The following is a 127,792-nucleotide window of genomic DNA, read 5'->3' on the forward strand; positions in this document are numbered from 1 at the left end:
TGGATAAACTGAGTCGTAAATTTTGTATTGATACTAAGAGGTTTGGACCTCCTCTTCTGGGGAAAAAATGTTGTTCTTATGTCAATCATTCCAGGGTAATTAGAGATTCAGTGGCCTTGTTAATGATGGAGAACAGAACACTCACAGGAAAGCTGGATGTAAACTTGTTCATCTGATCTCCTTGGTTAACAACCTTGCTTTCAGCTCTAACAGGCCCCTTATCAAGAGACTGATGGCTTTTGTTCAAGAACAGGTCAATACTGTTCAAATGATGGTATGGAGGTCACTGTATCACCCCCTTGAACCCCTGGACAGACAGGACTCATGAATGAGTACTGTCATTAGTATTTGTTTTTTGTTGTTGTTGTTTGTTTTGGGGGGACAATTAATTTTTCTTTTCTTTTTTTTTAATTAGAAAGTTCCACCTCCTCCCCTCCTCCCATGTCCCTCCCCCTCCCTCCACTTTTCCTCCCCTTCCCTTTCCAAAGAGCAGTCAGGGTTCCCTGCCCTGTGGAAAGTCCAAGGTCTTCCCCCATCCATCCAGGTCTAGGAAGGGGAGCATCCAAACAGACTAGGATCCCACAAAGCCAGTACATGCAGTAGGATCAAAACCCAATGCCATTGCCCTTGGCTTCTCAGTCAGCCTTCATTGTCAGCCACATTCAGAGAGTCTAGTTTGACCACGTGGCTTCACCAGTCCCAGTCTAGCTGACCTTGGTGAGTTCCCATTAGATAAGCTCCACCATCTCAGTGGGTGGGCGAGCAACCCTCATGGTCTTGACTTCCTGGCTCATGTTCTCCCTCCTTCTGCTCTTCATTTGGACCTTAGGAGCTCAGTCCAGTGCTCCAATGTGGGTCTCTGTCTCTATCTCCATCCATCACCAGATGAAGGTTCTATGGTGATATACAAGATATTCCTCAGTGTGGCTGTGGGATAAGGCCAGTTCAGGTGCCCTCTCCTAAGCTGCCCAAGGAATAAGCTGGGGACATCTCCTTGGACACCTGGGAACCCCTCTAGAGTCAAGATTCTTGCCAACCCTAAAATGCCTCCCTTGATTAAGATATATACTTCCCTGCTCCCATATCCACCCTTCCTCCATCCCAAACATCCCATTCCCCCAAGCTCTCCCCATCCTCCTCTTCTCACTTCTCTCTCCCCATCTCTCCTTACCCCCACACCACCCCCACCCTCAAGCTCCCAACTTTTGCCTGACAATCTTGTCTACTTGCAATATCCAGGAGGATGACTTTATGTTTTTCCTTGGGTTCACCTTCTTATTTAGCTTCTCTAGGATCATGAATAGTAGGCTCAATGTCTTTTATTTATGTCTAGAATCCACTTATGTGTGAGTACATACCATATTCATCTTTTTGGGTCTGGGTTACCTCACTCAGGATAGTGTTTTCTATTTCCATCCATTTGCATGCAAAATTCAAGATGTCATTGTTTTTTTTTTTTTTTTATCACTGAGTAGTACTCTAATGCATATATATTCCACACTTTCTTTATCCATTCTTCCATTGAGGGGCATCTAGGCTGTTTCCAGGTTCTGGCTATTACAAATAATGCTGCTATGAACATAGTTGAACAAATGCTTTTGTAGTATGATAGGGCATCTCTTGGGTATATTCCCAAGAGTGGTATTGCTGGATCCTGGGCTAGGTTGATCCCAAATTTCCTGAGAAACTGCCACACTGATTTCCAAAGTGGTTGCACAAGTTTGCATTCCCATCAGCCCAGGACAGCTTTTCTAGGGCAACTTGGTACACAACTGCCAAGATGGGTTCTATAGATCAGCAGGAAGGTAGACCTGAGTCTCAGATTTCCCTAGGGCAATGCTAGCTCTTAGACTCCCTGTTGTTCCCATTTCACCCTGGGACCTGTTCCTTGCCTTTGCAGGAGACAGCATTAACAGATAGATATAAACTTGTTTGGTGTTTAACCGTGGAATGGCTGATTCAGTTTTTTTATTAGTTTTAATTCAAAATAATTACAGAGTATAGAGTTCTAGTCTTGTAAAAGCTGCTAACTTATTGTAGACTGTTAAAAAATATGTTAGTCAGTCATCTTTAAAGTACGACAAAGTCAAACTTAAAACAAGTAATGAGGACATCTCCCTGGACCCCTGGAAACCCCTCTAGAGTCAAGTCTCTTGCCAACCCTAAAATGCCTCCCTTAATTAAGATATATACTTCCTTGCTCCCATATCCACCCTTCCTTTATTCCAACCCTCCCAATCCCCCAAGCTCTCCCCATCCTCCCCTTCTCACTTCTCTCTCCCCTTACCCACATCCCACCCTACCCCCAAGTTCCCATTTTTTTGCCTGGCAATCTTATCTACTTCCAATTTCCAGGAGGATAACTATGTTTTTCTTTGGGTTCACCTTCTTATTTAGCTTCTCTAGGATCACGAATTATAGGCTCAATGTCCTTTATTTATGGCCAGAAACCAATTATGAGTGAGTACATCCCATGTTCATCTTTTTGGATCTGGGTTACCTCACTCACGATAGTGTTTTCTATTTCCATCCATTTGCATGCAAAATTCAAGATGTCATTGTTTTTTTACCACTGAGTAGTACTCTAATATTCCACACTTTCTTCATCCATTTCATTGAAGGGCATCTAGGCTGTTTCCAGGTTCTGGCTATTACAAATAATGCTGCTATGAACATAGTTGAACAATTACTTTTGTAGTATGATAGGGCATCTCTTGGGTATATTCCCAAGTGTGGTATTGCTGGGTCCTGGGGTAGGTTGATCCCGAATTTCCTGAGAAACTGCCACACTGCTTTCCAAAGTGGTTGCACAAGTTTGCATTCCCACCAGCAATGGATGAGTGTACCTCTTACTCCACATCCTCTCCAGCAAAGGCTATCATTGTGTTTTTGATTTTAGCCATTCTGACAGGTAGTTCCTTGGGCAGCTGAGGAAAGGGAGCCGAAATGACCAATCCTATAGCCATACTGATGAATATCTTGCATATCACCATAGAGCCTTCATCTGGCAATGGATGGAGATAGAGACAGAGACCCACATTGGACCACCAGGCTAAGCTCCCAAGGTCCAAATGAGGAGCAGAAGGAGGGAGAACATGAGCAAGGAAGTTAGGACTGCAAGGGTTGTACCCACCCACTGAGATGGTGGGGCTGATCTAATGGAAGCTCACCAAGGCCAGGTGAACTGGGACTGAATAAGCATGGGATAAAACTGGACTCACTGAACGTGGCGGACAATGAGGGCTGCTGAGAAGCCAAGGACAATGGCACTGGGTTTTGATCCTACTGCATGAACTGACTTTGTGGGAGCCTAGGCTGTTTGGATGTTCACCTTCCCAGACCTGGATGGAGGGGGGAGGACCTTGGACTTCCCACAGGGCAGGGAACCCTGACTGCTCTTCCAGAGGGAGGGGGAGGAAAATGGGAGGCAGGGAGGAGGCAGAAAATTTTAATTAATTAAATAAATAAAATAAAATAAAGCCAAAAATTTAGCTGTAAAAAAAAGTAATGAGAAACAAAGTTTGTCAAATCAGACATACTTATGCTGCCCTCATACTTCAGAGATCTGCAGGATATGCATTTAAAATAATGATTGAAAATCTTATTATTAGACAGAGACTCTGAGACCCTAGCAGTAACCCAAGGTCTCCAAAGAAAATTATGGGATACCATGATGTTTCTGTTATGGTTTTCTGTCTCTTTAAGAGACAAGCCATGCCCACTCCTCCCCATTCGCTGAGGCAGGCTGATCTCCATCTTCTGGCCTGAGCTTGCTCTCTTTTCCATCTTCCTCTCGGAGAGGCAGCTTCGCTTCTGCCTCTCTCCCCACTTCTTCGCTTCATCCCTTCTCTGTCTCTCTCTGCCCCCCTTCACCCTTCCCCTTCCGTAAGCCCCTGAATAAATATTCAACCTCACTCTGCAAGTCATGTCTATCCATGTCTCTGTCTCCTGCCTACCTGCCATGTATCTCCCTGCCTGGGACCAGCCACTGTTCAAGGACTGGCAGCCATCTCTGGCTGCCCCAGATCCCGCTGCCTGCCACCACAAGGCGCACTACCACCATTTGGGACCTACAGCATTTCTGCTGCCTACTGCCATGGGGATCTTGCAGCATTTTTAAAAAAAAGAACAACAGTTTCCACCTAGATGAGCGAGATGCCCCAGTGCAACACCTGCTGCCAGGACCTGGTCCAGACTCTGGGCAAACAGCAGGACCTTGGAGAATTGATTGGACCACTTTTGCCTAAACAAAATAAGGTCAGTCTTTTCCATTTCCCTCTTTCACAGAAAAAGAAAAATTCACCTGAGGGGCTTGGCTTAGACAGTAAAACTGCTGATCTGGGTATTTCTGCCTCCAATGCTATGGAGACCTGGTCTCGTCATTTTTAATAGATTTAAAAACAATTTAGTCTGTACTCAGATATACTTTATTTATCCTTCTGAGAGCTCTGGTAGTATTAATGGCTAGGGCAGTTATAATGTCAATTTGATAGCAAAAGGTATCCAGATTCTTTCACAAAGTTATAGCCAACTTGTTAGTTAGGACTCAAAGGTATTTATAGACACCTGTGATCTCCTCTTTTTTAAAATTTTAACTTCTGTTCCTAGTTTAAACTTATCTCAATAGGCTTCCACTTGGCTGACATCAGTTGCTGACTACAACCTGCTCTGAATGGTGGCGAGCCCTGGACTTCCTGAAAGCTGATGTGAACCATCACATATGAATGTTCTCTGTCCCTTCAATGAAGTCTGATGAGAGCCTCATTGCCTAAATGCCACCCCTACATTTGGCTAGCCTTTCAACTTGCTTGGGCCCAGATAACAACGCCCCAATGTCAGCTTGAAGTAGTTGTGAAAGGAATACGTCATCCTATGCCTCCGGCCCAGAATAGGTTGAAAGGCTGAGACAAAGGGAAAGTTTCTTGCATGGAGGACAAGAGAACTACCTATAGTACCTGTTGATAAACTAGAAAAATAGGTCCAAAGTTGTCAGTTAATGGGTTTATTAATTTAAATACTTCCATACCTCCTTAAAACCAGGGGCAAGCAGGACCCAAGATTGGGTCCTGTCATTGGTGCTTGTGAAAGGAGAAATGTAGGAGCTATGATAAGCCAAATATCAACAGATCACCCAAAGGAAGTTCTTTACTTCCAACCATTATCACTTGCCAGAGTAGGACTCAGCTATCAATAAATTTAAGAGACTTGGGTCACAGTAGTTTACCCTGAAGCAATAGGTGGCTGCAGGAAGAACCACAAGCTAAGATTACCTGAACACCACCCAAGAACAGACCATCTGAAGGAAATGCCTAACATTCCAACCACTGGATCACTTGCCAGTGCATACTCACCAGGACACCCCTAGACAAATGTCAGCCAATCAGGGGTCCTGAACCCCAGAAACCCCTCACCCCCACCTTCACTACTATAAAACCCTATTCTAACTGAGCTCGGGGCTTTCCATTTATTCCAATATGTTGGACATGCAGAGAGACTGAGTTTGCAAACGTACATAAAATAAAGGCTCTTTGTTTTTACCTATGGGACTTGGCCTCCTTGTTGGCTTTGGGGACTTTGCAGATTTGGGCATTGTGGCGGCTTAGATTAATGAAGACAAATTGTAATAAATATTTGCACAACTTTAATGGAAAAACCAGACTCACGAAACCAAGGCTCCCGCGGAGCACAGGAAACAGGAAGGGAAGCCCAGGCTTCTGTGAGCACAATTTATCAGTAAACATTCGCCAGAGGCGAGTACGCCCCCTTAGGGGCTGGCCTAACCCTACAGGGCATAACAAAAAGCACCACAGTTATTGATGTTCTTTTATAGTTTCCATCTTCTTCTTGCCCATTAAGTCCTAAAGTAGCTCTTACCTTTATAAATTTTGTTTTCAAATCAGATAAAAAGATGAAAATAGAAAAATAATTTCCTTCTTCAGAGAGATAATAATTTCCTTCTCCAAGAGAGAGAGAGAGAGAGAGAGAGAGAGAGAGAGAGAGAGAGAGAGAGAGAGAGGAAAGAAAGAAAGAANGTGCTTTTTGTATCTGTATGGGTTTTTTCCCCCCTTAGTTTGGGTAATTTTTCTACTATGATCTTGTTAATGATCTAGACTATGTCATTAACATGGAATTCTTCTCACTGAATAAGGGAAAGAAAGAAAGAAAGAAAGAAAGAAAGAAAGAAAGAAAGAAAGAAAGAAAGAAAGAAAGGAAGGAAGGAAGGAAGGAAGGAAGGAAGGAAGGAGGAAAGGAAGAAAGGAAGGGAGAGAGACAAAAGACTGTTATTTCCTGGACATGTGGTGCAAATCAAGTATGTTTTCATATTAAACATGAGGATTCAAAGCGCACAACTGGCAGGCTTTTAAGGATGAGGAACTAATTATATGAGGGATGCACTTGAAACTAATGAGCAGAGGCAGCAAGTGGCTTGTTTACATGCTGCGGCCCTTCCTTCTCGCTCTCAGAGAGAAGCAGTTAGCTGGCACCCACATCTCTTGCTCTGGAGATTATTATCCAGCGAGTAAGCCATCTTATTCTCCTCTGCTTTGCCAAATAAATATGATCAGAATTGTATGTGATCATAGAAAGAATTTGAGAATTAGGCATTTTTCAAGGATCCTCAAAATAAAAAAAAAATACTAAGAAGAAAAAAAATAAGCTTCCATCACTTCAAATTTGCTATCTCTTCAAATTAAGTAATAGACAAATGATTGATTTGTAGTAGGCCAGGTGATAGGTATCTTGGGCGCTAAATATTTTTCCAGTCTTACTTTTTAAAAAAAAAGTTAAAATTAAGGTATTAGGTGCATTTCAAGAAAATGTTAGCATAACATTAAAGGATGAATTAATTTCATGATGTCTCATAATTTTCAAATATATCAGAGACCTCCTATGGACTCATTCAGAAAAACCCAAGGTTATTATTAAGCATAATAACTCATCCTCATATGTCTCTCCAAATTCTATAACATTTCCAAATGTGCATATTTTTTCTAGGTGTTAAAAGCTTGATAGTTTTAGCAACTGAAAAAATACACCTATGGCATATTAGCTTTGAAGAAGAAATAGTTTCTCCTTTTACATTTTTTTCTTCCTAGTCAAATTAAATCAGCAGCTGAAATTAATTAAAACAGATCAAAATATTTAGCTATTAAACAAGTACTAAAAGAACAAAAATTAGTACAAATAATGATTGCACTATAATTGCCTAGGAAATCATTTTAAAGATTACTAATAAATATGGATTTTTTAATTGATGGAAAATTGCTCATTTGATATGAGTGGACATGCAGTGGCATTGCTCTGGTGACATGGTTTGTAGGCCAGATAGATCATTTAATAATAAGCGTCTGAGTTCCTTATACTGCACTCCTTGCCTGTGTCTGTAGCTATGTCCTCTGGCTGTGATGTCTAACAGTTTGGACCAACAGATTCTTTCCTCTGATATATAATATCTACTTATATATTACCTTTCTCATTCAGCATATATATGTATTTAGCTTAACTCATTTGATAAGCACATGTGCTGTAAGGAAATCATACAGCCAGTAGCCTTTAAGTTAATCACCCACTGGGGCGTGGCCTCTTATACTATAGATGCTGAGGTAAAACATGTGTCCGGCCTCTTTTTCCAGCGGTGGGATATGGTTTCTGTTCTCTGTTCCAGTAGAGGATTCTGATTTGTGAGTTTACCCCTAAATAAATAACCATCTATTATTCTCAATTCTGTGTGGGATTTCTGTTAAGCATCCGTATTCATAAGGCGCCCACGTGGATTCAGACTCCATGCCTACCAGGGGGACAGTTTAAAGGCCTAGCCGGTCTATAACCCAGACAGTCTCCCAACCCTGCCCACTTGGCTTGCTTTTACCTATGTGGTTTTTTATAGCACCGCTGCATACGGCAACTTGGAAATTTCCCAAGTGCATGCATGACTGCAGCATTTCCTGGCGTGGTTCCTTGCCACGTGGTGATTTGTGCAGCTTCCAGTTTCTGCTCCCTGCCCGTGAGTTCTGGGTTTCTTGCTCTGTGTATGGAATGGATTTAATTGCTTTTAATTTGTCAAGGAAAGCATATTTCTCAGTATTTAATCAGTACCAAGGCAGAAAATTAAAGCACTCAGGACTGTTCCTGTCACCACCGTGACTCTGCAACCACAATATCTGCTGGAAAATAAAGACTACATTTTACCAGATCATATAACAGGTAAATAAATCAATATGGCAGATTACATTAATATTGAAACTTTTAGTAACTTTTTTCTAATATGCTGGATTGTATTATGCTAAAATTATATGGTTATGGTGATACTTCAATTTATTGAGTATTGTGACTCAATTTTTTTATATTCTATCATTAAGAAAGAATATGGCACTTGTAGGAATGATACAATTTTTACAGATTAATAATGAACAGCTAGTTGACAGGATTAATACCATCAAAAATCAAAAAATAGATTACATAGTGCTTTATTAACCTTGAATTTGCTTAACGCTAATGAGAAAGGGACAGCAGCAGACGGACATGTGATAATAGAAAAGTCTTCTTCTGAATTAAGTCAGTCAGTTTATTTCAAGGATGTGCTGACCTCACAATGGAAGCCAGGAGATGTGCTGCGTTGGGGAAGGGGTTTTGCTCTTGATTCCACAGGAGAAGAAAAAGTATGTATACCTTAAAAATTAATAAAGATTCAGTTTGAAAAGGAGAAACCTCTTGAAAAAGAGAAATGACAGCTCATCCACAATTGTGACAGTCATACAAGTGGTAAGGAAACCTCTAAAGGGTTTGTGCAGGGTTCTGTTCTTGACAATGCAGGAAAATACTAATCTTCAAAAGTTCAAGAGACCCTGGATGTTTGAATGCTGACAGAAGGAAAATTAACTATTCAGTAAGGATCATTAAGAAAAAGGAATATCACTTGCAAGGACAGGTGATAAAAACATATACATTTATATATACATATATATACCTACATACATATATATGAATATATATATAGAGAGCTGCTTTGGAGTTGGACACTAGCTCTGTCCCTCTAAATCCAAGAATTATTAAAACAAAAATTCAGAGTTCCTTTCTCATGTCAGGATCCATGATATGGGACAGAAAGAAAAAAATTAGAAAAAAATTTATTTTTCTTCATACCTATTTTTATCTCTATCATACCTTTCATTGAACATATATGTCTATATAAATAATGTTTAAGTTTTCCACAATTAACAATGAATTTTACTGCAGTAATCTTTGATGTTTTAAGGGAGAAGATGGGGCCCCACAACAGCAACTCCTCCTTGTTGTTATGACATCATGATGCTGATTGCTCTACTATAAGACCTGTTTTGGGTACTAGCTGCTCAAGATGGTTCCAACTTGTTTTGCTGAAGTTGTGCACTATTTTAAAACAACATTATGGCCAGACATCCAAATAGGAACCTTGGAATAACTCTACCAAATACTCAGAGACTATTTGCAATTATACCAGACGGTAATCTTGGAACTTAACCATCATTTTACTTCCACGGGATCCCATAGAAATAACTTTGCCCCCATGACAGCTGGAAGTAATTCTAGAAGATGATGTCCCTTTCCCAACAAAATTTGTCCTCAGGGTTAGAGACATCATTTATGGGTTGATTATAATTGGTATAGGGTTGGGAGTTGGGAGGGAAATTTTGTAGGTTCAGGAATCTCTTTGATAAATAGGGAAAATTGGATGGGATAATAGATTAGTGTGAGCTTACTCACACTAATAATAATAGTGAGTAATGGAGTGAATACTTATGAGCTATTATTTATAGGCAATTTACATTGGTATAGTTTCTTGTAAATTGATACAAGGGGATAGGTGCTGTAGGAAAATATACAGCCAATAGTCATTAAGTTAACTGCCCACTGTGGCATGGCCTCTTAAACTATGTATGCCGATGTAAAGCATGCGTCTGGCCTCTTTTTCCTGCTGCAGGATTCAGTTTTTGTTCTTCATTACAGCAAAGTATTCTGATTCGTGTGTCTACCCCTAAATACATAACTGTCTATAATTCTGAGCTAGTATGGGATTTCTTTTAAGTGTCCATCTTCATACATGTAACATGCACTGTATTTGGGTATGTATGTGTATGTGCAACTATTCCCTCCAAATTAAAACAACTCCTCATGGATGGAGGAGGTATGAGTGTTAAGATTCAGAAAGTAACAGAATCTGGTTAGTTTCCCATATCCCAGCTTGACTGACAAGATAGCCACTCCTTAGGGCTACCCTAGTAGTAGTGCTTGTTGAGAATAAGGGTCTTTGAGCAGCAGAGTTACCTTCACACCTTTCAAGGAGCTGGAGGAATGCCGCTTTCATGAGTTGTACCAGTGCAGAGGTGGGCTTCATGCTGGTGATGTTGCTTTGAAGTCACCTACATTCCTGTAAGTCGCTCCTCACCCATACTCCAGTAAGTTACCCCAATAAACTCATTCACTAGGATGAGCTTGTTTTGAACTCTTTAGTCTGCTGTCAGAAGGATGAAAGTTTGCTTGTTCATACAACAGGCAAGAAGAACATGATAGGAAAGTCTGGAATCCTCAGGGACATTATGGAAATAAAAGAAAGGCATAAAGATATAAACTTCATGGTTCTGTTAAATGTTGACAGAGTGTAAGCACAATATTGTAACTAATGGTACTAGGGATGTGTCTGTTCAGACTGACATCTGCAGCTCTCTAAAGAGGAAGAAAGATTTCACCCTAGGTCAAAGAAATCTGAAACAATTGGCTTCATTGAAAGGAAATGCTGGAGAAAATAATGTTGAGAATAATTATTTGCTGTTCTCTGGGATTGTCCTTTACCTTCCTTATTTCCTCAAAGATCAAAAAATTCAACACCAAATAGATGTCACTAAGCAAAAATTATTTGTTCATTTTTCATGATACCATCAGAACTTATTGTCCCTATTTGTGCAGCCTTTCTTAAAACCTGGTTTCATTTTAAACCATGTCTTACACATACTTCTAGTGATATGGGTGCTGCTGTTGAGGAGAGGTTTGTGTTCTAGACTTTTCACCCACTGGATCCCTTGGGAAGGCCCTGCACCTTTGACTTACCCAATAAAATTTATGTATGCTAATAAGTTATTTCCTGCAACTTCAATGACTCAGCACAAACTTCTATGTTTGATTATTCAAGACAATATCAAGTCATTCCCTAGCACCTATAAATTTGCTGTACAGAAAATTTATTAGAACACAAGTCTTATGGAAGAAGAAGTGATGGGGAAATATTGGATAGAGTAGAAAATTTAGGGAAAAGAGAATTTTTTGTTGTTTAAAATTCATATTCACGAACCAATATCAACAACTTAATAAACTCAGCTTTAAAGAAGAGATGATTGACCTCTGTTTATGCTTAAGATATTTGGCAATTATATACTTGTTTGTCAAGAGAAAAGGGGAATTTTGACTAGATTTTCAACTTAGGCACTTGTTTCTAAGAAATCATGGACTAAAACAATTTAAATTCCTTTAAAGCTAATGGAATGTTATGTTTGATAAAGAAAATGTGCTCACTGAACATTTAGTGAGCCTTTTCCCCCAAATTCACATACAGAAACAAAATAACATAGGGGTGCGTATGAAAAAGATACACCATAATGCTCTGAAAGGTCACAGATTATGGAGACCTAAACACAAAATGTTTATCATCTCAGCCTCCTCCTTGTTCTTCTAGTAGCAACTAAGGTAAGGAGATATCGGAATAAAGACATTATTAACACTGTCAGTAAAAACCACTGTCTTTAGACAAAAATTAGCCATTCATTATGCATAAAGGATAATAGAAGATTCACTGACCCAAGAATTGATTATTCAGTGCTGTGTATTGAGCCCATAATCAAGAATAACCATTTGCTAGACAGAAGTAACTTTATGGAAGCCAAATTTTGCCTCTTCATTTTAGCCACTTAATTTTTAATACATTTACTTATTTACTTTTTAATTTATTTTGTGTGTGTATGTAGAAGTGGGAAGACAGTGGAAGACTTGGCTCTTTTCTTCTTTCATGTGGGCTCTTGGAATCAGACTTGGGTCCTCAGGTTTGCAGTAGGTGCCTATACCCTCTTTGCCCTTTTTGCTTCTTTGAGTACACACTCCCAATTAGATCACACTTCCAATTAGATCACCTTCTACTAAAGTTGCAAGGGTGCAAATCAATGTCAAAATGTGCAAAAAAAAAATATCTGCCTGTGAGACAAATCAACATTTTTAGGTACCCCAGCTTCTGCCTTTAGTTCTTGATCCCAGCGGTTTCAAGGGCCAACATGGAACCAAAAGACTCTTAAGCAAACGTTCTACGAGACGTGACCTCTTCTGCCTCTTTACTGTTGCTAAGTTGACCCTGGCTGTTTCTTTCTTTCATTTTTTTAAATTTAGTTTATTAAATATTCTAAAAATTGTGTATATGGGGTGGGACAGGGGTCATGCTTGTGAGTGCAGGTGCAGTGAGCCAGAAGAGAATGTTGGATCTCCCGGAAGTACAGCTACAGATGAATGTGAGCCACCTGATGTGATGCTGAGAACTGAACTCGGTCCTCTGAAGGAGCAGTATGCACTCTTAACCACTGAGCCATTTCTCCAGACTGGTGTAGGAGGGTCTTCTTTCTATGTGTTGCTTTCATTGGTCAAATAAAGAAACTGCCTTGGCTTTTTGATAAAAAATAAAAAAATAAATAAAAAAAGAAAAAAGAAAAACAGACAGTAATTAACGTGTCTGAAATGTATAGGAACTGATCCAGTTCAACTTTGGAATATTTCTTATTGCTTCTCCTTATTTTTCCATATCATTCAATCTTTTGCTCAGGTCCTTACTCCTCATTAATTTCCCATGGGAAGATTTAAAACTGTTTGCTCTTACTGAAATGTTATCCTAAGGGTCAGGACATTTCACTGGCTCCAAAGTGTGGGCTTAATCCATAGAAACACAGATATAAAACTGCCAACCCTGAGAAGACAAGTAACTAGGCAAATTCTCTTCCTAGATGAGTACTTTTCAGGATTGGGCTGGCTTTTAAACATACTTCTTTCTTCTCAATTCAAGTTCATAGTCATCTGTAGGTATCATTGACACTGACATTAACATGAACTATTCAAGGGCAAAAGTTTTGAGATTAGCATGTTGATTGATGGAAAAAAATTATGGTAGTGGGGTAAAGCTGGCGTCAATCAGAGTAACTCTCCTGCAGCTATCAACTATAATTCTTGTCCAAACAAAAGGCACTAATTTTGGCTTTTCTTCCAATGTTATTGAACCTTACAGAAATGAGAGAAAATTGTATGAGCTGTGAAGTATGGAAAATAAAGGGAGAAAACCAAATAGGAGAGAGGAACAGAGAGAAAAAAATGTCTCAAACCCAGACAACTGAACCATATTTGCATAGGGAAAATTACAGGAAGACATCTATGTCATCATTTAGAATTATCAAAGAAGTCAGCAGAGAGCTTAACTGTTGTCTTTAACAGGAAATAGAGAGGGATGCTGAAGTCAGCTAAGGCATCCATAGCTGTAACAAAGCCCAACACTCTTCAGAGAAGAATACAAACTGCAGAGTCTGTGCCCTATCATGCACAGGCTAATTCTAGACAGATGGATGGTCCCGAGGGTTGGTGCAGACTGCACAACTAGAACTCTGTGATCAGCTAAAGGGGTTGAATAGTGGAACAAACCCTTTGCAAAATAGTTTTCTAAAATATTAAACAGCCACCAAGACATCCCTCTTCAATGTGTTTATAAGTGTGTGTGTGTGCGCGCACAGAATTTCTACTCTAGTGTTCTTAGCAATTTGAGTTAATATAATTCCCAGACTGGAAGTGTCACAGATATGCAGATGGACAAATGTGGGAGTGATTTATATAATAAAAAGGAGAAAGATAAAGGTACCGAGCAGCTGAAAACCACCGTATTGGAGAAATGGAGACAAAAGAACCCCTGTAGTTTACTGTCAGCCATTCTAGCCTAAGGGTTGAGCTGAAGCTCAGTGAGAGATCCTGCCTCTAAAACAAGGTAGAGAGCCACAGAGGGAAACATCCAATGCTAAACTATTCATAACAAAAATTTTAAATTTCATTTTGTGAACATTTATTAATAAATCCATATGAAGGACAATTTTAAAAGAAAAAAGAATGAACATGAATATTTCTTTGGGGTACAGAAGATAGAAAACTCCAGGGCAGAAAATTTGATCCTTTATGTGATAAGTTTTCTGGAATACCATTTGCCAAAACCTCATAAAGGAAAAGTGACCATAATTCTCAAAAAAATATATATAGGAAATTGTCTGTCCATCAATGAGCATACACAGGTTTCTTAATTTGTATTTAGAAAGAAAAATTACAGAAGAAAGGAAACCTGGTATATTAGACTTAATGTAAGACTACTCATTACAAGACACTGTGGAAATGAACAGTCCCATCGGGGACTGGGGAAAAAGCCTGCACTTTATGTGTAAACAATGAACTTACATCCAGAAGACACAACAGTTATTTCAACTCAGCAATAGAAAGGAAACAATACAAACAAACAGTGGACTTCAGGAAATATCTCAGAAAGGAAAAGTATAGAAGATATCTAAACACATGGACAGCTTCTCAGTAACATTGACCATAGAGGGATGTGGGCTAAAAGGCTAGTGAAACATCCCTGTCAGGATGACGTACATACTGGAAATGACTTAAGTGGTGGCACAGACTATTAAGCAAATGTATTTTAGTGAGAGAAACATGTTTTCTATTTCAGGAAGCCATCGAACAGTTAAACTAAACTAGAAGGGAACACAATGGATAATGGATGCCTCTGTTGAAAGATGCAGATGTCTGTATGGAAATAAAGGAGCAGTTTTTTTGTATGAATTGCATAGCTGCATAGATGGTATGCATTTTGTTGTAGGCAAATTTTACCTAAAAATGCCCAAAATATTCTTGGAGTTATGAAGGCGTGAAGGTAAGAGGATGAGAGATGCTAACAGAGAATAAATGCCATCAAGCACACTATGCTGTGTATAAAAAAATCCAGTTACTTTGTACAATTAATATATGCTAATAAGAATCCTAAAACCAAAGAAAGAAATGAGCAAGTTCTAGATCAGGTCTTACTTTGTGAGATAGTAACTATGCATCTATAGGACGAATGAAGCCAGTCACTGTGGGTATTTGTACCTTTGATGAAATATGTGATAAGTATGTACTATCATCTTGAGAATACTGCCTCAATTTGGACATCAGTAAAAATGAAGTCATATAACCAACATTATTAACACAATTCTATGTAGTGCCATACAAAAGACAATAATTTTGTAGACATGAATAGTTTAAAAATCATTTCATGAAATATTAGTAGAAAAAAAATCTCACCAACATCTCTACACACATAATTGTCCCAGGCCTACTTTTTTATTTCTAAATAATTTTTCTTATTGTTCTAATTGAGCTATACATTTTTTACACTCCTCTCCCTTTCTCCACTCTCCCCTTCTGTTCTCTCCTGTGACCCCCACACTTCCAGTTTACTCAGGAGATCTTGTATTAACATGAAAACAATTCGGAACTTTCTAGAAGTAGCACAATGTGACTGTCACCCATTTAAGAGCAGAGCCACCTCTAAGTATCCAGTTTGCTAGCAATTTGTCTCTGGGGGCATTTCCCTGCTGAGGTACTGGGAGAGTGGCTAACTTTATCTGTGTTGATGTGACAAATTTTTCTTCCGAGGTAGACCTGCCATGAGCAAGGGATACAGACATGTTCCTTGTGGTCCAGAGATGCTTCGTGAGTTTCTTTCTTCCCTGATCTATTTTCTCTTCTGTTCTCTAGCAGTAGGCTTGGTGCTTTGCCTGTAACTGAGTGCTTATAGACCATGTACCGTCCAAAGAAAGCTTTGGATGAAGAGGAAAGCATCACATAGTGTCAACCTTATGCAAATAGAGCCCATCCTGCATCTCTCCTTGGCTACAGACATCCCCTTGAGATAGATGCTTTGTTTTCCCATATGTTCTCTCTTACCCCTCCACGGAAGACTTCCTAATAGATATTCATCTGCTATGTGCTGAAATGTACTAGTCTGCTTAAACACCCAAAGGCCACTGAGGCCAATGGGTATTTGATGCTATCTGTGATGTTTATACCACCCAAGTAGTGCTTCAGGCATGAAAGATTTTTCCTTCCCTGTATGAGATATAGGTCATTCCTTCCCCCAAGAATTGGCTGAGAAAATTAATTTATGTATATTCTCACTTATATGTCTTTATTTGTTCATCTATCAAGTCCTAGGTCAGCATATCTTCAGTGATACCCTTGGTACATTTATTTACAGAATACTACATTAAAGAGGAAGATATTCACCCATTCCTGTAAATGTACCGATGTCCACCGCCCCAGAGCATTGGCAAATACTATCACACTGCTATTACAGTAGAGCCCCCAACTCTTCCTTACAATGCCCCTTGTCAATTCCCAGCCTGCCCTTCTCCTTAGGAGAACTGACTAATGTGTCAGTCACGCTCCTGGGCCCTGCCAAATTCAGGTTTCAGGAATGCTTTGCAAATGAGAGAATTAACTACCCTGTAATACCTGTGCCCACTCAGCCCACAATCTTCACCCTGAACAAATGATGCATGATTGTGCTACCTCATTATTGGTGATGCACATCTCACTTATCTACAAAATGTGTGATACATGTGAGGAACTATGACTCAGCGCTGAGCAATACAAAACTCTCTAATTAGACTATCATTCCATAAGAAAATGGTTGTCTTTTTTCTTACAGTGTTAGAAAAAATATGGAAATCATTCTGAAGAAAAAAAGCTGATTTCCTCCTAATAAATGTAGCTTTGCAATTTGTATGGAAAACCGCAGAATCTATTTGTAATCCCCCACTATTCATGGTCTAGGAGAAACTTTACCTGCTAACTTTTGTCTTTTGACTCCTATTCTGTTGGCCAATAGAATTATAACTGATGTCTCTCAACCAAGTATGAAACGTTTGAACTTAGCATTCCCTGTTTCTAATTTCCCTGGAAAAAAGAATGTGTGTAGTGGCTGCTCCATAGTGTCACAGGCAATAAGACCTGTCCATCCAAGCAGCTGTGACCCAGGAGTTAGCAGTCCCTAGATAAGTATGCAAGCAAAGCATGTTGGTTAGTTAAAAAGCAATAGCTATAGTAAATGAACAAGAAACAACTTGATCTGACGTAATTAACTCCTGTTATGTTATTCCCAAGCAAAAATGATTTGAGCACTTGTACAACCAAACAATTGCTCCACATATCTAAGTGTAATTGTTAAGCCTTTTAACAAATCAAGTTGAATCTGAAATAGAGAAATGATAATACAAACAAATGAGAACCCTTAAAACTGGGTGGTGGTGGTGCATGTCTTCAATACTAACACTCAGGAGGCAGAGGCAGGCAGATCTCTGTGAGTTTGAAGATAGCCTGGTCTATAAAAGCTAGTTCCAGGACAGGCTCCAAAGTTATAGAGAAACCCTGCCTTTAAAACCAAAACCAAACAAACAAAAACAAAAGGAGAATACTTAAAAATGTGAATTTTTCCTGATTATTTTCTCACTCAAAAATAGTTATTGATTACCATATGTTTGCTAGGAATTATACTAAGCATTTAAAATATACTGAGAAAGAATGGAAACATCAAAAATGTTTTTATAGTTGGGGAGTGACTCAGTGCGTGAAAGCACCTACTCTGCAAACAGGAGGCTCTGAACCATCCAAACAAGTGCAAAGCTGGATGTGGTTGTGTGTGTTAATGATCTCCAAAGCTTCTGTGCAAATGTGACAGGGAGCGACAGATGAATCACAGAAGCTTGCATGTCAGTTAGCCTGGCGTATTGTTGGACTAGAAGTCCAAACATCAGGGAGGAGTTACTCCAGACACCACTCACAGCCACAATTGATGCAAAAGCAAGAGGATTTTTATTCTGTCATGACAGGGCCCTTCAGGTTCGGGATATGAAGGACATCGATAGCTGTAACAGCCTATCTTTTAAAGCGAAAAGCCACAGACACAACGGGGGGACCTGTAGGTTGTTTTCCAACTTATTGGATTGGCTTATTCAAAGGGTTACTAGCAATGATTGGTCTATTCCAGGACAGGAGAATAGCTGCATGGTCAGGTGATAAGGGGGAGCATCTGTGGTTCATCCTGACCTTGGTCCAGTGACTAAATCAATACATCAGGAACTGAGTCAACATCTGTGGGCAGTCTTTGCCTCAATTCCCAGAATGGAGTTACGTTTGAAGATTATTCACAAGGACACAGGGGGATGAGCAGTCCAGCATGTGTGTGTGTGGGTGGGGGGGGGTGGCGACTGTCCCATTTCCAAGATAGAGTAAGTATAAGGTTTTAGAAAAATGTATTAGGGTTGAGGGGGGCTTACAAATACATTTAGAGTCTTTCATTATGTTGTTGCCATGCTTCAAATATCATGGAAGCCTGGAATAGAAGCTTGGCTTTTCCTTTTACATGCTCATGCATGCCTTTCACACACGGACACCCGTGCGTGCATGTGCATGCACATGCATGGGCAGGACTGAATAGTTCTAAAATTGCTAGTTTGGGGTAATGAAAGCTGATTGCTTCCGGTGTTATCTCAAATACAGTCTGTCAGTAATCAAGAGTAAGTGACAGAGACTGACAACTCAGTAAATATGGCCCAGACACCATTTCCCGTTGCTCCTCTCCTAAGTACAAACAGAATCTTTTGGAATGACATTAGATACAACTAAAGAAGCATTTGAAAGGTGGTATGAGAAAGGTCGAGTTGATGTGGTTGCTCATTATAAGATGAGTAACACAGCATGAGGCCTCATATTCAGTCCACCCAGCCGAAAACTCCAAGTCAGAACATGCCCTGATCTCCAAAGTCATAATGAAAACAGCCCCACTAAGCCGTGGGAAACAGTGAAAATCCTTCTGCTGTCAGGCTCATTCAACACGACTTACAAGGAAGACAGGCCATCAGCATACCTCTAGGAAAGTTCTAGAAAAGTCCTAACAGTAGAAACAAACACATTGTTAAGTGGATTTGATAGACCACCAGAGGCCATATAGTACAGATCCATAACTGAGGTCCGATCGATAGAATTATTCAATCTGAAAAACACAGAACAAACAAAACTCAACAGAACAAACAGAACCTAGGACATAGATTTTATATCATTGGAGGCTCAGGAGGAAAGACAGAAAACACTATTTATCACGAAGAATGTGTGATGAAGGAATGGCTGGAAACTCCTTAGACTAGAGGAAAGGTACAGCATCCAGAACATGAGCAAGCCATAAACAGAACTGATTCAAAGAAATAAACACCAACATAATCCAAGAGAAGAAAAGAAAGAAGCTCATGTTCTTCCTCCTTATTCTCTTCATCTGGACCTTGGGAGCTCAGTTCAGTGCTCCAATGTGGGTTTCTGTCTCTATCTCCATCCATCTCCAGATGAAGGTTCTATGGTGATATTTAAAATATTTATCAGTGTGGCTATGGGAGAAGTTCAGGCACCCTCTCCTCTGCTGCCCAAGGACCTAGCTGGGGACATCCCCTTGAACACCTGGGATCTCCTCTAGACCCAAGTCTCTTGCCAACCCTAAAATCGCTCCTTTAATTAAGATATCTTCTTTCCCTGCTCCCATATCCAACCTTCCTCCATCTCAACCATCCCATTCCCCCAAGCTCTCTCCAACCCTCCTCCCCTTCTCCCTTCTCTTTACCCATCTCCCCTTCTCCCCATCCCACCCTCACCCCTGTGCTCCCAACATTTTCCCAGCAATTTTGTCTGCTTCCAATATCCAGGAGGATAAATATATGTTTTTTTTTTCCTTTGGGTTCACCTTCTTATTTAGCTTTTCTAGGATCACAAACTATAGGTTCAATGTCCTTTGTTTCTGGCTAGAATCCACTAATGAGTGAATACCATATTCATCTTTTTGGGTCTGGGTTATCTTACTCAGTAAAGTGTTTTCTATTTCCATCCATTTGCATGCAAAATTCAAGATGTCATTGTTTTTTACCTCTGAGTAGAACTCTAATGTGTATGTATGCCACACCTTCTTTATCCATTCTTCTATTAAGGGGTACCTAGGTTGTTTCCAGGTTCTGGCTATTACAAATTGTGCTGCTATGAACATAGTTGAACAAATGCTTTTGTAGTATGATTGGGCATCTCTTGGGTATATTCCCAAGAGTGGAATTGCTGGATCCTGAGGTAGGTTGATTCCCAGTTTCTGAGAAACCGCAACACTGATTTCCATAGTGGTTGCACAAGTTTGCATTCCCACCAGCAATGGATGAGTGTTCCCCTTACTCCACATCCTCTCCAGCATAGGTTATCATTGGTGTTTTTAATTTTAGCCATTCTGACGTTGACAAATGGTATCCCAAATTTGTTTTGATTTGCATTTCCCTGATTGCTAAGGAACTTGAACATGACCTTAAGTATCTTTTGGCCATTTGAACTTCTTCTGTTGAGAATTCTCTGTTCAGTTCAGTACCCCATTTCAAATTGGGTTATTCAGAATTTTAATATCTAGTTTCTTGAGTTCTTTATATATTTTGGAGATCAGGCCTTTGTCTGATGCAGGGTTGGTGGAGATCTTCTCCCATTCAACAGGTTGCCTTTTTGTCTTAATGACAGTGTCCTTTGCTTTACAAAAGCTTCTCAGTTTCAGGAGGTCCCATTTATTCACTGTTGCTCTTATTTTCTGTGCTACTGGGATTATATGTGAAAAGTGGTCCCCTGTGCCCATGAGTTGCAGACTACTTCCCACTTTCACTTCTATCACGTCCAGGGTGGTCAGTTTATATTGAGGTCTTTAATCCATTTGGACTTGGGTTTTGTGCATGGTGATAGATATGGATCTATTTTCATTCTTCTACAGGGTGACATCCAGTTATGCCAGCACCATTTTTTAAAGATACTTTCTTCCTTCCATTGTATAATTTTAGCTCCTTTATCGAAAATCAGGTGATTCATAGGTTTGTGGGTTAAAATCTGGGTCTTTCATTGGATTCCATTGGTCAACATCTCTGTTTTTATGCCAAGGAAGTCAGGACTGCGAGGGGTGCGTCCACCTACTGAGACAATGTGACTGATCTAATGGGAGCTCACCAAGGCCAGCTGGACTGGGACTGAACAAGCATGTGATCAGACCGAATTCTCTGAATGTGGCTGATAATGAGGGCTGACTGAGAAGCCAATGATAATGTCACTGGGTTTTGATTCTACTGCATGTACTGGCTTTTTGGGAGCCTAATATGTTTGATGCACACCTTCCTAGACCTGGATGGAAGTGGAAGGACCTTGAACTTCCCACAGGGCAGGGCACCCTGACTTCTCTTAGGACTGGAGGAGGGGGAGGAGGAGTAGGGCGAGTGGGAAGGAAATGGGAGGAGGGGAAGAGGTGGAAATTTTTAATAAATAAATGCATTTAAAAAAAGAAAAGAAAAGAAAAGAAAGAAGCCAGAGAAGCAAGATCCATCACCACAAAGAACCCACATGGAAACGGTTTCTTATCTAAAGCCACAGAGCCAGGTGAAGTGGGACGTATTTTAAGTGCTGGAGAAGATAGTTTTTAATTTTGTATTCTCTGTAAAGAGAAATTTTCTTTCAGCTAAGATGAAAACTAAAAGATGTTTGTTTGTTTTGCTAGCACTCCTAGTAGCTTCAGAGACTGGCTAGAGCAAGTGCTTCAGAGAGGGGACAGAGGAGAAGGAACTCAGGGTATAATGAGGAAGAGCAACGGAGAATGAGAGGTGTGCACAGCGGGCTGTATCTCACTGCTTTTGTAAATCATGCATGAAGAATGCGGCAAACATTATAATAACACGTTACTCAAATCATTTATATTTGAAAGTGGAGAAAGTAAAGGTGTCTAACAGGAAAAGAGTTCCCCACACTTCCCTTGAGGTTACAAAATGTTGAAATTAGTTAACTGTACCGGGTCACATATTCGCACCACAACACACAGAGCAACCACTTAGAAAACTGTGCAGAGAAGCACTCCCAAGCATCTACAACAAGTTCAGCGTGCAAGAAGACAGTGACAGGGTAATAGAAGACCAAAAACAAGAAAGGAATGTGGAACAAGAAAAATAGACAATATGGTTGTGTCAATAAACATATTATAGCCAAATGGTTCAAACAGACTAGCCAAAGGACAAATATTGGCTGAAGGGAAAAAAATCCCAACACTATATTATTTATAGAAAGCTCAATGTGAGTACAATGAGAAGACAACAGTTAAGTTAAAGAAGAAAGAATAGGTGCATTAATGTGTGATAAATAGACTTCAAAATAAAGAAATTAGAATGAAGCAAAAGAGACAGCATAGTACCAAGACAATGAGTCTATCAGAGATAGACAATCATGTTTAAAGTGTGCCCACCAGATTCCTGAAATTCATGAGGAACAAAAGCGTGGCATTACAAAAAGAGAAAAAAAATTCCAGCTCACATTTGGAAGGTGTTCACCATAACACAGTAACATGACCCATAAAACAAACACCAACTTATTAAAAAAAAATAATAGTTATACACAAATTATTTTAGGATTTATGGATAAAATTCTAGTCTAATTGCTTACCTATGTTATAGATTATTTCAAAGAGTAACAAAAGTATCCATAAGCACATTACAAAAAAAATTAAAGAAAACTATAATGGCACTGAAACTTAAAGTTACTAAAACCCACTTATCAGAGTCAAAAAGAGTTTAAAAAATTAAGACATTTATTTTGATGCAAAAGAGACTCAGTAGGGTCACATTTAATTGAATATTTGTTCATTTAAATGCCTAATAAAGTAGATAATGTTTTAATGATAAATATTTGTTATTTTTTAAAATTCTCTATAAAATTGAAGACTGACATCTAAGATACAGAAAACCTTCAGTAAAGTAAGTCATTAAAAAAGCAGGAGGTTTTGGTAGAGAACTTCCTCTTCTTTTTTTTGGGGGGGGGGTTTCGAGACAGGGTTTCTCTGTGGCTTTGGAGCCTGTCCTGGAACTCGCTCTGTAGACCAGGCTGGTCTCGAACTCACAGAGATCCACCTGCCTCTGCCTCCCGAGTGCTGGGATTAAAGGCGTGCGCCACCATCGCCCGCCTGAGAATTTCTTTAAAAGTGTTAAAATAATTAAAAAACAGAAAAATTTCAAATAAGTAATTATATAAAATCCCTGATCATTATAAAAGATGGAATATTTAAGCATATTTTTGCCTATTACCACAGTAATGACAAAATTAAATGAGCATTTGAATGAGAAAAAAATTTTTAAGAGTTAATAAACTCATATACTACTAACTACTGTCTTAGTTTGCTTCCCATTGTGTGATAAAAACTAAAAACAAAGCAGCGGGAGGAGTAAATGATTTATCTTACAGTTTACAGTCCACTGTGAAGGGCAGTCAGAGCAGTCAATCAAGCCAGGAACATGAACACAGATGCCGAAGCAAAGATCATAGAGGAGTGATTAGCAAGCTTCCATTCAGCTGCCTCTCTTATACTGCCCAGGACCAACTTCACTAGGGTTCTGTGGGCCAAAGTGAACTGGGCCCTACAGAATGAATCATCTTGACTTTGTAGGTCAAGCTGATATCATTGCATTGACCTGGACTGGCCAATCTGATGCAGTCATCTTCTAAATTGAGGTACTTTTGTCCCAAGATGACCCTAATGGCCTCCGTTGGCAGAAAACTAATCAGTAAATCTGTTATATTAAAAGTTCTAAAGTTCAGAAATGGGAGGCAGTGGTGGGGAAGAGACAGAAATCTTTAATAAATGAATAAATAATAAAAAAAGTTCTAAAGTTGTGTAAACTTTTCACTTTCAGAATTATATACATTCGTTTTTGATTACCTATTTGTTACTCTAAAGGGTAAAAATAGTGTATAATATGATCATTTTTGTGCACAAATCTCTTATTAAATCCATGATCTGTATTTGATTTGAGCTAAATTTTCTATTAAGTTAGAAATAATTTATACTGTATTTGTATGATGAACAATACTCATTTCAAACCTATATTCAATGGATTTACTTTACTATGAGAAACAGAAAAATTGTTCTTAAAAGTTAGACTAAAATAAAAATATTACTCTTCACTAAATATGTGGTATTTTGTCTCGAAATTCTGGCCAAGAAACAAGAAAAAAAAGAACTTAGAAATGTTATATTGATAACAAGAGGAAATATTACTACTTGCAAATTAAAAAAAAAAAGCTTCCAGGTTGTGGTGGTGCATACCTTTAATCCCAGCACTCACAAGGTAGAGACAGGCAGATCTCTGTGAGTACAGGTTCAGCCTGTTCTCCAAAGGGAGTTCAGCCAGAGCTGTTATTCAAAGAAACCCTGTTTCGAATAATCAAAAACAAAGAAACAGAAAACAACCACCTGAAATACTATTGTAAATAATAGAAAGGATTACTAATTTTTAATCAGAAAATAACTAGATCAGAAGTTTTACCTTCTTTCTTAGTTGTGTTTGAGAGCACGGGAGTAAAACTGGCCAATAACAGAAACAAGCAAATTAAAATACAAAACAAAACAAAACAATGCAAAACATTTGAGTACATAAAGATGTTCCCAGAAATATTTGCTGTGATTTTGCTGTCATAGCCTACAGAGAAGCCCATGTGTATGTGTGTCAACCATTTCTTTACCTTTAAACAGAGAAGTGACTTTCTTTTTTAGAGAAGCCAAAAGGGTTTGAGGGTGGCAAAATCTGGAGAGGATTGAGATGTATGGATTTGCAGTTTATCATCAGGAGATAGGCTCTAAGCCCGGCACAAGACAAGAGCTCATGCAGCCTTTTATTCCTACGGGTTTTCCATAAAACCTGGCTCCCAGGAAAGCACTAACACTGGCACAAGCATACTACAACACATGCTGGGATTAAAGTACACCCAATTCCTTAAAGGTAGCCCTCTGAGAACCCTCTCAGAAGAAACAGGTCATGGTTGAGTAAAAAGACAGCTGTGCTTGAATGGCAGACATGTCCTGCCTCCAGCACAATAAATCATGTGTTCTATGTGAACCTCTGTCCCTTTGAAAGATGGCTGAACTGTACTGGTGTGATGTGGGAGTGATTTCTTTCTAATCTGTTGCTTTCATTGGTTAATTAATAAAGAAACTGCCTAGGCCCATTTGATAGGCCAACCCTTAGGTGGGTGGAGTAAACAGAACAGAAAGAAGCTGAGTCAGGCAGTCACCATAATTCTCCCACTCCAGACAGAGGCAGGTTAAGATCTTCCCTGGTAAGCCACCTCATGGGCTACACAGATTATTAGAAATGGGTTAGATCAATATGTAAGAGCTAGCCAATAAGAGGCTGGAACTAATGGGCCAGGCAGTGTTCAAAAGAATACAGATTCCATGTAATTATTTCGGGGCATAAGCTAGCCATGCTGGCAGCCAGGTGCCCGGGACGCAGCCCACTGCTCCACTCGCAACAGAGTGGCACCCAACGTGTTAAACTGGATCCATATAAAACCTGAGAGAACTTAGCACAGCTTTTTACTGTTTGTGGGTGCTGTGCCTTAGAAAAAAATTCCTGACTCGGCAGCCTTAAAAAAAAAAAAAAGCCGCGGTCATTTTAAAACGCGGCTTCTTGGCAAATTAGTGGGATAGTATTTTTTAACTTGATAAATAAATCCTAAAACAAATCTGAAGAATGAACGTTGTCGATTAGTTAAGAATTGCCTTGACAGAGAAATAAGAGGCTGCCATCATCACAGAACCATTTTAAGTCCTTGGAAAAGAAAGTTAAAAATAACTCTTGTCACTAGTGTCCCCCCACCCCGAGACAGGGTCTCTGTGTAACAGCTCTGGCTATTTTGGGCTTACTCTGTAGACCAGCCTCCCCTCAAACTCACAGAGATCCACCTGCCTATGCCTCCTGAGTGCTGGGATTAAATGTGTGCGCCACCGCCCGACTTTAGTAGTCTCCTTTTCAAGAAAGACAAACGCCTGCACCCTGATGATTAAACGGTTGTTTTCATTCTTTTGGCCTCACAGAAGAGAATTTGGAAATGTCCTGCTTTTAAAATTATATATACGGTTAGGCAAGCCTTGATTATTAATTTTAACAAATAACATTTATATATAAAATCTGAGTTAGAAAATTATATTTCTCATAGATAGCAAATTATTACAAAAATATACATTGGTTTATAAATTGATCTAAAATGTAAACAATTTGAAATATGTTTAATTTCAGCACATAAAGTTTAAACTGGTGATATACCAGCATGTACTTACCTTTATTAAGCCCAAAAAATAAATCATTAGAAATATATTCTTGAAATTAAAAATTATGTGTGAGCCACCTCTCTGTGTAAAAAAATGTAAATAAAGTTATCCTAAAAGATTAACTTTAAAAACATTGTAGAATATAAATTTGCCAAACCAATTATAATGCTATGATTTAGATGAAAATTTCCCAAGAGATAATAAGAACAGACAGCAAACCTCTTCAGTACCAAACATGAAAAGAGCCTGCTAATCAAATGTTGTAAGATTAATACAAGATTAACATCCATTTCAGACTCAGAGGGGAGCAGCTGGACTCTGTTACAGCCTCCTCTTCCAGGGTCATATCAATTTGTGCCTTTGCTAAAGAATCTATTAGCATCAAATGCTAGCTAAGCTAAGGTTATAAACTTCATGCAAAGGCTAAGGAGCTTGGGCTTTGAAGGGGTGTGAATATACATTTTCTATTCTGTATGCATTCAGAGGTATGAATATAAAAGTCAGATTGAGCTTAAAAAGATAAAGAGAAAATTGATCTATGCACGGTCTTTAAAACTTTAAAGATTATTTTAATTTTAGCAAATTGTTTGAGACACCCATTTTCCCTAGGGTAGTAGTCAGTACATACATAAATAATAATTTCTTTGTGTCCTTAACAGGTTATCAAGATTCATAATGAGATCTAATGAAACCCACTTGTAACTTAAATTTAGATGAACATTGAGAAAGGAAAAACTATAAACCTCAATTTACATTTAATGGGAGAATAAAAGTAAAGATTGTGTGAAAAAGGAGTTGTTGAAGCATAAATGGCCATACTCTTTTCAAGGGATGATGCTTTTACTGTAGTCTTCAGTCTGACCGAACTTCAGGAGGAAAGGGTTTGAACTCTCCAAGTTCAGACGCAGCAGCCAGGAGGTGGTGTTGCAGAGAATAGTAAGGGAACAACCTCGAAGAAGTAAACATTCCTTGGAACCATAGTAGTGACGAGAAAGAAGGAAAAAAGTGGTGTAGAGTGAGGATTGCATACAGCGGATGACACAGCGATTCCTAAAAGGGTCGCCGTCCCTTAAAGACATTACTCTATGTACTGAGGGTGGGCTTGAACGAAGAAACCTAGGGAGTCAATCCCTACAAAGGACCACTCGCTGTTCCTCGGCAAGGGGCATGCAAGACACTTCAGAAAGAACAGAAAGTCGCATATCTTCTGATATAGAGCTGCTCTTAAAAAAAAGTGAGGCACATTTTCTTCATTAATGAAAATACTTCTTTAAAGCTTATGAAAAACTTAAGAAAAATGTTAAAAGGATATTAACTATGAAGTTAATATCCTTTCTTGAGAATAACACTTGAGAAGTGTTTTTTTTAATGAGGTACAAAGAAAATATCAATAAATGCTGCATAGAAATAATTTTTTAAAAAACTTTCATAATTTAATAAGAAAAGAGCAAACAATTAAAGGATGATTTTAGAAATTATTATTCACCCTGTATACACTTAATCATACTACTTGCAAATGCAAACTTCACAATATAAATAAAACATAAGCTCAACATTACAAGCAAGAACCATACTTCAATAGGTGTATTAGAAGGGCTATTATGTATTTCCTACAGTTTTAGTGGTTATAAACCATATAATTATCTTAATTGTTTACAGACTTTTACTGTTATAAAGAATTGTAGCTTATTTTTACGTGCTGAATTTGTATCTTTGTACTTTACTGACTTTTAAATTCTAAGAGGATTTTCTGGTAACCTGTGGAGTTGTGTAAATCTAAGCTCATGATATCTGAAAACATGGCTAAAGCACTTTGTCTTTTCATTTGGACATCTTTGGAGTGAGCATACTAAAACTTCAGTAAACCACATACAAATAGAGAAGCGAAAAATTCTGTCTTTGTAACAGGTCATAGGGGAAAATCTGTCTGATTCTTTTCTTGTAATATAATATTCTCTGTGAGTTTACATAAATTATTTTGTTACACTGAAAACATTTCCTTTGATAACTACTAGTTGAAAATTTGCATAATGTCAGGCTATTTGTGTTTGCAAATTACTCTTTGTGCATCTATTCAAATTACTATCAGTTTATCATTCATTTAATCAATAAAATCTATCACTTTGGTTGATATGCAGATGTAACAAAGGTTATAAACACAAATAATTATTGCTACAGCTGGTAGGTAAGTCAATAGTCATTCTTTTATGAAAGTCAAAGATAAAAGTGTGAAAACTATGGCTAATTCATATTAATGGCCATGTTACAAAAGTAGTTGTAAATTGTGAATTCAGTGAGTGTAGTGTGAATGGAAGAGAGGCTAAGAAGAAGGAAAACTGTAGTACGATTAATAAAAGCTCAGAGACAGATTCTGGGGTTCAATTGGAAGACCAGAAAAGCAAAGCAGCCAGCCATTGGCTCTTACCTCTACCCCAATGTGAAAATGGTGATCCTACCTCCAGAAATCCTCAGAAAATGACTGAGCCTGAGAGCTGTCTCATGCCATCTTACATTTTTCTCTAGTGCTGGGATTAAAGGCATGGAGCACCTTTGCCACCTATATATGGCTGACTAGTGTGGCTGCAGCTGGGATTAAAGGGATGTACCACCACTACCTGGTCTGTATGGCTGATCAGTGGGCTGTTTTACTCTCTGATCTTCAGACAAGTTTTATTTATTAAAATACAAGTGAAACATCACTACAAGGGAGTGCTCTAAATGTTGTTCAGTGTAAAATAGACCATTGCAACTGTGAGCTATCTTACATGAGGCTGTTGGTAACTACAAATGAAATGGTATAGAAGTCACACACGCACACACACACACCACGGGGATGGCAAACAGTGTAAGATAATAATATCTGATAATTACATAATCAAAAGCTTCATAAAAAGCAAACAACAAATAAAGTGAAAGGTTTATATACTTAAAACTATGAAATATTGACAAACCAGACTGAAGCAGGCACAACTCAATGGACAAAAACAAAAAGCCATCCTGTGAGTTGGGAAAAAATTAGTATGCATTCTATATCTGCTATGTGTTTGTATCTAAACAACATGGGAGAACATATAACTCAAATGCAAGACTGAAATAGGCAAAAACCTTGGGCAAATATTTCCCCAGAGAAGCTATGAAACAGTCAACAATAAAATGAAAAGATGTTCAAGGTGAACACAACAATCTAAACCATAATAAAACATGACCATATTCCCATCTCTTAGCTAGTATCTAAATGTCCAGAAATAGCAAGTTCAAGGAAGGGGCAAAGAAAAGCAAACCTTAACGCACCCTGGAAATGTTTGTTGGGGAAATCATTATGGAGAATAGGATGGAGGCTCATGCAGGAGCTCCTGTTCACTGAAGCACTGTGCACAGCAGCCAAGGCCTGGAAACAATACAAATGTCCATTAACTGATGAGCGATGAAACTGGGAATATATGTCTATCTGTCTGTTTGTCTGTCTATCTATCTATCTATCTATCTATCTATCTATCTATCTATCTATCAATCATCTATCTATCTATCTACCTACCTCTATCTATCTGTCTGTTTGTCTATCTATCTATCATCTATCTATCTATCTATCTATCTATCTATCTATCTATCTATCTATCTACCTATCTATCATCTACCTATCTATCTACCTATTATCTATCTATCTATCTACCTATCACCTATCTATCTATCTATCTATCTATCTATCTATCTATATATATATCTATCTATCATCTATCTATCTATCTATCTATCTATCTATCCTTTGGAAAATGGTGATGCTGCCATTTGTAACAGCATGGCTGGTCTTAGAGAACCTAGTGAGGGAAAGACAGAAAGAAAGACACTCCATGATCACACTTATATTGGCAACTAGCACATCAAAGAGTGATGAGCAGGGATAAAGGGGAGGGGTTGGAAAGATGTTAAGCAGAAAGCACTAACTTGTAGTTAGGTGGGATAAACGAACCTAGGAATCTCAGACATAGAAAAATTATAAAAGTTAGTAGCACTGTGCATTGATGATTGGCTAGGAAAACTAACTGATTTGGGGAGCTTGTACCATGAAAAGTGATGGCCATGGTAAGTAGATTACCAAATATAATTATTTAAGGATAACTATATAAAAACATTATGTTGTACATCTTAAATTTACCCAGAAGCAAGTTTGACATCCATAATTATTTTAAAATCATCAATTACAACACTGATTTAAAAGACATTTTATCATTAGGAAGTGATTCATTTTTCTGATATCCATTATATTTGACATTTTTGAACAATTGTAGTTGGGAACAAACCAATGTAATTTATTAGCACACACTGACAAAGTCATGTAGCTCTTCACCTAGTGATTTGTACCTCAAAAATGAAATATACTTATTAATCACTTCTTGAACATCTGTATTGCTTCTTTTTTATCTTTAGCTCCTATTTTCTACAAACTATTCAGGGAATATGATAATGTCTTTGAAAGCTAAAGCATGAAAAACATATTTATGTCTTTTAGATCTTGTGTGCCATTTTATTTTATTTTTTATTGATTTTTATTGAGCTCTACATTTTTCTCTGCTCCCCTTCCTGCCTCTCCCCTCCCCTTTCAATCCTCCCCCAAGGTCCCCATGCTCCCAATTTACTCAGGAGATCTTGTCTTTTTTCTACAGGTTTCTATTTTTAAGCACATGATACGGAACTTTTATGTATGTGATTTCTGTGATCAGGAGTATAACAGCAGCCCTTTACAAATAGATCTGATTTTACCAGAAGAAATGACAGAACCAGAGAAGTGTCTGGCATGGATTCACAGGGCTTTTTGTTTGTTCAACCCAGCCAAGAAATTTGTTCCAATCCCTCTCCTGAGTGCATCTGATTGTTCAATCTCTCTCCTGAGTGCATCTGATTGCTACAGTCCTCTCCTGAATGCACCTGATTGTTACAGTCCTCTCCTGAGTGCACCTGATGGTTACAGTCCTCTCCTGAGTACACCTGATTGTTCAATCCCTCTCCTGAGTGCATCTGATTGTTCAAACCCTCTCCTGAGTGCACCTGATTGTTACAGTCCTCTCCTGAGTGCATCTGATTGTTCAATCTCTCTCCTGAGTGCCCTGATTGTTCAATCCCTCTCCTGAGTGCACCTGATTGTTACAGTCCTCTCCTGAGTGCACCTGATGGTTACAGTCCTCTCCTGAGTGCACCTGATGGTTACAGTCCTCTCCTGAGTGCACCTGATTCTTACAGTCCTCTCCTGAGTGCATCTGATTCTTACAGTCCTCTCCTGAGTGCATCTGATTCTTACAGTCCTCTCCTGAGTGCATGATTGTTCAATCCCTCTCCTGAGTGCACCTGATTGTTCAATCCCTCTCCTGAGTGCACCTGATTGTTCAATCTCTCTCCTGAGTGCACCTGATTGTTCAATCTGTCTCCTGAGTGCACCTGATTGTTACAGTCCTCTCCTGAGTGCACCTGATTGTTACAGTCCTCTCCTGAGTGCACCTGATGGTTACAGTTCTCTCCTGAGTGCATCTGATTGTTACAGTCCTCTCCTGAGTGCATCTGATTGTTCAATCCCTCTCCTGAGTGCACCTGATTTTTCCAATTCCTCTCCTGAGTGCATCTGATTGTTACAGTCCTCTCCTGAGTGCACCTGATGGTTACAGTCCTCTCCTGAGTGCACCTGATGGTTACAGTCCTCTCCTGAGTGCATCTGATTGTTACAGTCCTCTCCTGAGTGCATCTGATTGTTCAATCCCTCTCCTGAGTGCATCTGATTGCTACAGTCCTCTCCTGAGTGCATCTGATTGTTACAGTTCTCTCCTGAGTGCACCTGATTGTTCAATCTCTCTCCTGAGTGCATCTGATTGTTCAATCCTTCTCCGGAGTGCACCTGATGGTTACAGTCCTCTCCTGAGTGCACCTGATGGTTACAGTCCTCTCCTGAGTGCACCTGATGGTTACAGTCCTCTCCTGTGTGCATCTGATTGTTCTGTGTTTTTCCCATTACCCTGATATTGACCAAGAGGACCTGGTGTTGGACGGTAACATGACATTCTCAAACTTTATGAAAAAAATATGGAACACTTTAAAAATTTGCATGTCATATTTCTTAATAGAACTGTTAGAAAAATAGTTCAATGCAGAACCAGTGTAACTAGGAATTTGCAAGGCTAACCAAGTTCTTAGGATCAATGATTCAACCTGCTTGAAGAGGCGTAGGACTATGTTAACAATTCAAAGAAGAATAAGTTTATGAGATGTTTACATGAAGAGAAGATAACTCTTCAAAGACAAAATGTAGAGTGAAACACAAAATAGTGTTTCTAAAAGTTTTTCCAAGTCTCCATTCAACTGTTTCAGAGCCATCATTTGCCATGTGCATCTTTATTGCCACCATAATGTAACAGACACAGCTGACTGTGAAGGACTGATGTGCATCTGTAAGTACATCTCAAACCTCCTATATCAAAACCCCTAGAGTCATAGCACATAAACATACATAACTTGGGAGAACCATGTTCTATAAATTAAGCTCTGTGGCATACTTTCAAATTTTCAGATAATATAATACTGCTGAATTGTGGTTGGAGGTGATGTTAGAATTGAGAAGAATTTGTGTCTAGGATACAGGAAAATCTAGTCATAAGCAACACAGTAATGACTTGGAGCTAGTGTAAAGATTCAGTAGGAAGATGGGGCTGGAGAGATGGCTTGTGGAAAATGTTCCTCTTGTGCTAGCATAAAGACTTGAGTTCAGATCCCCAGAACCCATGCTAAAGCTGGATGAAGTAGCATGTAGTATGTGTGCATGTGTGTGTGTGAGTGTGTGTGTGCAGAGACAGGTGGACCTCTAAAGCATATACAAATTGATGCACCTCAGTAAAAACTTCTTTCTCCAAAAGTAAGGTGGAGAGTGATCAAGAAAGAAGTGTGATGTCAACTTTTGTCCTGTATACACACTTGCATACATACATACATACAAATACCTACATAAACTTATATGTACAACACACACAATTTAATATATAGAAAAACATTACAGAGTTTTAAAAAATGAATAGCCTGATCAGAATTATTTTTCTCTGAAAGTACCTGGCCCTGGTGCAGATAATTGGATATGAGTGGGCCTCATCAGGAAGGTAATCAGGTTGTTTTGATTATCCTAGCACGAGAGAAGAATGGTCATAACAAACTTAAATACACATACTTGATAGATTATTGTTAGTGACTGAAGGGGAAAGAAATTACTCTGAATGATTCTGATTCTCATTTTTTTCTTACATCCTTGTAGGCCAGCTTATCATAATACATAGTTACTCTTAAAGTAGAACTTGGCACTTTTATATGGTTCCTCATTTTTATTTTTGAAAGACACATTTTAATAGAAGCACAAACTTGTAAAGATTGATTCTTGCCCTGTAACGAAGTTCGCCAGGAGAAAGAGGATCAACAGACTCCATTCATGTGATTTTCTCTTAGATCTGTTCTCCGTTGTCATCCTAGAGGTTTATTCCCAATTGCATCATCTTGGGGATTTCTACAGCCCAAGAGCAGACATGGAAAGGATAGTTCCTTACTGGATAAGATCTTTAGCTAATACTCTACAAGCTTGGAGGGAAGATGAATACTTGGAGATAGCACAGCACAGAGAATTTTAAGCCCTATGTCAGTTTCTAGGATTGTCACAGTGTTTGTGATAAAGGAGATACAAATAATTAAATAAAAACCTTATGCTTTTTGCTTATGTGTGCCTGGGTAGTGTGTGTGTGTTGCAGAAGGAGACAGTCATTTGATTAAGGCTGTCTGGTGAAAACACAATGGGGAGTTTTCTCAGACTGACACTGAGTGGTAAGAACAGAGCTCCTTCTTTTGTCTGGAGAATGCACCATAACTGCTTCAACTTACTTTCCCTTTTTCATAATTTAAAATTACTTTATTTTTAGTGTTTAATAATGGTTATGCTTGATATATTTTAATGGAATGACAGTGGTCTGAGTCTCTGTGTGTGAATGTCTGTGTATGAAAGTTATACTTTTGAGCAATGCAGAACAGCTGTGTGCACATAAATTGAGTTGGGGTAATGATCTTCTAAGGACTTTGGTTGTAGGGTAGTAATGATAGTAAATACTTAGCTACCATATGGAGAATCTAGGAGTTCCCAGAATTCCTAAAGGCTCTGCATCATTCAGTCTGCAACCCCAAAGCATGAATGAGTCTTTTGTTATCTCCCTTCTCTATAATCACTGAAGAGTTACAAACACAGGCTTTATTTAAACAAATCTCCTTTTAAAGTTTTGCTAATTTTCTTGTTACTAAGGTAAGGGTTTTATTTCCTTGCCCCCCCCTTTTAAAAAAATGTAACTGGTGAAACCAGAGTGTTTCATGCAATACTGGATTTGGCTGAACATTTCCCTGGCTTCTGATAACTTGCTTATCTACTTCCAGTATTTCTTCACAATCTGGAAATTTGATTGTAAGGTCTAATATCATAGTTAGAGGCCTCGTGTGTGTCTGTGTGTGTGTGTGTGTGTGTATGGAACTATATGTGCCCATTAGTACAGGTGCACATGCGCATGTGTTCTATAGATGTGTGGTTCGTATACATTTATATGTTTTTATGTATTGAGGGTTTTGTTTGGTTTGATGCTAATATTGTCTTCTCTTACATCAGTGTGAGCTACTTTTGATTCCTTTCTTGATATTTAGAATAATATGTCCCAGGCTCCTCTGAATAGTTCTTACATTAGACTTATGTTTGGGAACTTCTCCTAAAAATACCAATTGTTTTTTTTAATAAAGTATGATATTAGGAGAAGAAGATTTGAGGAGCAAGTGTGCTTAGTGGTACTTGTCACTGCCTTAAGGAGCTTTAGTGGAAGTTGGGGAATAAGATGTATCTTGAAAAAACATGACATCTGTGTTCATAATAATACTTCTAATTCAAACTTGGGGGCAGGTGAGGATGGGGACAGGAGGAATCAGGCAAGAGTGGAGGGAGGGATGAAGGAAAAGTGCAGGGAAAGACAAGTGAAGTTGCTGAACACATGCAGAAGAATGTGGAATCTTCAAAAGTGATCCCAGAGAAGACACCTATCAGTGAGGAATACGGAGCCTGAATCGGCCATCTTCTATAACCCAGCAAGTCTTCTGGCAGTGGGACTTGGTCACCAACTCAATCATAAGATCTTCGATCTACAATTTCTCCTCCTTTAAGATGTGCTGGGGCAATGTCTTAGAGCTTGTGGGAGTGGCCAAATGACTGGTCCAACTTGAAACCACAAGAGGGAGCCAACATCTGATACTGCCTGGATGATCAGGTACCAGGGTGGATAGATGAATGAATACAATGATTCTAATGATTCCCAATGATATGATTCTGCTATACTCATAGGATCTGTGCCTAAGCCCATTATTATCAGAGAGGCATCATCCAGTAACTGATGGGATGATGGGATCCAGTAACCCACAGTCAAATACTGGTTGAAATTCTAGGAACCCCAGAGAAGGGGGAATGGGATTTCTGGACCCATAAGCGTCAAAGACACCACACCAGGAGAACATGGCCCACAGAATCAATGAAGCAGGGTTCACAGGGAATCACAGAAACTGAGGAAACAATTGTGGATCCTGTGGGTCTGAGCTAGGTTCTCTGCATATCAACTATAATGCATATGTATAATGTACTATAGTTGTGTAGCTGGGTGTTCTTGTAAGACTCCTAACAATGGGAGCAGGGGCTGTCTCTGGCTCTTTTGTCTGCTCTTGGGACCCTTTTCCTCCTCCTGGGTGTCTCATCAGCCTTGATATGAAGGTTTGTGCCAATTCTTATTGTAACTTGTTATGCTGTGTTTTGTTGCTATAACCCTGGGAGGCCTGCTCTTTTTTATTTTTGAAAGTAAATGGAGGAGGAGTGGATCTGGGAAAGAGGGATAGGGACTGGGAAGAGTGAAGAAGGGGAAACTGTGGTCAGGATGTCATGTTTGAGGAAATAAAAGAAAAATGATGGGAAAGTGATGTGGGATTCCCCTCTGTATGCTATGAATACCGTTGGTTAATAAAGAATTGGGTCTATGACAGGGCAGAATAGAGCTAGGCAGGAAAACTAAACTGAATTTTGGGAGAAAGAAGGCAGAGTCAGTGAGAAGCCATGTAGCTGCCACCAAAGGAGACAGATGGCCGGAATTTTACCTGTAAACTACGAGCCTTGTGGTAAAATATAAAATAATAGAAATGGGTTAATTCAAAATGTAAGAGCTAGCTAGAAATATGCTTAAGCTATTGGCCAAACAGTATTGCAATTACTATAGTTTCTGTGTGATTATTTCATGTCTGGACAGGTAAGAGCAAACAAGCAGTCTCTGACTACAGGAGAGATTTCTATTCATTTTTCAATGCATGCTTCTAGATATTTTCTCTTGAAACTAAAAATCTCCTTTGAAGAAGTCTCCTATTTTATTGAATATATAGCACCATAGCGTATCTATACATCTGGGTTCAGAATAGCAACAACAGTTTAGCAGTAAGACGAACTTTTCCATACTTTCTCTGATGTCTTTAGAATTTTTAAACCCTTCAGTGAAATACTGCCTAAGATTTATGGTCATGTACTGGTTCTGAAAGCCACCAAAACTGTCTATATCTTTTTTTTTTTTTTGTACTTCTTTTACTGTTCAATAGTTCTTTGGATTCTCAGCTACATTTTTTTCAGGGTTAAAAAATGCCCAATTTCTTACCTTTAACTTGTATAAACATACATAAAACATAACACGTTCCAAAGTCAAAACTACAGAAGGATCATTTACATAAAACTTGTCTCATATTTGTTAACTGCTTGTTGCCTATGCTCTGTTCTAGGCTATCATTTTAAATGAGTCAACATCATCCGTGACATCCGAGAATGTGTGTGTGTTTGCTCTTGTTGCCTGGTCCCAGTTTCCTCGCTGGATTCTTGGGTCTGATTATACATACACAGAGACACTCTGTGTTTTCCCAGGATTTTTGGGTGTGGTTACACACACAGAGACACTCTGCTTCCTCCCAGGATTCTTGGGTGTGATTACACACACACACACACACACAGACACTCTGCTTCCTCCCAGGATTCTTGGGTGTGATTACACACACACACACACACACACACACACACACACACACACACAGACACTCTGCTTCCTCCCAGGATTCTCGGGTCTGATTACACACACACACACACACACACACACACACTCTGCTTCCTCACTGGATTGGTGTGATCACACACACACAGACACTCTGCTTCCTCCCAGGATTCTTGGGTCTGATTACACACACACAGACACTCTGCTCATGCCCCATGTATCACTTTACATCCACTTGGTTTCCAGTTTTCTGCACTGGTCAACATTCTCAAGCACACCTATGTTTCCAAAATAACTGTGATAGGGTTTCAGGTGTCTTCTCAGTCAAAGAGTGAATGTTCTTGTAATTTTGCTAAAGAATTACTTTTAAATGTTAAATTTTCTAAAAAGATATAATACATTTTTTCTTAATGTTTCCTTTTTCTAAAAAAGAAAAAACACTATCTTCTTGTAATAACCACTTTAAAAATTTTTTTATTTGTGAAATTCAAGTTACTAAATCATACATGTGTTTGGAGGATACATCTTACATGTATAAAAGATCTAGTAATGTCTTGTTCTCCAGATAATTTTGTCTGAGGAAATAATGAAACACATATTGTCAAAGAATGTCAGCTATGGAAAATGTAGCTTGTCAGATATGAGAAAATAAAGAGACACAGAATTACATATGTAATGATATTTTCTAGGAAATGCTTTTGTTTTAATAAATTTATCCACATTTTAAATTCATCCAGTAATAATTATAACTTTGAAAAAAAAACTGCTCTTACTGAAATCTGACCAGACAGGAATGGAAGGCAAGGTATAAGTAATAATGTTGGGATGATTGTGTAAAAGTGTTTGTAAAACAGCAATTTGTCTCCTGGAGCCTAAAATATAACCTAAACTTTTAAGTTTGTAATTAAATGGTTTTACCATTCTTGTTGATGTTCGTATATGTTAAAATTGCATGGTTTATTTTGACTTATGCCATTCTAGTAACCACTGTCTTCTGAAATGAGGACTAACCTACCCCAGGAATTTGGGTGAGTCATGTTCACATTCATATCTGATAACGGAAAGGATTCAGTCACTTAAATATTTGAACAGTAAATTAAAAATTTTAACTTAACATTTGGAAGGCAGCTTGTTATGAATAAAAACCATAAGCAAAAAAGTGACAACAGTAAAACCAAATGAATAAATTACTGATGATTCGTTTCCTCAAGTATAAGGGAATGCTTCAAACGGGGAGTCCAACGTCTGGGCTTTGTTCTAATTCTGAAGCCACTTCCTGTCTTCCTTTTCTTTGACTTCTTTGGGGCTATGGACAACAAAATTGCAATTAATATCATAAGGCATTATAGTCTGACACTCATTTTATATCAAATTGTCCAGAATACTTGTGACCTCACCTCATTTTATCTATCCTGGTTACAAGCACAGCTTAACTCATTAGGCGTTCGGTTGCCAATGATCTACATCTGAACCTGGGAGAGCGTGCCTACTGCCTGCTACAGCAAGCCAGCATGTGCCTCTGACAAACCAAATCAGCACACAAGCACTATCTTTGAAAGATTAGTCTAGGCATGGCCATTTGGCACTAGTAAAATGGATATAGAAAATACAGTCTTCCTTTTGAATTATTCATTCTCATCGTGTGGTGAGTGAATATGAAAAGCTTTGCTACCTTTAGCGCAAACACGGTCGCAATCGTCCAGGTAATAAAAGTTATTTTCATTTCCACCACAGCCAGTGTAGGTGAAGGTCTCACAGGCTTTGTTTCTTGAATTAAAATAATAGCGCGTCATATTGGCAGAACACAGGCCTTCATCTTTTGGACTGGAGCAAAATGATGGAACTATATGAAAAAGAAATTAAATATGCTGTAATACCAAAGTAAGAGATGCTGATGGTCAGTGGAGTAGCTGAAGAAAATCCCACACAGGCCTCATACTGAATTCAAGACATTGAACCATTTTAAAATATGAGTCCAGGTAATAAGGAAGGTTACCTGCTTCATTTTGATCATTTATTTTTTTATTAAGTTAAAATTTTAATGTTCGTTCATATGTATGCATTATGTTTACATAATGTCCTCTGCAAGTCAACGGCTCCCATATACATCCTTCTCAATTTCATAAGCAGCTAAAATAATTCCTTTTATAAAAGCTGTTTCTTTTACCTTTTGTATGTAAAAAGAAAGTAAGTCTCCAACTCAACATGATAAAAATGGGTTAAGTTCCAAAGGAAGGTATGTGGCATACCCTGACAAACTTTTCTGGGCTGGTCCCATCACTGGAACCTTTACATACATTCAACATTTAATTCTGTATATTCAGCACAGTACAGCCACAGAGCCTGCCACAGTCTGCTAAAGAACTTCAGGACTTAACCTTTTGAGATCTGTATGTCCCTGCTATATCTGGTGGAAACTATATCTTGAGGGAAAAGCAAGGCAGAAAACTGTGCTATGATGTGTAATTACCAAAGCATACAGAAGTTCAAACAAAGTCTCAGCCCTATGTATTACACTGTCTCAGACACAAAACCACTTCCCTATATTTCTGCAGTCTCAGCACTTATTGGTATATGCTATGTTTTTTATCAATTACTTTCACTGATATAAAAATAGGTTACATCATGACATTTTTATTCTCATTGGGCTTATATATCTCGTATTACATTTCCCTTTTGTCATCGCCAATGCTACTGACCCATTTACTTCTCTCATGGTGTCCCTGCTCCCTTGTTCATACATAGATATATACCAGAAAATATGAGAAAAAGGCATTATGTCCACTCTTCTTCTCCCCTCCTATCCATTAGATCCTACCTCTATTTTTATGTAATTCAAATAAAGATGAATATTCTTTATCTGAAAATGATTGGGACCAGAAGTGTTTCAAGCTTTTCACATTTTAGATTTTCTAATTAGAGGTGTTCAATGGGAGGGTTCCAGAAAGAAGAGAAAAAGTCGCGCCATTTGTTAATGTCTTTGTGATGGGCCGTCCAGTCTCGAGAACTGCGCACATCATTAACCTTCAGCTAGTACCGACCCACGGAAAAGGAAGGACATCCTGCTTCCTTCAGGGCAGTAGTTGTGAATATCGACACAGTCTAGGTTTGATTCCTGAGATATACATACAAGCACACATACATACATGACCAATATCACATGATTGTGCAATCCCTGGCATGCAAACCAAGTTAATTTTAGGTCAAATTATTGATTTTTCCCTTAAAATCTTGATAAAAAATCTTGAATAGAAACCCACAATTAAAGTACTCACTTTTGCTTGGTTCACAGCGTTTCTTACAAGTATCTTCATCGGGGAATATGTTCAAAGATTTGCTGCACAGATGAAAGCTAAGGGGTTCGCATGTCATGGTATTCAGATTGAAGAAATACTGCAAATGGCGCTTGTCACATGGGTACGTGTTGAGTTCTAACCGACAAACTGTAGGAACTTCTGGGGGAATGGAGAGGTAATAAAACATGTTACTCAAAGAAGTCTTCTGTAGCAGGCTTTCTTTTCCCCCACCAGCCCCAAATCACAACACAGAGAATTTTTATGAATTATGAAAGCTTGGCCTTCAGCTTTGACTTGTCTCAACTAGCTCTTATTACTTAAATTAACCCATTTATATTAATAGACATTCTGTCATGTGGCATTTCCTTTCTTTACCTTGTACCTCCTGTTTCCTTCTCATCTCACTGGTGACCCCACTCTTCTTCCCAAAGTCCTTTCTGTCCCCAGAAGTCCCACCTGTACCTCCTGCCTACCTATTGACTGATCAGCCTTTTATTGTACCAATCACAACAATGCACCTTCACACAGTGTATAAATATCCCACAGTAGTCTTCCGTGGGTATTATCAAGAAAATAAGCAAGTGCTGTAAGGGGCTGGGACAAGAAGAGTAGGCCCTTATTCACTGCTGATAAGAAAGTAAACTGGCATAGCCACTGTGGTAGTCAGTGTGTGTAAATGCAGAAATAGAACTATTATCTGACCCAACTCTATTACACTCAAGTGTGTATCCAATGAGCCCTGGGTGCACACACCACAGAAATATCTAAACATGCATGCTTATTCCTGTACTCTTCACAATAGCAGACAGCTGTGCAGCAGCAGACGAATCTTTCGAGTACATGTGGCTGAATATACAATGGAATGTTTTCAGATGAAAATAATAGTGGAGATGACATTTCCGGGGAAGTGAGTGGAGCTGGAGATCATCGTGGAAAACAAACTCAGCCATGCTCAGAAAGGCAAGCACCGCAATCTCCTCTCATACGCAGGATCCAGGTTGATTCTTATGTATGGTCAGAGTTAAAAGGCGGAAAACTGGGGCAGGGAAGAAAGCTCCAAGCAGGGAGAGGAGCAAAAAGACTGTAAAGGGTGCGTGTGGTGTAAGAGATGAAGGCAAAAAAAAAAAAAAAAAAAAAGAGCAGAGAATGAGAAACAGTGCTCAGGGTGCAGTGGGAAGGAGAGGTAGTACAGTGACACGTATTAGGAAGGAGCCTAAGAAAGCCCACTGTTCTGCATGCTAACCTAAGAAATTAATAAGATTATAATGAAAATCAAAGCAGCCTTCCAAGCAGGACTTTCAAAACTTTCCCATAATTTCCAAAACTACTGGGAGACAATAATCTTATTTCATACTAGAATACTATATTCCAAAAATATGCCCCTTCATCAGAAAGTACGTTTCTTCTAGACAGTGTATGAAGCCTGACTCAGCTTCAGTAGAAGACTTCTCTGATCATCTCTGCATACAAATTTATTCACTTCAATACACATTTTTTTCCTGGCTATGTTCATTGGTGGCCACAGCCCTGCATCATCCTTAATCTATACAATTATAAAATGGCAAAGTTAAAGAAAACAAACTCTTGTGAAGTTTAGCTATCCCACTAGGTTAATCCAAGAAACAGTAAATTATATACGAAGAGAAATCCCTCCTAAAAAGTAAGAACCAATAAAAGTATCCCGTATCTCAGAGACCGTTTTTCTGGAAATAATGGTGGATCTAGAAAGAGTAATGATGTCCTTCCCTTGCATTTTTGATGGCCTAAGATAAACTCATTCATCCTTCCCAAAGTTTACGCAGGCACAGCATTGCAGTGAAATCTGACAGAGAGAGAAACTCTGTTTGTGGTTGTGGATCTGGGGTTAAACTTTGGGGAAACTTAGAAACAATCATAAGGGAGATGGGCACAGTCTCACCCTAAGGAATTGATGTTGGGGCAAAATCAGTTTTCTTTAAAATCATAGCCCCAGGTGGGGTGACCACTCTCCACATGTCCAAGAGTATACAGACAGCATAAACTCTACTCCGTAGGGGTTGGGAAAGTACAAAGTTGGGTGGGTAGGAAAGGGGTCATGGATCTGGAAGAAACGAGATGAAAACGATTCACACACATTTTCTGAAATTCTCGGAGAACTAATAACAAACGGGATGGGGTGGGAGGGAGGAGTCAGTGAAGTTTGTTTAGCACTTAGGAAATTTGAGGTTAAAAGTCAGTGGATTCAGCAAGACCTGGAAAATCTGCTGAGCTCTGACCGACGCTTGGTGCAGACACTAGCTGACCCCAGTGCACCCCTACTTACTCTCGATATTCCCACAAGTGTGTTCACAGAGATCCCGACTGTGGAAATTGTTGGCGTTGCCCAGGCAGCCCCCGTATTTGAATTTGCGGCACCTCTGCCGGTTCCTATCATAATAGAACCTGGGGATGAGAGCCCGACAAGGTCCCGTCTCCAAAGGCAAAAGGCAGATCTCTAAATTATTCCCTGTAATCAGAAGAAAAACAACAAGAGAGAGGGTCAAATTTGGTGCCTACCAAGGACTGGAAGGTCTGGAGTCAGAGCTCAGCAGAAGTTTCTGCAGTAACTATGACAGACTTCCCCTTGGCAAGAGGCTCTGGGGACAGCCTAGCAAGAAAGCACGTCCCTGGGGAAAGGGGGTAAGAGGAATGGATCCTGGACCAATACCTTGGGCGGATGCTGAAGCGAGACCGCGAGCGGAATCCACCAGGAGCAGCGGCAGAAGCCACAGTCCCAGGGGGATAGCAGGGTCCATAATGCAGGGTGGAGCTGTGGCTCCCTGGACGGCGCGCAGGGAAGAGACTGCCAATTACTTGCTCACAGGAGAGCGGCCTTTAAGCAGGCAGTCTCCCTGGACCCCCAACGGGGCGGAGCGCAAAAATGTAGCTGAATCACGTCTGCAGCAGTATCCCAACCCGCCCCCGCAAGCATTGTATCCTTAGAGGAATTTCCCCGGAGTTGAAAAGTTAAGCCTAACTTCCATACTTTTGCCTGCAGTCAGAGAGGGAAAACCCGAGGAACACGTGTGTGTCAATAACCAGAAACTGGCTAGCCAGAAGGAAGTGACCCATACCGAGGATTGCTCAACACACCGCACCATTACTGCAAATAAACCTCAATCCCAGAGCACACTTACTTGAGGGCAAGGCCTGAACCCCCTTACTCTACCACCTCCTAAATGTTGAGGTCAGAAGCCTGGGCCACTGCACCTGTATTATTGTTCCTGGTTCTTCTCAACTACTTCTTTGTAATGTATGTATGTATTCTGTGTTATCAACAGTTCAGTTTTTAAATCCAACACACAAATACCACAGTTTCTAGCTCATGCCAATGAACGAAGTGCTTTGTGAGGAGATATGTGTTTCTCTTCTTGCACACAGAAGGATTAGACACTGCCACATCATTTTCTAAGATGATAATTACACTGTTTGACACACTGGCTGAGGTTGAAGTTTTGGCCAGCCCCTTCCCACATATCCCTAATCAACACAACTAAGAAAATCCACTGTTCTTTCTATATATTAGACTATGGCCAACGTTTTTGTTTATACAACAACAAAAATCAACAATGAAAGTTTATACAAGATTAATAGGGAAAATTGAGGGAAACTTTTAAAGGACTCTCTTGATAAATGTGTCTTTGCCCCTTTCTCTTGTTTTCTCTGACATTATCTAATAAATTCCTGATTTTTCCTGATGATACTAGGAGGTATTTAAAGAAAATATTTTTCTAGTTTCTTGAAAATTCAGAAAAGTACAGCACAGTGATTCACATTAGGTCAATTCCCCGGGATATTTAACACATTTATAACTTGTCCTGTTTTCAGTTGCCTTGATATCTAAGGGTGGAGTTACATTCTTAAGAAGACCAGCCTGGGCTGAGAGTGCTGTGGGTGTTACTAGATAACAGTGGTTAAAAACAATAGTCAGAGCACGCAAGGTAAATGCTTAACCACCAGCTGATTGGAGAAAAATGGAAACAATGAAAGTGGTGGTTGCTGGCTCACTAGTGCTGTGATACCTTCAATGGCCAATCTCATGCCACCAGTGATTCTTCACAGAGAGAAGAGCTGGGCAGAGGTGAATGTGACGTGTGAGCCAGTGTGAGCCGCCAGCTCAGTGCACGTAGAAATCGCTGAGACAGGCAGTAGGTTTTGGGAGACAATCAACATGCTCCCACATTCTTGGGAGACTAGGGTTAGTCCCTCCTACTGCATTCCAAATACTATCAGAAAAGGGGAATTCTAGCAAATATTTTGCTAGGGTCATGTTCGGAAGGGAAGTTATCTTCAAATTTTATTCTCATTCTGAATTCAATGAAATACATCTCCAAACTGGACTACATGAACTTCAAGGGCAGAACTGAATGAGAGTTTTACTTCAGTGCTCGTGGCTGCCATTTCTTTTCCTTATTCTCTGCTAATGAGCGGGATTGGGCCAACTATTGCTGGTCTAAAACTTGAGCCTTTTGAATTGGGGCAGCAATTTTGTTTTCTTGGGAAGTTGGTTGCTGTGTTGGGGGGAAACACTTGGAAACTGGAGATCTGGATGTTGTTTCTTGTTCTTTGAAATTTCCTAAGCCTCAGTTACCTTTTCAATAAGAAAGGTACAGTGCTGTGTCAAGATGTGTCATGCAGGTCAGATGGAAAGCACAGAGGTGTTCAGCTTCCTGCAGGACGGCACAGAGCCTTCCGCATCACACTTGGTCAGGTTGCCTTCGACAGCATGGGTGCACTATTTTAACATGATGTGTTAGCCTGGGTCAGGACACACAATAGGGAATGACCTTGTGGGGTGGAAAGTTACTATTACTTCCCATCAGCTCTTTCCATAAGTTGAGCTCAGAGGGCACCTCTCTGCATAGAAGGAGACACTAGGATTAGACATCACTTTGCAGTGATCTAAGGGGGTGAGCTTCTCAACCAAGAAAAGGTAGTATAATCAATGAGCACCCGCAGAGTAACCTGCTGAGGGTGGAATTGGGACTTAAGAGGCCTCTGTTTTTCTGAGGTGTAACATCCTCAGGGACAGGGTAGAAACACTTTGAGCATGTTAGTTTCTTTCCCTTTTTATTTGCTATATAGGGTGCATCCTGAAAGGCAGCTCTGACCATTAAGGAACACAAAAGGCAGCTCTGACCATTAAGGAACACAAACTGAACAAGAAGGACAGTTACAAGTTTGAGATTGTCAAGCCAGGACATCATGGCAGAATTTAACCCTTATAATCAAAGAACACATGAGTGTGAGTGTTTTATATCCACAAGAGAGATGTCTTCCAATGTTATTGGGAATTTAAATGTCTGAGGGCAACTCTGACTTTACAGAACTAAGACGTTGGGACATGTGGGAGGAGAAGTGACTTCCACAGCCATACGGAATACCACATCCTGGTTTTGAAAGCAGTATCTAGGTCAAAAGGTTTCCACAAGCCTGAGGAAAACTATTCATTCCTTTATCTAAAGTCGACAGGAAGAGGAAGGCTGTGAGGGAACTGGCGAACCATCTTCCTGATTGACTCATTCTTCCTATAGCAAGTGACAGTATGGTGGCTGTAGCTAAACAGACACTCAGAATAGCGTAGAATCCAGTAAAGTATGAGTCACAGGGTTCTCAAGATTTTAATACCACAAAAATCTCGAAGTATGTTGTGTTCACAGAGGTCTAAACTGAGATCCAGAATCCTACAGTACCTAGTCATGTTTCTAAACTATGGTTGTTTGTAGGACTGAGATTAAACCCAAACATGCTCGAGTCCCAGCGCTGTATTCTTTCCATCCTCCAGGTGTGAGCTTGGTAGAGATCATTAAATACCGAGATTGAATACAAAAGCTATGGTGAGTCCTGAGCTCTTCTAGTAATAAAAGATACTTGTTCCAGATTCCTCTCACATCAACCCTGGCCATAACAAAAGAATCTGAAGGAAATCTGGATTAGATTAACAGCTACAGTTTTCAGTCTCTCTGCACAATATCCTGTCCTCTAACAGCCTTTATAGTTGCCTGAGAACTGACAGAAAGAGCTGTGGCAACTGATCTGTCTTTGTTAGACAAAATGTCTAGGTCACTAGTGAACAACTAGAATTAGTTGAACTATGTGACTTGGGCAATGTGCTGTAACATCATTTTAAGGAGCTAACCTGATGCTGATTTAAGAAGCAGGGACGTCTTTCTACTCTCAGTGAACTGCCCAAGGAAGATTTGAAGCAAATCTAGCAAGCAGTAAGGAGGAGTTTACACATCTGCTGAGGAAGACAGATAATCTCTGGGAGGTGGGAGTCAGGAAGGCTTTGTTAAATACAGTCCCATCAAATACATATTGCCCTAGTGAGTCAGGCCAGATGGAACATAGTTTCTCTAATGCATCCTCTGTGATATGGCGAGTACATTGGAGAATATAATGTATCATGGATCCACCAAAAATGATGTACACGCTCTATGACTAATGTTTATCATTCCTGCTTTTTCCCCAGAGCAAGAGATAAATGTGTCTCCAGTTGTGGTCACTCTTACAATCACTGAATAAAAATAATGTGGTTAAGTGTTGAGAATGTATCCAGCCTGGTCCTAGTTATTTGAAATAAGGAAGTAGAAGCACTTAAGAGAGTGTATACCACAACAGAGATGAAAACTGTACAAGCCAGTTCAGTAACGTACTCTCAACAAAAATTTAAGAATATTAATATATTTCAGATTTGCTCATCAGTAAATTGATTTTGTTAATTGTTTGGGGCACTTTACCTAAATATATATTATGAAATATCTTGAGGATGTGACTCAAATATAAACCCAAAATTAATTTTTTCATATATAATTTATAGACATATCCAGAAGGTAGTTTTTAGTGTGTTTTCATTTTAATCTGGTATGTGTAAGAGGTGTGTGTATGTGTGTGTGTGTGTGTGTGTGTGAGAGAGAGAGAGAGAGAGAGAGAGAGAGAGAGAGAGAGAGAGAGAGAGAGAGAAAGAGAGAGAAAGAAAGAGAGAGAGAGAGGGAGAAAGAAAGAAACTATAATTTTACTTAGTTGAAATTACATAAAAAGAGTTTCAAAACTGAGTTTAAGTTATGTCAACTTTTACTTTTTGGACAGAGAAAATGAACATATTAATTAAGAAAGAGCTGTCAAGCAAGTATGGACTGTAGATTCAATTAAGGAAGTCCACGAGAGCCCTGGATAAAGGATAACGAGTATTTATTTGGGAAAAGTCTCACAACAAGGGTAGAGAGCTGTGGTCCTCTCTGGACACTGGGAGCTATGAACAGAAGTCCCACAAGCTCAAGAGAGTGGCACGCTTTCTGTCTGCATTTATCAGTTCACATGTAGTACCTCAGACCTTGTCCTAATGGACCGGTACCCAAAAGGCAATTGTCTGAATAAATTCCCTCAGCACCTCTGCCTTTTGTCTAAATAAGAGGGTTCTAAACCTATATAAAACTATATACAGTAAGAACAAAAATCAAGTGTTGTTCAGGAGAAAGAAAAGGCAAAAACATACACAAAAATAGAACTGCAACAAACATGGCAAGAAGAAGATGCTAAATGTCCAATAAGGTAATTAGCAAATAGCAGATTATTTCAATAGTTGTCCTATCCTGAGGAGTCTGTCTTATACTAAAAATGTCCTAGCTAAGTTATGAGAGGAAAGTAGCTATGACCAACAAGTCTTTAACTCCACCAAAGACCTGAAAAGGAAATTAATATTAACCGAGTAAGCAGGAAGTACAGGCAAGTGACTTCCAAAAGGTGCAAGAAATGACAGAGACAGCTGGCCACCTGAACAATCACCCAAAGTCTCTTTTCCAATGTTGGGACAACCAGCTTTGGCTAAGGCCTAGAATATCAGACAGATCGTTTCCAGAAGCAGGAAAATATGACAAAAAGGACAAATATGAAAATGAGACATCAAGGTGGCGCACGCCTTTAATCCCAGCACTCGGGAGGCAGAGGCAGGTGGATCTCTGTGAGTTTGAGATCAGCGTGGTCTACAGAGCTAGTTCCAGGACCAAAAAAAAAAAAATGAAAGAAAGAAAAAAAGAAAATGAGACATCAAGAATAATAAAACAGACAATCCAACAATGAGGGGGAAGATTTTAATATACTAGCTAAAAGGTGAGAAAATATGTTGATGCAATCTTATACAATAAAGGAACATCTGGAGGCATTACCATCCCTGACTTCAAACTGTATTACAGAGCTACAGTATTGAAAACAGCTTGGTATTGGCATAAAAACAGAAAAGTCGACCAATGGAATCGAATAGAAGACCCTGACTTTAACCCACAAACATATGAACACCTGATTTTCGATAAAGGAGCTAAAAGTATACAATGGAAAAAAGAGAGCATCTTCAACAAATTGTGCTGGCAAAACTGGATGTCAATGTGTAGAAGAATGAAAATAGATCCATATCAATCACCATGCACAAAACTCAAGTCCAAGTGGATTAAAGACCTCAATATCAGTCCAAACACACTGAACCTGATAGAAGAGAAAGTGGGAAGTACTCTACAACACGTGGGCACAGGAGACCACTTCCTACATATAACCCCAGCAGCACAGAAAGTAAGGGCCTCATTGAATAAATGGGACCTCCTGAGACTGAGAAGCTTCTGTAAAGCAAAGGACACTGTTGCTAAGACAGAAAGGCAACCCACTGACTGGGAGAAAATCTTCACCAACCCCGCAACTGACAAAGGTCTGATCTCCAAAATATATAAAGAACTCAAGAAACTAGACCGTAAAAGGCTAATCAACCCAATTATAAAATGGGGCACTGAGCTGAACAGAGATCTCTCAACAGAAGAAGTTCAAATGGCCAAAGGACACCTAAGGTCATGCTCAACTTCCTTAGCGATCAGGGAAATGCAAATCAAGACAACTTTAAGATACCTTCTTACACCTGTCAGAATGGCGAAAATCAAAAACACCAATGATAGCCTATGCTGGAGAGGTTGTGGAGAAAGGGGTCCGCTCATGCATTGCTGGTGGGAATGCAAACTTGTGCAACCACTCTGGAAAGCAGTGTGGAGGTTTCTCAGGAAATTCGGGATCAACCTACCCATGGACCCAGCAATACCACTCTTGGTATACCCAAGAGAGGCCTTATCATACAACAAAATTATATGCTCTACTATGTTCATAGCAGCATTGTTTGTAATAGCCAGAACCTGGAAACAACCTAGATGCCCTTCAAATGAAGAATGGATGAAGAAAGTATGGAATATATACATATTAGAGTACTACTCAGCAGTAAAAAACAAGGACTTCTTGAAGTTTGCAGGCAAATGGATGGAAATAGAAAACACTATCCTGAGTGAGGTAAGCAAGACCCAAAAAGAGGAACATGAATTGTACTCACTCATATTTGGTTTCTAGCTATAAATAAAGGACATTGAGCCTATAATTCGGGTTCTTAGAGAAACTAAATAAGAAGGAGAACCCAAAGAAAAACATATAGGCATCCTCCTGAATATTAACCTTCATCAGGCGATGAAAGGAGACAGAGACCCACATTGGAGCACTGGACTGAAATCTCAAGGTCCAAATAGGAGCACAAGGAGAGAAAACACGAGCAAGGAACTCAGGACCGCGAGGGGGGCACCCACACACTGAGACAATGGGGATGTCCTATCGGGAATTCACCAAGGCCAGTTGGCCTGGGTCTGAAAAAACCTGGGTTAAAACCGGTCTCGCTGAACATAGCGGACAATGAGGACTACTGAGACCCCAAGAACAATGGCAATGGGTTTCTGATCCTACTGCACCTATTGATTTTGTGGGAGCCTAGGCAGTTTGGATGCTCACCTTACTAGACCTGGATGGAGGTGGGTGGTCCTTGGACTTCCCACAGGGCAGGGAACCCTGATTGCTCTTTGGGCTGATGAGGGAGGGGGACTTGATTGGGGGAGGGGGAGGGAAAGGGGAGGCGGTGGTGGGGAAGAGACAGAAATCTTTAATTAATTAATAAAGAAATAAATAAATTAAAAAAAGAAAATATGTTGATGGAAATGTAGTATTTTGTGGTTTAGCTCTTTTGGGTGTCATATGTTCTGAGTCATCCTTTAAATGTTGTTGAAAAAATATGTGTGGAGGGGTTAATTATGGAATTTTCCATACTGGTGGAATCCAATCACAGCTCAGAAAATTTCATATTTGGGACTATTTTGCATTTGGAGCTTTAGGGATGCTCAATCTGTAGGACATGTACTCATAGCTACAGTTCAGTTCAGTAGCAGAATAGCTCTAACTTAGATTTGTCTTTTACCCAACCATGAAGATCACCATTCATTTGAGAGCAAACAGATAGCAATACAGTAAACACACTGCCATAATGCTCCAGAGGAACATCTGCCCAAACTGATAATCAGATTAGAGGATTGAGAGAGCTAATCACTAAAGTCCTCGTTTTCAGGGTTATATTTAGCATAAAGCAATAGACCTTGACCTTTCCAATGCAGACAATTTTTCTAGCACAAATATCGTAACTTTTATAATTTGGACAAAGTCTGTGTTGGTTATGTATTACTTAGAATTTCTGTGTGCCCTCTAAACATGTTCTTGTTTTAGCTTTATGTGGACAAGGCTTTCTATCTTACACAAGAGGTGACCTACCATCTGTGTGAGAGGAAAACTGTAGGTGAAACCTGAATTATGCAGCTTCCAGGTAATAATACACCTCTCCAATGATTTACTAGCCAAGGGAGAAACTGAGTGGAAAGAACTTCTGCATTAGAAAGAGTTGAGTACAGTGGTCTGTACTGAATGTACTGCACCAGCACAGGAAGGATGAGATGGAGCTGCTGTCCAAAGAACTCTCCTAACTGCCCTAGCTTCCTTCCCTTACGAAGGAAGAACTAGTCTGCCTTCCTCCCCACATCCATGTTAGCAGGTAGATTGTTGCTTTCCTTGTACAGCTCATGTTACCTCAGGTAAGAACAGATCTAATTATTTTCCAATAGCAAATGGTCAGCCCTGAGAACATATATAAAAGTAACAATACATAGACCAAAACCGGTTGTCTTTATGTATTTAGGAATATATATGTATATACACATATTTATGCAATTATTAATAAAAATTAATTAAAAAGATCATGAAGAGTGAGAGGAGGGTTATATGGGAGGTTCTAGAAGGAAGAAAATAAAGCAGGAAATTCTGTAATTATATCATAGTCTCAAAAATACTTTTTTAAAAAAAAAAGAGAATAATTACTCTGGTCAAATTAGAATTCAACCTTCTGACTACTCAAAAACTTACTTCTCCCAACTGCTGACTGAGATAAACTTATCACACAGGATACACCTTAAAAGACCTGATTAACAGTGCCCCCAAGCAGCAGGAAGAAGTAGGGACAAATCTACACCTATATTCCCAAATATTATTTATAAATGTTTGTTTACCTTTAAAGGGGGATATAGTATAGATATGAATAATTTGCTTTTGTATGGATCTGGGTTTATTGATACAAATTTAATGTAAATTTTGTTATAGTGTATATGTATATTTCTGCCCTTGATTAAGGTATTGTGTTTGTGTAGTTCATTTAAAAATGTAGTGTATAATTAAGAAATATAAGTTAATAGATACTCATCTATAATAGTCAAGTTTATAGTCATGTTAGTTAGATTTTCTAGATGTATAGAGATATATTTCAGTTAGATAGGTATTCCTCAAATCTTTCAGAGTTCTTAAAAATATTGCATTTAAAATGTTTAAGAACTTAAGACTTTTCATGATGGTGAGACACATCTGCTCCTGGCAGCACCAAGATACTTCAAGAGGAAGATTGGCATCGAAGAGAGTTGGTTAGCCATTTAGGCAAGAAACTGCTCTTGTCTGGACAGTTGTATACACTGTATTTACATGACCCACAGAGAAATGACTGCTAAACTAGCCTAAAAGTGAGATGGTCCTTCAGGGTTCCTGCTTCATGAAAGAGTCTGTGAGACATTCTGAAGGGCATAGAAATAAGTGACTGGCAAACTGCCAATATAGGCAGATGTGTCTTTGAAATTTCCTGCTTCATGAAAAGTCTGTTGGATATTATGGGCCTGGAGGCTGAACATGGCCCCCATGGTACACAAGAACTTTGGGTGACTGTCCAGGCAATGAGATGTCTCTCTCAATTCTAGAGTTTTGGAAGTTGTTTACAATGTACTTCCTGTTTACTTAGGTAATATTATATCCTTCTGGAATCTTTGATGGAGTTAAAGAATATTTATGGTTTTCCTTAGTTATGATAAAAGATAAAATAAATAGAAATATTGTAACTGTAGTTCTTGCTTGATACCTGTTTTGTTATATGTAGTTTTGCTATGTTAAAGTTAAAGTTTTCCTTTTTGTTTAAACAGAAAAGGAAAAATGGTATGGAAGGTTCTTCTGTCTATGTATCGCTTTCATTGGTTAATGAGTAAAGAAACTGTCTTGGCCTGTTGATAGGGCAGAACTTTAGGTAGGCGGAGAAAACTAAATGGCATGCTAGGAGAAAGGAGGAAGAGTCAGGAGAAGTCCTGGATCCTCCACCTGAGACAGACACTGGTTAGAATCTTCAACATGGCATTGTACAAATTAATAGAAATGGGTTAAATTAATGTAAGAGTTAGCCAATAAGAAGTTAGAGCTAATGGGCCAAGCAGTGTTTTAATTAATACAAATTCTGTGTGATTATTTTGCTTCTGGGTGGCCAGGACAAACAAATGGCTCTCCTCCATCAGATCTCCCTGAAGCTGGCTAGGGGCATTGTGTGCTGCCTAGTAGTGGGTGTTGAGCATGGAACTCAGCCCCTCTGCAGAAGTCAAACATGCTTTTAGCTGTGGAGCCATTGCTCCATGCCCTGGTTGTTTTTCTGTAAACATTAGTAAGAATGGATTAATTCTCAAGAAGAACTAACTGATTGTTGTAAACAGAGAATTGGGTACTAGTTTTTTTCTCTGGATATTGAAATCTGACGCTAAAAATTTAATAGCCTTGAATTGCAAGCAACTTGGTTGTAACCATATTCCCTCCCTTAAAGTTTAGTTTTTACAACAGACTCTACTCTTAAGTTGAATTTATTTTCATAATGGAATAACCTTTACCTTTCTTATCTAAAAATATTTTTCTTTCCTTAACCTTTTTAAAAAATACATCTCACACCCAAAACCCTTATATCTTTACATAATAACTTCATTTTGTCATATTGTTATTATTTTTACAGAATTTAGATACAATATACTTTTTAAGATAGGGTAATTAATTTTAAGATAAGATCATCCTGAAAACCCAGGAACTGGTATCTAAAACACAGAAAACATATATACATACATATGATATCTTAGACATTTAATATTTATAAATGCAGGCTTATAATATAAATATAATACAATTATGTTATTAGTTTTGTATAGTGGTGTATTGTTTGTGTTTTAATAAAGTTTGCCTGAAGTTCAGAGGACAAAGTAGTCACACTAATCAGCCATACAGGCCAGGGAGTGTTGAGAGACACTTTTAATCCCAGGATCAGTAGATGAGGCAAGGCAAATGCATCTCTGTGAGTTTCAGGTTGCCTTGGGATACACAAGATCCAGAAACAGATCCAGGTGATGGTGGTTCACACCTTTAATCCAAGTGTTTGGGAGTCACACACTTTTAATCCCAGCATCAGGGAGGTGAAGACAGGAGTGATATAGTTGGGTGGAGAGAGGAATTTAAAGGGGAAGAGACTGTAACTCAGTGTAGTGTGGAGTATAAGGATTAATGAAGTTAGGATCTCACCCTTTTGGTCTGATTATTTGGTAGAGGTAAAAGTTCTCTCTAGTAGTTGACTGCTTTACTTTTCTGACCTTCAGATTGAACCCCAATATCTGTCTCTGGGTTTTTATTATTCGTGCTGCAGTTTTGTGGGTTGTTAAATGAACTATTACCTGTCACGTATTTAAGCTATTGATCAGGTACTGTGGGTTTTTTAATGAACTAATATCTGTCACATGTTTAAAGCTATAGAGCAGGAACTTTGAATTTGCTTTTGTCTTAGCATTCACCTTTCATTTGAACTCACGAATCATTCAAAGCAGAATAAAGTTAGACATTTCTGCCTACATCACTTCATAACAGCAGGTGACAGAAATTTCCTACTAGGGAAAGATCCATTTTAAAGCAGGACAAATATATTAAAAAACAAGAAAGAGACCATCCCTCAAGCAAAAGGGCCCATTTAGGTGAATTTGTAGAACCGGAATCGGGACAAGGATCAAGCGGATGAGGCATCTTCGCAAGGCTATCTTTCCCTTTTAAGGTCTTTTGTTGCTTGTTTTTAATTTAAAATTTAAAAACTCATGAGAAAGTCCTGGACCTTCAGATAATTTTATTTTTTTCTCCAATGCTTTCTTCCTTATGTCTTTCTCCACACAATACAATCTCTTTCATTCGCATACTGAGACAGTCAAGCGGTGCATTGCCCTGCTGACGTGGGGGCTTCTCTTAAGACACCAGTTAAACCATGAAGGAAAAGTAATTTGGCTTTGATTTAGCAAATCTGAATTTACACGACCACTTACAAACTAATTTCTTCACATATAAACAAAATAAAAGTCTAAGCATGTGTTGACACGGTTCTTCATACAGGTAGATTTTAAAACCCAGCATTTTGTGTTTCCTTTACGCTTAAATTTATCAGCTTAAACTTAGAGTACTGGATTGATTGTTGTTATGATAACACCAAATAATTACTAATCCAAACAAAATGCTCTTAGAACAGGGCAGAAAATGAGCATTTTAAAAAAAAAAAAAAACAGAAAGCATAGTTTGATGCTTACATCTAAAAGATATAGTCTAACATGATAATTAATAAGGCTTAAGAATCAAGTAGTTGTTCAACAAAAGCATAACGTCAATCTAGTTAAACCCACTGAGGCAATGTCTTTCCTTTATCTGGGAGCTGAGTAGCAGAAAGCAGGTGTCTTTAATGAGGAAAAATGGAAATATCTTCCTCAATGTGACTTTGAGCCAATGTTTTAAAAATTATTTTTAATTTATGGTGATGTTAAATTTTATTTCCCATGTTTTCTGATATATCTCAAGTTAAAAAAAAAGAAAATAAAAGAAGTATAGATTTCAGATTGGACATCCTCAACCAACCCAGTGCCAGCCAGGGATATAATTCCCTTCCTATATCTGGAAATATTAGCCTGGATTAGGCAACCCCCAGCATTTGGTCACTGCAAAACCTGAGGACTATTTTCCCTGTGAGCATCCCTAAGGCTCCCTGGACCTAAAATGATTCCTCCCCATGAAAAGCTAGGGAACTTATGTTGAATTCTTGACCCAACTGAGACATTAAAGCCTACCTAGGTTTGAAGATCTACATAGCACATTTAAAAACTCATCAATAAAAACTTTCACATAGAGAGATCATATGGATTTTAAATTCATTTATCTGTCCTTAAAAAAATGAGAAGTCTCTTCCTCCAACATTACCTAGTGAATATCTAGAATTAACAAGAGTAGAGTCTCACAAGGAAGAAGGCTGATCCTTCCTCCAACAAACAGGAAAGCTGTGAGAGGCCCTCTTCACTGAGACCGCAAAGTTTTGACAGAAAAGATGGGCCTCCCTCGGGTGGCAATTTTTACAGAATGTAGAGGAGATTGCAGGGGAAAAAAAGGAAGCAAAATACATTTAAGATTTTAAGTTAAAAACTGGATTCAACATAGAAACAAAAGGATAAAGATAGACCTGGATGGGAGGCGGAGGACCTTGGACTTCCCACAGGGCAGGGAACCCTGACTGCTCTTTGGACTGGAGAGGGAGGGGGGAGGGAAAGGGAAATGGGAGGAGGGGAGAAGGTGGAAATTTTTAATAAAATTTTTAATAAATAATAAAAAAAGAAAAAAGAAAAATTCAAAGTCGGGCAGGTAGAAATATGGTGGGAAGCATATCAAAACACATTGATAAAATTCAAGTATTAATAATATATTTTCTAAAAAGACTTTTAAGTTGAGAGAGCGCATAGAAACACTGGCTTTTAATGTGCTTTGGATGCAGAATGTGTTCATTTGACAGGTAGTTATCCCACTGTGTCTTAGCCTGTCTTGCAGACAGGAGACTGGCTTAGGACATCTGAGGGGGCAGCCCTACAATGATGTCCCTGGAAAACCATGTTTGTTTTATTCAGCCCACAGATAGGAAATAGAGGAGTCTAGGGGACTTTTACCTTAAGCATCCATGACAATTCACACAATGGAGTTTAGGTGAGAAAAACAGAAGCAGAGGAACTTGAGGTAAGTCATGGTTTGTAGAACACATATCAGCAAAAGGGCAGTCTGGCAAACTCACTGACAATGTATTAAGATGGATGTAAGCAACCAAAAGTGTTAGTGTTGAAGAGACAGAGTAGCTCCACATGGTCATCCTTAGTAACCCAAGAAGTTGTTGTTGTTGTTGTTTACTTTTAGAAACCTCTATTAAGATTAAACCAAGAGTTTTAGTTTTGACTCTGAAAAAATTTTAGGGCTAGTATTGCAACAAATATGTCTTAATTATTTTTTCTATTTGGTTTCTTGAGACAGGGTCTCCTCTGTCTAACAGCCCTGGCTGTTCTGAAACTTGCTTTGTGGACCAGAATAGTCTCAAACCACAGAGATGTGCCTGCTTCTAATAAATATGTTTAAATATAGGCTTAGGCATCAGGTTAAGAGAAAGTTACAAGGAGAAAGGAGGTCATACCCAAGTGTGGTGATGGGATCTTTAAGGAAAGTAATTTTTACAGTGGGAATTCTTAATGTAGAATGGTATTGCTCTCTTTTCATTACTGATTTTTATCCTATAACAGACCATACTAATGTTTTTATTTGATACTTGGATTTGCTCTATTAGAAAATGAGCAATGGAAAAAAGAAAGTATCTTCAACAAATGGTGCTGGCATAACTAGATGTCAATATGTAGAAAAATGAAAATAGATCCGTTATTTATCACCGTGCACAAAACTCAAGTGCAAATGGATTAAAGACCTCCATATAAATCTGACCACACTGAACCCGATAGAAGAGAAAGGGGGAAGTAGTCTTCAATGCCTGGGCACAGGAGACCACTTCCTAAATATAACCTCAGTAGCACAGACACTGAGAGCAACAATAAATAAATAAGACCTCCTGAAACTGAGAAGCTTCTGTAAAGCAAAGGACACGGTCAATTAGACAAAAAGGCAGCCTACTGAATGGGAAAAGATCTTCACCAACTCCACATCAGGCAAAGGACTGACCTCCAAAATATATGAAGAAGTCAAGAAATTGGACATTAAAATTCTAAATAACCCAATTAAAAATGGGGTGCTGAAGTAAACAGAGAATTCTCAATAGAAGAATTTCAAATGGTTAAAAGACACTTAAGGAAATGTTCAGCATCCTTAGCTATCAGGGAAATGCAAATCTAAACAACTCTGAGATCTATCTTACACCTGTCAAAATGGCTAATATCAAAAACACCAATGATAGTTTATGCTGGAGAGGATGTGGAGTAAGGGAAAACTCATCCATTGCTGGTGGGAATGCAAACTTGTATAATCACTTTGGAGATCAGTATGGCAGTTTCTCAGAAAACTGGAAATCAACCTACCTCAGAATCCAGCAATAACACTCTTGGTCATATACTCAAAAGATGCTCAATCATACTACAAAAACATTTGTTCAACTATGTTCATAGTAGCATTATTTTCAATAGCCAGAACCTGGAAACAACCTAGATGCCCCTCTACCAAAGAATGGATAAAGAAAATGTGGCACATTTACACATTAGAGTACTACTCAGTGGTAAAAAAACAATGACATCTTGAATTTTGCATGCAAATGGATGGAATTAGAAAACACTATCCTGAATGAGGTAACCCAGACCCTAAAATATAAGTATGGTATGTATTCACTCATAAGTTACACTAGCTATAAAGAAAGGACATTGTGCTTATAGTTCACGATTCTAGAGAAGCTAAATAGTAAAGTGAACCCAAAGAAAAACAGATATAGATCCACCTGAAAACTGGAAATGGACAAGGTCACCTGACAAAATTGGGAGCAAGGGGGTGGGGGGAGAAGGGAGGGGAGACGTAGAGGGTTGAGGAGAACATGAGGGAATGAGATAGTCGAGATAGAGGAAGGACAGAGATGAGAGCGAGAAAAGACATATCTTAATTGAGGAAGCCATTATAGGATAAGCAGAAACCTGGCTCCAGAGAAATTCCCAGGAATCCACAAGGATGACCCCAGCTAAGACGCTAAGCAATAGAGAAGAGGGGGCACAATCTTGACTTACCCTATAGTCAGACCATAAAACCTTCATCCAGCAACTGACGGAAACACAGGCAGAGACCCACATCGGAACACTGGACTGAGCCCGAAGTCCAGCTGAAGAGTGGGAGGAGTGAGGATATGAGCAAAAAGGTCAAGATCATGATCGGTTCACCCACTGAAACAGTCTACCTGAGCTAATGGGAGCTCACCAACTCCAGCCAGACTGGGAAAATACAAGCATAGGACCAAACTAGTCCCTCTGAATGTGGTTGACAGTTGCATGGCTGGAGCAGACTGAGGGACCACTGGCAGTGGCACCTGGATTTATCCCTATGCACGTGCTGGCTTTTTGGGAACCTGTTCTCTTTGGATGTATATTTTGCTCAGCCTAGATATAGTAGGGAGGGTCCTAAACCTTCTCCAAAGCAATGCGCCTTACCCTCTCTGAGGATTGTATAGGGGTGTGGTGGAAGGGTATGTGGAGGGAGTGGGAGGAGTGGAAGGAGTGGAAACTTGGATTGGTATTTTTTTTTTAAAAAATCTAATAAATTTTTAAAAAAATGAAGGAAAAGGAATGTTCAGAGAAAGAAAAAGTGGGGATTTATTTAGAATTTGTCTATAGTTTTGACATAACCTCTAAATGTTAACTTTTAACTTTAAAACATTTTAAGCTTAGATGTAGTTTTTAGAGCTCCTACTAATTTCCGTAAATTATTAATGTCATCATTGTTGGTAAATTTGAATTTTAATTAGGATATTTGTCCATGTAAGGGTTTCTTTAATTCTATTGTCTAATACTTTTAATTAGGCACAGAAAGCTAACCAGTTTAGAGATTGTAGGTGTCCACCATTGAGGTAAATGCAAAGTTAGGTTATTTTTAATTAGATTTTTCTTTTCGCAAACACATACTGGATGAATTAATACACTTTTCACATATGAAACCAGTTGGGATAATAAATGTGGCCTTTTTCTATGTATTCTCCCTTTCTCAGATCAACTGTTGAAATAGTGCACACAGAGGAGGAATTGGATGTTGGCGACCTAATAAACTGAAGGTCAGGAACCATGTCTCTAGGGGTCTGAAAGCTAACAAAAAACAAATCCAAAATCACTGGAAACCAGCATGCTTTTAAAGCTAACAAATAGGCATTTTAAGCCAGATACTTGAAAAACAAATCAAAATTGAAAAAAAAAATCTAAGAAACAAAACCCTAAATAACCACCTCAAAATAAATGAACCTTACATCAAGGCAGGGCAAGGCCAAGTTCCAAAAAGGACCAAAATTAACCCAAATAAATAATTATGGTTTCACAAAAACATTAGGGTAACAAAACAAAAACTCACCAATCAAGACACTTCTCAAGTGTGTTTGTGACAACAACAAGTAGGCAGAGAAATCTATAGGACACGTTTTGGATGGTTGCCCAATAACTGTCAGCCTTTTATTGGTGAAAGACAGTGATCTGTCCCGTTCACCCATTGCAAAATCCTTCATCTGTTAGTCACAATTGTATTAGGTCAAACACAAAGGTGAACAAGGGTAGCAATTAATGTGACTAAAGATAACCCTTGGTAGCTTATAATTAGGCTCTGTGTCTACAACTTTCCAGCTCCTCAACTGTCATTAAATCGCCAGTGAGTCAATCACCTGTGCAGAAGCTTAGTTAAGGCATTTTTTCCTCTAGAACTTTGTTCCCACCTGCTGGCCTCCTGTCTCCTGTCCCTCAGGTCATCCCAAGGATCATATCTTTGACTACCTTTTATAACTGAACCATTTCTGTAGGCAGAGGCTGCTTGTTTGTTTCCTGGCCACCCAGATCCAAAATAATCACACAAAACTTTATTAATTAAAACACTGCTTGGCCTGTTAGCTTAGGTATATTCCTGGCTAACTCATATTATAAATTAAGCCATTTCTATTAATCTGTGTATTGCCATGTGGCTGCAGCTTACCAGGTAAAGTTCCAGCATATGTCTTTTTTGGCAGCTACATGGTGTCTCTGACTCTGTCTACTCTCTTTCTCCATCTCTGTTCAGATTTCCTGCCTGCCTTTACTCTGCTAAGCCATTGGCCAAAAACAGCTTCTTTATTAACTAATGGCAATAAAACACATTCACAGCACACAGGGGATTCCCATGTTACATTTTTGACTGTTTCTCTTCTTTCTTTTTCGGTTTATTTGTTATTTGTTAAATGTGTATTATTCACTTTTTGATATTTTTATCAATGTATCTTGTTAGAACGTAAGTCTCTAGAAGGTTATTTTTTTTTACTCTGATTTACTTTGAAGGTTTTAGAATTATGTCCCACAAATAAATTTGTATTTATTACTGGACAAATAAATAAAATGTTATCTGTTAATGTCTCATAGCCCTAAATAGAGTGTTGTGATAGAAAATAAATTATAGAAAGGTTTGTGTACTTATGATCTCAAGATTATTGATCATAATATCATAATTAATTATTGAAAAACTGTATCAGACTGAATTATTAAAGTATTTGAAATAGTTCCAATTCAAATAACTTATTAACCCTCCATGTAAAACAAAGGGTTTTTAATCCAAAACTTAAATAATTTCTCCCCCTTTAATTCTTTATAACATAAATAGTTTACTTAGTTAGCATTCTTGCTCAAAACACACTTGTGTCTAATATATGGAAACAAGCAAAATACAAGCAACCTATGACCCTTACATTAGCTCACATTAATTCTAGGAGAAACTCAATAGACTCTCTAACAGACATTAGTGGAAATTTAGTTCACATTTGCATAACTTTATCCTCCCAAAATATTTATAAAGAAATGTCTTTAAAGCCACCCTAACATATGGTATAGGTAAGGAAATACTGGCCAGCCCTGTTCCCATTGTGAAATGTGTCTATTTTTTTCCAATGCATTTCATCAATGCAAACCAGTTTTTAAGAATTCTCAATGTATTGATATATGCATTAAATATTTTAATAGAAATTGCATCACCATCTGCTATGTTTAACTCCTATTTCCTGTTGTTTCACTTCTCTATTAGTACCCTTTAGACAGATGCTTTTATTACTGGCCGCATTTGGCTAGCAAAAGCTTAGCTTGGCATTTAGAGACAAAAATGTCAAGGTAATTTGTGCTTCCTTCTCTCTTCTGAAATCTATGATCATTAGTTTTTTTCTTACTTACAGTCTGTTTTATATGAGAAGTAGTTCATAATGACCCATTTAAAGTCATCAATATAGTACTGGGTTGTATTAATGGAATGGAAAAACATTAGCCAATTATAGGGAAAGGAGATGTACTGGGTGGTTTTGTGTGTCAACTTGACACAAGCTAAAGTCATCAGAGGAAGGAGCCTGAGCTGAGAAAATGGTCTCCTGGAGATCCAACTGTCAGGCATTTTCTCATTTAGTGATCAACTGTGGCAGGTCCAGCCTATGGTGAGTGGTGTCTTCCCTGGGTTGTGGATCCTGGATTCTGTGAGAAGATGGGCTGAGCAAGCTAGAAAAAGCAGACCAGTAAGCAGCACCCCTCCATGGCTTCTGCATCAGCTCCTATGTCCAGCTTCCAGTTCTGCTTGAGTTCCTGTCCTGACTTCCTACAGTGATGAATAGCAAAGCTGAATGAAGTGTAAGCCAAATAAACCCCTTTCTCCCCAACTTGCCTTTTGGTCACAGTATTTCATCACAGTAACAGAAACACCAACTAAGGCAGGATTTTTTTTCCAGTTAAAACAAACAACAAAAAAAACTTTATTGAGATGTGATGTCGTGATGTGTGACTTACGTGTTTCCAATGTGTGTATCTAATTTCTAATGTGCAAAATCACTGAAGACATGGTGCTGAGTATAATTCTCATGATTATCATAGGTGATATAATTTTCTAACAGAGTAGAACATTATTATACCATGGTCTTCTTTTTCTTGAAAGTATTTATTATTGTAAAATTTAATGTATATAATAATCATGACATGTATTTTTTAATTAATTGTAAATGAAATCATACTCAGATTGAAATAACCATAAATATGTTTTGCCTATGTATATGTTTGCCATTTTATAAACAGTCTGTCTAGAAGTGGGTCTTGAGACCCTGTTAGAAAAACTGATTAAACTCACAATAGACAACTTGAATAGTTTCAAAAAAAAAAATCGTTCCCCTAGAGGGCAGAATTTCTTTCATTGAGAACCAGTCTCCACAGATGGTAACCCTCGAATTCTTCCTGCCCCTTGCTGGTTTCTGCTTTGCCTTTGGATCATGCATCCTCTGATGGCACATGAAGGAAGAAGAGGAAAAAGAGCAAGCATCTTCTTAGCTGGGCTGTGGTCCTCCATCTCCATAAGATGTATCATTACCTTATCTTATTGGGCTCTGTGGAGAGGTGCCATAACCTGTAAGTGTAGAACATGAGGGACAAAGAAGAATTTAGTGTTATTTGTTATCAATTTTCAGCTGTACTTTTAGGTAATTCTTGAATATAAACAAACAACTTGTGCGTTTATATTGATTTGGAAGAAGTGCAGGAGTAGAATCCACCCCAGACCAAAAGACAAGCATAAATATTGAAAGCTCAGATTTTCAGCCTATCAATATATGATTATGGACATTTGAATCTAGATAAGTATTGTGTCATTGGAAGATGTTCAGAGAATAAAGTAGAAGAAACTGTATCTATCTATCTATCTATCTATCTATCTATCTATCTATCTATCTATCTATCTATCTAAAAAATAAAAAAATATAATTAAAATATACACATATGTTCTTTAATTATATATTCTTTCATTATTATATTATTATATACACATATATTCTTTAATTTTTTTACTACATTTATTTATTTGGGGGTGGGTGGGTGTGAGCATATGTATGGAGATTTACATCCTAGTGATTGAAATCAAGTCGTCCATCTAAGTGACAAGTGCCTTTATCCACTGAACCATCTGTTTAGCTGTGTCTGGATCCCTTAAACCCTTAGCTTCTATGTAACTCTGAACATTTGAAAGCCCGTCCCCATGCATGTGTAACTCAGTGTCCTTGAGGAGGTTGAAATTGTGATCCCCACATTTTGTATGGATGTCTCTGAGGTCTTTCAATGTGAAAGTCTTCTAAAATTTTATAAGGCTGTTCTCTAAAATAAAAATACTTTCATCTTAGACATAGAGTTAAGAAATCTTATTAAAAATGTTGTCAGATAATTGACATGCTTTTTGATCATAGTTCAATGTAACATGGGGCAGTAACTTTATCAATATGTTTGATTTCATTCCAGCAAACAATAAGCAGAATAATGGGAAGTGGCCAGAATTAAACTTCTGACAGGTACTGGACATCCTAGAAGCAGAGCCCAGATGCTGCTTCTAGGTCAGCTGATTGTTTTATCAAGGGTAAGCGCTCATAGGGAATCTCTAATTGAGTGAGGAAAATAATAAGGGCAGAATTTAGTCAAAATAAGTCTATCATCACCCTGATGTTTCAGGAACTCTAGAAACTTTTTGGTTACAACCAAGATTTCAGGCAACACAAGGATGTTGTGTTCTTATGGTCCCATATTCTGTAGCTATCTGATATAGCGTCAAGAATATATAATCTTCTAGGTGTGACCAGGGAAAGTGATTTTGACAGCTAAGAACCATCTTGGGCCAAAGGTCTGTCCATAATAGTTAATACATGCATCTATTGGTGGATGAGTACCTTAACCTAAGAAAGGAGATCTGGGTGGGACAAGAGTAGTATGTACGTGATATTAAAGGAGAAAAATTATGTGCACATGATATATTTAAGAATATGTATAGAGCTCTCTAGCAGATATAAATGCTACATAAGAAAATAGTCTAAAAATTTGGAGGTGCATGGCTAACATGTAGTGAAGGCTTATTCTACTATACAAGCTATTACATACTCCTCATCTGTATTTCCAGGTAAATAAGTCACAGGTTTAGTAATTGGTCAAAATCATACAATTAGCAAGTACCAGAAGATGGTTATTTGCTTTTAGTAATACATTAGAACTTCCTGAAACAGAGAAAATGAATTGGTAGACCTATCCTAGATCCACTAAGTCAAAATTATTTTCAAATTTATTTTAATTAAGGGTGGCCTATCTTGTATATGCCTTCATAGCTATCTGTTGGCAGAGGCCATTCATTTGTTCCCAGCTGCTTAGACACAAAATAATCACACAGAAAGTATATTAATTACAACACTGTTTGGCCAATAGCTTAAGTGTATTTCTGGCTAATTTTTATATCTTAAATTAACCCATTTCTATTAATCTGTGTATCGTCATGTGGCTGTGGCTTAACTGGGTAAAGTTCTGTCTCCAACATCTGTCTCCAGTGGGCAGCTACATGGCTTCTTATTGACTCTGCCTACTCTCTCCTAATCAATCTGCTTGGAACTCCCACCTTGCCCTATTCTGCTATATCTGGCCAAAGCAGCTTTATTCATCAACCAATAAAAGCAAAACATAGATGGAAGGACTTCCCACACCAAACTGTGATACTAATGCACACTGAAGTGCTTCTTGGGCATACCGTAGCATGTACAGCTGACATGGGGAAAGTTGTACAACCAGCAGTGTCAGACACTGTAAAGAGTGAGAGGGAGATGACAATAAAATTGAGCATGGGCTTCCACTTGCCAAATGAACATCTGACAGAATTGATTCTTTATTGTGGTATCATGTTTTTAAAGAGCAGCATGAGAAAACAAACCCCACAGGCAACAATGGACTCAGGTAGCATCATTGGTTGCTTTGTTCTATCTCTGTGCTGCATATGCAGAAAATTTTCACTAAAACCTACATAAATTACATCTTGCTCAGAGAAGGACACAATCTCGTGAGACGAGGAAGCACATAATATTTCTCCAAGTGTTTTGGGATAGAAATACCACATAAATACAAGGAAATATGTTAGTTGTTGTGATGTTGCTTAGCAGAGTGTTTCCCTGTAGATGTAAGTTATAATGTCTGAAATACTGTGTAGTCTGAGTATGTCCAATTTCATAAATATATTTTCGCATGGAGATAGAAATGTAGATGCAAAGAAGAGGAACAGAGGACAGACACAATGTCTTTGAGCTTTATAATACATTTTTAAAGTAATTTCGTGGACATAGCAACAGTCACCAAATGATCTTCTTCATTATCCATGAGTCTAAATAGGAGAAAGTCTGCTAGAAGAGTCAATTCTTCTCACCCAAATTACATGGTAGATCAAAATCAATATGCTTCCTCTTACAGATTTTAACTGCTCAGAAACAGTCGTTCAATGTGCTGCCGCAGTCACCTATAAATCCCAGGTATTGTTGGAAGTTACTTCTGAATTGTATAATAGCTTATTTCTGAATAAGTTCATTTGCTATATCTCAGTTTCATTGGTTCACATTTTAACCCATTCTCTATGATAAATTCATATTGGTACTCTTATAAATAGTTGTCTTTTAATACCAGATTAAATACTCCAGCAATCTGAGGATTAATGTGTAGTCCTCTGAACGACCTCTGATTAAACTAAATGGCATTACTTGGTGGACAGTTTTGACACTAGAGATGAAAGTTAAAAACTACAAGTTCAGAGTGTGCAAGAGGCTGGAAGAAAGAAGGGGCTTTAAGTATAAGTGCTTTATATAATATGCCAACTGAACAGTTACTCCCCTCAAATGTACTGGCAGGTGTTGGAAGACAAACAAACGCTTAACCTTAATCATATTAGGGATGATTATGAAGTTTTAAAATCCCAAGCCTAGCATGCAGCAAGAGCAGTGTTCAGAGTGTGTGCTCATGAGAAGCTGGTTACGATAGGCAATTTAAAAGAAAGCCAACAACAGCTTCTCTGGTAAGTACAAAGCAGAGGGGTGGGCTCCCTGTGAGTGATTCTTGCTTAGTTCAGGTGTGTGTGCCAACATTATTAACACAACATATTAAAACAGACAGAATATGCCGGTGATCAACATTGAAGACCTGACAGAAAAGGACAAATTGAAGATGGAAGTAGACCAGCTCAAGAAAGAAGTGACGCTGGAGAGAATGATGGTAAGAGGGTATTGTCCCTAGTCACTGGAGGGAACCACATGGAAAAGCATCAAGTCTTTTTATTGTGTTTTGTCCATACTCGAACAGCTAAATGTACTTACAATTAAAATGTTTGTGAAAACGCAATCAGAGATAAAGAAGGGCAAGAATTGAATTTATTTCAAGTGTTATATTCTAAGTCTAGGTGTGGGAAAACTATTGTCTCTCACCCAAGTGCAGCCCTTTGCCTGTTTTTGTATAACCACTTAGCTAAGAAATTTTTTTGACTTTTACAAAAAGGTCAGGAAGAAAATAGGGTGGATTATGAGACAGAGACTGTATTTTACCCACGCATTCAAATGGAGCAAGGCAGTGAGGCATTTGGTTCTATTCCTTTGAGTTCATGGATTTCTCTTCATTTTATGCAGTATTTTTATGTTGTTGATGTATTTTAAAGTATGGCCTCATCCTCTCCAGCCCTGCTCTGGTAGTAGCAAATAAATATGCTTCATTCTCTCTTTGCAAATAAAGATGATTTCAGCCAAAAGAACTCACTGGTTTCTCCTAAAAGCATCTAATAGCTCTTGAAAATAGTGACTCAGAGTCACTGCATTAAATAAAGTAGAAAGGAGAAAGGAACAGGAAGCTTTCACCAAAACTTGACTGAATGTCCAGAAGCGTAGATATGTGCTTTAGGTAGCTTAATATACAAAAGTCAACAGAGCAAAAACTCCTCCATAAGTGATAACAGCATATCATATCAAATATATGGAATACATGTGTAAAAAAGTATATATTCTTGTCATGTACGGCTCAAACCTTATTCCTAAGCAAATAAATTTAAGACTTTTATTCTTTTATAATTGCCTTCAACTGCCCATTACTATTTCCATACAGGCAAAGCCTGTTTTTGGAATAAAGATAAGAAGCACAATAGAACACTTGTATAGAAATATTGCTTGTTTCTCTTCTTCCCTCACTTAATCAATAGGGGTATTGTTAACACAACCCCATCTACATCCCTACCCAGTTTTGACTGTCAATAAGGATGTGACTTTTTTCCAGAGTGCTAGCTGCCAACTGGATTAAGTTGACAGGCTAAAGTCCTTATCTTATTCACAAGATCCTGAGCATTCTTTGGTCAACAATTAGGTTGTTTTGGGGTTTATTAATCAGCTAGGAGTTTTTATTTAGGTTTAACATGACGTATACTACCACCCACCTTTCCACACTACTCCTAATATTTTTGCTTTTGGAAGTTTAAATACCAATATTTTATTGTGACGCTACCTTTCCTGTCCTCTTGTTTTCTTCTCCTATGTCCTCTGGTATAGATTCTTTCCTTTTTGCTGTAGATTTACACACACAGACACACTTCCCACTAACACACTTGCTATTTTAGTCTATTCTGGCTGTTGGAAGGGAACAGCACAGATTGCATGGCTTCACCCCAATGGCAAATCATTTTGCTGTTATTTTCTACAGTCTTTGAACTGTGCAGCTTCAAATTGAGAGCCTGTTCCCTCATTTCTAGGTAGTGTCATTTCAATGTGTTCTTACCTGTTGAAAAAGGTGAAGGAGTGTGCTAGTGGTTCTTTCATCGTGGTGTTAATCCTGATTATGAGGAATCCTAAGGGCGAAAGTAGCCTTCGATGGCTACTTCATCCCCATGCATCATATTTAAATATGTATATGATGCACATGTATGTGTATATATGCTTATGGCATAAAATTTTATTGAAGAAGCATTAAATCATTTATATAACTACGCTTTCAAAAATGCAGTACATCTACATTACTGTCATAAAAAGCACCAATTGACAATAAAACAAATTGAGGCTAAAAGTCATGAATAATTTGAACTCATTTGAATACATACCTGTGCATGTTACCTATATAGATAAAGCACTGAAGACTGGTTGTTTCTAAATTGTAACTACAAAGGTATAAATAAACGAGGAACAATTTTGTAAATAAACTACGATTGAGTTCAGCACACATCTGCTTATTGAGTGACAGCTAAGTGCAGGCTCAGTTCTAGATGCGTGGAATATAGCGAACAAAACAGCTGTAGTAACTAGCCTCTGAGAGCACATGCTGTGCACTGGAATGAAGACTCACTGTAGTTGAATTTAAAATTGCATGTGTACACTTTCAACAGTCCAACACTGATAGTAAGCCATAGATTTAGCAATTGTGCATTCTCTTCCATCTTTACACTAAACTTTTAGGAAGAGGAAGAATATTTACTTTGGTGAAATTCCTCACTTGTATTTCCAGATGGGCTCTGATCTCTGGGTCCTCCCTGCCTTGACAACACAGGGTCCATGAGGGACGAGTAACGGAAGTGCCAGTTTCTATCCTCTGGAGACAATGGGTAGGGAAGCGTGGGGATGATTTGCTTTCTGTCCTGAAAAGTATATGTGTGCTGGCAGAAAGCAGATGCAATCATTCTTTTTTTTTTTTTTTTTTTTGTTTTAAAGATGCAGTACAGAAGTGTATTATAATAAACAGTTCTGGAGTCTGTAGAATTTTGTTTTAAAACAATTGAGTTCTCTCTGTCTCCTTCCTCTTAGGTTTCCAAATGTTGTGAAGAAGTAAGGGATTATGTTGAAGAAAGATCTGGAGAGGATCCTCTAGTGAAGGGGATTCCAGAGGACAAAAATCCCTTCAAGGAGCTCAAAGGAGGATGTGTGATTTCATAGGTGGTGGGGGATTTTCTTAGAATATTTACAATTTTAATGATCATGTAAATTCCTATATAATTAAATTTGCATATGTTGTTCAAATTTATAAACTTTAAATTTTAATAAAGATGGAGATGCAATAATATATATTCATGTTTTTGAAGTATTTAGCATAAAATCTAACACATAATTAACAGTAAATATTGATGAATCATTCTTTAGAAACAGTATATTCTGAGTTGCCTGAATGGTTTTATGTTTCTTTCCTTTCCTGCCAATAGTAATCATATTCTATCTAGATCTTTATAATTCAGCATATATTATTCTTAACATTACACTTGCTTATAGCATTAGGAAGTCTTTGAAACACAGACAATCTATCTTGGCAAGAAACAATTCATAAATATTTTTTATTATTGAAGCTTTATTGCTTGTTTCTCTTCCTCCCTCACTTAATCAATAGGGGTATTGTTAACACAACCCCAACTACATCCCTACCCAGTTCTGACTGTCAATAATGATGTGACATTTTTCCAGAGTGCTAGCTGCCAACTGGATTAAGTTCATTCTACGGTCAGAGAACACAGTGAATGTAGCCAGAAACAGAATAGTAACTTATGAACACAGGGGTAGGAGACAGGGAACTCTGAGCCACTCTGCTGTGGGACCAGCTTTGGTTGTTTCATCCATTTTTCTAAAGCACTCCTTGAAGAATATGAAGATAATACAGGTTCTGGTTCCTAAGTTCATGGAGTTGAAATTATGTGATTAAAACACTCAGCTTATATTGTCTGACACATGGTGAGACCCAATAACTGTTTACTAGGAAATATAACTGGAAAATGAATTACAAAAAAAAAAAACAAAAAAAAACAAAACAAAACAAAAAAAAAACTAGGTGTCCATGAAGATGTCCCCAGCTAGATCCTTGGGCAGCTGAGGAGAGGGAGCCTGAAATGGCCCTATCCTATAGCCATACTGATGAATATCTTGCATATCACCATAGAACCTTCATCTGGCGATATATGAAGCTAGAGACAGAGACCCACATTGGAGCACTGGACTGAGCTCCCAAGGTCCAAATGAGGAGCAGAGAAGGGAGAACATGAGCAAGGAAGTCAGGACCACGAGGGGTACGCTCACCCACTGAGACAGTGGGGCCGATCTAATAGGAGCTCACCAAGGCCAGCTGGACTGGAACTGATGGAGCATGTGATCAAACTAGACTCTCTGAACGTGTTGAACAAGCAGGGCTGACTGAGAAGCCAAGGACAATGGCACTGGGTTTTGATCCTACTGCATGTACTGGCTTTGTGGGAGCCTAGTCTGTTTGGATGCTCACCTTCCTAGACCTGGATGGAAGGGGGAGGAACTTGAACCTCCACAGGGCAGGGAACCCTGACTTCTCTTAGGACTGGAGAAGAAGGGGAAGGAGGAGTAGGGGGAGTGGAAGGGAAATGGGAGGAGGGGAAGAGGTGGAAATTTTTAAGTAAAAATAAAGAAAGAAAGAACAACAACAACAACAACAAAACCCCAACCAAACAAAAAACATTTCATCATGTTGTAAGTTACAAGCCATTCCATCTCCACAGCATAGTGAAGGCAAACCACAAGAAAAAAAAAATGATGCTGCCATCTTGTCTCTGCTTCTCTGGGAAATGACAAGTGTCATTAACTAAGCCAAACTATTTTTTTAATCATTGTTTTCTTATTGTCATATCACATGGACAGTGAATTTTGAATGTTTCACTCATCAGAATACTCCAATGCAAAGCAACGGCCATTAATTTGGAGACAGAATGCAAACTGGCTACTATTGGTTCTGGCAGACATTCTGAAGTCAGAGATCATAGGAAATCTCAACATGTACCTTTCGCTATTCATCCAACCCATTTTCTCCCCAGCAAGGATAATAGAACAGATTCTGAGGAGTAAACTGGCAGATGTCTCACGTCAGGACTTTGGATTACCTGCTGAAGACATCAGCATTTTCTCCTGCAGGTCTTCATTTATGATACCTTATGTCATAAGACTCTGATAAATAACACAATGTCATCAACTTTTTTCTGAAGAGAAATTACTTTTCTGTAAACAGAGTTTCTATCTCACCCAGTCCAGCAGCCATTCAATCCCAAAGAAACACACAGAGGCTTATATTAATTAAAAATTGTTGATCTATTAGCTAAGGCTTATTACTAACTAGCTCTTACAACTTAAATTAACCCATAATTCTTATCTATGATTAGCCACATGGCTTGATACCTTATTCAGTGAGGCATTCTCATATTGATTACTCTGCATCTAGCTGGTGACTACAGACTGAGCCTTTCAGCTTCCCAGAATTCTCCTAGTCTGATGGTCCTGCCTATAGTGCTTGCCTGGCTACTGGCCAATCAGAATTTTATTAAACCAATACAAGTGACAAATCATTACAGGGTACAAGAGCATTATTCCATAGCACTTCTCCATTTTTCTTTTTTAATGACTCTCACCATCTGGCATGGATCCACATAGGACCTAAAAAAGCTATTTTGTGTTTCTAGACCCACAAAACACGAGCCAAACACAGATAGGCTCTGTTTGCTGGTGGCAAACAGATGTGAGGCTCCTTTAAAAAATGGCTACTTGGTTCATGTTTGTGGCACTGAAGACTCTTTTGAGAGGTCCTGGTACAGAACACATGAATGGGGATTGTGGGCAGTGTGCTACAAGTTACTTGGTGGGCCAACTGCTCCCCGCATTTGGGGTGGTAAACATGGCTCCCAGAGCTGGCAGTAAATATACGTCTGCCATGTTGGAAAATCAAGGATGGTAGAACCAACAGGTAAAGCAACTCTGCTCCTAGCCATGCATGCCTGCTTAAGAGTTTAAAACAGGGATCAATGAAGAATTACAAATTTGCAATAAAGACAGATCAGACAAAAATAAACTTCTGAAAGAGTCATAGTGTGTTTTAAAAATGTACATAGGATTGTGCAAAAAAGAAAATGGGTACGGACAGTTATTGAAAGAAATAGTTTTAAAAAATAAAGCAAAGTCTTTAAAAAGACAGTAAAGGTGATATAAAAGATTACAGATGGTCATAGATTAAAGGTGTAAAGATATTAATTAAAAGTAATAGATTAAAAAAGGAGCCACGTAAAGAAGGAATATACTCAGAAAGTCTGGATTATGCATATTATTGTGTTTTCTTCAGATTTTTTTGGCTGCTAATGAATTAACTGCTGAAAAATATTTGACTCTCAGAGCTACTAAGATAAACCAACAAATATATTTTAAAAAATATCTTGACTTCAAAATTTGAGTCTAAGCATATGTTACTTTGGAAAAGAGGTTCTGCTTCTGTTTCCACAGAGGATGAGAACCTATGGATTCTCTCCAGGCAAATATGGTTTGGTGGAACAAGACCCTCCCTCCAGAATGACCTCCATGAACCCTTAAACTACTTGGCCCAACAAATAGCAGGAAACAGTTTAGAAAAAATATGCCCAAATTCTCTAAATGATTGTTTATAAATGTTTGTTTCAGTTGAAGAGGGATGTGATATAGAAATGAATACTTTACTTTGGTATGGACTTTGGTTTATTGATACAAATTCAAGGTCAATTTCGTTACATGTGTATTTCTACTCCTGTTTAAGGTATTATGCTTGTACAGTTCATTTAAAAATGTAATGTATAATTAAAATGAGTTATTGATAGATAGTCATTTATGATAGTTAAACTTGTAGTCATGTTAGTTAGGTTTCTAGGTATGCAGAGATATATTTCAGTTAAATAGAAAATCCTCAACACTTCAAAGACTTACAGAATATGGCATTTAAAATGTTTTAAGAACTTAGACTTTTCTTGGTAGTGAGACATGTCTGCTTCTGGCAGCACCAATTACTTCAGAGAGGTTGATGGGCACTGAAGAAACTAATTATGAAGTTTGCCTTCAATGTGACAAGGCTAGCCATTTGAGCAAGAAACTGCTTTTGCCTGAACTGCTTGATGGTATGCTGCATAGAATGGACATGCAGGACCCACAAAACAATGACTGCTGAACTTGCTTAAAGGAGGTGAGACAGCCCTTCAGAGTTCCTGCTTCATGAAAGAGTCTGCCAGACATTCTGAAGGACACAGAAAAAAGTGACTGGTAAACTGCCAATTTAGGCAAAACAGTTTTTTCAAATTTCCTGCTTCATGAAAAAGTCTGCCAGATACTGTGGGTCTGCAGGCTGAAGCCGGATGCCACAACATTACAGAAGAACCTTGGGTGACTATCCAGTCAACAAGATATCTCTGTCAACTCTAGCTTCCGAAGTTACTTACAATGCACTTCCTGTTTGCTTAGGTAATATTATATCCTTCTGGAGTCTTTGATGGAGTTGAAAACAGATAGTTACAGTTTTCCTTAGTTATGATAAAAAATAAAAATAAATATGAAACTTTAGACTGACAAAGATTAAAATAGATGATAGAATATTTTCTTTAATTTTGCCAGATACAAATAGACTAAATATTGTTAAGCATAATTCTTGCTTGATACCTGTTTTGTTATATGCAATTTTACTATGTTAATGTTAAACCTTCCTTTTTATTTAGATGGTAAAGGGGGGATGATGTAGGGTTCTTCTCTGTATGCTGTGAATATGTTTTATCACCATTTTTTAATAAAGAAGATGTTTTGGTTTATGGCAGGGTAGAATATAGCAAGGTAGGAAATCCAAACAGAAACAGAGGAGAAAAGAAGGCAGAGTCAAGCAGACACCATGTAGCTGCTGTAGGAGAAAGACACCAGAACTTCACTGGTAAGTCACAGCCTCGTGGCAGTTCATAGATTACAGGTTCAATTAAGATGTAAGAGCTAGTTAGAAATACGCCCAAACAATTGGTCAAACAGTGTTGTAATTCATGTAGCTTCTGTGTGATTGTTCAGGTCGGGTGACTGGGTGACAAGTGTGCAGTCTCCATTTGCACTTCTTTTCCTATTTAGAAGGACTAAAACCCACCCCACCAACCCCCACCCTTCCACACAGTTTCCTCAGTCTCTGTTTCTCCATCATATTATTTTGTGTAATTATTTATTGGATTGAAGTCTGTCTCTTGTTTTCCACCTGCAAGTTTGTGTTTATTTAACAAAGTGTTCCATATTTCCTTTTCTTTCTAATTTAAATGTAAAGTCTTTATTATGATATTTGATAATATGCAAAACATACTCTAAATTTTCACATGTGGTTTCTATCCTGCAACTTTATAAAGATTTTGAAGTCTGTAAAACCTCTGCTCTTCTATTGCATTAGGAATTTTGGATAAACAACTCCAAGTCTTTGAAATGTATAAAATGAACATGGAGTGATGTTTATTTGGGTATTTATGTTCCCTTAGCTCAGAAATAGATACAGAGAAGGCTTAATAAAATGCATCATTGTGATGTCTGTAGAATCCCTGTAGAGATGACAAATAGCTTCGTGAACATCAAGACTGCCTTGATCTTCCCTGTGAAATTTGGTCACATTGAAATACCTCTCCACTCCATTTTAGACCTCTGAAAGCTGTTTTTTTCTGAGACAATTTCTTCTGCTCCATCAAGATTATTTTTATGTACCTCTGAAGTCATCTAATATTTTTTTACTTTCCTCTACATAATTTGTAGTCTTAATTTCAATGCTATATCATAATTTCCCCAAGCCTCTTAATCTTTAAAACTGCCCAACCTAATAATAAATTGTTTCTAGAATAAAACTGACTTCATTAATACTTAATCTAATTAAGAACAGGAAAGTACAGTACTTGTCAAGTGTTTAAATTAGACAAGGCAGAACCCTTACGGCAGGCAGATAAATTCATTTTTGATTAAAAATACATATTGTGGGATGAATTTTGAGTAGGCAAGAAATCAAAGGGAAGGACTGCAGAGAAAGATATCCAGAAAGAAGGAAATGAAGCCGTGACTATTCCCCCAGACTACACAGCTGTAACTGACAATGACTGTTCTCTTCAAAATCTGTCATTTCAGAGCTAGGGGCGCTAAGTTAAGAAGAACTGGCTAATACAGAGGGAGGCAAAGACAAAAGAAAAAGAACACCCAAACCTCCTAAAATGCCTCCTTATCTGGCTCTTGTACAAAGTCTGCAGGTGCATTAGTAAGAATGAATACTTACACAGTCTTTCTTTTGAGTCACTTATACTTTGAGATGTAAGTACAGAGGTGAGTTCAAGATTTACAAAAGACAAAGAAGATGAAGGAGAACAAGGAGGGAGAGTGAAGATGAATGGGATTGGGAGAGAAAGAAGGGAAGCATCTCTTTTCTTATTTAGATTGTTTTGATTTTAGTCAAATATTTAAAAAAAATGATCTCAAGGTGCATCGGTTCCTAAAGAAATTATGTGGATATTTCATAATATGTGAAAACTAGTTAACCTTAGCAATAAGAATTATCAATTACTTGTGATAAGATTTTAAAGTGCTCATAAACAGTTTTGCAGATGGAAACTCTTTGGTAAAGTTAACTACAAATATCTGTGGGGTGTTTAGACCACCAGACTCAGGCCATTCTGTTATTTGAAAGCATCTCTTTCTTTTTTTTTTTATCTAAACAGGAAGCACACATATATGGCTATGAGTAATAAGCACAAATCTCTGGAAGCTGCTATGGGATTGCTTTTTAGCAAACTCCAAAAAATACAAACAAATCAAGAGTAAATCAAATATGTGCTAAAATACCTTTCTTAAAGAAGCCATCATTTTAATAACCTAATCTGTTATTTATTTTTATGATTTCAGAAGGCAGAATTTGGGATTTTATTTTTTCCAACAGAAAAAAAGCAGGAAAAAAGGTGTTTTTTTTTTCCTTAAAACACACAAAATAAAATACAGTTAGAACGCTGTTCCAAAAAATAGTATTTTTTTTACTGCAGCATAAAACTTCTTTTGGTGTTTTTATAATGAACTTTCTTCATAGATTTTTAACAACAACTTGATTAATTGGGAAATTTTAAAAATTTTATTTCAAGATCATGTTTTTTAGAGTTTAAAAGTGCAAGTGGTTGCTTTTTGTATATATGTGTGTGACTGTGTGTGTGTGTGTGAGTGTGTGTGTGTGTGGTATGTGTGCCTGCATGTGTGTGGAGGCCAGAGGTCAACACTAGGTATCTTCTGATATCAATCTTCACCGTATTTTGATGTTTGTTCATTAAGCTATTTCTCTGATAATTTTGTACATGTATGCAGTATATCCTGATTATTTTCTCCACACACCAGCTCATTTCCTCTCATGTTCCCAACACTCAATTTCCAAGTCCCTTTTCAAACCCCTGTCTTAATGTTTCATTTTGTGACCCACTGAGTTTAATCAGAGCTATTTGTCAGATCACAGGTGTGGAAATACAACGAAGCCTACCTGGATCACCAGTGAGTAGGTAACTGAAAACCATACCTCTCCTCCTAGAATCGATCAGTAGCCAAGTGTTCACCGATAGGGACCAGAGCCACTGCTCTGGCCATCTTTGCCTGCATGTTATCACAGAACCTCAGTGCAGAAATCAGTAGCTACAGAAAGTGTATACTTATAATCACTGTACCTCGAACAAAAGATGGTATTTGTAGTCATCCTCCCTCTCACGCTTTCTACACTATGTTGCTCACATTTTGTGAGCCTTTGAGAGGACATCATGAATATTTTTCTTGGGAGTAAGAAATTATACTTTATTTATTCTCAGATTCCTGAACAGCCATGAGTCACTTCATTCACTGCCTTTGGCTAGCAAGTGGATTATCTGATCAAGACTGAGAGCATTGGGGGCTGGAGAGATGGCTCAGTGGTTAAGAGCACTGGCTGCTCTTCCAGAGGTCCTGAGTTCGATTCCCAGCAACCACATGGTGGCTCATAGCCATCTGTAATGAGATCTGGCACCCTCCTCTGGCGTGCAGGCATACATGGAGGCAGAATGTTGTATACTTAATAAATAAATAAATCTTAAAAAAAAAGACTGAGAGCATCATTTGCCTATGAACATAAATTTTTTAGAAGGCAGTTTGACATTTTAAGAGTTTAGCTAAATAATATTATTAAGTTTTCCCCAGAATTTATCACCTCCCCAGCCACAGGATTTTTAGTAAAAATATTTACATTCCAGGCACAAATTTCCTCCTGTGGAGTCGGTCTTGAGTACAAACAGTAGAGTTGGTTACTCCCACAGCTGTGGTACCACTATTGCACAAGTGGACATCCTCCTCACTTTGGGGATGGAGACTTTTCAACTGGCTAGACTGAGTGGCTGACCAGGAAGCTCAGGAACCTATTTATTTCTGCCCTCTCCCCCGCTTCTCCCAACCTCTCATAGATTATTAACTTGTCCCACCACGTCTGGTTTTCACATGGGTGTTAGTGATCTGAACTTAAGTCCTTAGATTTGAGTCACAGCCACTCTCCCCAGCCACATCATCTCCCTAACCTCTTTTATTTATCAGACAAATTTCTATAAATTTTGCCCAAATGGTTATGAGATGCTTAATGAAAGTTTCTTTCTGGCTAAACTTGTGTTTTTTTTTTTTTTTTTTTTTTATGGTATGACTATATATTACAGACAAACTACCCTGTAAATAATCTTCTGATGGAATAATGCGTAGAATGTCAATATGAAATTATCACTACATTTGAATTATCCAATACAAACTTAACTGTCTTTTAACAAAAAAATATTATTTTAAAGGTTATTTACTCTGGGGGCTATGTAGCTGTATTGGGAGAGTTCGTGTGTAGCATGTGTGAAAAATGGAGTTCTGTCTTCAACACAACAGCAACACCAGTAATAGCCAGGGGAAAAACCAGTCAAACAAATAAAAGTCCTTTTGAACATTGCTGATGGACCACCTCTATTAGGAGACATGAGCAGTTTCTTACCAGTGGTCTTTTCTGGACAATGGATTCAGTACTTAAAGTCAGGTGTCTACAAATCCCTCCCCCAACTTTTTAAAGTTACTTCATCGTTTTACCACTTAAAACCAAAGAACAACAAAACATTTTTTAAAATGTATGATAATGGAATCCTAGTATTCCATTGTTTTTAGGTTAATCTATCTATCTATCTATCTATCTATCTATCTATCTATCTATCTATCTTGGTTTTTTGAGACAGGGTCTCTCTGTAGTTGCTGAGCCTGTCCTGGAACTAGCTCTTGTAGACCAGGCCGAACTAGAACTCACAACAATCTGCCTGCCTCTGCCTCCCAAGTGCTGGGATTAAAGGCTTGCGCCACCACTGCCCGGCTTAGGTTAATTTATTTTAAAAAAGATATCACACTGTGAATTGTCTGAGAATAAAAGAAAAATATGGATTAATACATAAAGTCTCTAATTTAAGCCTCACATACCGAGGAAAATGCTCACCAATGAATATGTTTATAAATATGCATCCTTGAATTCACTAGCTGATTCAAAAGGAAATTTATAGGCCCAAATAATTCTACGTTATTATTTAAGTCAGACATGTACCTTAATTTTCTTAACCAACTTACTTCATTTTGGTGTAAGACTTACCCACGTTCATTTAACTTACTTTCACTAGCTTACTTAAGCTATTTTAGTGAACTTTTTAAACTTAAGGGACAGGAAATTTAAGACAAAAACTTGGCTCTTCAGACAGATGTGAGTTTGTCTTGACTGATTACTAATAAGCAAAACTTCACCAGCTGGACCACCTCTAAGTCTGGGAGATCCTGATATTTCAAATACAGAAAGCGGAGCATCTAAACATTTTCTTTATGGAAAAAGAAAGATTGATCACTTTTAGTCACCTTTGGAGACATGACACAACTCACCCACTTCCCTGATTCATATTTTTAAAGCTGGAAAACAAAACCCAGAAAATTTTAAGTGACTTTTCATTGCTGGCTCAAGGAAGAGTTGGAAGGACTACCAAAGAGCACTTATTAAATAGCCCATTGTTCTTTTCATCTTAATATAGTCAGTGAGGGCAGTGGGTGGAGCCTGTGTACTAAACAACTCCATACCTAAGATCGAGTACCCTGACATATTTAGCTAATGCCTCCACTCTTCATCCAGATTTAACTATTAGCTGGGAAGTTGTCTAGAGGAAACACAGGGGGTATTCTATTGCAAAGGTAGGTTTCCCTACATTTACACATGTGTTTGTTTTTTCTCTCTCACCTTCGAGCATTATGAACAAGGGATCAAAATTGACATTGCACCTTAATATTTCCCAAAGACTCCTTCGTGGCTATCCAAGGCTGCAGTTCCATGCAGATTGCTTTCTAGAAAGTGGGGAAAGCTATTCTAAGTGACTCTGCTGCCTCCATCAAAGAAAGGAAGTCCACCAGGAATTCAAAAACATAAAGCAAGAAACTTGCCCCTTCATGTAGATGTGTACTAGGAAGTCTTGGGGAATGGGAGGAATTCTGGAGGGGGCTTTAACTCCTGTTAGTTTTCTAGTCTTGTCTTTTTATCTTCTCGGGGTTACAAAACTTCTCCCACCACTCCCACCAAAAAGTGAAAATGCAGATAGTTATTTGGCAACAGGAAACACTCTTATCTCAAACTACTTTTCTCCTCCAAGCATATTTGTCAAAGGCCTTTTAAACTTTAGCAAACCACGTGACACGTGTCAACACAATTCTGGTGGAAACTTGTGAGACCTAGCTGAGTTCCACATTGCGCTTTTTCCCTCCTTTTCAAATATCCACTTTCCCCATTACGTATATGGAAAAGGTACATACTGTGTATTTTTAAAACTTGGAGAGGTGAAGGACCGTTATTTCCTGTTGAGTAGTGTCCTTTTCCTGCCTTTAAACAAAATCCGGATGTAAGTTGGACGGGGACACACACACACACACAAAATAAATTAAAAATAAAAATAAAGGAACAAAAGTAAAACTTTTGTCTCCAACCGCAGCTCCCGTGGGTGTGGCAAGGGTCCAGCGCCAGGCCTGCCCGTGGTCCAGCAGAGTCTGCAGCCTGCCCAGAACAGCCAGGAGGAGGTCTCATACTTAACTCTCGCCAAGCTGCCTGGATACAGGGCTGCTGGGCCTGGAGAAGCGGCCTGGAGGTTGCCCGGACTCTGGGAAAGGCCATCGGGAGCAGGCTTGGGCAGGAAGCCGAGGCCCCGGGGAGCTGGGAGCGGAGGTTCCCCAGCCAGTCACGTCCTGCGAGGGGGTGGGGGGATGGGGGACGGATAGCCTGGGCCGGCGCATATTTGGGGACGCGTCCTGGTTCTAGGAGCTTCCAGTGGCTGCCTTGCACAAGTGATTCCTGGGCCCAGTTCTGGGGCAAAGATGCCTGCCCTTCACATCGAGGATCTGCCGGAAAAGGAAAAGCTAAAGATGGAGGTTGAGCAACTTCGCAAAGAAGTGAAGTTGCAGAGACAACAGGTAAGGTGGCCAGCTATTCCAAAATTCCGTCTCAGAAATGTTAACGAGGTCAGAATGCCACAGTTAACTGGTTTGGTTTTCTTCTGGCAGCTTCTCTATAGAAGCCTGGAGCGGTTAGATGATGTGGGGAAGTTGCTAAAGGTGGAATTAATGAATCAGTAATTAATAAGAAATATAAAGTCAAATATCATCAAGATAGCCTAAAAAGAACATAAGCAATCCCCAAACGGCTGCTGGCTTCTATTCTGGAATTAAAGAGTTCTTCTAAAAATACATTTTGAAACCTCCCAGTCATGTTAACTTCGATTTTGCAAAGACTCCACGGGGGCTTTAGGAAAAACTGCCTGAATTTCAGTTATTTGTTTGAACATCTTACGCAGTTTTCAACTCTTTTTGTAAGTATGCAAATGACTAATACAGTGTTTTCTGAACTTGCTTATAAACATAGTTATATTTATACTGAAGAACATATGGTTGCAAATTTAAAAAAAAAATGAGTGCAGACTGGGTGTGGCAGTCTACCTCTGTAATTCCCAAGCACTTAGGAAGTGGAGGCAGGAGGGTCAAGAGTTCCATGCCAGCCTAGCCAGAAAATGAAAAAAATATTCTGGAGTTTCCACTGAAACTCCATGAAAAACTTGGGAGTTTTACTTCAGTTTCTTGCTGGTCGTAGGAGCCTTTTACAATCATCTTCTCATTCTGTCTGGCAACTTGTAGTTCAGAAAAAGGCTTTTAGATAATTTGGTCATTTCTAAGAAAATTATTCTTTTCTCTTCATCAAGAAAAATTTGAACTGATTTTATTTTTAAAACTTTGGGATGCTGGGGCCCAAACTCAGAGCATTGAATATGTGGTCACCTCTGAGCCACACTCTGGACTCTTTGATTTTTACCCTTTGTTTATAGTTTAATATTTAAAAAAAATAAAAGAAGAAATGGAAATGAGGCGCATAAGTAAACAGACTCCGAACTCGCATCACAAGAGTTTTGCTATCCCTTGGTGATCTTCAGAAGAGGCTGGAACTTTTTGAGTTTCACCATTTTATGCCCCCCCCCCCATTTAGCTATTTGCCTCATACAAATTGACATTGTTCCTAGATTCCACAGTGAGATATCTGCCTTACATGTAACTTTAAGTAGGTCATGTGATTCGAGGAATAGGGCCTTTGAGAGGACCATAGAGCAATCTTCTTTCTTTGAAGGGCTGTTTTGGCTGGTGACAAAAACCCTGAGTTTGGCAAGTGTTAGCCCGAGGGACAGCACTGCGTATACTGAAATAATCTTTTGCCTTTGCAAAGTTGAGCTGTTTGTGTAGTTAGCATCACTGGGTAGAAGTTACAGGGATGTGTAGGAAAGGACTGGTTTCTGCCGCAGGGTCCTGGTTGTGCCAGTGTAAAAAACAAGCATCTCTTTTGTGCACTTTCTCCCTCGGAATCACCTCAACCCCAGGGCACACAGGACATAACAGCTTTTCCAACTCCAGAAACTCTAAGTTTCTAAGTTCAGGGAAGACAGAAAGACTTAGGGTGATCGTTCCTGGATTCCTAGAGGGGCCATCTCACACTGCAGCGTTCTCAAACATTTCGTTTTCAGCATGACGCACAGAGGTCTCTCTCTATTAGTGCCAGGTGAGCACTGTGGCTCTTAGATACCACTGGAGCCGTCACTTGAGCGAAGAGAAGCACTTCAGTCCCAGAGAGGCTAACTAATTCCTTCTTCAACACCACAGAGAACCACAATGCAGGTCCCTCCAGAGTCTTTCTGGGGTGCCCTCCATGTTATCCCGTCAATCACTGTTGACGCCTGGGGTAGTGCTCAAGCCCATTCACATATCACATCTGACTGCAGCTAACTAATTAGGGGTCAGATATGTCCTCTCCATCACAGAAGGAGCAATTATCCACTTTTGGAGATTACTGACATTTTCAGAAGCCCAGTGTAAAAGCTTCTGCAGGAACAGTGGGGAACATGGATCTTATCCAGATGTTTCACTGGACCCGTAGACTCCAGGTTTTAACACTCCGTTTATCAGCACTGAGAATTCCTTTAAAACACACACACTATGAGTGCCAGCAATAGTCAGATTCTTGGCAGGATACCATTTATTATCACATTTTAATCGCTGTCACTGTTTGACCTAGTTTTAAGGTTTGGACCAGTGGGTTCTACACACTGCCATGCGAGCAGGGCTTTCAGTTATGAGAAGGAAAAAAATCATATAATGAGGTTTCTACTTCTGTTTATTTTTGAATCTCATTCTTTTATAATTACTAGGTTATGTTTCATATTTGTGTATGATGTATTAACACTATGGTACCTATACTTATTTATAAATAAGTGTGCATGTTTGGAGAGATATGTAAACATGTTTAGTGAGACTCTCTCAAAGGGTACTAATTTAAGTCACAAACTGTTGTTGATAGTACCCATGTTACTTCAGACTTCTTACTCTCAAAACAGACCTTTATGTTTAGTGACTCTTACTTTTCATTTCCCACTTACTCTCCTTTATTTATTTATTTATTTTTTATAAAATTGAAACTTGTCTCTTACTGGCAGAATTTTTGAAAAAAAAAAAACTATTTAATCTTTTCCCAGTGGAAGAAAAGTTTAAGCTGATTCTCTAAATGCAGAATCTCATATAACCCTACAATCCCCCTAGAAAAGCCTTTATTATAATCATCGCCATAGTGGTCAAAGGAATTCTGAGGCATGGTTTAAAGGGAGACGGGAGGACAAATATGTCAGTGCCAGTGAGCCTTTTCCCGCCCCTTCGGCGACTACACGGAGTTCTGGGGTGTGGCATAAGCGTCTGTGTGAGAACGGTGACGGGCGACTGACAGCTAACTGTCATGGAGAGAATTTGAAGATAGGTTTGTTACAAGTGTATTTCAGAGAGGACCGAAATCACGTGACACATGAACAGAAATTTTCATGGATAAACTATTCCTACAATGGCTTTCAAGCATTTGCTTCTTGAATAATTAAAGTTCTTTTCTCACAGATTGTATCACATATACAAATAGAATAAAATAAAAATCTTAGAGCATAGGAAGAAGTTTTAAAACATTTTTTAATTTTATTTTTTTATTAAATTTTTTTAATTAAAAATTCCCCCCTCCCTCTCCAGCCCAAAGAGCAGTCAGGGTTCCCTGCCCTGTGGGCAGTCCAAGGTCCTCCCCGCTACATCCAGGTCCAGGAAGGTGAGCATCCAAACAGGCTAGGCTCCCACAAAGCCAGTACATGCAGTAGGAGCAAAACCCAGTGCCATTGTCCTTGGCTTCTCAGCAGCCCTCATTGTCCACCATATTCAGAGAGTCCGGTTTTATCCCATGCATTTTCAGTCCCAGTCCAGCTGGTCTTGGTGATCTCCCAATAGATCAGCCCCACCGTTTCAGTGGGTGGGCACCCCTCGCAGTCCTGACTTCCTTGCTCATGTTCTCCCTCCTTCTGTTCCTCATTTGGACCTTGGCAGCTCAGTCCATTGATCCAATGTGGGTCTCTCTGTCTCTATCTCCATCCATCGCCAGATGAAGGTTCTATGGTGATATGCAAGATATTCATCAGTATGGCTATAGGATAGGGCCATTTCAGGCTCTCTCTCCCCAGCTGCCCAAGGAACTAGTTGGGTACATCTCTCTGGACCCCTGGGAACCCCTCTAGAGTCAAGGCTCTTGCCAACCCTAAAATGGCTCCCTTAATTAAGATATATACTTCCCTGCTCCCATATCCAACCTTCCATTATCCCAACCATCCCATTCCCCCAAGCTCTCTCCATCCTCCCCTTCTCACTTGTCTCTCCTTATCTCCCCTTTCTTCCATCCCACCCCACCCCCCAGTTCCCAAACTTTTGCCCAGCAATCTTGACTACTTCCAATATCCAGGGGGATAAATATATAGTTAAAACATTATTTTTAAAAATTAAATCTTATTCACGAAATTTTAACAACTTCCAAAAAGCCTGCAGCAAAGAACAATATTCTTGACCTAATTTGTTTCTTTTGATTCCCCCCTCCCTTTTTTGAAACTTCAGGTGTCTAAATGCTCTGAAGAAATAAAGAACTATATTGAAGAACGTTCTGGAGAGGATCCTCTGGTGAAGGGAATCCCAGAAGACAAGAATCCCTTCAAAGAAAAGGGCAGCTGTGTCATTTCCTAACTCTGGGGAAACTATTCTCACTCGCGGCAAGTTGTTCTTTATTTGTTTAATTTTTCCCCGAAATATAACCAAAGTGTATGTTAAAGAAGATAACAAATGTAATTGAGAAGAAAACTGCTGCAGGCACTCTCCAGGAAGTTTATGTGCGACTGTGCTGTGTGCCTGCTTCTGACTGGTGCTCAGGATACTCCTGTCTTCGAAGGGCAGTGGTGGGATGAAGGCATGACCCTACCCTTTCAGTGAGCTGCTTGCTGCCTCCAATAAAGTTTGTCTTGGGAAAATTAGTGGTGGTGATTTAAGACAGCACATTTCATATATTAAATCTCGAATTTCCTTCTCTAACCTCCTCAGAGTTTGGGGGCTGTAAGACTGGGGATGCCATCTGATAAGTTTGCCAATCCTAGCTCTTCCTGATTCGTGGGAGTTTACACTGCCAAAGTCTGACTTCTGGAATGTGTTTGATTTAACTTCAACTATTAGGGAAGTGAGCGGGTAGAATTCCTAATGACATTAACAGGAGTCGAGCTGTGGGTGAGGAGCCTCAGCATTTCCCTGGTTTGTGATTATCCATGTTGTTTAAAGTGTTCCTCCAGCAGGGAAAAGGACCAGACTGTGAATCAGAAAAAGGAGAAAGAGAAGCCCTTCTCCCAGCAGTGCTTCCGTGGCCAACTCTGACTTCCAAAGGCTAGCTCTTTTGTTGACACTCCATCCCCTTGTTCTCTCTACCTCTGTGGACGGCTCCACCCGAGTTTGGTGGCAACTGGGAAGATGTTTGAATATTTTCATCCACTCTGTCAGCTCATTGCAGGCCCAGTTAAACATGCTTCTTTTTTTTTTCTCTAAAAACAACAGTGAATTTTGACCAACTATGAAAATCAATTGGCTGTTTTCATGTCAGCTTGCAGAAACGCGACATATACTCTATTCCCCCTGCTTCGGTGATGAGCATTGCAAGTATCTTTTTCCAATCATTGGTCCCACTTTCTTTGGTGACCTTGTCTAGGTAGCTGTACACAGGAGGTAGAACAGGCCAAATACATTTCTTGCTGATATCCTCTATGAATGCAGCTGTGACTAAGACCTCTGTGAAAGAGACATTCTTCCTCTTGTCTTTTATTTGGAGATTTGGGGGGGAAAGTAAAGCAAAATATTTATTGATAGGTTCTAGTTCAACTAGGTATAGTTACTAACTTGCTCTGTGGTATTACATGTGGCACCCAAAGCCTATATGTCTCTTCCAGTTTATCTTTGCTCCTGGTTAGCTTAGTTTTGCAAGTTTTCCTTCCATGCTATGCCAGAGGACCCATGCCCCCAACAGCTTCCTGAAGTCTGTCAGCCTCCTCACTTGCAAAGCTTGTTTTTTCCCTGTCAACAAGAGAACAGGATACTTGGGCTTTTGAAAAAGTAATTATATCAGACTTAACGCAGGAGCTGTTTCCTTCAGTTTCCTGCTGTTTTCCCAGTGATGACATCAATTGGGGTTACAGAGAGAGAGCCTAGGGATAATTTTAGCTCAGGGCACCGACTACAGCAGGGAGGGTTTTAGAGTAGTGAGAACTTTTATTTCCCCTGTTCACCGTGGAACAATTGATAATTGGGGTGGGTTTCTGCTACTTGTCAGTTACATGTAATGTGGCCTATGATTTGAATATCTTGGTGTTTATTATGTTTTACTCTAATAAGCAGGTTCATTCCTTTTGATTTGTTTATTGGATTTTCTTTTTGGATAAGGAAGCACACATGTATTCTGTTTACACATATAATATAATTAATAATCCAAAATATGATCTCTATTCCCTAACTGCTTAAGAAAAATGCATACCAAACTGGATCCTGCATTTCCATCCTTGTATCTAGTCACCCGTTCATGAGAACCCACACCCTTATGTCTCTATCAACCATAAAAGAAATTAGTCAAGTTCTCTTTTCTCAATAAATAACCAGGCTTCTAGGTTTTTTTTTACTAACTTTGTTTTTGTTCTGTTTTATCATTTAACCTAGCCAACACAAAGAATCATATCTCCTTTTTCAAGTCATAAATGATAACTTGCAACAGAAAAGTTTGAAAAATATTCGAATATATTATAGAAGCAACAAGTGAAAATTTATTAAGTAGAAGTTAAATCATGTGTTCAGTTCCTTTCAGCTATACAGTTGTGTCATCAATCATTATTACATCACAAACGGTTGCCATGTTTTATGCATTGAGCCTTAAAACCTATGGACCCAAATCAATTTACTTTTTTTTTTTCCTTTTATGGATCTTACTTTTGATGTCAAGTCTAAAAATTATTTGCCCATTGCTAGGCTGAAATGCTTTTTTCCTACATGGATTCTAAACAAGTTATTTTGTAGGTCTGTTGGCCATTTTGAATCAGTTTTCATGGTGTGGGTTATGTGGTTTAGATAGCAGTCTCATTTAATGTATGGATTTCGGAGAGGGTAATTCCTTGCTTCAGCACCCTTTACTAAAAAGACTATCAATTCTTCTTTAACAACATTTCTGTTTGGTCAGAAGTTCACTGATCATATCTCTGTGTTTATTTCTCCTTCCTTCATTTGTGTCTGCACCACACTATGCTCTTTTGTACAGCAGCAGCAGCAGAAGAGAGAGGCCATGCATTATTACTCTTTGTAAATTTTGAACATAGATTTAAGAGTAGATAGATCACTGGGTACAGGTGATATCCTTACAAAATTAACACGTGAATAGGCAATGGTGTATCACCAGGACTTGGGGTATAGAAGCAGGATCAGGAGTTTAAGGCCAGCCTTTGATACATAAGGAGCAGGAATCCAGTGAGTCTAGTATTAGCTCCATGGGTCTGAAAAACAGATAGTGATAGGCAGGCAGACAGACAGACAGACATTCGAGGTAGATAGAAATGGATAGAGATGCTAGATAGACAGACAGACAGACAGACAGACAGATAGTATATTGCTCCTTTATCTTTTGTCTGACAACCATAGGAGCATGCTTTATTAGTTATGAAAATGGTTTTGTAGAATCCTTGGGGGTTTTATGTAGCCATCAGTAGATTTTTTTCCCCATTTACTATCTCTATTTAAATCTTGTTTGGCTACAGTGACGAGACATTTCAGTATCATACTAAATTGATGTGACAAGATCAGTTCTATAAATTAGTCAACAATTTGTTTAAAAAATTAGAAATATATCTTTAAAATCATTGTTTAAAAGGTAATGTAAAAATGTGAAGAGAAAACATTAAAAGTTTTACTAAAATATATAGACAATTGATAACTTCAAGATAGAGAAAATTTTCATAAATGTTACACATACCAATATAGGCACAATCAATGTGAAAAGAAAGATGAACAAGATAAATTTCTATGTAACTATGTTAAAATTCATTTTTTGTATACCATGCATCTGAAGAAAAACGAACGCTGAAGCAAGCATCTTTCATTATTTCTCTCCCACGACACCAAGAAACCCCAAGTAGGACCCTCTACAGCACCAGTGTGTTCAGAAAGACCTGTTAGCCTCACCAAAGCTCAAAGTTCATGCAAGAAGATAAAAATTATACAAAACCTAAAGAAAAGAGACCATGAGAAGGAAAATAGCACAGAAACAACAGAATCCTTTCAAAATAACTAGACTGTTCTTAAAAATTCTTTATCATAAGAATCCAAGAAATTTATAATCTTATTGTGTTCACATAAAAAAATTCTGCAGATGACAACAGGATCCAGATATTAGAATTATATGATAAGAATTATAAACAAGCATGATAGAGATTAAACGTCAATTGCAAAGTGTCTTGATGTTAAAATAAAAGGATGAAAGGGAAAGAAGAGAAAATTTCAGGGGAGTGACGTGAGATTCCCCTCGGTCTGGTGTGAATACCATTGGTTAATAAAGAAACTGGCTTGGCCTGATAGGGTAGAGCAGAGCTAAGTAGGGAAAACTAAACTGAATGCTGGGAGAAAGGAGGCAGAGTCAGGAGCCATGGAGCTGCTGCTAGAGACAGATATGGTAAAACCTACCCATAGGCAGTGAGCCTTGTGGTAAAATAATGGAGATGGATTAATTCTAGATGTAAAAGCTAGCTAGCAATATGCTTAAGTAATTAGCCAAGCGGTGATTTAATTAATACAGTTTCTGTGTGATTTTTTTTCCTGGGTCTGTGTGGCCATGAAACAAACAAGCGGCCTCCCACTACAGGTGAATAGTAAAATTTATATGGAGATTTTCAGGAGGACTTACATATGTCAGTCTGACTGGATACACTCAACAGTATAAGGATGAAAGGGCAGAGAAAGTGGACTTAAAGATTGACCTTTCACAGAACAAAGTATCTAAACTGGAATCATCCAAGTGGTAGAAACAGTGGAACAGACAGAACGGACAGATAAGTAAGAGAAAAACATAATAAACGAAAGTTTGGAAGAAAAAAAAAAACAAAGAAAGAAAAAAAATCTACAGGTTCAAGAACCTGATCAAACCACATACAGGGTGTTAGGCTGGGAGTCTAGGCCTCAGTCCCTGGCATCTATCTCAGCCTTCAGGCCTGGTCTGGACTTCAAATCCCAGCAGGCCAGATGCTGACCCCTCCCTGGGGGTGGGGTCAGGACCACTCCCCAGGGTACTTAAGTGATCCCCCAAAAGAAGAACAAGTGGTCCCCCTTTCTTCCTCCTGCGGGTCCCATTTCTGTGGCTTCCCGGTTTCCCCCTCGGGGCCACCCAAGAGCGCAGATCTTCCACTAAACCTGAATATTTCTTAATTCGGTTTGTTTTGATTTGGCTTGATTGGGAATTTTTGCGTCGTCAGAGAGCTCGGTTAGGAAATATTCCTAACATTTGGCGGTTCCCACCGAGCTAGGGCAGGTCCTTTCTACGTGGCAGGGCTTGTGCTGAAAGGCCCCTAGTCTGCAGTTCCGAGCTCTCTACACCACGCTTAAAACCGGCTTCTGGGCTGCAGTGGCTGCATCTTGTTGAGTTCCTTTTCTTGTCTATGCTATAGGGTTTGGGGGGACCCATTCGTGCTTATTTTTGTCGTTTTCGGATTTCCATTGAAGTTGTGAGCTCACGCTGGGAACTCCAGTAAGGTTGTGGTTAATCCTGCGGGATCGGGGTTGGCTGAGGCGGAGATCTGTTTGTACCAGGACGCTGGGCATTCAATCTCCTCGACCCCTTTTGGACCTAAGAGCCACTTTGGAGGACGCTCTGAAATGGATTTAGGCCACGTGGTTGGGCATAGACTCTAACTGGCATTTCCAGTTCAAAGCCAGGTCTGTTTTTGGCCCTGTAAGCCTCTTACAAAAAAAAAAAAAAAAAAAAAAAAAAAAAATCTTTTAAATTCAGCCTGCCTGATACAAATGAACAAAACTTACATATATATGGTTTTTTGTCCATGGTTTTTTGGTCTTTGTGCTCTCGCCCCTCCCCCCTTTAGCCAGTCTCAACACCTTGCTGCCTGAGGCACTGGCCCCTCCCCCACTCTCTTAAGCCCACTTTCCCAACCCCTTCTGGTGGTGCTGCATTCTTTCCCCTCCCTTTCCCAATTTGGAGGTTCAAGGTCAACTTCCACCTTCCCCTCCCCCTCCTACTTCACTACTCCACTCCTGAACCCCCTCTGTGCACTGGGCTAGTCCCTCCCCTGCTCCATTTTCTCTTTCAAATCCATCTCAGGTAAAAAAGTGGCTAGCTTCCTTTTCTACTAATCATTTTGCTTCCTCAGTCAGTACCAGATTTTAGAAAAATAAAGTTGAGGATGGTCCCCAAACTCCTATATGGGAATTGGTGAAAATGGCCTTTAAAGTTTTAATGCCCAAAAAAATCAGCTGAGTCTTCCCACGGACAAAGCTACAATCTACAGGCCCGGGTCTTACCAGCTGCCCTAAGGTCACAGGAAGGGGGGCAAGGGAAGTCAATCACAGGGCTCTATCAAATGTGACCTAAATGGTCACATGGCACGATATTGCACTACAGCTGCTCCGAGGTTGTGCCCTATCTGCCAGCAACCTGGACACTGGAAATCACAATGCCCCTGTGCGGGCTTGTCCTCTATGCCAAGCCACGGAGGTCCGGCCTCATCACCATCGGCAAGTGAAACTGTTCCAGCCTTCAAACGTCTCAGCTTTGCAGAAGATTGATGCTGCCCAAATGAGGTATATCCCGTAACCCTCTCCTGGCCTAGGGTCATGCTACAAGTGGTGGTAAGTCCATTACTTTTCACTCGGGCCTTAAGTTTCCCTCACCAATTTCAGCTATGGGGGTAGACGGGACCTGTTCATCCCCACTTAAAAATTTGTCACTGCCCTGCATTCTTGCAGGACAATTTTTTTCTCTCATTCTTTCTTATCGATATCTGCTTGCCCAGCACATTTACTGGGTGGAGATATCCTTAGCCGCTTCCCCAAAGCTTTGTTTCACTTCTTGGAGCCCCTTTTAACCCCACCCATCTCCAAGATTCTATTTTACAGGTTCACTGCTCCTGCCAGACGTGTGCCCAGGCCAGCCCACAAGGAGCTCTCCACATACACCAGCTTCATGGACACCAACCGGGCAAAGACTGGCAGGTTAATTTCACCTGTATGCCTACTCATAAAATCTTCGTTGTCTCTTAACACTTGTGGACACTTTTACAGGATGGATAGAAGTGTTTCCAGTCTCCAGGGAAACAGCAGATACGGTGGCTCAGAGTCATGGAGCTCGTGTCAGAAGCTCACATCTCCTGGACAATGGGACTCATCAAACAACAACCTAACAAGCTCTCCACTGAATTCAGGTTGTCTTGGCCCTCACCTCAGGGCCACCCCGTGTTCCCCTACGGGCCTGAGCCCATTTGAGTTGCTTTATGGCAAGCCCTTTCTCCTTAACCATCACCTCCCAGTTCAAACTCCTCCACTGTCGGGTACCTACCCTACCTCTCCCTCTTAAGGACAGGACCTCACACACTAATCCTCACCACACCCTCAGCTGCCAAGCTCTTGGGACATCCATGCTGGTACCATCTCTCCAGGCTCAAGCAGGCACCTGCTCAAGACACTTGGTCTGTCCAGCAGACAGGACCTTCCACCCTCCGGTTTTCCAGGTTGCCACAATGAAGGGCCTACCTGCTCCTCATCAATAACAATTTTTTTTTCCTAGCCACCTGCCTTCTCATCTCCCCCAAGGAGCAGCTGCCTGCCTTCTCCGGGATGACAGTTCATGGGATACCTTTCCAGCCACACTCCACTAAACGTGGACACCTGGCTCTCCCCTTCCCCACGCAGACCCATACCACAGGAAGTAGCCAGATTTGAGTCTACGCCCTATGTTCCCAAGAGAGCCTAAGTGTTTGTCATAAATACCATTCCAATTTTCTGTCACCCCCATAGCCAAAGAGTCTGGAATGTTAGGCTGGGAGCCTAGGCCCCAGTCCCCAGCATCTATCTCAGCCCCCAGGCCTGGTCTGGACTTCAAATCCCAGCAGGCCAGATGCTGACCCCTCCCTGGGGGTGGGGTCAGGACCACTCCCCAGGGTACTTAAGTGATCCCCCAAAAGAAGAACACGTGGTCCCCCTTTCTTCCTCCTGCGGGTCCCATTTCTGTGGCTTCCCGGTTTCCCTCTCGGGGCCACCCGAGAGCGCAGACCTTCCATTAAACCTGGATATTTCTTAATTCGGTTTGTTTCGATTTGGCTTGATTGGGAATTTTTGCGTCGTCAGAGAGCTCGGTTAGGAAATATTCCTAAGAAATACACACTAGGATGTGTCATAATCAAATGGTTTAAAACTAAGAAATAAGAAAACAATACTTTTTAAAAGATTTGTTTTCATTTTATGTGTTTGAGTGTTTTTCCTGCATGTACTTATGTGCACCATGTGAATGCCTGGGTGCCCAAGGAGCCAGAAAATAAAAGAACCATTGGATCTCTAAGAACTGTAGTACCAGACAGTTTTAAGTCTCTGTATGGTACTGTAAAGTAAGCCTGGAACCTCCGTAAGAGCTATAAGTGCTCTTAACCACTGAACCATCTCTCCAGACCCCAAGAAACAATACTTTTAAAACCACAGGAAAATGTTACATTTTGTATGAAAAAAATGAAACCTTTTATTAAATGTATTTATTTATTCTTAATAACAGTGGAGGCCAAAATGGAGAAATTATCTTTTAAATGCTAAATGAGAAAAAAAAATCCAAAATAGTTAACATCGAATCTCATACCTGTGAAACTACCCCACAGATGTGAAGAGTAAATGAAGACATTACCAGATGATGGAAAATTAAGAGAAATTGTTTCTTGCTGACCTCTTAAAAAATAAAGGAAGTTCCCAAAATGAAAATAACATACAAACAGCAATAGAAAGTCTTCCACAGTAAGAAAAAGAAAAGCCAAGGAGAATAAGTTAAAATTAAAGCAGATTCCAATTTACAAATTGTAAAAACTTTAAAAAATAGTCTATGGTGATATTCAAGATAATCATTAGTGTGATAGAGGGGTAAGGCCAGTTCAGGCACCCTCTCCTCTGCTGCCTAAGGACCTACCTGGGGACCTGGGATCCCCTCTAGAGCCAAGTCTCTTGCCAACCCTAAAATGGCTCCCTTAATGTAGATATCTTCTTCCCTGCTCCTATACCTGCCCAGCCTTCATCTCTACCCTCCCACTCCCCCAAGCTCTCTCCAGTCTTTCCTTTATCCCTTTTCTCTCTTCCTCTCCCCTTCCCCCAACCCCACCCCCACCCCCATGCTCCCAACTTTTGCCCGGCAATCTTATTTGCTTCCAATTGCCAGGAGGATCTATTTATGTTTTTCTTTGGGTTCACCTTGTTATTTGGCTTCTCTAGGCTTGTGAACTATAGGCTTAATGTCCTTTATTTATGGCTAGAGTCCACTAATGAGTGAGTACATACCATATTCATCTTTTTGGGTCTGGGTTATCTCACTCAGTAAAGTGTTTTCTTTTTCCATCCATTTGCATGCAAAATTCAAAATGTCATTATTTTTTACAGCTGAGTAGTACTCTAATGTGTATATATTCCACCCTTTCTTTATCCATTCTTCCACTGAGGGGAATCTAGGTTGTTTCCAGGTTCTGGCTATTACAAATAATGCTTCTATGAACATAGTTGAACAAATGCTTTTGTAGTATGATAGGGCATCATTTGGGTATATTCCCAAGAGTATTGCTGGATCCTGGAGTAGACTGATTTCCATTTTCCTGAGAAATCGCCACACTGATTTCCAAAGTGGCTGCACAAGTTTGCATTCCCACCAGCAATGGATGAGTGTTCTTACTCCACATCCTCTCCAGCATAGGCTATCATTCATCTGGCAACGGATGGAGATAGAGACAAAGACCCTTATCAGAGCAATGAACTGAGCTCCCAAGGTTCAGTTGAAGAGCAGGAGGGATAAGATGAGCAAGGAAGTCTAGACCATGAGGGGCTGGTGCATCCACTGAGACAGTGTGCCTGTTTGAATGGGAGCTCATCAAATCCAGCTAGACCAGGACTGAATGAGCATGCAATCAAACTGGACTCTCTGAATGTGGCTGACAATGGGGGCTGACTGAGAAGCCATTGATAAAGGCACTGGGACTCGTTTCTACAGCACAAACTGGTTTTTTGGGACCCTAGTCTATTTGGATGCAAAACTTACTAGTCCTGGATGTAGGAGGGAGGGCCTTGGACTTCCCACAGGGCAGGGTTTCCTGCCCTTTCTTAAGGACATATGGGGGAGGGAGGAGAGTGAGTTGGGGAGTAGGAGGGGAATGGGAGGAGGGGAGGAAGTGTAAATTTTTGAATGGAAAACTAACTAACTAAATAGTCTAAAAGCATGCAAAATCATTTAAGTTGTTGAGCATCTGATCTGGTGCCAATGAGCTAATCTGGGTAACACAGTGGAAAAAATAGTGCAAATGTAGTCAATTATTTAACATGAAAATTCTACGATGGTCCCAGTATGTTTGGCCTTGATTTATGCCTAATGAATACAGCAACAAGTCTTTAACATCAGATATTTATCTAGTAATTTTGAGACAAGACCTTAATGTGTAACCCTGAGTGACCTGGAAATTACTATGTAGACTAAGTTGGCCATGAAGTAACAGAGATTCTCCTGCTTCTGTCTTCTGAGTACTGAGATTATAGGTGTGTACTACTACACATGGCTAAATGTCAGACTTTAAAGAAAGCATAACCCCTCATGACTACAGTGACAAGTTAGACAATGTCTTTCATCTTAGAGAATTCATGAAATTGATAACTAACCAGACACTGTTAGAACTTGGTGTAGAAGATCCTTCTGTTTATGTGTTGCTTTTATTGGTTGAATAAAGAAACTGCCTTGGCCTTTTGATAGGGCAGAACTTGGGTAGGCGGAGTAGACAGAACTAAATGCTGGGAAGAAGGACAGAGAGAGCTCTCATGGAGGCACTATGGTTCTCCTGCCTGAGACAAACACTGGTTAGAATCTTTCCCAGTAAGCCACAACCTTGTGGTAATATACAGACTTTTGGAAATGGCTTAAATCAGGATGTGAGAGTTGGCCAATGGGGCGCTGGAGATAATGGGCCAGGCAGTGATTTGATTGATACAATTTCTGTGTGGTTATTTTGGGTGTAAGTTAGCCGGGTGGCTGGGACAAGCAAAGGGCCACTCAGCTCCCCATGCAACAAGAATTTGCATAGTAGACTATGTTGTATGAAATAGAATAAGTCATAAAGTAGTTTGGGGTGGTGTTTTATTGTTTTTATTGAACTATACATTTTTTCCACTTCCCTTCCTCCATCCCTTCCCTGCTTATCCATATAAGTGACTCTTTTCTCAGGATTGGAACTATTTTATCGCACTGATTATTTAGTTCTTGAGAGTCTTTTGGGGGGTATTATGCACAATTTCCTTAGCCATGTAGCAATTGTAAGCAGCACCCTGTTCTTGAAACACTTCACAACATTGCTTGTGTTGTAGGAACCAATGCATTTGAGGTGTGAACTGAGCCATTAAGTAACTGATCTGATGTGTCTTCTAGCATCGTTATAGCTGGTTACTACAACCTAGAAAAGTTTGACCTTGATGTTTGGTGTAATGTTTTAAAGTATCTCATTTTAGTTTTCTTGGTTGGTTGACTTGTTGGATTTCTGTAATCAGAGTGAAATACAATTATAGTAATTTTAGTCTTTGCCAATTGCATGAATTCAGCTTTCATAAAAAAAATCACAACTCTAAATTACTTTGACAGCGATGAACTCTAATTATACATTAAATAGCATTTGCTCACTTTTTGAGCAATATAATCTCCCATTTTAGTGCCAGAAGTCATCTGACAGAAGTTACATGAATTATGTAGATTGACTACAAAGATTTTCTTGAAAATGGCCAACTATTAAGGCGTAGTTAGCCACCCCTAGAGAGCTGTTTACAGGTGCCACAGAATCACTTTTTTGAAGTGATCAGATTCATCATTCTGTGAAATAACTTGATTTTGCTTAATCAGGGTAACTATGGGCTTTAGTGTGTCTCCCTTCAGTCTTCTCTTGTAGTAGTCTGAGACAGACAATGCTAAATGGGAGATTTCAGAGTCTTCATTTTGGAATGAATGAGTCTAATTCCCCTGGTCGATGTCTAGAAATGTTATGCCCATTAAATCAATCATGTCTTGATGCTCCCAGCTGCTTATCACTAACTAGCATCAAATTTCTTTAAAAGTAATCAGAATGCATACTAGTATATATTAATGATTCCACAGCAGTGATCAATTCATTCAAACTTGCACAGTTATAATACTGCATAGGAAAAGAAGAAAAGGAGTTTGGTCATGCTTCATTAAGTATTTTTAAATAGTACAGATTCTAAATGTATCTCAATCTAAAAAAAAAGAAACATTTAAATTTATATTAAACATTGTAAATATGTAATTTGAATATCCTGTTACCTGGCCTAGTTCAGTGATTGCTTGAAAGAGGTTCAACATCGTCTGTTGCTCAAATGTTCCCTTCGAGGACTGAAGTCTTGTATCAATACAGAACATTTTACCATGGATGTCTTGCTCTGTAATTACCATGATACATACCTGATATTCTATTTCCTTTCTTTTCATAGATCTTTAAAAGAACTTCATGGTAATTTCTACATATACATATATTATTGAAGTATAAATGCAAACGTGAGTTAATGAATTAATATGTCTTAATATTTAGATTTTTCAGCATGGTGATATGATTGTTAATCTTAGCTGTCAAATTACTTAGGTTTAGAATTACTATGGAAACAGATCTGTGGGCATCTGTGTGAGGGATTATCTAGAGCATGTTAATTATCACAGGAAGACCCACCCTAGACATGGGCTGCAGCATTCCCGGAGCTAGAGCAGTGATTGCTATATGTTTCCTGACTGTGAAGGCATGTGACCATGTGACCAGCCTTCTGCTCTTGTAGCTGTCATACCTTCCTGGACATGTAAGCAAAATAATTTTTTTTAACTCTTTACTCTTTGGGGTTAAAGTTTCTAAATAATCACACTGAAACTTACCATTTCTTAAGTAAGAACAGCTGGCCCTTGCTTGGCTTATTTCTAGACAGTTTTTCTAAACATAAATTATTCCATCTAACTTTTGCCTCTGGGCTCTTATCTTTCTCTATTCTATATACCCTTCTTTACTTCAAGCCTGTGGTTTAATGTATAGCTGGGTGACTGGCCCCTGATGTCCCTTTTCCTTCTTTTCTTGCTCCTCAATTGGCCTCTTCTCTTTTTCTTCTTCCATTTATTCTTGTTGCCTTCCAGCCCTGCCTATCCCTTGCCTGCCTAGCTATTGGCCATTCAGCTCCTTATTAGACCAGGTGTCTTAGACAAAGTAACTCAGCTTTACAAAGTTAAACAAGTGTAACATAAAAGAATGCAACATATCTTTGCATTACTAAACAAATATTTCACAGCATAAACAAATATAACACATCTTTAATATTCTACGACCTAAACCCTTCCTACTTTAAGTTGCTTTTGTCATAGAACTAGACAAGTAACTAACTAATATAAGTGAAGAATAAGTTAAAATAATTTAAAACCATTCACTAAAATTTGACTTAACAAATGAATAATGAGTGAAAGGCCTATAAATATAACACTTTGTCATCAAGTTCACAAAGCAATTGTTCACATACTTTCAGAACAGACAGTTGCAACAAATGGCAGTGACATTTATCAAATACTAAACTAATTTCACTGTAGATGTGCTTGGGAGGAAACGTAAATAAATTATTCAACTAAGACTAGGACATTTTTGACTTTTCTTCTGGTAAAAGTAGCTTGACTGAAGGAGTAAAAAATGTGTACTAAATTAAGAGGAAAAACGTTTTTGTATTGATTATAGATTGATTAACAAGAATTTATTTCATCAAATGTATATAGAAAAAACAGACAATCTACTAACCTACTAGTTAATTGGGTGTGCTGTTGTTATTAGTACATTTCAAGAATACAGTTTAGTTACTGTAGTTAATAGACTATTTCAAATTCTGTTAGTTAAAACAAGCTACTTATTATTGTTTTTCAGTAAACCACAGCTATTTCAGCTCTGCACTGGTCTTGAATGGTTTTGCTGGGTCATCTGTGTCAAGCAGGTGGATCAATAGAAGTTTACTGATTATTGGATGTTGGCTAGAAGTTGACCAAAGTGAGGTAGATGACTAAATTCATCTTCTCACAGGCTTGACTGACCTTTTAAGAATGAGAGACTAGAAAATAAAATGTAGCTAAGACCTAGAAAAAGAAGTGGACATCACCACTTAACCTGTATTAAGGTTATCCAAAGTGAGATATTAGAACACCCCACAGTCAAGGAGAATGAAGACAGGTGCCCTTTCCTGAGAGGGAAAACTTCAGAAAGGCATGCGATAACAGGCATAGACACCGGGAGAGTAGGGAATTAAAGTCATTTTACACAAAATCTGCCCAATTGACTAAGGATCATAGGTTCAGTCTTAGGCTGTAGAAGCCAATCAAAATAACCCCAGAGAATATATGAAACAGAAAAATAAAGGCACTGTATCTGGATTATTCATGAGGTTTGATAATAAAGACAAAAGATGGCAATGATCTGGACAGTAATACAATCAGGTAGAAGGCAGTGTGTCAATGGTGTTGTGAGACAAAGCACAGGACATGCTGCAATTTTGGAACTTACCAGCCTTCATGCCTTACATAGTATTGTAAGCATGCTATGTCAGAAACACAGGAAGTCATATGTGGTGCTTTCAAAATGTCAGAGTTTATTGAATAACATTAAATTCGCAAGCTATATTGGTTTTCTTGGTTGAAATTTGCCAAGGATTGTAGATTTCCCTTGATATCTGACTGCCGGCAAACACAGGTTCTCTTATTTTAATCTTAACTGCTAATACTGTCATAGACTGCACCTGGCACATCACACAGAAATATCAATATATGTAAATTTGGAGATTATATCATATCTAGAACCAGTTTTTAAAAGCCATAATAGTAGTAAAGGGGTTAAAGAGGCTTACCTTGGAAACAGAGGCAAAAGGCTGGTGGAGGTGTAAAGTGAACCCTTCAGGGATTATACACAGAACACAACATAGGGTCAAACTACAGGTTCAGATTTGAGTCCCGCCTTGGGGTTAAAACATATAGAGCAGGTGCAGGACCATGGAGGATCAGAGGTAAAGGACAGAATCTAATTTAAGTGGACAAATGAGTGGCCAGCAATTTGAGTAGCCCACATCATTAACGGGACCAATCAGAGCTGAGTCCTTTGGGACAGTCAAAAGTTCTGTGTCTGTCTGTCCCTTGGCACTCACTCTGAGTGGTCAGATGGCAGGAAACTGGCCAACACAGTGTTAGGTTTTCTCTTTTGTGGGCCTCAGATAAGATTACCACACTCTTTCGCAAATCTGAGGTATTTTATTAATTCTTGGATGCAATTTCTCTGCTCTGATTTTAGCACAGCTCTGTGTCCATGTGGCTCTAAATAGATACATCTATAGTGTGATATTTTTCACTTTTAGAAACAAGTTACTTGTCAGTCTGTGCCTCGTGGGTGGTGCTCAACAGGTGTTGTATGTCTGTGAAAATTCCTCTACACTGTAAAAATGTTGTTTATAAAATGGAGTTAGCTAAAGTTCTTTGTGTATGGTTGAGGTACCATGAGATTCCACTTTCACACCAGCATGTCTGTTGTGTTGCCCTTATTTGGGTCTTGTTTGTAACAATAATTAAAGAAACAGCGATCACAAATTTGAAAGAGGGTGGGGGAATTGGAATACAGGAGAAAGGCTCGAGGAAGGAAAGAGAAGGGGGAAATGATAAAATTATCTTTAAATTCAAAAAGGAAAAAAAATGGAGTGACCTAGGGTAAGACACAGCCTGAAAGTCCCTGTTTTGTGCAATATAGAGAACTAAGAACAGGGCACAACTTGATATCAATACATGACAAACTTAATTATACATATTATCAGAGTTTATGGACAAAAGTCCTGACTCTGGCAGTCATCTTTGCTCAGTGTCAAGGTGTGACCACCTGTGCCCAGTATGTCAAGGCTTCTTGAAAATCAATTTTACATGATTATTAGACATTAATTTAGGGGAAGCAGAAAACTGAAGGATCTGATTGTGTTTCTCTGGCATGCTCTAAAGTTGAAGAAAAAAATTCTGTATTGTGGTCATCTCTTCATGCAGAGGAACTCAACTTTAAAAGAGTGAAGTTCAAAGGAGATTCAGACCTCTATTTCTGTCTGCAGTAATGATCATAGTGAGAGTGTAAGTCAATCCTACCAGTACTTCATAAGCCAAAACGTCCTGCTCCTCTCTTTATATTCCTCCCCAGCTCAACCTCTGCAGCTTCCTGAATTGCTTTCTGTGTTTCTTCACACACTGCAGAAACAGACAGCAAGGAGACTGATGTCGATAGAACTTGAGTTGACCATGTTTATACTTTGCATTTCCTGCATTTGCTCCTATACCAATTCTATTGCTACCAGATTCATATTTAAACTCCAAGGAGGTCATCTTAGTATGTCTTGACTTTTGCCTGTCTGTGAGCAAAATTTGCCTCTTGTTAAGCTTGAACTTCTCCTCCTTAACCTTCCTCAGCTATTTCACAGGCTCTACTTTCTTTTCACTATGCTACACAAATCATATTCTACAGTACCTAGAAGGCTGGCTAAAAAGAAAGAGCCTTTCTGATAGAGTTGCCAGTTTGGAGACACAAGTTACAAGCTTAGAGCATTACTGTCTGGGTATCTTCACTGACTGGGAAGTTGACCTTGGAAGTATGATATTCTCTTGTTCCTTTTGGAAAGACATTTTCCAGAACAGTACCACAGTCTCCCTTTGAAGGAGTCACTCAGTGCCTAGACTCTAAGCTGTATAATATTGTAGCATGTTTGTACACAGGAGAAGGATGAGGTATAAGGTTGTGTTTCAGTGGTATATCAGGGGAGTGGAAGGTCACGTTGTAAATGCATTTTCTGGAGGCTATAAATCATAAGGGTACACTAGGTCAAGAGTTTCCTGCCCCTCCCCCCCCACACACAGTGAGTAGCCAGATAAGCAATGTTTTAGCCTTTGCAAGTCATTATCTTTTGTAATGTGAAATCACCCCCACCCCCCACACCGACAAAGCATAAGCCAGTAAAGCTGTGTCTGGTCTGACAGTCCTACCCTGGTGGAGCTGTGTTTTACCCGAGAAACACCACCCCTGTACTGGCATTTTAATGTATTGTAGTAAATAAAGCTTGCCTGACAATCAGAGAGTGAAAGATCCCCACTGGTCAGCCTTACAGACCAGGCAGTGGTAGCACACACCTTGAATCCCAGTAGCCACACTAGTTGCCATAGAAACCAAGAAGTGCCTGCCTTTAATCCCAGTGATGCACGCCTTCAATCCCAACCCTAGAAAGAATAATAAAACGAGAGAAGACAGCTCTCAGACACAGTCTCATTCTGAGATTGCTAGAGGCAGGAAAGCCATTTCATACTGAGGTTGAGGTAAGAGCCAGTGGCTGGTTGCTTTGCTTTTTGGGTCTTCAGGTTGAACTCCAGTTTCTCTCTCTGATTTTTTATTAAGCGTGCTTCAGTTGCAGGTGGGACAGAAACTTCCATTTACCCGTCCCTTTCATACTACTTGTTAGAACCCGCTAAGGGTTGATTTAGAGGAAAAACCAGTAGTTTGATTAAATTCATCTCAGAGAAACTGAAACAGTAACAGAGAATAGAAAGATATTTACCTTACAGAATGAACATATGTGATGTATGTTTGAGTCCATGCGAAGAATTCATCTCTTTCCCCCCACCCTCGGCTATTACAATCTTTTATTTTTTTATTGATTTTTATTGAGCTCTACATTTTTCTCTGCTTCCCTCCCTGCCTCTCCCCTCCCCCTTCCACCCTCCCCCAAGGTCCCCATGCTCCCAATTTACTCAGGTGATCTTGTCTTTTTCTACTTTCTACTTCCCATGTAGTTTAGATCTATGTAAGTCTCCCTTAGTGTCCTTATTGTTGTCTATGTTCTCTGGGATTGTGGTTTGTGGGATGGTTTTCTTTGCTTTATATTTAAAAACCACTTATGAGTGAGTACATGTGATAATTGTCTTTCTGTGTTCTATCTCCATCCATTTTCCTGCAAAATTCAAGATGTCATTATTTTTTCGGCTGTGTAGAATTCATCTCTTATTGCAGATTCTAGTCAATAAGTGTTTGCAGGCTATTGGGTAAGAGTTAGGGCTGAAAGTCCATCTTTTCACAGTATATAATAAAAAAAAATTAATCTTGACCAAAGATAGGCCTGCCTGTTACTCTGGGGTACCTCTTTAAGTTCTTTGAATGTCCTGCCTAAGAGAACCTCTGTTTACCTGGAAGGGTTGAGCCATACCAGAAAGTCCCATATGCTTGATTTCCACAATACCTGAACAATTTGACCAGTGGACGATGAATCCCCAACAAACACTGATGAGCAAGACTGGGGTGAGCTTCTCTTTTGGACACAGTCCATGTACTTTGTGATACTTTGGTTCTGAGAGAGGAGGCTGTCAATGTTTTTCCTGGGAGGGAGCAGGTGGCAGCTTGTGCTTAGGTATTACTTTGACTCTGCCCCATACATAGTTTCGCTTGACACCTTTTTATTGGTATTCTTTAGTTTTAAGAAACCTTAGCTGTGAGTCTCCAAACTTTCACTGTTTCAAGTCCTGTAAATTTGCAACTCTAAGAGTGCCTCAAGGGAATGCTGAACTTATAATTGGCATCCCAAGTCAAGTCAGTCTTACAGGCTGTGTATACTCAAACTTCTAAAACAGAGGAGAAAGCCATGAGACAGTGACCTTTATAAAGGTCATGCAGCAAATTAATGGCAGAACCACAATGAGACACAGTGCTTGTAGTCTCCATGTTTAAAGGTTTCTTCCCGTGTCTGTGCCTATTCGTGCCGCTTGCCAACATTTGCCCAGTGTATCCGACTGAGTGCCAAGGGCCCAGTACACATTAACTCACCTTAGCCTCACAAAGTCCCCATGCATTTGTGCAAGGATTATAGTTCTTTTATAATGACAACACTGAGGCTTGGAGAACTTAAGTCAACTTCCCTGGGTATGAGTTTTAAATGGCGGAGCAAAGATCCAAAGCTGGGGCTTTGATTCAATCGGTCTTCTTGGATTCACCAACTATATTATATCTTGTGCTGTTAAATATTCCACTTTTGAGATAAGTAAATTTATTTTTTTTTCATGTCACAGGGTTACTGGTATAGATAATATGACAAACAGTCACATTATGTCTTTTGTACCTGACACTGTTGAAATATGGAGCGGCGGGGCTGCGTCCCCAACACCCCAGCCGCTTGGCTAGCTCATGCCCGAAATAACAACACACAAACTGTATTCATTTAACTGCTTGGCCCATGAACTCTAGCCCTTACAGGCTAATTCTCGCACCTGGACTAGCCCATTTCTAGTAATGTTTGTAAGCACCCCAGGTGCGCTTACCAGGAAGATTCTAGCCTATGTCCATCTTCATCGCGTGTGCCTCAGAGAGCAGAGCTATTGCGTCTACCGGGGAGAGCTGAGCATGGCGTCTCTTTTGGAGCAGAGCAGAGTCTGACCTCACTTCCTCTTCCACCCAGAATTCTATTCTGTTTCCTCCTCCCATCTATGCTCTAAGCTAAGCCAAGCAGTTTCTTTATTGCTCAGCCAATGAAATCAACAGATTGATATATGACACTCCCACATCATGACACAGTTAGTATTTGTAAATAGGATAAATTAATGAATGAGGATGAAAGATTTAGAGTACAGTTGAAAAGCACTATACATCTTCCACATTATTATTGAAACCATGAATTTTTCTTCATTTGATTTGTTTTTTTGTCTCCTCTTTCTTCTTGTCTTTCTTTCTCACCTCTCTTGCTTTGTCTTATTCTCATTCTTCATTTCATCACCACCTCAGTTATTACATAACATGGTTAAACTAATCTCCAACTCCTGAATTTCCTTAAAACTGATTTAAGCCCCAATTTCTGTTTTGTGTTTTTGTTAAATAGAATTTGGCATGTGCTCTTGTACATTGTAACACATTGCACCAAAAAAAAACATGAAAACTTTCCATATTTTGTTTTCCAAGAGATACTTTGGGTAGTGATATTTGAAATATAAAATCTGGAAATATGAAAACCATGGAAAGTCAGTACAAATATAATTTTATTAGTATCATTTATCATAGACTTTAATCTGAAATCAAAGGGCAGATTGGACTACATCATTTATATCATTTAAATTTTCTATATGAAACCTTTCTTTTGCCTGAAAATACTTATTTTCCTTTTTGTAAAGTCTTAAATATATATTATACATAAAGAAACTGACATATATTGGGAGGAAAGGTATGTTTCTTTGCTATTCATTTGCTTTATCTTGAAATAGCTAGGTTCTTAGGGCTGAATAAGCTGTAACTAGTAGGTAATATATAGAGATGTGACATTTTTTGTTACATTTTGTTTCAATACAAAGCCACACACATTCATTTGACACCAAAAAGGAAGTAAAATAAGGTAAGGTTCTTTCTGGGTTGTTTCTGCCTTAGGAATGAGAAAACTAAGCCTTAGATTGTGTCATTCCCAGGTCATGCATGCTTCTAGTTAGGGCTTCACCATCCAAGTGCAGTTCTTTCCTTTTGACAAAATGTCCTCGTGTTTTAGGAAACATCCTCAGTGGTTCTGCTGCTCTCCCAATCTACATTCCCCTTTTTAAAGAAAAGCCTTCTTAACTCTACTATCCTTGGGTAAATGTGAGTTTAAGGATCAGTTAACTTTCTGAAATATAATTTACAATTTATCATGTATATACTCTTTCCAAAAATACACCCATAAGATAATATACTTTATATACATTTTAATAGAGAAAAAGTGAGTGGTGGGAATCCTCCATCCTAAGGGGAAGCATTTCTGTATCGCTTTCTAATTGGCCATCGGAATCATTAGTTTGTATAGTTGCTGTGTCACTATTATGATGGTTAATCTTAATTGTCAACTTTGAAATCTAGAATCACTTGAGAGATGAGCCTCTGGGCTTACCTGTCAGAGATTATCTTGGCAAAGTTCATTAAGGTGGGAACCATCTCCTGAGCTTGGGTCATGGACTGCACCAGAAAGACAAAGTGAGCTGAGCACAAACAGCAACAGCTCTGCTTTCTGACTGTGGATGAAATGTGACAGCAGCTTAAGTCTCTGCCTCTGTGACCGACCTATCATGATGGACTGTGTCCCTGAACTGACCTATCGTGATGGACTGTGTCCTTGAACTGACCTGTCATGATGGACTGTGTCCTTGAACTGACCTGTCACTATGAACTGTGTCCTTGAACTGACCTATCATGATGGACTGTGTCCTTGAACTGACCTGTCATGATGGACTGTGTCCTTGAACTGACCTGTCACTATGAACTGTGTCCTTGAACTGACCTATCATGATGGACTGTGTCCTTGAACTGACCTGTCATGATGGACTGTGTCCTTGAACTGACCTGTCACTATGGACTGTGTCCTTGAACTGACCTGTCACTATGGACTGTGTCCTTGAACTGACCTGTCATGATGGACTGTGTCCTTGAACTGACCTGTCACTATGGACTGTGTCCTTGAACTGACCTGTCATGATGGACTGTGTCCTTGAACTGACCTGTCACTATGGACTGTGTCCTTGAACTGACCTGTCACTATGGACTGTGTCCTTGAACTGACCTGTCATGATGGACTGTGTCCTTGAACTGACCTGTCACTATGGACTGTGTCCTTGAACTGACCTGTCATGATGGACTGTGTCCTTGAACTGACCTGTCACTATGGACTGTGTCCTTGAACTGACCTGTCACTATGGACTGTGTCCTTGAACTGACCTGTCATGATGGACTGTGTCCTTGAACTGACCTGTCACTATGGACTGTGTCCTTGAACTGACCTGTCATGATGGACTGTGTCCTTGAACTGACCTGTCACTATGGACTGTGTCCTTGAACTGACCTGTCACTATGGACTGTGTCCTTGAACTGACCTGAGTAGCAAAATAAATTCTTCAGTCTTAAACAATCTTTGTATTTTATTTCAGATACTGGAAAAGAGACCAAAACAGCCGTGTTCAGGACCTAAGAAGACTTGAAATCCACACTCTGGTGCATTCTCTACAGTGCCAAAATCTCCCTCTCTCTTTTCAGTAACCAACTTACCCATCTCAATCATTTCTTTCCACTAAATTTTATTATCACTATAACCTGAAGCTTTTTATGAACTGAGCTGTTGAGTTACAACCTTTGTTTATAATTATATAAACATTTGACCATCTTTGCTTCTTTATTGATCATATGCACATTTAGCAGAGATTCTAGCTCTTTGTTGCTATCTATACCATGTCAACTTGGAGGTCTATGGTAATAATCCTTTTATAATTTAACCTTGAATTTCTCAATTTCCTTCAGTAAACAAGTCACTACAATACAAGTTGTGACTTTCTCATTATACCACCATGTTGTATGACTGTAAAGGATCAAGACACTAACATTTTTCAGAGTTGATTAGAAGTTTTCACAAAATGACTAACTTTTGAATGTGACATCTGTGCTGTCATAAATAAAGGTTGTGGTTACCCTGTAATATGATTAAAAATGAAATCTGAAGTGAATTATGGGATATAGATAGTATTTTGGCATTGGGTGAAGTCCTTGAAAACATAGCTGTAAAATCATTTATGCTCAGTTTTGTAATATTTACATATCTAATGCCATTTAAAAGTATTCTGACATCATTTCTCCCTTTTTAGTAATTTGAAGGCCCTTTGAGATTTTGTATTTTATTTCCCTGGTTAAAGATGTAGTGAGAAGGCTGTCTAACATTTTAGACATTTGAATTCCCCAAAGTCAGTTTGTACCACTGTGTGTTCTAAGGGCCATGGTAGAATCCTCTTTTATTTATTTATTTATCTATCTATCTATTTATTTATCTAATTTATTTATTAAAGATTTCTGTCTCCTCCCCACCACCGCCTCCCATTCTCCCCCCCTTCCCCAACCAACTCCCCCTCCCTCATCAGCCCAAAGAGCAGTCAGGGTTCCCTGCCCTGTGGGGAGTTCAAGGACCTCCCACCTCCTTCCAGGTCTAGTAAGGTGAGCATCCAAACAGCCTAGGCTCCCACAAAGCCAGTGCGTGCAGTAGGATCAAAACCCAGTGCCACTGTTCTTGACTTCTCAGCAGTCCTCATTATCTGCTATGTTCAGCGAGTCCGGTTTTATCCCATGCTTTTTCAGACCCAGGCCAGCTGGCCTTTGTGAGTTCCCGATAGAACATCCCCCTTGTCTCAGTGTGTGGGTGCACCCCTCTCGGTCCTGAGTTCCTTGCTCGTGCTCTCTCTCCATCTGTTTCTGATTTGGACCTTGGGGTTTCAGTCCGGTACTCCAATGTGGGACTCTGTTTCTGTCTCCTTTCATCGCCTGATGAAGGTTAATATCCAGGAGGATGACTATATGTTTTTCTTTGGGTTCACCTTCTTATTTAGCTTCTCTAAGAACCCGAATTATAGGCTCAATGTCCTTTATTTATGGCTAGAAACCAATTATGAGTGAGTACATCCCATGTTCCTCTTTTTGGGTCTGATTTACCTCACTCAGGATAGTGTTTTCTATTTCCTCTTTTAAACTATGGGAGAAAGACCACGAAGGAGTGAAAGATCACATGACAGGGGATTATGAGAATCCAAGGTGTCACCCAGGGTAGGAGGTCATTGTCTTGTCTCATTCCCATGCTATTTCTTTAGACTGATAAATGATGCACTTCCCTCTTATTCTAAGCCTGACAGTTGTCAGGGGCCTGAACCCTAGTGCTCCTGGATGATTTACTTAAAGCATGCCTTTTCTTTATCAATCATCAGAGCCAGAAGGTCAAAGACACTGCAAGCCTAGACCCTGACCCTATTCCAAGGGGAGTAGCACCTTGGGCAGAACGTACAGCATGATGACAGCCATATCTTGCTTTATGATGAATTATTACCACAAATAGCAAAATAGAATTAGTGTCTGTTTATCCCTCTGTACAAACACTGCTCATTCACCTTCCCTTCCTCTGTAAGCATTGGTTTGTCTTAAAATCCTTCTTTGATATGCCAAGCTTGCTATTTCCTAAACTTTCATTTTTCCCTTTCTCTTTTACAAGTTTTATTGGCTTTCTATTCTTTAGTCTTTCTAGTTCTTCCAGTTTCTCCTCCATTTTTGTATTTCTTTGTACCCACCATCCCATCAACTAAAATGGTGGTTAGCCATTTTAACTTAACATCACACTGTCATTCAGGACTAATGAGATCAACATTCCTATGTCCCTTCCTGTTCTGAGTTCTATGCAGATCAACCTCTAACCACTCACATATTACCTCTGACTACTATTCTCCTCTGATTCATCCTTGATTCCCCCATACTACCTGCATAAGAAGTTGCTATATGTTACAAATGCTTTACATGATTTCAAAGAAAAAGAACTTATAAAACAAAAGAATAGGTTAGATTATCAGATGTCTCTGTCTATGGTAGTTGTCTATTTAATCTCCCAAATCATGCTGTCCATTCCTGCAACGTGTTTCTCTTTTCATCCTTTATTTTCTACTGCTTCACTTCCTAATTATGGTTCATTTCTAATGAGAGTCAATCAGCTGGAGTATTTTTATGTCTTCTCTATTTATCTAAATTGATGAAGTCATTTTTCTGAAGACAACTCTTTCCCTAAAATGAATTTACGTCTTTCTGATATACAGATTACCATTGTTTTTAATCTTAATTTATTTTCTTAAATAAGCCATCTTTATTTTCTTAAATTTGTTATTGTTATAAATGTATTTTCCTAAGAAGTAAGAATAGGATAAACTGTTTAGAAACTTAATTGCGTATATTCATCTATAATGAATAGTTCTATTCCACTTTATATATTCTTTCGATTTGAGGTCATTTGTGTCCTTTTTGCTTTTAAATTTCATCTGGAACTCCATCCCTCTAAGACTGCTTTACTGTGGCTTGGGCTGAAAGTCACTGTACCCCAGCCTTCATCTTGGTTTTGCTTACTGGAGGTTTTCTCTAGATATTGCTTCTTTCTCAGGAGCAAGTTCTCAGTATCAACTCATTTCTGATTGCTGACACTTGTTCTCTGATATTGAGTGGCACTTTACTCTCCTGGGTACATTTCCTGGACCTTTGTCCCATTCCACTCTCAGGTCCATTTACCTGTAGGTGAACACATGCTAGCAGACTGTCTTTTATATATTTTGCAGCAACTCTTCCATGGTGTCTATTGTATTCCATTCTCACCTCAGCTTTTCCTGCTACTTCGTATACCTTCTCTTCATTCTGTACGTAAAACAAACAAACAAACAAAAAACCTTAAGTTGCCAAAGAAAGATGATTATACTTCTACTCCTCTTGTCCTCATAGTCCAGTGGGAAAGATGGATAATTTACAGAATTGGAAAGACATATTCACTCATTCTGGATAGCAATGTACTATTTAGTTTTCCATCCAATATATTTTATAATGTCCTATTCTACTAGAATATATGGATATAGAACCCCTTGATTTTGCATTCATAGTTTTAATAAACCAAATGTTAAAAATGTAGTCATATTTTGTATTATATTAATCTCATGCAACAGATATCTTATGTTCCAACATTAGGGGAAAGACTCCCTTCTGTCATTTAATCATGAGTCTCTTAAGCAAATTGGTTCAATTCTTTCTGTCAGCTTCAGACATCAATAAGGGGTATGAGAGGCTATCCTTAATTTAAATTTAATTTATCTAATCAATAGTTCAAAATAAACCTTTCCAGAAGAAAAGAGTTCTGAAGAAAATTTGCTTTTATCTATTTGGGTAGAAATCGGGTATGTACTTCTGATACAAATCACTCATACATGAAGTAAAATAGCAAGAAGTCATCAATATTGAAGTACAATATCATGACCTCCTCTCAGGAAGATGACCATACTTGTAATTATTGTCATGAGTTTCGTTTGTTTCAAGATGGGAACTAAACATCAAGTCTAGTCTGATTATCCTTTGCAGTAAAATAGAGTTCTTTCATTTCTCATTTTAATTCACTACCATACAATGACAACTTTCCTCTATCCTCTGTAGATCCTTGGCCTTCTTCATTCCACCATCTTTTTGACCAATGTCTCATATTTCTACCCAGAGAAGCGTTGTAAAGCATCAACTGTATACTCTCCTCTAACACAAGAGTATGACAAAAATAATTTCTTTACTATTTTCCTTCCTTCCTTCCTTCTCTCTTTCCTTCCTTCCTTCATTTATTTATTTATTGGGGGGGCAATGTTTCACTATTTAGCCTTCACTGGCCTGCAGCTCACTATGGAGACCAGATGAGCTTTGAACTCAGAGACCCACCTAGGTCTGCTTCCAAGTGTTGTGGTTAAAATATGTGCTAGTGCATCAGGATGACTTACTTTCTTGATCTTTCTTTTCTTTTTCTTCTTAAAAATAGCTTTATTTCCCCCTTCACCAGTCCATGTATCAGTATATAACCCACACTAGCTTGGAACTCCTTATATATTCATGGTGACCTCAAATTTATGACAACTCTTATATTCATGATGACATCAAATTTATGGCAACTCTGATGCTACAGACTTCCAAGTACTTACTGTATTCACAGATGTTAACCATCTACCACTTGACTATTGTACTTATTTTGTTGAGAGCTTATATTCTTGAACTTTTTGGAAACTAAATCTCCAAGTTATATCTTCTCTTATAGACTTTCTATTTCTCATCTTCACTTAACCATCCATTTTATTCTTCCTACCTCAAAATGTGACGTTTATGGTCTAGCCAAATTGCCAGCACGTATAAAATAGAAGTGAGTATTCTCTGGTGAATGTTTTCTGTAAGTATTATTCCTTTCATGCTTCTTCATGTCCATACTACTTAGAACATTTCCTGTCATTCATTTATTTTCATTCTTCACTAAAAATATCACCCTTTGAAATCTTAGAGTCTGTTTTCATTTTCTCTACTAACTTTCTTCCCATGATTGTTTATCAGCCAAGTCCAATGCACTCAGATCCTCTCTTGCTAATGTGTTTTAGAATTTTCCTAGGGTCTTATACACTGACATGCCATATCCCCTTATATTCATGTTCCCCTTCCCAGGGATATCTCCAACCACCAATAATATACTCTCTTTGTTCATAAACCTACAATAAGTTTATCTTTTCTCTTCAAGTAATTGCAAATCATTTATTGTGGTTCTATGGGCAATGCTACACAGTTTGAACATATAATGTTAGTATTTTTCTCCCATTGTTATTCTGTGTATAACTGTCTTGAAGAAGAGAGGATACTGCTGATTGATAGACAAGGAAGCTAATCAAAGCTTCTAAGTCTACCTACCACCTACAACCGTATTGTACAAGTCAGTCCCAACTTGTCTTCGCTTTTATAGTCAGTGTTATGCCCAGTCCATGGGGACCCCCCAAAAAAAACCACCAGGGAGACCAACTCACTGAAATGCAAAAGCAAGGTTTACTGTATACACGATATAAGCCAGCAGGGACCTCGTCAGTGCAGCAGCAAGAGAAGATACTCCATCCTTCTAGAGGGCATTATTTAAAGGCAAAAACCAGAAAAGTTACAATTGCAGAGTGTGTGCTGGCTGGTGATCCTATCTAAAATGGTTGGAATGTTAGGAATTTCCTTTGGATGGTCTATTCCTGGGTAGTACCTGGGTAGTCTCAATTTGTGGTCTTTCTTGCAATCAGGTATAGGGAAAACTACTAAGACTCAAGCCTCTATTGAGCTTGTCCTGACTGGGTCCTACAGTCAGTACTTGTCCTGGTGATCCCAAAATGCAGACCAATCATGGGCACAGTGAACACTCTTAGGTTAATATAATATGAAAGTTTCTTAGCTGATGTGATGGTTAGTTTTTTGTCAGCCTGACGCAAGTTAGGGTCATCTGGAAAGGAAAAACCTCCATTGAGATAATACCTTCATTGTATTATCCTTGAAGCAAGTCTGTGGGGACATTTTCTTGATTAGTGATTGATGTGGGAGAGTTCAGCCTACTGAGGCAGTGCCACTTGTAGGCATAATATGGCCCTGGACTGTATGAAGAAGCAAGCTTAGCAAACCATGAGGAGAAAGTTAGTATCGGCTCCTCCATGACTTCTGCTTCAGTTTCTGCTTCTGTGTCCCTGTGTAACAAACTGGAAGCTGTAAGGTGAAGTGAACCCCTTCCTCTTCAAGCTGCTGGTGCTTATGGTGTTTATCACAGCAGCACAAGACGAGTGGGGCAGCGTTCTCGATATGATATTCTTAAAGTCATTTTTCTCTAATCCTTTTAATGAGTTACCATTTTCTTTTCAGAAGAGAAACATTTAAATCCCACTCTATAAAGATGCCAAAAACATTAGAAACCAAGCTTATTCCTTTCTGAATGGAGAATTTTAAAAAGACTATTGCATTCTCTACTCTTTTGTGGGATTGATGAACCGGTGTTAGGAAGCTGCCCCTCACTTCCTGTTTCCTATTGGTTTTGATTTGGATCGCCTGCTTGGCTGTGCTCTGAAGTGCTGGGCTCTGCATTAGGAAGCCTGTGGGTGGCATGCTGTTCATGACTAGGGCAGAGGGAGCCCTATCATATTGGAGACGGCTTTGGCTTAGACAGAAGGAAACATCTGGTCATTTTCCGATATTTATCAAGACAGGACTGTGTTTCCTTTAAAAACAGTTTTACTGAACAATACATTACACAATAACAGAGGAATTTTATAACAATATAGAAAACAATAATGTGATTTTTAAAGATAAAAGTTGCTTTGAAAAATATTCATTAGAAAGTTACTTATATTCTCGAAATATATCCATGTGTATATTTAAAGAACACTTACTAAGATGACAGGCATCATGAATTTTCTGTCATACACCTGACTTCTATTTCCAGTGAATATTTATGCTTTGAAGCAAATGTAGGAGGCAGTTGTCTCTCAGCCCTCTCTGTAAGTAACTCATGTTGTACCATTGATGGGGGTTGACTGCTCTAACAGAAGCTTTCCATGATAACTTCAGAAGTTCTCCTTGTTGATTTCATGTGCTCCAGCCCCTCAAAAAAGTTCCTTTATGTAGAGAAATATTCTCATTCTCCTTTTTCCTCACCATTATATGCTGTTTTAACTTACCTGAAAATAATATGTTTTAAGAACTTTAGAATCTAGGCTACAGTACTTGCTTCTCCTAAATGAGTTGGAAAAGCTTTCTGGGATAGTAAGGATGTTGGTATTAGCTTCTTAACCTTTAAAGTTCAAATGTATTTACAAGACAGATTCAAATGAACTTGGCTGAAAAGACTATGACATCTAAAAGCAGATTAATGAGCAGAATCTGCTTTTTCTACTTTAAAGCTCAACTTCCAGCTGCCCCAATCTTTCAGATAAACAGTTTTTTAAAAAGGTAGTTTTTCCTGGCCTTTCATCTTTCACAGAAGCCTGTGATGGATGTCTGGATGTTGCCTCACTTCCAACCTGTACATCAGAAAATTGGACTCAGTAAGTTATAGTTATGGCTTCAGAGTTACCAAATATATCAACCCCTTATGCTTGGACAAAGTAAGACATCGCTAATGGATCTCAAGGCTCTCTCCTGTGATGCTGGAAGAACTCTGTAATCCTTCCCAATAGCCCTGCACATTTCCTATTGATTTAGTTGATATGATATTAAATCTGTTTGCTCGCCCAGGTCTAGGCTTTTCTGAATATAACAGATAGAACAATCACCCAGGTAAAGCAAGACATTAGTCACTTTCTAAAAGGGAAGCAGAAAATCCACGTTGTCTAACACATGACAGTGTGAGGAGGGCATGTCTGCGTGTAATCTGAGTCCTCCCTTCTCTCCTGCTGGCAGTGGTGCCTACAAACATCATCTCCCTGGGTTTGAATACACTGGGATAGACTCCTCAGCGGACCTCTCCTGGAAGTTCACCACTGATCTGTTTCCATCCATTGCATGTCCTCCACCGTCCAGCACAAGATGTCTTTTTTTTTTTTCAGTAAGTCTCATTTTCCCATTCGTTCAGAATCTTCATCCTTCAATATGTCAGTCACTCAAGTGTATGATCTTATATTTCCTTCCTTTGGTAATCACCCTCCTCACTATCGGAAGCTGTTGTCAGTATTCTCATCTGCATAAACAATAAAGTTTTCACCAATGTTGCTCCTGATTTAATTTGCCATGCTGTAACTCTTTGTGCCCTTAACCAAAAATACTTCTTTTTTCTATTTATAGAATTTTATTGATTTTATTGAGCTCTACACTTTTATCTGTTCCCTTTCCTGCCTCCCCCCTCTTCTTCAACCCTTCCCCAAAGTCCCCCATGCTTCCAATTTACTCAGAAGATCTTATCTTTTTCCATGTAGATTAGATCTATGTATATCTCTCTTAGGGTCCTCATTGTTGTCTAAATTCTCTGGGATTGTGATTTGTGGGCTGGCTTTCTTTGCTTTATGCTTAAAAACCACTTATGAGTGAGTACATGTGATAATTGTCTTTCTGGGTTTCCTCACTCAATATGATGTTTTCTAGCTCTATCCATTTGCCTGCAAAATTCAAAATTTTTTAATAAGATGCTGTTATTTTTTCTGCTGTGTAGTACTCCATTGTGTAAATGTACCACATTTTTCTTATCCATTCTTCAGTCGAGGGGCATTTAGGTTGTTTCCAGGTTCTGGCTATGACAAACAATGCTGCTATGAACATAGTTGAGCACATGTTGTTGTAGCACAATTGAGCATCCTTTGGATATATACCCAAAAGTGGTATTACTGGGTCTTTACAATAAAAGAACTTCTGGAGGCATCACAATCCCTTACTCAAACTCTACTACAGAGCAACAGTACTGAAAACAGCCTGGTATTGGCATAAGAACACACAAGAGGACCAATGGAACCTAATAAAAGGCCCAGATATTAATCCACACACCTTTGAACACCTGATTTTTGACAAAGAATCAAAAAAATAGCAATGGAAAAAAGAAAACATATTTAACAAGTGGTGCTGGCATATCAGGATATCAACATATAGAAGAATGAAAATCTATCACCATGCACAAATTCAAGTCCAAATGGATCAAAGACCTCAACATAAAGCCAGCCACACTGAACCTTATAGAAGAGAAAATGGGAAGTACACTTTAATGCATTGGCACAGAGAACCACTTCCTAAATATAACCCCAGCAGCACAGACACTGAGAGAAAAAAATAGTAAATGGGACCTCCTGAAACTGAAAAGCTTCTGTAAAGCAAAAGACACAATTAACAAGACAAAAAGCAGCCTACAGAATGAAAAAAGATATTCACTAACCCCACATCAGACAGAGTTCTGATCTCCAAAATATACAAAGAACTCGAGAAATTGGTCATCAAAAGAACAATAATCCAATTTAAAAAATGGAGTACAGACCTATACAGAGAACTCTCAACAGAGGAATCTAAAATGGCTGAAAGATACTTAAGGAAATGTTCAACATTCTTAGTCATCAGAGAAATGCAAAGGAAAACAACTCTGAGATTCCATCTTACACCTGTAAGAATGGTCAACATCAAAAACACTGATGACAACTTATGCTGGAGAGGTTGTGGGGTAAAGGGAACACACCTGCGTTGCTGGTAGGAATCAAGCTGGTACACTTCTTAAAAAGAGTAGGGTTCTTTCTTCCATCTCTTCTTAATGCCTTACAATGATTTAAAAAAAAAGAAAAGAAAAGAAAGAAAGGAAGAAAGAAAGAAAGAAAAAAATAATAAAATCTACCAAAATTTGTGCTTCCATTGGTGGCAGTTTCTTCTTTAATAAGAACTTCTAGCATTCTTATTCTTGACCTTCTCTTCCACTTCTTGGTACACTTCTCCTTAGAAACTCAACTTCAAAATCTCTTTTATACTTATAATTTTCAAATTGATTTCAACCTCACAGGCTTCTCTCCTTGATGCTAGTTTTGTGTTTTCACTCTCGTACTGAAATATTAAGTGCTGGCTATTCTTTTTTTTCAGTGGGTTTTAACCTTAAAGAATGTGTGTGTGTGTGTGTGTGTGTCTGTGTGTGTGTATACTTTGTGCAGTTGTGCAAGTGTGCACATGTATTCAGAGAGCAGAGGACCACCTCTGGTGTTATTCCTTACTAGCATACTTCCTTTTGCTTTTGAGATAGGGTCTCTCACTAACCTTAGCCTCATGAAGTCATCTAGACTGACTGGACATCAAGTGCTGGGATAATCACCTGTCGATACTTCTCCAAAACTGTCATTGCAAGCACTTTCAGCTTTTATTAAACGTGAGTTTTGTGGGAAGATCAAACTTGGGTTCTGTGCTGCAAAGCAAGTAGGATACAGTGGACCCATCTCCATCTCCAAGGAAAGCTTTTAGCCTGAATTTTAATCTATTAGTTTTTTTTCACACCAAAATCAGTTGCTATTTCTAAAAATGTTTATTGAGTCCATTTTTTCTAATTCACATTTCCATGCCATCTTGATTAATGCCTTTGCCATCTCAAAACAAACAAAAAATAGAATAATTATACTCTACCTTTGTATACACCCTGAGAGTCTTTCTTCATAAAGTCATTGTGTGCAAGATCCTATGGTTTGTAATCTTAAAACACATGTCTCATTAAAACCCAGGATGGTATTACTGTTTTCTCCGGAACGGGGGACTGGTTGAGTTTATTTTGGTGTCATGTTAAACCTATCTGCAAAGCCAGATAAATCTCAAGATTTATGCTTTTCCTTCTTCTGACTTCTATACTCTACCCTATATGACGCTATTTAACTTTTAACACCAAAATAAAATAATTATAGAATTTATATTGAAGTCAATGTGTGGCCTAATAAACATAAGGAACTGACCAAGAAAAAAGAAAAAAAAGCAGTTAAAGGAAACCTTGGAAGATACCTAAGATTGATGCCCAACAGAGAAAGAATGGCAATTAAAGTAATGGGTTACTAAAAGAAGGATGAGAAGGATGGAAGACCACCAATCCTATGTGTGCAAGAGAATCAGTGCATCAAGAACAGCAAGAAATTGTGTCCAATTCGGGAAAAATTGATATAATAACATTCCAAAGAAGGACGGTTTTATAGAGAGAATTTGGTTGAGAGAAAAAGTATAAAACATAGTAGTCCTGAGTGTGCTATGTATTTTACTAGGACAGCGATGAAGATCTTTTAGTGGTGTGTTGAAATTTCATTACAGATTTCGTCTTGGTTGGAGATTTGGAACTAAGGAATAGAGATGAATAGGGAGCCTGCTTTGAAGTTTGTCAGAACTGCAGGAGGTGAGGGTGTACCTTCTTTCTTGGGAGAGGCTTCAGATGGCTTCAAAGTTTGCTGCAAACATTTATGCTTAAAGAGGAAAGAAGAGAACTTGTCCTTGTGTAAAGTTCTCCAATGGCAGGTGTGCACATGTGAGGGAGTGCAGCTGAGAGCTTTGACCATAGCAAGGAGGAAGACAACACATTCTGTAGGAAAAGAGAGCATAGAGGTGGGTGAGGAGAGGGGAAGAGTAGACTTGGAGACCTAAGACTTGTATGTGGAGAATCCGATGTCAACTGATGACAGCAGGAAAGAATGAGAACAGAAAATGTCAGGGACCATGAAACTCTAAAACCATCACTGCGCAGTGACTGTTCTAAGAAATAATAAAATAATTTGAAAACAATTTTTGACATGCATAAAAACAAGGGTAAAAATCAATCATGAACTTATTTATTACTGCTAGCATTCTAAAAGACGAGGGTGATCAAAGCCTAAGATCATAAACATATTTCATACGCTGCTAAATCACTAATAGGATGCTGGGCTTTTAAATAGTAAAATAAAATAGAATAAATATGTAACACAAACAAGGAGGATTTGGAAATTAATTGGACATATTGGAGAAATTCAAAACTGGTCTCACCACTTACTGTCACTACCCCAGAGGAAAGTCCTCTCCATCCAGGTCTACCTGCCACAATTACTGGAGCTGTTTACCACCCAAATGTCATCAACCATATACTGCTGTATTTCTATAAGGGGCTCTTGCTTCCTCGGCATGCATGTCAATATGTATAGCTTTATCTGCACTAGGCACTGAAAATCTCAATAAGTATTTGTTAAATGTATAAAGGAAAAGAGGAAGAGAAGAAAGACAAAACAAGGACGCTTGGGGACAATGTACTGCAGTTTTCTTTCTTTCACAGGTTGTTCAAATGTGTCTTGCTGAGTCCATTTCCTTTTCTTGTTATGTTTAAAAGTTAGTGGAAGGTGTTTTGGTCTTTTATTGATCGAAAAATTGAAACATTAGATTAGCCCACTCAAACCAGCAAAACAAATGCGTTAGCTGTTCATTAAGCATGCATTTGTTCCTTCCTTTTATTCACTACATGAGGCAGAAAATTGTGAAATTTTCCAGTAATTACCATTCAATTCAGCAGGCCAGTCTGCAAATGAGTCACCTGCTTGTCTGGACAGTGAGAGGCCATTATTTATGTGGCTATGCCCTGTGGCTGTGCCTGCAGCTGACCATGAATGGTAGCAAATGTCTGATTTTTCAGTTCCTTTTTAATTCCCTACTTTAAGATGGAAAACAATTTAATGTAATGGGGTACACCGCCTTAGACACCAGTGCCGAGCGTGGTTTTCTGAGTAGCTATAATTCGTGTTACAGTAATAATTAGTACTTTAATAATTACTAATCATTGCCATCTACAGGAATATGATTTTTTTCATTTCAGCTCTTAATCCGTAAAGAGCCAGAACAAATGCCTATTCTTAATTTTTGTGGCAAGGCATTAATGCCTTCCAGTGAGGTAAGCCTCTTAGAATTTGAACCTAAGCTATCCCTCTGCAGTTTAAAGACTTTCATGAAGTACCAAACCCGGCAAAAAGGAAAAAGTTTGGGAAGTAAAAGAAATAAACAACTTTGAACTAGATTTTGAAGTGCTGCTTTAATGACCGCGCTGAATCAATACGTGGTGTTTTGTAGCTGAATTGAATGAGGTTTTCACACAAGAGGCTAATGGCCTAATGGAGCTGAGTAACATCATGTCCTTTGAACAGACCTTTAATTTCTTGCTTTTTTCTTTTCCTCTTTGAGCACTATTCATCACAAAAAATCATCATCAGTCATCAGCCCTCCTCCGCATCCCTACTGTTATGTTATCAGTTGTCGCCTAAAATGAGCCTCTATATCTCCATACAGAAAGTATTCTTTTAAAAATATAGTATTTTTTGAAAAGTTATTTGAAAAGATATTTTAGTATCTTGATTATATTTTTCTTCCTCCTTTTCACAATTCCTTCTACATCCATCTCCTTTTCTCTACCCCACCTTCAACTTCACATCTTCCTCTATTATATTATTTTAGACAGGACTATTTCAAGCAGTTGTCCAGATCCTTTGGCTTTGGGGTAATTATATTTTTTATGTGTACTTAGAAAGTACTGTTAAAGGCCTCGGCACAAATGTGATTTGATACATAATCCCTGAAGGAGAATTTTTTTCCCATTGCTTTCTTCTTCTTCTTCTTCTTCTTCTTCTTCTTCTTCTTCTTCTTCTTCTTCTTCTTCTTCTTCTTCTTCTTCTTCTTCTTCTTCCTCCTCCTCCTCCTCTTCCTCTTCCTCTTTTCTTTCTTTCTCTTCTTCCTCTTTTTCATCCTCCTCTTGGATTTGTGTTTTGAGAGAGTATTGTTTTCCAGCTTGGCTATCCAAGAACTTACTATACCTCCCAGGCTGGCCTTAAAGTCACATGATTATCTCATTTCCAAGCCTCCAAGTCACACCACAACACACTACTCCACTTCACTCCCATCACACCACTTCACGCCAAACCATATCACACCATACCACTTCACTCCATTCCACTTCACACCATTCCACACCCCATCCTTACTATCACTACACCCCCAACAACAACAATAAAAACAAACAATTTGAAGTGGCAATTATCAAAAACCAGATCATGATTTATTGAATATCTGATTTTTTCCCAGAGAAAAGACAGTTCCTTCATACCATGATGTCAGTTTGTGCAGGTAGTTTTTTTAGGAGGGAGGGGGGAACTCAAATTTCTTGGGAATTCAAAACTATCTCATTTTCTTCATGCTTTAAAAATATTTCCCAAAATTTCTGTCACTGCATCCTGACAGTTCATTAGTTAATGATACAGATATCTGGGCTGAATGCCATTGTTGCTGTTGGGGGTAAATTCCTTTTTAAAATACACACTAACTGAAATATGAAAGGTTTGTAGGCATCACACTCACCGGGGCATCAAAGCACATGTGACTGAGCCTCCCTCCAATGATATCCCAGGAGACAGGGTTTGCGAGTGTTGATCTTCTGTACACACGGTGAAAACCTTTATTTGAATAGTTAGCATCAGAAACATTGTGTTATATGAGATGACAGTTGACACTACCCTTTTAGAATTCTGGGCTCCCTGGTCATTAGCACAAATCTCATAAAGTATAATCCATGATCTCCTCAGGAAGTGCTGTTTTGCATTTGAAAACCTGGTCAAAACTTATATACAAAATGACAAATAACAACATTTTCCCAATGCATTATCCTTGTGTCTTTTGAAAGATAATCTCCACCAGAGTGGCTTCTCCCTCTCTATCCAATTCACAGTTGGCAGGACACTTCAAGGTTCCTATTCTCACAGTTACTCCCATCCTGGTCGTTGCTGTATCCCTTCCATGCCTGGTTCTCCTATGTGAACTGTTTCTTCCTGACAGTATATTTTCTCACTTTCCATTTGGAGTAGGTTATAATTCTTATTGAGTATTTTTCATTGTGTATAAAAGATACTTAAAAACTTTAGTGCTAAATAACCTTTATCACTCTTTGCCTTCAACCTTCAATTGACTAATTTGTGTACCTCCTTGTGGCCCCCTCTTCATACTCCTAACCTTTGGGTTAAAGCATGACTGATTTGTGACTAACAAAGTGTCCAGGTATCAATAAGATTTTTCTCAGTTCTCCCCTTCAAGATTTAGGAAAGTTCTCCTGCGTTCTAGAGGTAGAAATAGATGTGACAACTTTAGTGGAAATGAATGTGTTTAGCTTTATTCCCAGGAGAATCTTAGACAAGATGAGGAATGAATTTATGCATGATCATTTTTTAAAGCATAAAACATAACAAGATGAGAAATTTACACTCATTTGAAAGGTGCCTGTACTAGCTACTTTTCTTAAATATCCCAACAAAAGCATCTTGTGGGAGAAAATGTTTACATGGCTCACAGTTTAAGGATATATAGTTCATCTTAGCAAGGAGGTCATAGTGACACAGATTAAGGAAGCTGGTCTCATTGCATCAAAAGTGATAGAGTGGAGAATGAGGAATGGTCTGCTTAGCTCATGTTTTCTTTCTCATTCCCACAGGACTCCAGCTCATAGAATGGTACCATCCACAGTTAGGGTGGATCTTCTCACTTCAATTAACCTATCAAGATAACCTCTTTAGAGACATGGCCAGAGCCTGTCCTTCAGGTGACTCTAGATTTCCCAATCTCACAATCAATATTAATTATCAGAGGGACATTGCATGCTGGAAACAGTATGATAGGGGGAAAAATTAGGGTTGCAGATAGAACAGGGAGCACAAACCAAAGAAAGGCTGACTATTAAGACATACCTGATGTGTTGTAATAGGAGCGGTGGGTTACATTCCTGGCACCTGGCCGCCTGCATGACTAGCTTTATACCCGAAATAATTACAAGGAAACTGTATTCTTTTAAACACTGCCTGGCCCATTAGTTCCAGCTTCTTATTGGCTAGCTCTTACATGTTGATCTAACCCATTTCTAATAATCTGTGTAGCCCATGAGGTGGCTTACCAGGAAAGACCTTAACCAGCCGCTTTCTGGAGTGGGAGAATCATGGCAACTCCTGTCGGCTTCTTTCTCCCAGCATTCTGTTCTGTTTACTCCACCCACCTAAGAGTTGGTCTATCAAATGGGCCAAGGCAGTTTCTTTATTAATTAACCAATGAAAGCAACAGATTAGAAAGAAATCACTCCCATATCACCTGATGTCTATTCTATCCACATGAAGCAAACATGTTGGAGGAGGCTGTTACTTTGTTCCCAGCTGCTCAGCCCCAAGATAATCACACAGACAACTATATTATTTGCAATACTGTCTGACCAATATCTTACTAGCTAGCTCTTATATCCTAAACTAACCCATTTCTATTAATCTGTGTATCACCACGTGGCTGTGGCTTACTGGGTAAAGTTCTGGCTTGTCTGTCTCTGGTGGAGGCTACATGGCTTCTCCCTGACTCTACCTTCTTTCTCCCAGCATTCACTTTAGTTTTCCTTTCTAGCTCTACTCTGCTCTATCACAGGCCAAAGTGGCTTCTTTATTCATTAACCAATAAAAGCAACCTATATACAGAAGGATATCCTATATTACAAACACTAAATATGACCTGGGAAAGAGCCATAATTTTAGACAGAGAAAGAGAGACAAATTCTTTGTATGTCAAGGACCCCTTAAAGGCACAAAAATACTGTATCAGGCAAGCATTTTATTTTTATTTATTGCATACAAATATGGCCAGGTTTTGAAACAGAAAACAAATACTCACTGGAGAGATTCTAGGTGAGACTGTTTGAATCTTCTTCAGAGCTCTGCACTGATGATTAGGGACTCTGTCTGTATCAGGAAGAGCAGTATCAACTGTAGCAGCAGACAATGCAGTGTTGCTGATTAACATTGAATAAGATGTCAAAGATGTCTTTGATCACATTTGTGAGTTTGAATGTAGCCTAGGCTTATCACTTCAATCCCAGTGACAGCCATGCAAAGCATCACATCTCATCATAGGAAAAGCAACAACAACAACAACAACAACAAAAAAACAGAAATCATTTAACAGCCAGTTGCATGCTGTAGTAGCTTTTAAAAACAAAACTACTCATGTGCATTTTCCCAGCAGCCTTCATTGCTTCTCTGTAGTCTTGTGATCCTCAAATTGGACCTGGTCAGAGTGTAAGTTCATTTTTGTTTTCACATATCCTTTGCTTATTTTCCTTTTGTCTCTTAGAGTATTTTCTTTTGCAAATTATATCACAAAAGCAAAAGCAAATTAATTCTTGCTAGGCCAGCATCATAGTAGGTCATCGGTGTTCATGGAGGTGACCAAGAAGAGGGGCTATCTTTGGCTAGGATTAAAGGTATTTCCTCAAGGATGAGCAGAACAGTAAACAGTATTCTTTTTTCCTCTGTCCCTAAAATTCTTTTGCTAACGCCCAAGGGAACCTATAGTCCAAACAGCAGGGCAGTTGAGGCAGTAAGAACTGATGTTCGAGGCCAGTCTTACTTGCACAGTGAATTTGAGGCCAGCCTAGGCTGCATGAGACTCTGTCTTGAAAAGCTCAACAAGCTAAACAAATGGCTACCACTGCCAACAAAAAACAGGACTGAAAATTGTTAGAGTTCTATGGTATGATTTAAACGTACCAGATACTGTATTTTAGTAGAGGTAACCATGGAAAGATGCTACATAAAGAACAGAACGATATTTCATGTACAACATAGATTCCCTGGGAGTCTGGTGGGTAGAGATATGGTAAAGAACTCAATAAAATACAGTGTCAGTTGAATGCATGTAGAAAGAGTTCTTCTGGTATTCAGCAATTTGAAATCATTTTATCTTTAAGGCCTGCCTGAATCTCAAATTGTAGTTCTTTATATAAAAAAACGAAAGGGCAGAGAATCAATTCTGCTTGGGATACATGCACATCTCTGAGAAGTTGTTCTTACTGCTAAACTTTAAGTGCATTTTAACCTTTTGTTTAGTTATAGACTTTATTCCAACATTTGCATATGTATTTTGAAAGATTTTCAGCATTCTTCTGAATTTTACTGATATTTTGCCACCTCCTAATTTCCTTCTGACTCACATTTTTGGTTCTTAATTTAAATGAATTTTGCCAGTGTTCTCAGCTTCCTGATAGAATAATTATGTATTCTGCATCTTAGTGTGCTTTCTGGTGATAAATTATATTATAATTGTCCCTGCCAGAGCTGCTTTAGTTAAATGCCTGGTAGCATTTTCATTACACAAGCCATTTTTCTCCCCCAAGGCTTTGCGACTCTACCCTACTTTTGTTATTCCATTGCTAATAGAATATTCATACTGGAGAAAAACAAAACAGATCTACCTAATATCTGGACTTAACCCCAGTGGAGTCCTTTGATTAAAATTTCTACAAAGCAGGAGAATGTCTTATTAACACTTTTAAAGAAAAAAAGAAAAGTGTTTTNTTTTTTTTTTTTTTTTTCCATGCTGGTTGTTGATTTGAAAAGCAGGGCGGAGTGTAGAGTGTATTCCGTGCGGGAATGTTTTCTCCTTCATCCAAGTGTGAATCACTAGCCTCCTGCTGGTTGTTTTCAAGATGGTTTGATGGAGTTAGAGAAAAAATTAAGAGAACAAGTTGATATTTTTGGAGGATGAACGGCTCATCAAAACAAGCTGTATTATGGACTGTCGGCACAGCATGATGAGGACATGACAGTTTGTGGGAAACAAAATCGAGTGCACCCAATGGAACACATAAAAGTAGATGAAACTCTTGGCATGATATGAGATAATGGTGGGGAGTGACAGATTTTTAGAAAGTTTCTATTTGTTTTATATAACGTGGAGTAGAAAATTTTCTGTAGGTACAGAATTTATAGACATATGCTGATATGTACATACAATAAAACAGGCAGATTGTACAAAAAGTATTCCTCAAAATTCTTTTTATGTGTAAAAATACAAAATCATATTTCTATCCACAAATAACAGCCTAACTTCAAGCTGAACTGTATCATGAATAAAGTACATCTACTGACTTTACAACTTAAGTATCAATAGTGAAAACAAATCAAACTGGAGTGAAATAAACACATTAACAAATTTTGCTGTGTGCCCATATCATTACTTTTTCTTTGATGACACAATGCTATGATGCATATGCTGTTTCGGAATTTGAAATTTGAAAGTGGAGATTGAACTTTTGTTTTCTATGTAATACAAATCCCCTTTTCCTTGGAAATTTGATTTTTCTCATCCATAATACTAGTGTAGTACCTGTTTTGGCAGTCACTATGATAACTACCTGTTATATAACGCAACTAATCTCTAATATTTCCTTCATATAATTCTCTACAGATCTTAACAAAATATACCAGTGGGATGGTTTCACCTAAAATTAATCATTTACTTCTTCAATTTAAAAAGCAAATTGTTTAGCAAACGAAAGGGGAATTGCAACTCTGGTGATGTCAATGCTAGGCATGAAGGCAAGGAGAATCAGCACTGAATGCCCAGGCTTCCCTGGCATTCACATTGCACAGCACTTTTATCTTTAGACACTTGCAAATTGCCAGATTTGCTCCCATGGAAACTTGAAAACTAAAACATATTTCAGAGTCATAAATAAAGATCAGAAGGTCACTGATGCTGTAATCAAAGAATTCATAAGCTGGTAAGAAATGGATGTGCAAAAATGCCACGCATTATTGCAAAATACCACACTGAAGATTAGATAGAAACTTTAAAATCAGACTTCAGGGACCCAATAGGTCTACAGAAGCAGTTGGTTAAAGTGTGAGTCACTTAAAATGATACATATACACTCTACATATTTATTTAAATATGGAATGTACAAAGTATTGAGTGTGGTCATTTGAACAGGTCTATTGAATGTACAGCCTACATTTTGATCTAATAAGCCAAATCATAATGCAATGTTGAACTTCTACTCTAGCTATTTGTAAAGCTAAATGATTTTAGAGACGTAAAAAACAATTTGAGAATCAGAGGAAGTTTAAAACGTTTGGGTATGTCTTATCCGTACCTAATAAGAGTAATTTATAAAGTTAATCATTTTTTACACCCATACATACACACACACAGTCACACTAGAAAGAAACATTAAAAAGATGAGCGAAATAAACTTACATGAACCACATTTTGCAGTCTTTTTCACTGCCACCACCATTGTTACTGTGTGTGTGTGTGTGTGTGTGTGTGTGTGTGAATGAACCCTTACAATATGTGGAGATCAGCGGACAATTTCTCGGCAACATTTCTCTCCTTTTATTAGCGTGCTGGGGTTTGAACTGAGGTCATCAAGCTTGGTGGTAAGCACCTTTACCTATGAAACCATGCCCCCTTAACCTCATGTCACTAACAGTTGTTATAGTAGCTATAATATACACTATATTGAAATTGTTTTTATTTTGTTGTTGCTTTTGTTTTTTCTTTTTTTTTTAGCAGGCATGGAACCATCATATAAACCAGTATTTCGTGCTTCTTATTCCCCTGTTATGTCTTAGCTTTGGCTCTAGAGCATGTGTTTAATCTAGACATACAGAAATTGAACATTATCCCCTGAAACTCTCCTAACTTCTTGTATCTAGCTATTTTTTTTTCAGGCCTGTGGATGATTCTTTATAGAAAAAGTTTTAAACCTTCATTATGATAACACATATAGAAATTTCTAAGCATTTATTTGTTCAGGAGAATGGCCATTTCTGTGGGCTGAATTAAGTTTTTGGAGTAAGCTTCAGAAATGAGTGAAAAGAACTCTGGAGCAGGGCTGTGACTTGGGACTTTAGTGGTAAGGAGAACGGTTCACAGAAGGAAAGAGAGACAATGTAAAGCACTGATAGACCAGGTTTCATCATTGTCAAATAATGTCGCAAGACTGGACTGTATGAGGGGTGAGGTGAATCACAGGATGTGACTAGCAGGGTCTTTAGCAGCTCTGACTCACTGCTGTTGGAACTGAGCCTCAGTTAAAATGTAAAATATAAAATCTATATGTATTAATAAAGGAAGAATGAATCTAATGAGGAAGATAAAGAGGAAATATAATTGATACATGCAGAGGAAGTAGAACAAGGAAAACTTTTTCTTCACAGTATGCTATTTGAGAAGTTAGTAGGCTAGTGAACAAAAATGAAATGAGAAAAAATATCCACAACAGGCAAAGTTACTGTAGGAAAAAGTATGTCGTTGCAACTGGAAAAAACAAAGAAGCATTGCTATTAAAGACCAGAAGTCAATTTTCTTAGAAAAAAAATCACAGAAAT

The 127,792-nt window shown here is 38.8% G+C and overlaps 3 protein-coding genes and 1 long non-coding RNA gene across 13 annotated transcripts; 2 read left to right on the forward strand and 2 right to left on the reverse strand.

The window, feature by feature from the left end:
* Window positions 1-37,840: 37,840 nt before the first annotated feature.
* On the reverse strand, window positions 37,841-43,632 carry Tfpi2 (tissue factor pathway inhibitor 2). Its single transcript, XM_050130577.1, has 5 exons — window positions 43,369-43,632; window positions 42,985-43,167; window positions 40,662-40,841; window positions 39,059-39,229; window positions 37,841-38,692 (listed from the first exon to the last, which is right to left on the reverse strand). The coding sequence occupies exons 1-5, from the start codon at window positions 43,454-43,456 to the stop codon at window positions 38,574-38,576; spliced, it is 741 nt and encodes a 246-aa protein (XP_049986534.1). The 5' UTR covers window positions 43,457-43,632; the 3' UTR covers window positions 37,841-38,573.
* Window positions 43,633-66,886: 23,254 nt separating this feature from the next.
* Gngt1 (G protein subunit gamma transducin 1) lies at window positions 66,887-69,666 on the forward strand. Its single transcript, XM_050130582.1, has 2 exons — window positions 66,887-66,982; window positions 69,538-69,666. Exons 1-2 carry the CDS (start codon window positions 66,887-66,889, stop codon window positions 69,664-69,666), a joined length of 225 nt encoding a protein of 74 aa, XP_049986539.1.
* Window positions 69,667-80,782: 11,116 nt separating this feature from the next.
* On the forward strand, window positions 80,783-107,191 carry Gng11 (G protein subunit gamma 11). 2 transcript variants are annotated; one of them, XM_050130581.1, is made up of 3 exons: window positions 80,783-81,018; window positions 85,051-85,202; window positions 106,730-107,191. In XM_050130581.1, the coding sequence occupies exons 1-2, from the start codon at window positions 80,923-80,925 to the stop codon at window positions 85,174-85,176; spliced, it is 222 nt and encodes a 73-aa protein (XP_049986538.1). In that variant the 5' UTR covers window positions 80,783-80,922; the 3' UTR covers window positions 85,177-85,202; window positions 106,730-107,191. The 2 variants fall into 2 exon arrangements, with proteins under 2 accessions (XP_049986538.1, XP_049986537.1); XM_050130580.1 differs by lacking the exon at window positions 106,730-107,191 and having other exon boundaries at window positions 85,051-85,457.
* On the reverse strand, window positions 105,049-106,762 carry LOC126493571 (uncharacterized). 9 transcript variants are annotated; one of them, XR_007589828.1, is made up of 6 exons: window positions 106,645-106,762; window positions 106,552-106,613; window positions 106,397-106,520; window positions 106,242-106,365; window positions 106,118-106,210; window positions 105,049-105,993 (listed from the first exon to the last, which is right to left on the reverse strand). It is a non-coding gene; the product is annotated as an uncharacterized lncRNA (long non-coding RNA). The 9 variants fall into 9 exon arrangements; XR_007589834.1 differs by having other exon boundaries at window positions 106,242-106,303; window positions 106,335-106,396; window positions 106,428-106,551; window positions 106,583-106,734; XR_007589830.1 differs by having other exon boundaries at window positions 106,242-106,396; window positions 106,428-106,551; window positions 106,583-106,734.
* Window positions 107,192-127,792: the final 20,601 nt, after the last annotated feature.

Source organism: Alexandromys fortis, unplaced genomic scaffold (genome assembly GCF_014885135.2).
Source record: "Alexandromys fortis isolate MF-2015 unplaced genomic scaffold, M_Fortis_MF-2015_v1.1 scaffold_322, whole genome shotgun sequence".
In the NCBI taxonomy this organism is placed as follows: Eukaryota; Metazoa; Chordata; class Mammalia; order Rodentia; family Cricetidae; genus Alexandromys; species Alexandromys fortis.

Excerpts from the sequence above, each read along its gene's own strand:
- Gngt1 (XM_050130582.1), top strand. The coding sequence starts at position 66,887 with ATGCCGGTGATCAACATTGAAGACCTGACAGAAAAGGACAAATTGAAG. Across the intron at positions 66,983-69,537 it reads TGACGCTGGAGAGAATGATG|GTTTCCAAATGTTGTGAAGA; the intron begins GTAAGAGGGTAT and ends CCTTCCTCTTAG.
- Gng11 (XM_050130581.1), top strand. The coding sequence starts at position 80,923 with ATGCCTGCCCTTCACATCGAGGATCTGCCGGAAAAGGAAAAGCTAAAG. Across the intron at positions 81,019-85,050 it reads TGAAGTTGCAGAGACAACAG|GTGTCTAAATGCTCTGAAGA; the intron begins GTAAGGTGGCCA and ends TTGAAACTTCAG.
- Tfpi2 (XM_050130577.1), bottom strand. The coding sequence starts at position 43,456 with ATGGACCCTGCTATCCCCCTGGGACTGTGGCTTCTGCCGCTGCTCCTG. Across the intron at positions 39,230-40,661 it reads ACGCTGTGAACCAAGCAAAA|TTCCATCATTTTGCTCCAGT; the intron begins GTGAGTACTTTA and ends TTTTTCATATAG. Across the intron at positions 38,693-39,058 it reads CGACCGTGTTTGCGCTAAAG|CCCCAAAGAAGTCAAAGAAA; the intron begins GTAGCAAAGCTT and ends TGTTGTCCATAG.